Here is a 144,179-nt window from a genome sequence, read left to right on the forward strand (position 1 = left end):
GTACACAGAGAGATCCCTGTGTGTGAGTGTGTATTTCTCCCTTTTTCACATAGAAAGGAGAGTCAACTGCACTTGCAGGAGCCTCCTCCCTCTGACTACCCTGTACAGCACCTCAGGGGGCTGGGATATGCATAGAAGGTGGTGTCAGGGTGTGGGCCAGGGCTGAAGAAGACAGGGACATTGTTCTCCATCCAGCGCTGGGGGATGTATGCTTAAAATTTAGTAGAACCTCATGCTACTCTACCTTACCTCTCGATTCTGTAGCCCCCATCACCATTAGAGGAGGTTCGGGGATAAGCAAGAGTCAGTGCGGGGAAACACCGTCCTTTATTGTGATGACGGGAATGAGAGAGAAACACAAATTTCCCCCATGGATTCCTGCTATCTTGAAGCACAGATGGGTTTGGCAGGTTCTCCATGGATTCTGGGGGCTAACCCCCTCAATCTGTTCTACCGTGGGGCAAACCACACCTCACTTACAGAGCCAACCAAGTGAAATTCACACAGCTTTCCTCTTCTGGTCACCCGATGGGTGGTCTATGGATGAGAGTGAACTGGCTTTGGTGTCTAGTTGCATGGAAGTAGTCTGCTCGTATTTATTATGAGAACTGGGACTGTGGAGCCTAACCCAGCAAACCCCAGGAGTAAGTGTGTAAGTCTCTGCAGGATCAGGGCTTTTATCTCTCTGGGCCTTAGTTCCCTGTCTGTGAAGTGGGGATAATTATCATTCCTTTCTCCCACATATTGTCTTATCCACTTAGATTGTAAGCCCTTTGGGGGAAGGGACTGTGCTTTATTATGTTTACATACAGTACCTAGAATAATGGGCCTGTGGACTTAGTTGGGGCCTGTGACAGGATAGTCTGCCCCTTAGGGGCAGTACTAGCTACTGGTCACTCCTCCCTGTCACGTGGCAAGGCCTTTCCAGAGTTTGGGGTGGTCTAGTATACAAAGCCTTAGGAGATATGGGGAGAGACCATATCTTTAAGGGCCAGGGACCTGGAGCCTTGCAGAGAAGGTGTCAACATGCTGTAATACTCCAGGTAAGATGTATCTATGGTGTGTTTGACTTAAAACTGTATGACACAGGGGTATGAGGGAGACAAAAGTTAATTTCCTTTGTCTTTGCTCAATGACAGTCAACTTAGATGTCTCTTCTATATTAAGCTTAAAAAGCAAGTTCCTAAAAAGTGTTGGATTATACTGTAGATAAAACTCCATATGTGTTCCTCTGTGCTCCAGTAAAATACATTAAGTGAAGTGGAAGATGGTAACGATCACTTTTCAATAGGTGCTTTCTGAGACCATTTCTCTCCATCTTCCCAAAGAGTGGGAAATTCTCTTGCTCCTATTGCCAGGTGGTTGGGTTGGAGGTTGAAGGCCCCTCCCTAACAATTACAGAAAGAGGTATTTCCCACAGGGTTTGCCAAACAGGAAGATTTTCAAACTTGGTAAGACACAGGCTTTGGTATCCCCTAGCAACTGTCCTTCTTAACTGTTGATTTGGGGAGGAGGCATGGGCATGGTGGTATACGCTGCTATTGTGCAATTCAAACTGAGCTTTTGACTGTTTTTAAGCTGATCATGGAGACAGTAATTCCATCCTGCAAATGTTATGGCCCCGATTCAGCAAAAGTACTTAAGCATGTGCCTAATTTGAGCATATGAGTATTCCTTGTGGTAGACTTTCAAAGGCAAAAATGGCAATTAAGTGCCAAACATTTATTGACTTTCAGTGGTGTGGGATGTCTCCCCCATTTGACTTTGAAAATCACTCCCATCTCCAATGCAACTACTCACAAGCTTAAAGTTAGGCATGTGCTTAAGAGCCTTGCTGAATTGAGGCCTAAAAGCAGTGAGACAGGGCTCAAATGTGACAGGAAAAGGGTGTAAGCTAAAGAGGGATGAGTGAAATAGTTCCAGTGCAATTTTTGCAAAACTCTAATGTTGAAGTGAAGCAATGCTCATGGGAAAATCTTCCTGTATGAAGAGAAATTGCTGCTCAGATCATGGCTAACAGCAACTTGATACAATCTGAAAGACAACACAAGGGAATGTAAACCCTTTGGGGTGAGGCTGTCATTGATTGCATGTTTATACAGCACCTGGAACAACAAAGCCTTAATCTGGTTGTCTTGTAGCCATTACCACAATCTAAAATGTTTAATAGCAGAGAATACATTAAAATATAACAAGCAAAACAAAATACAGAATCAAGAAACGATCAGAAATTAACAAAAGGTTAAAATGAGGAGACCAGGGACAAAATTAGCAGGATAGAGTACCTTTCATTTCTAGGTGTGAGATTCAAATGCAGCCCTCAGGTCAGGAGTGACTAATTCAGTGCCGTAGTTGGTGGCTTTGGCTTGTGTGAAACCAGCTGGTGGTCACGGTCTGTGTTTTAGTTGCACAGTGCAAACCCACTGCTGCAAGAGGCACTAATTAGTAAATTAATTAGCAGTGCCCTCAGAAAAAATGAGGACATTGGCATAGCAGTGCTATAGCAAGCGTGCATTACCATTGCCCGGGCTGTGTGTGTTTTATAGCAGTAGCACTTTAAAGCCCCAATCTGCCAATTCAACATTTGCCATAAGTGTCCCCATTAATTAAAAAATGCATTAAAAAGCAGATAGATGTATAATAATCTTGACTTATAATTATTCCATGCACTAGAGTAAGACTGGAGTTCTAGGACCACGCTCTACCATCTTGATTTCCATGGTCTTACCTGCAGAGTAAACTACTACCTTACCCAACACAAGAACAGGGAGATCTAGACCTTACAAGATTTCAGTCTAGTGTGAAATATATCCCATTTTTGCAGTGAACTTAACATCTCTATGGTCTTGACACCACTTAGTATGTAGTATATGATTTATGTATCTTACAATTGTTTGATTTCTTTATGCTGTATGATAGGTCCACATTATGATTACATTATTTTTGTCATCTGATAAGTATATTGTTTCCTAAGGTTTAACACACACATTCATCTATCCTCAAATCCAGCTGGCATCTTCTGGGAGATATGTATTTGAGCTCCTGTGATGGCCTGACTGACACAAGTCCCACATTTATGCTCCATTACTCATCCTACATTGTAAAGAAGAAAGTTGTTTCACTCTGTGCTTTTCTCTGGGCAATTGTAATTCTTCAGCTCAGTAGCTTTAAAGTTATTCAGCCTAGCTGGATATTATCGGTTTATTTTGTGTGTATGGCGAGACAGAGCTGGGAGGGGAGGGGAGGAAAGATATCTTCCTTGTGAGTGTTACAATGGGATACACACTGAAGCATGAAATTCTTCATATAAATATTTTAGGACTCTTATCTCTGCAGAGATAAGACTTGAAAATATTCTCAGTGGAAGCCGGGCATTTTTTTCCCACCCACCCAAAACCTGTGCTTCCTGTAAAACAGATTTTTCTTTTGTGATTTTGAAGACTTAGGATGAAATTGCGCCCCCCCCCCCGAGGACCAGGATGTGACATAGGCATCTGGTTCAGCACAACATTTAAACCCCTGCTAAAGTCATCCCTATGCAGCAAAGGAGTTAAGCTTTGACACAGCACATTACTTAAACCTGAGCCTCACCTGAGTCATCCTATTAACTAGGAGGGAGAAGGTCTTAGCCAAATTGAGTGGCAGTAGGATACAGTGATTAAAATCCAGCTCAAGGCAGGAGTGATCAAAAATTGTTCCCATGGCTTAAATTTAGGCCCAGATTTAAGTACTTTATGAAATTGGGCCCTTCTGCGTGTGCTTAACTGCCAAACGAAGCCATCAGACTGAAGGGGGCTTTGCTGAATCAGGGCCTTGCGTAGTACCTAAGCTTTGTGCTGACCTTGCTCGGGGTGAGTTCTTCAGATGCATTATCTCAGAGGGCTATAGGCACCACAGAGATTAAGTGCAGTGATGAGTGGACCTCAACAGTTTGTTTAATTAAACAGCCAAAAGTCTGGATGCTTATTCAAGCTTTATGTGAGCTAGTTATAATCTCTTGAGTCTGACGTTGGGCAGGAGATCCCAGAAGAACTTGCTTTCTCAGAGGATTTCTTTTCATTCCTGGTTAGGTTCTTGTACTGTAGCCCGATCATTAGGAGTTAGAATCCTGTTCAAGTAGAGTTCTGACATTTACCTCAATGAGTGAAGGGTCAGGCTTTAGGTTACCAATTTTGTTATGCAAATAGGAACTTCTAGGAGTCTGGGAGATAAACTGATAGGGCAGATTGCCAACAGCTGCTCTATTGTATAGGAACATACTGCTTGAACAAAGACACTCTTCAGAGCAGAGCCATGCTTTAAAGAAAGCTTTGTGCAATACCAGTACAGTGACTTCTGCCCACAAAGCCCTCAATTCAGCAAGGCACATGGCTTACATCATGTATGGGAATAGTATCTCTGATTTCAGTGGGACTGCTCCCAGGCTTAAATTTAGGCACTTGCTTAGTACCTTGCTGGATCAGGGCCTAACTGCTTTGCTGACTAGGATGACTTCAGCGTGAACTTGAATGATGTCCTGAATCAGGTGTCTATCCCTCGTGTAGCCATCCTGAGTGGTCAGAAGTTCTGTCTCTTGCTTGGTGAAACATGCTATTGTTGCTGCTGTTCTCATCAGCCTGGGTATGTTATTCAATTATCTGACATCTTTGGACAGAAAACATGATACCCTGTGGATATTCAACTTGCTGTTGCAAGAGTTCAGAAGTAACAAGAATATTGTTTGTGTCACTGGGGGGCTTAGGTAGAAAACTGGCAGGGGCCTGCATATTTTTTATTTTGTTGTCCATTTCCCCACCTCAAGCCACCACCTGTCACTAAGCTTAATATGGAAATGCCAAAAAGAAATTCAGTTATCCTGCAAAATGATTCCTTGTTAGTTACATTGTGGCATATATCTTCTATGATCAAGAAATTCCTATAGCGTTGTGCTGGCTTTGAATAGCTACAATCTTGTTCTCCTTTCCTCTTCCTATGGAGGTGAAAGATCCAGTGCACGTCTCTGGAGCTGAAAATCACTAGGAAATGCTGATTGATCTCATGCAGCCTCTCACTGGTACGATGATGCGGGATGGCTGTCATGCAATCTGCATAGCCCTGGGTGTTGTCCGATGACCCACACCGCAGAAGCTTTCAAAGCAACATCTCTCCCCTTGTAATATTTCATAGACGTGACCCAAAACCATAGATGTAGCAAATACCAGATAATATGACTAGTGAGTTGATGGAACAAAAAAATTATAACTGGGGTAACAGTTGGGGAAATAAGTCTCTACACTTAATTATTTGGGTTGTTCTGGGAGTCCCTAAACATTCTTTATTTCTCCACTCCTCTTTGCTGCCTCTCTACGGTTTAAGGTGATTACCTTTAGCTCCTATTGCCTTCCATAGTATTTGTGGATGCTCAGCATCTCTGAAAAGCAGATCAATAGGTTTTTGGTATGCTTATTAAGTATGTAATGATGAGCTATGGTTTGTGGTAGCTACATAGTCTTCTCTCATAGAACCTAATCCTGCACTGCAGAAATCCATGACCCTTTTCTCAATTACTTCAAAGGATCAGTCCCATAAAGAAAAGCAATGCGGAAGCTGCAGCTGACAGATGTCTTTATGGTATTCTGATAAATATATCACTTTTATCTTTCATAAATAAATATGCATGGAAGTCCTATTCCAAAAGCCATTGAAGTCACGAAGTCAAATAGGAATCTTTCCATCTATGGGCTTTACATCGGGCTCTTAAGAATAAGTACTTGAAGAAAAGTAAACAGGACTATAGAATATTACAAAGATATTTGAAATCATGAGTGCCACTACTTAGGACCAATGCTGCATACTCATTGATGTGCAGGGCATTTTCCGGCTTTTATTAGGCCCTTAGGAATGGCTGTGGCAGCAGCTGTATCTGAATCAGCAAGTTATATGCAGGATTTGAACTATAGCACTGAAATTTGAAAAGGTTTGGGGTTTAAACAAGTTGAGGGGGGTGGGGGAGGAGAATCACCTTTGCATAAAGATTCCACTGCACAGTTATTGATGAGTTATGAGTTATTCATGAGCTGGATAATGTTGCATGCTCTATATAGTCATGAGTCTAAGAATTCATTGCTTGTGCTTGTATTCTGTCACACTTAAAAGGAGAAAAATGATCAGTGTGAGGAGGAAATCAGGAAAACCACCCACTATCAGAAAACTTTCAAATCTTTGCTGGTATTTGGCACTTAAAACCTCTATACTATAGTATTTGGGTAGTGGGTTTTTTAAATAAAGTTGAATTTTATCTCTAAATTTTTCTGTAGAACTTCCTTTTCAAATGAAAGGAAATCTACTTGGAAAGAGAAGATAATAGACAAATACAATGATAGAGGACACGATATAGATACAATACTATACAACATCATGACTATAATGAATATCAGCTTATTTATGTTGGTGTGTGCAGCAGATATGTTCAAGTTTACACAAGCACAAGCCAAAACCCACACCTTTTTGGCAACCCAACAAATCCACCGTTTTTCTCCAATCGCAACCCCAGTAATTAATATGAATGTGTGTAGTAGACCAATAGAAAGATGAACCCAAATATCAGCCATTCACAATTAGACATGGTAGAAAATATTTTCTCATCCCACAAGAGTTTTGAGACTTTTGAAATGTCTTCCCAGCCTCAACCTGAAACTGAATGAAAAGTAAAAAAACTCAAATTTTCAGACTGATCTGAATTTTTTCAGATGGGGCCAGTCAAACTTTGTTTTGATAATTTTGAAAGATTTTATTTTGATTTTGAAAATATCTTAGAAAATCTATTTTAGTAGTGATAACTAAAATCTATTTTAGTAGTGATAACTAAAATTTTGAAACAAGTCATTTTATTTAAAAAAATGAAACTTGTAATTTAAAATGTCACAACAAGACACTGTAAGCAGTGTTGTAGTTGTGTCGGTCCCGGGGTATTAAAGACAAGGTGGGTGAGGTAATATCTTTTATTGGATCATACTTAGCTGTGACATTCTGTGTATGTTTCCCAGACCTGAAGAAGAACTCTGTGTAAGCTTGAAAGTTTCTCTCTCTCTCTCTCAAACAGAAGGTACTCCAATAAAAGATATTACCTCACCCACCCTCTCTCAAACAGGACTTGGTCAATTTCAAAACCTTTAAGCCATATTTGTCAAAACTAATCCTTTTTTTTTAACTGTTTCAGTTTTGATGAATAAACACATTTTGACCCAAAGTGTTGATGGAAAATTCCCAAATGGCTCTCTTCATGATAGAGTTTCAAATTTTTATTATGGATAAAGGAAATTTTGATCAGTTAGCCAAGCTGAGAAAGGTAGGGGTCTGCAAATCTAGTTGCAGTGTGGATTTATTTATGGTGCACTCTTATATTTTGGGGAACAAAATAGAATACCTTATTAAGTTTTAATTTCTGTTAGTCTGATACGATGGATATTCTACAGCTGAAGGTTTTCTTATTGTTTGCTGGTAGACTGCTATGATTGCCACCCATCTATCCTAACTTTCACTTGCATCCACAGGAGTGGGCTTGGTATAAATTGGGATGACCACAACTCCACATATTCCATTGCAAAATGTCTAAAAGGATAGCGATATTTGCCATTGCAGCTACCTTCTGAGGAATACGCAGAAAGGAACCATAGGAAGCCAACTTAAGGCAGATGCAAGGCACCTGTTCGCAGGTGTTCTCCAACTGCATATCATGGGGGTGGGGGTGTGTAAACATCTGTGAGGGAGCTAGAGCTGGACAGCTTAAGCAGCCAGGACAGATGGAAAATAACCACAAGGCAACCACACAATTCATTTGCATGATAAAAATACATGCTCTGGGTGATCATCCTGCCTCTGGCTATGTAGCATATGGAATAGTTAACGTGAAGGCTAGGTTTTGTTCTGTAAGGAATGTACATTTCAGCAAATAGAGCCTGTGTCAATCCATCTTTAGCTTAACCACAAGAGGGCAGGGTTTTTGTGTCACATTTGTAAAATTTCTCATGTCTGTTTTTGTTAAATGGGCATGTGGGGAAAGTTTTCAAAGATAAAAAGAGCCGTCTGTTGCTCATGATTCTACAGGAAGCCAATGGAAGCTAAGCACCTGTCTGGTCCCTGAAACCTACTGTCTACACTTCTCTAGGGGCCTGATCCAAAGCCTACGGGAAAAATCCTAGTGATATCAATGAGCTTTGTGTCCAGTTGTTTGGTCATGTTAACCTATACAAATAGAACTACATAATCATAAAAGACAAAAAGGCAAATGGAGATGCTCAGAGTGTTTTGGTAGCAGGTCTCTAATGCTCTTTAGGACAATGTGGGGGAAGTACTAATCTTTATTTTGCCTGTGAGGCTGATAAATCTGTTTGCACAACTCTATTTGCCAAGAAGAAAGAATTAAAAACAAAACACACACACCCAAACCTTTGAATAAATTTCATGTCGCTTCTAGACTCTATAAAAATTGATTGCTATGTCTAACTATCTAAGCAATATACAAGTCAAGAATTAACCAGGTTTAATGCATGTTTAGAAACTATAGCTCCAAATATTTGCAGAAGTTAAAAACTCTTTAATGCAAAGGTTCCTGTGTGTGTGGTTTCCTTGGAAAGAATCACATTCACTCAAATAATTTATAAAATACCTCCATCACCTGACATGCTTACTACTCTGTTTGCAACAATATATCTTTATTTACCTTGCGCTTAGCAGAGGACCATTTAAAGACCCATTTTTGCAAACCATGAATACCACCTGAGAACCAAATGGATTACTCAAAGGGTGATAGCTGCAGTATTTTATATTTATACACTACTTCCGTGACAACAAAATCACAACAGCTAAAAAAGCAGCTGCCGCTTTCCTCTTACTGAAGGACTGATAGTCTGTCTTGGTGTTTACAATGCCATTAGTTATTTATAATGGTTTCTGCCCATTATAGTGTGAGCCACACTGAAAAGCAGCTCGTCTGCTGGAGAGCAGAGAGAGTCGCAACATGGAATCTGCTGAAGAAGCTTAGCTCAGAGGGAGCAAAATTTCCTGAATGATTAACATTGACGAGAGAAAATAGTGAATGAAATCTAGTGGTGTGTGTATGTAATAAGAATGTTAACAAAAACCACGGGGAAGTTGCATTTTGTGAGTATGTATAAATTAACACGATGATAAGCATAACTTAGCATTCACTATTGAAAAGGACTGACTTGATCAAAATTGTCTTCTGGTTGTGAGCAACCAGATGGATGAATCTAAGGAGTTAGGGTTTGCCATGACCACCTATCACGAGGGCTTAGATTCTTGGATAGTGTAAATTGGGGTGGCCCTATTCCTGTTAATGGAGCTGTGCTAGTATTCTAGAATCTGAGGTCTGATATTTGTCTACACTTATTCTTTAAATGTGTTAAATTAAATTTCCCTCTGTAGATATGTCTAACTAATATACTTATAATGTATTTATCCTCATAACACATGTGAGGTAGGAAAGTACTATTATCCCCATTTTACAGATGGGTAGCTGAGGCACAGAGAGGCTAAGTGACTTGCCCAAGGTCACACAGGTCAGCTGTGGCAGAGCAGAGACTTGAGCCCAGGTCTACCAAGTCCTTGGCTAGGGTCCTAATCGCTGGACATTCGTCCTCTTGTTTGTGTTCATATATTTGTTTCTCACCATATCTCAGATCATTACGGCCTGAAACAAAGCCAACCATTCAAAAATTGCAGCTGCACACAATGTTGACATGTCATTGCAAAGCCAGTGAAATTTGCCTGAGCTAACTGGTAATATTTCCCACTTGTGAGCAAGCACATCATCCCCTTGCCATAATATCAAAACAACTGTTTGCAAGGAGCCTTGAATCATTCTGTTAAAATACTGTATTCTCATAATCCTAGCTTTCTCCCTTTTCCTCAGTGTCATTTCATTAAAAGATGCCTGAACAGTGTTAAAGGCTGTTGTACGTTTTCAACTGATAGCCAAATCTGGTGTCTGATTTGCCTGAAGTCCTCACATTTGACATCTGTGTGTAAGTGTAGAAAATATGGAGGGATTTACTGAATTAGGAAGTGAAATGCTTATGTTGGTCCATTCACAAAAATAGAAAACTGCACTGATACTCAGTGAGATTTCCAGCAACAGAGAATACTGCAACCCTTTGGCTGATGGTGACTATACACCTAAGTGCATTCATATCACGTCCTGCTCTGTTTGGCCAATTACATCCGCCTCATCTGTACATGTGTCAGTGTCTCATATATACAACTCTATGCCTTCTTTCATATTGCCCCTTTCCCGTGGAACGTCCTTCTCCTCCTTCAAACGTCTCTTCAAAGCCTACATTTGCTACTCCACCTATAAGAGCCCCACTGATAAATATGGCTAGGGGTGCATCTGGATAGTTGACACATCTAGACCAGGGATGATCTAGATAATACTTAGTCCTGCCTTGAGTTCAGGGGACTGTACTAGATGACTTCTCAAGGTCCCTTCCAGTTCTATGATCTTCTAATTATAGTGATTTTTAAAAGCTAATTTATGTAAAGACTGTATATATTTGATTGTTATCCCTCTTCTCTTGTGCTTTGTTTGTGCCATGTCTTCTAAGTCCCTGTTTCAACAAAGCACAGGCTTCAACCCATCCCTATTCAACAAAGCACTTCATAGTCACAGATTTCAAGACCGGAAGGGACTGTTTTAATTTTTAATATGAGCGTATGTCTCATTGAAGTCAGCAGGACTTAAGCACATGCTTAGATTTAAGCACGTTGCTTAAGTGCTTTGCTGAATCTGGGAAAAGCATTATTATTCAGGACAGAATTAAGGACCCATTGCTCCTCGGCCAGGTTCACTGTTGACAAAGCATGGTACTAGCACCTCCAGGAACTACAGGTACACTAACACATGTATGCCTGTGACAATATATTAGCTTAATTGGGGCACCAGAATTGTTTTCCCTAGGCTGGCACAAAGCTACCCCTTTTATTTATTTTTTTCACATTAATATAAATAAATCACGTTACATTTTATATAGTTTTTGTTGTTTTGTACTTTATACTTGTTAGTTTGAACCAAACATTTTGTTTTATTTTACAAGGGGTTTGTGTGTTTTGGGTTTTTTTGTACTGTTTCCTAGGAATGTGTTGGTACAGTTTCTTGGGCACTCTGGGTGTTTCTATACCATTCTTTTAGGTCAGGAATGTGCTTGCTTGGTGTTAGCCAATACCTGGTGTGTTGCTAGTTTGCCAAGGGCAGGCCTACTCTGGTTTACAGCTTTGGTTCAGGCTGTTAGTTAAGCCAAGGGCTCCAGCAAGGCCTACACCCATCTCTTTGCGTTAGTTTTCCCTTTGCACCGATGAAAAATGTTGCTAACAAGCATACCTCACTTTGCTTTCTCTTGTAATTAGGTGAGGGAAGGATTAGGAGTGGAAGTACAATATCAGTGAAGTACCTGAACATTTGCCACACACATTGAAAAGAAGGACAGTAAAGAAAACTTGTTTCAGATTAGAACTGCTCCAGATTTGTAGAGTATCAGAGGGGTAGCCGTGTTAGTCTGGTTCTGTAGAAGCAGCAAAGAATCCTGTGGCACCTTATAGACTAACAGACGTTTTGCAGCATGAGCTTTCGTGGGTGAATACCCACTTCTTCAGATGCAAGCAGTGGAAATTTCAGGGGCAGGTGTGTATATATAAGCAAGCAAGAAGCAAGCTAGAGATAACGAGGTTAGATCAATCAGGGAGGATGAGGCCCTGTTCCAGCAGCTGAGGTGTGAAAACCAAGGGAGGAGAAACTGGTTCTGTAATTGGCAAGCCATTCACAGTCTTTGTTTAGTCCTGAGCTGATGGTGTTAAATTTGCAGATGAACTGGAGCTCAGCAGTTTCTCTTTGAAGTCTGGTCCTAAAGTTTTTTTGCTGTAGGATGGCCACCTTAAAATCTGCTATTGTGTGGCCAGGGAGGTTGAAGTGTTCTCCTACAGGTTTTTGTATATTGCCATTCCTAATGTCTGATTTGTGTCCATTTATCCTTTTCCTTAGAGACTGTCCAGTTTGGCCAATGTACATAGCAGAGGGGCATTGCTGGCATATGATGGCATATATTACACTGGTGGACATGCAGGTGAATGAACCGGTGATGTTGTGGCTGATCTGGTTTGGTCCTGTGATGGTGTTGCTGGTGTAGATATGTGGGCAGAGTTGGCATCGAGGTTTGTTGCATGGGTTGGTTCCTGAGCTAGAGTTACTATGGTGCGGTGTGCAGTTGCTGGTGAGAATATGCTTCAGGTTGGCAGGTTGTCTGTGGGCGAGGACTGGCCTGCCACCCAAGGCCTGTGAAAGTGTGGGATCATTGTCCAGGATGGGTTGTAGATCCCTGATGATGCATTGGAGGGGTTTGAGCTGGGGACTGTATGTGATGGCCAGCGGAGTCCTGTTGGTTTCTTTCTTGGGTTTGTCTTGCAGTAGGAGGCTTCTGGGTACACATCTGGCTCTGTTGATCTGTTTCTTTATTTCCTCGTGTGGGTACTGTAGTCTTGAGAATGCTTGGTGGAGATTTTCTAGGTATTGGTCTCTGTCTGCGGGGTTAGAGCAGATACGGTTGTACCTCAGTGCTTGGCTGTAGACAATGGATCTTGTGGTGTGCCCGGGATGGAAGCTGGAGGCATGAAGGTAGGCATAGCGGTCGGTAGGTTTTCGGTATAGGGTGGTGTTAATGTGACCAACACTTATTTGCACCGTGGTGTCTAGGAAGTGGACATCCCGTGTAGATAGGTCCAGGCTGAGGTTGATGGAGGGGTGGAAGCTGTTGAAATCATGGTGGAATTTTTCCAGAGTCTCCTTCCCATGGATCCAGATGATGAAGATGTCATCAATGTAGCGTGGGTAGAGAAGGGGCGTGAGTGGACGGGAGCTGAGGAAGCGTTGTTCCAGGTCAGCCATAAAAATATTGGCATATTGTGGGGCCATGCAGGTGCCCATAGCGGTGCCACTGATCTGGAGATATATATTGTCATTAAATTTGAAATAGTTGTGTGTGAGGATAAAGGCACAGAGCTCAGCAACCAGTTGTGCTGTGGCATCATCAGCACAACTGTCAGGTTCTGACAGCTTGTATTCCATCAGTGTGTGGGATGTTTGTGTAGAGAGCCTCTACATCCATGGTGGCTAGGATGGTGTTTTCTGGAAGGTCACCAATGCAGATTTGTAGGGCACTCATGTACCTTCTTGGTAGATGGAGCGGAGAATGCTATCTATGGAAACCTTTATAGATTATATGGTATGCAGTGTAACAATATATTCATGAAAAGTGTACAACTTCTTACATGTGCGTATGTATGTTGGCAGGCTAGTGTAGGGTCATTCCTGCTCTCTATGATGTACTTGTATAGGAGATAAAGGACCAGATCCAAAGCCTATTGAAATCAATATGTCTTTCCATTGGTTTTGAATCAGGGTCTAAAAGAGACACTTCCTTGCATCTTTTATGGCATCTATTCACTTTAAATTATAAAAATGTTTGAAACTAAGCCTACGCATGTGAACTGACTCTTACTACTTTTACTTCTGGACAGGTCATGTTGTTCAGTGGTTCAGAGAAGTCAGGGTCAATGTGGTAACCATTCCGAGCTACAAGAGTTTGCTTTCCCATGCATGTGGCATCATGGATTCATGATTGCCTAAGAATGACAATTAAGTGTTATGGGAGGAGATTTGGTGATCATGCCTCCCAGGCAGATTGGAAATCACCTCCCCCTTTAACATTTGGGTCTGTAAACGAGGAGATTAAATGGAATTACTCAAAGTCTCATTTTGTATTTTAATTGTGTACTAATTTGACTTAGTTACTGAGCAGTAACTACTTTATGCATTCCTAATGTAATGAGCTAGTGGTGTGGGGATAAATAATACATGATGAAGTATATCTTATTGTTAAGCTTTTCTGTTTTACAACATTAATACATTTGTGTACAAGTCAATTAATTCTGCGGTTTATTGTTGATTATACTGATTATAAGGCTTCCAGGATTACACCTATCATAAAAGCTAACAGAGTTATAACTATTGGGCCAGTGAAAATGATGGGGAAAACCAAGAAAGGTAAAGGAAAACCTTACTGTAATGGGGAGTACTCAATGAAACTCAACATTGTTGGTTGTTGGAGGTATCATGTGAACCATGAAAAAAATGAGTTTGTTTTTTTCCCCATGAGACCATAATCCAGCCCAGATTTGCTCAATATTCTGCCCAATGTCCTTTATTATTTTATCATTGTAGCACCTAAGTGCCCTTGTCATGGACCAGGACCCCAGTGTGCTAGGTGCTGTACAAACACAGAACAGCCAGTCCCTGCTAAATGATTTCACAGTTCTTCATGGTACAAGAAGTGAACAAAAAGATAGAAACTAGTTCTCTCTTAATTATGAAAATTAAGATTAAGTTAAGAAAATGAGATGGAACAAATACAAAGTTCTTAGAAGGTTGGGACTGGTTCTGTCATGCATCTTTTACTGCTACATCCAAAGTATTTTTTTACTTGCAATAAGTCTCTTATCTTCTGTTGTTATAGTGCAAAATTAATTCCTGGAGGAACTTCAGGGAGTCTGTCAACCACTGCTAGACTCATTGTTGTCTTCAATATCTTGTGAGCCCTAGAGATTAGGAAAGAGTACTGCTGAAAAGGATCTGGGGGTAATAGCGGATCACAAACAAACTAAATATGAATCAACAATGTAATATTGTTGCAAAAACAGCAGACACCATTCTGGGATGTATTAGTAGGAGTGTTGTAAGCAAGGCATGAGAAACAATTCCTCATGTCCAGTTCTAGGCACCACACTTCTGTAAAGATGTGGACATATTGGAGAAAGTCCAGAGGAGAGCAACAAAAATGATTAAAGGTCTAGAAAACATGAGGAAAGATTGAAAAAAACAAACAAACAAACCTGGGTTTGTTTAGTCTGGAGAAGAGAATACTGAAGGGCGACATAAGTCTTCAAGGATGTAAAAGGTTCTAATAAAGAGGAGGGTGATAAATTCTTCTTATTATCCATTGAGAACAGGTCAAGAAGTAATGGTCTCAAATTGCAGCAAAGGAGAGTCAGGCTAGACATTAAAAAATATTTCCTAACTGGATAGTAAACACTGGAACAAATTACCTAGGGAGGTTGTGGAATCTGTCAGCAGAGATTTTAAATACAGTTTAGACAAACCTGTCAGGGTTGGTCTGGGTAGCAGTTAGTCCTGCCTCAGTGCAGAGGACTGGACTAGATGATTTATGAGGATAAATCCCCAGTCCTATGTTTCTATGATTGTCCATTATCATAAATGCGGGGTGAGGGGCACTCATTTTGGAGCAACTTTGAGCTGCCATGTACCAGAGAACATAAAATGTGACTAGAGCAGCTGGACAAAGAGCAGCAAGAATATGCCAGACCTGATGGATAATCACAAAAGGTTGGGGACCATGATGAGGGACTAGAGAGTTGGATATGGGCATAAGTGCTTCCTTTAGTATGGTGTGATGGAGACTGGATGATCAGGGCCCATTAGGTGACAGGGGGAAGGAGCTAGAATTAGAGGGAGTGAAAAATATGGAAGGTGGAGGAGAGGTTTATATAAGTACCTCAATTTTGGGTCATATTTTGAATCCTATTTGAATTTTTGGTGGGTCAGTCATCAATGACTAGGGGCCAGATTCTACCAGACTTACTCATATGAAATAGTACCTAATTCTATAAGCACCATTGATTTCAATGGGATTATTTGAGGAGTGTTGGATTGTAATTCACTCATGCATTCTGTAAGGGTGGCATAATCTGGACCTAATTATTCTCCTTTTATTTAAGATCAGAATCCTTTTGAAACTTAGAATCCATGATCCATCAGGAGCAGTAGACTTTAGTACACTAACCATCCAGCATGGTGTGCAATTAACAGGGAAAATCAGCACATAAAGACATAACGCAAAGATGTAGAAGCAGCACATTGGGCTGGAAGAGGAATGTTGTGCATTATTAACAGCAGACTGATTGATTCTGCTCTTGTAGAACGAGGCTGACATACCATATAACAAATTGTGGGTGTTCTAAAGTCTTCAGCACAAGCATCTAGAAAAATTACTTAAGCACCTGAGCGATCTTCATATGTTAATAGCTGACTGCAGCAAAAAGAGTCTGTTATCACTGGAATTTTGAAAAATATATTAGGAACTAGCACTGTACACAGTAGATTGCCTTGCACTTAGGAAATAAGCCTGAGGCTTTTGTTCTCAATGTGTCAGACTTGAATTCTCCCAGAAAGCTCAGAATTGTAGGTCTTGTTCTTTTATTACTTTAACTCAATTGGTACTTGATGTAACACTGGAGGAAAAAAAACTAGGTGGCACAGTAGATTTCGATGTACATGGGCTATTCTCGGCTCACCAGTGAAAGTGAGCTTCTTGGAAAAATTGAAAATATTACTTAGATTGCAAGCTCTTTGGGGCAGGGACTGTCTCTTTGTTCCGTGTTTGTACAGCCCCTAGCACAATGGGGCCCTGCTCCAACAGTGTTGTCTTAGGTGCTATGGTAATACTAATAGTATATATTGGGACGCAACACATCATGTTTTTGAGATATTAATGTATTGGATTATTGAAACGAGGGGCTAGTGCCTCAGCTGTTGTAAATTGGTGAAGCCTTGTGGACTTCAATGAACCTATGACAATTTACACCAGCTGAGGATCTGGCGTTCTTTTATATTGGTACCCTATTTAGGAAACTGTACATAACATAGAAGTATAAGCGCATTGTATAGCACTACAGTGCATGATAAATAATCTTCTACATCAGCTTGTCAAAATGGCTTCTTTTGAGTAGGATTGAAAGTTATTAATTCAGAAAGTCAACAGACATTTCTTCCCCCGGGGCTTATCAGCATACAGCACTACTTGTTGTTGTTAACTGTGATAATGTTAGCAGTGGAGAAAGAAACATGAGTCACAAAGAAGAGCACAGAATGCAGGGTAGCCATTTTCCTGCCACAACGTTGTGGCTAAGGGTAAATACACACGCAAATGCGTACTGTGTGTGTGTGTAATAGTGCCATGTCTGTCTTTAATGATGTTTGTTGATCTTTTTGTCGTCTTTAAAAATTCTTTCTGACCATTATATCACATGCTCTCATTTTGCGGTCCTGCTGCTCACAATAAGGGTGGCTTACTGTGATGTCACAATCCCATCGCCTGGGGAATGGTTAGTGGGAGGGAAGAAGAGAAAAAATGGGAGGATAAAATGAATAGGTGAGAAAGAAGACACAAGGAAAAGAAAAATAACTATCTCTGATGTCACATGCCAGACAGTCCATAAATTCTTCAAGGACGCCAGCTAAAATCATGGATTATTGTTGTTAATATTTTATTAATGTTTGTTCTTGGGGCCCCTTACTTGAGCTGGATTACCAGATACCAATCCAGCTCAGTTTAAGGAAGGCTGCTAGAATCCAGTCCTTAATTGTTGAACATTGCTTTATAAATGAAAAGCATTATAGACCATACGTTCTAAGTATTATTATTGGCATATGCCACTGTAGGCTTCAGGGTAAAGTTACTGGAGTTGCATCCATTTACAACGTGTTTAAATTTGGCCCATATTGTGCAAAGTATTGGCTTAAATTTGAATGCATATGTAAAATGCATAAATGTAGAATAAAGTGCTGGATAGCTTACTTTCCAGAGTCAGGTTGACGTTATAAATCAAACTGCAGGAGAGCCATCATTCAACTAATTAACAGTTAGAAGATTAATTACAGGGCTATTAAATATTTGATTCAATTAAACCTAACATATTTAAACATTGTTTTTCAAATGTTTTCTCATTACTTAGAATGGCTAAATGCACAAATTAATGAAGTGTGGGTTGTTGGCAAGAAATAAAACCACATGCCTTTCTTTTCCCAGGATGTTCTCAACATTTTCTTACCCGAATACCCAGTAGGTGTTAATAATGATTGCTATTACCTTGTACAGTTTACCGTATTATTTTTCTAGATTGTTTTACATAACTATATTGACAGACTCTTGAACTGAACAGGGTCTGAGTATATTCACTTTGTTTGTTCTAATATCCATTCCCAAACCCATTTGCTTGTTAACTACGTTAAACAACTTCCAAAATTAAATGCTCGTGCTTATCATTTTAGGAATTCTCCAAAGGCCTTCATGGTGATTAGAAGCCATGTCAGTTGGTGGCACATCATCATACACAGGGGACTTATGAAAGAATGAGAGAGACCAGTTGGAAAAAGGTATCCTGTGTAATAATAAAGTAGTAGTTTAGCAGTGCTAGAACACTATGAAAAGTATTGCTATGCAGATGGTATTAAAGGGGAGGGCTTTGGCTTTTTCAGCCATGGGATGCTGCTCCAGGAAGGAGGACTGTTGGGAAGAGATGGGGTCCACCTGACCAAGAAGAAGAATATTTTCATGCACCGATTTACCAATCTAGTGAGTACAGCTTTAATCTATGTTCAAAAGGGGCATGTGACAAAACCAATAGGTAGTTATAAAAAAAGTGACCTTAACAGAGGACTAGATGTTAAGGCAAAATGAAAAATTACAATAGGGTTGCAGGAGCAACAAGAGATAAAAATGGAGGAATTTGCTCAACATCTTAAATGTCTATAAACAAATGCAAAGAGTATGAGGAATACAGAGGAATCACTGGATGTGTTAATATATAAACTAAATTATGACTTAACTGGCATCACAAAGACTTGATGGGATAAATCTCATGACTGAAGTATTAGTATAGAATGGTAGAACTTGTTCAGGAAAGGCAGGCAAGGAAGAAAGAGAGGAGGTGTTGCATTATTCACCAAGAATATATATATTTGCTCTGCAGTTCACTACAAGGAGGTGAGAGGCAGACAAGTTTAGTCTCAGGTGAAGATAAAAGGAGAAAAAAACAGGATGATGTCATGGTAGGGGTCTACTAGAGACCAAATCAGCAGGAGGAGGTGGATAAGTTATTTCTATCCAAAACACAAAACTTGGTAGCAATGGGGGACTTCCATTACCCAGGCATCTGTTGAAAAAAGCAATATGGCAAAACACACAATGTCCAATAACTTCTTGGAATGTATTAGGGATAAATTTTTGTTTCAGAAAGTGGACAAAGTAACCAGGCAGCAGCCATTTTAGTCTTGATCCTGATTAACAAGAATGAATTAGTGATGAATCTGAAGGAAGAAGGCAATTTGGGTGAAAGTGATGGTGAAAGGATAGATTTCACAAATTTAAGAGAAGGAAGGAGAGTGGCAAAATAAGGACAATGAACATCAAAAAAGCAGACTTTAACAAACTCATAGAATGAGTAGGTAATGTCCCGTGGGACAAAAATCTGAAGGAAAAAAGGAGTGCAGGAGAGCTGGCAGCTTCTCAGAGACCGTGTTAAATGTGCAACAGCAAACTATTCTGATATGAAGGAAACATAAGAACAGCAAGATGCTAATATGGTGCCATTAAGACCTCTTCAGAGACTTGAAAAATCTTAATGGAATCCTACAAAAAGTGGAAAGATGCACAAATGCCTAAAGACAAGCATGAAAGAATAGCACAAATATATAAGGACAAAATCAGAAAAGCTAAGCCACAAAGTGATTTACACCTAGCAAGGGACATAAAAGGCAGTAAGAAGAGGTTCTATAAGTACATAAGGGAAGAGGAAGACAAAGGAAAGTGTAGGTCCTCTACTCAGAGAGGAAAGAGCTAATAATGGATGACATCAAGAAGGCTGAGGTGTTTCATGTCTATTTTTTCTTCAGCCTTCACTAAAAAGGTAAATTGTGGTTAGATCCTTAACACAATTAATATTAACGAGGGGCTAGAAATCAAGCCGACACAGGGAAAGAGCAGGCTAAAGCATATTTAGATAAGTTAAATGTATTCAGAAGTTGGCAAAGCTCAATGAAATTCTTCCCTGGTATTTTAAGAACTAACGGAATCAATCTTGGAGCTGATAGCAGTTATCTTTTGAGACATCACAGGAGACAGCTGAGATCCCACAGGACTGATGAAGGACAAACATAGTACCTGTCTTTAAAATGGGGAACAAAGGAGGACCCAAAGAATTATAAACCAGTCAGCCTAACTTCAATACCTGGAAAGGTATTGGAACAGATTATTTAGAAATCAATTTGTCAGCACCTAGAAGATAATAGGGTTATAAGTAATAGCCAGCATGGATTTCTCAAAAACAAATCATGCCAACCTAGCCTAATTTTCCTTCTTTGATATGGTTACTGGTGTAGGGAGTGGGGGAAAGTTGTAAACATAATACATCTTGATTTTTAGCAAGGCTTTTGACGTAGTCTCACATGGCATTCTTATAAGCAAACTAGGAAAATATAGTCTAGAGGAAATTACTGTGCACAACTGGTTGAAAGATTGTACTCAAAGAGTAGCTATCAGTGGTTCACTGTCAATGGGGAGAACAGAGAGAGGACCTGCAGGGGGCAGTTCTGAATCCAGTACTAGTCAGGAATGTCATTAATGACTTGGGTATGGAGTGGAGAGCATGCATATAAAATTTACAGCTGATACCAAGCTAGGAGAGGTGATAAGCACCTGGGAGAACAGGATTAGAATTCAAAATGATCTTGACAAATTGGAGAATTGGTCTGAAATCAACAAGATGAAATTTATTAAAGACAGATGCAAAGACTGATTTGGGTTTTCGGCTCGAGCAGCATCCACACTGCAAAATTACATGGTTTGAACCTAATAAGATAGAGGTGTGTGTTTGTGAGAGTGGAGCGAGTCTGAGCCCAGGTTTACAATGCTGTGGGACAGGGAACATATCTTATTCCATGTTTGTAAAAGGCCATATAAACTTATGGCCCCATATGTTTAATGCGCCAGAAGCTCAGATGGTGTAAATTAGTAGAGTTCTGTCAACCTCCTGGGGTATACAGATTTTACGCTAGCTGAGGCTCAGACCCGTGATTTTTGATAATACAAATTACACATGCAGTTTATATATATAAAATAAATTGGCAGTACCATGGCCCAGATCCTCAAAGGAGTATAGGCTTCTGACTTCTATTGATTTCATGGAATTTCTTCATATGCTGCATTATTGTCCCTGAAGTCAATCAAAATCTTGTTTGATAGAAATTGTTAGTGCAGACACTCCATTCCTTATATCCCTTGGAAGACCGCTCTTTGAACAAAACAGTTCTTCAGATTTTCTTCATTAAAAATGGGTAGAAATTAAATGTGAAATATACATGTGCTATCTCTCTGCTTTGCTGCAAAGATAAGACCAAATGAGAATTTGCAAGCAGAAAGGAAATTGGCCACTGTGCTGCTTCAGAGAGACCAATGAAATATATCTGTATTCTCCTTAGTTAAGTTCACATACTGGATGTGTTATTCCAAGACTTTCTTGGTATGTGTCTAAAATGGGAAAACACGAGAACGATGCTAAACCTCTTTGGGGACAAAACTCCAGGTAGCTGGCCCCTTGGAACATGACAGAAATAGGCCAGATGGTGATCTTGGTCACACTGGTGTAAAACCAGAGTAACACCAATGGTTTCAGTACAGTTACTTTGGATTTACACTGAGGCAACTAAGCTTACCGTCTGGCCCAGCGTGTCTAAGATACCATCCACAGTGGCAGACCTTACGCTCAGCTGCTCCACCCCCAGCTTCATTTTCCATTGGGGTTTTGGCAGAGGGTTCCACTGTTTTTTCTCTTGTGATAGTATCTCACTACAGTGAGTGCCTGCATCACAAAAATGATACTGCTTGGGTGCGTGTTAGTAACAACTGTGTCTCTGAGGCTACAGTCATTTTACATAAATCCATATGTAAATGCATTGGTCGGAACCGTCAGACATGTGAAGGCTCTTTATACTGCACTAGCCGTATATGTAAAGGGATATTAAAATGGGCTTAAACATAACTTATGCCCTTGTTACTCATTTATACCCATAGTATAACTGAGAATTCAGGCATGTAGGTGCAACTCCATTGGCTTAAGTGGAATTACGCCAGCAGAGACTTTGGCCCATAACTTTTATTATTGAAAGGACACATCCATCTTCTGCTGGAGATAAGGTATTTTTAGCTGTCTGATGCTTCCAGTGGTAAAGACAGCTAGTAATGACTGATCAATATAAACAGTGTATATGACAGAAATAAATGGCAAGCAGAAAGCTTGAATTAAGAACAAATTCTTAAGAGTCTCATGTGTGTGTTGTATGAAAAGCAAATAGGATTACCCCAGACTCAGCACCAGGCTCTTATTAAGACATAATTTTCTGTGTAAGAAGGTCGGTGTAAAAATCTTACAATGATGGATGCGTACATGGAAAACCATGGAGTGAACCATCTTCCCCAGCAGCAGTTAAATGCAGGAGATGGAAAACATTTTCTCTGCTTTCATGGCATCATTCATCATTATCCTGACACTGCATCAAGAGTTAATTAAGACTTGTTTCCATTCTGTCTGAACACATGATCAAGAGCCATGTGTGTACACATTTTGGGCTGTTGTGGGTTGTTGTTTTTTTGAGCTTTGTGCTTTTTATCTCTTGGATTCTGTAGTTCTTACAGAGATGAAAGGGATAAATTCTTTTAACAAATTCTATCCTCTTTTTCACATTCCCTCCCTTCTGGCCCTCAAATTGCTCACCGTCATTGTGGGAACAGGATAACTAAGCAATCCTCTCCCTCTTGTTTGCATGCCCTCTCTCCAACACCCAGCAACTACACAGCTGCCTGTTTGACATAGTTTGAAATCTTATGCCTGTCAGGCAAGTATGCTGCTCTTCCATTTTACTAAACTGAATAACAAATGTTTTGACTTTCCTGCTCAATAAATCAGGTCCCCAGGAATAGCAACCAGACCTCGAATAAATCCGAATCACTCAAACCTGAAGTTTAGACAGTGTAATGTATTTTAATTCTTGGTTTATCTTACAATTGCCAGGAGCACCAGTTGTGTATGCTTCGGGGTTTAGCGTCATTCGTCATTCCCATGTACGCTTCTTGCCATTCAAAAGTCTGCATCTGCTGACATGTCTGATACCACCACAGTTATTCCCTAGTCAAAGTATGGGGGGGACTGTGATATCTCAGATACCACTGGGGGAACTCTTAGAAAAGGTTGAGCCAGATCCTCAGGACGGATTTTTCTGCCTGTGGTGTAGAACCTCAGGTTACTAGTCTGGTCCCAAGGATCAGTTTAGCGCAAGAGCCCACAAGTAGCCCATTAAGCCATCTTTGATGTACATTCCTACTCCATCGGCACAAACTGACCTAGTTGTGGTGGGCCCCATTCTTTAATGTTGTCTTTTATAAACGCTGTGAGCTTGTTTTATTAGGTATATCTATGGGAAATGAATCTCCCAATCCTTTTGTATGCCTGGAATAAGCTACCCTATGCAGATATGAAACTTGACTGGTGGGATCCTGATAGTGAGAGACCAGAAGTGAATAATCAATGGAATTGTTATTAATTTATATGGAGGTGAGACCAGAATTGCGCCCCCCGCACTGTGCCCACGCCCCATCCTTTCTATTCTACTTATTATGTAGAAATCCTGTTTTGGTTAGCAATGATCATCAGCTGGCCATTGCAAATTAGCCACTACCCATTCTCTCTTCCCCATCAAATGGCAGTCACACGGCAAGAATAATACATTTATATATGCTGCAATTTAGTGTCTTTTTATTATGTTCTATTCAGTAACGGGCTGATTTCCAAGAGGGCTGAGCAACTGAAGCTCCCACTGAAATCAATGAGAGCTGGGGCTGCTCACTCTCTTTGAAAATCAGACCATAAGTGCCTTCATTTTTGTCCTTTGTGTTATTTCTAGAGAATAGGCTGTAGTGTGCAAGGTGTGATACTGCAGCCCATTGTGAAAGCTGATTTTCATGTATTGTACAATCTGTAATCTTGACATCATTGTGCTAAAAAAACAATAAACAGAAAGTTGGTGTGTGTGGTGGGGGGAGGAGGACTTTGAACTTAATGGAATTTTAACAAACTTTGGCATGGAATTGGCTTTTCTTTCGGAATGACCTTTCAGTGTCTTACACCATCAGCATAATGTGCTAACAATTGTATTGAATTACAAAATGTGTCCCAGACACTCTGTGTTAACGGAAGGGATTATTAGCACATCATTTGGAGTTTTCCACTCTACTAATTTCTGCTGCATCTTCTATTTTGGTCATTTGCCCTACATTTTATGAACCAAATCAGTATCCCACATTTCTTCTCTGGTGCGTTGAGGCTGAGGTGCAAGGCTCCTTTAGTAACATTTCCACTGCAATTCTATTATCCTGGTCTGTTAAACAGTTAGAAAAAGAGCCACAAAATGAACTATGCTAGAATAGAATTCAGTCCATTAGCAGTTGCATCTGAGAGATTAGTTACATCTAGTAATTTTTAATCAGATCTATTCATTACTTTCCTCCCCACACTTAGAATTAATATTGCTACCTGATGCCTGTGACTTCAGTCAGTAGCTGGGATTTTCAAAGTACCCTAGGGAGCTGGAGGTGCAGTTCCCACTGAAAGAGTTGGGGCCGTAACTCTTAAACGCCTTTGAAAATCTTAGCTCATGAGGTTTACACCAGCAGAGCATATTTTCCTAAGGTTGTAGTCAAGAATCTTAGGAAACTTGGGCCTTGTCCATGCTGGGGTTTTATACACCCTCCGGATAGCTGCACAAGAGTCAGTCCTAGTGTTGATGCAGCACACAAAGCATAGCCAGGGTATGCCACGCTGGTGTGAACCCCAGTTTATGCAGGTGCATTGTGCCTAAACTAGGAGTTTGCACTGGTGCAGTGACGTTATTTTATCAACACACCTCCCTTCCCAACAAAACACAAATATAACCCCAACAAAACACAGCAAAAATAAGGCCTTTCAGTAAAGAAGCTAATGAAATATTAGTATGTTGTGAAGACAGTAACACTGAAAATAAATGTCCTCCTCGTTCTCAACGATTTTAAAGTCAGAAGAGACTACTGCATTAGAGTCCTCTAACTTTCCTTTTCCCATGGACCACTTGAAAATTGCTGAGGGTCTCGGTGGACCACTTACTGACCTTTCCAAATGTTGTTTGCACTGTTAGCTAACTATTGTAAAGCACTTTGGATAAAAGCGCTATGTAAAAAAAAATGTAGTAATCTTTTTTGTTCTACAAATAAAAGCACACAACTCATATTTTAATACCGATAGTCTTACCTTTCTAATGTGATGGATGTGCCCTCTCTTCCCCCTCCACAGCAAGCTGGGGCTCTGAAGAAGGGGGATCTCTCCCTTGCCACAGCAGCCACAGAGCTTAGTCTGGGAAGGAGGGCGGGGGGGTCTCTCCCCAGCAGCCGCAGTCCTGGAGCTGGGGAAAGTCACCTCTTTCTCTGGCCGCCGCAGCCCTGCACACCCCAAATTCCCCCCACCCCCTCTTCTCACCCTACTGCGTCCCTCCAACCTACCCCTTATTCCCCCAAAGCCACGACCTCACCTTACATGTGAATCTTCTCCAGGGCCCAGGTACCTAATTAGTGGAGCTACGCCTGTGCGGGTCCACTAATTAGATGGGTGGTCTTATATTCTCTTATGTGCAGCCACCCAGGTGCGCACCTTAGAGGGAACTATCCACAGACCACCTGAATGGAGCTCATGGACCACCGTTTGAGAACCTCTGCTCTAGTCTTATCTCCCGCATAATTCAGACCCTTGAATTTCTCCTTGTTATTCCTGTATTTAACCCAAGCAACTTGTGGTTGAAGTAGAAAATCTTTTTTAGAAAGACACCGAATTTTCACTGGACTTCAAATGATGAAGAATTTACCACATCCCCTGGTAATCTATTCCAGTGGTTAATTACTCTCACTGTTAAAAATAGGCATCTTATTTCCACATTGTTTTCTATTAATAATGATGTTTTACATAAACCTTTTGGCTGTGAAGAAAACAGTGGTGTCTATTCGCTTCTTTCAGTGGTGCTCAGTAGGAGCCTTAGAAATGGGGGAGGGGGTTAGAGATGCAGGGACTGGAGCTGCTGTGACAGCTGGAATGTGTCTGATGAGATGTTTAGTCATGCTCATCCATAAATGTCTTTCTCTGGGAGCATATTAAAATTGCAGTTATTTTTAGACCAGACAGAAAGGTCCCTGACAATTCCTCCTCAGAGCTAGCTACATTTTATCAGATTTGTTTTTAAGAAGCTGCTTTCTTGGCTAGATCTGTTCACTAGGTGTCATTGAGCGGAGATGTGAAACTGAGCTCCAAACAGTTCTGAACACGAAAGATCCCATAGCATTTTTTAAGATGGTTCCTATTTGGGAAATTAATTTTCCTACCTTCAATTCCCCTGTTATTCTTCACTTACTGCTTTTAAGCCTTCATCTTGCAAGGTGCTGAGCAATCTGATCCTGATTCTTCAAACACTAGAATTAGTGCTCAACTCTGAGTACATGAGTTCTCCTATTGGTGAGGGACCTTTCTCACTAATGTAAAATAGCTGCCATTTTAATACGAGCCAAGGGAAAAGAGACACATGGGTGGCATTGCTTGCAGTAGTTGTTAAGCACGTGTTCTAGTTCTTTGGCATGTGTGGGTATCTCAATTTCGGTCAAGCTTCTTAACCTGTCAATAATTATTAACTGGCAGAATTCTGCTTCTAAAACAGTTTCTCTATTTTTTTCATATTTTCAACAAAACACTGAGCTCTTGTACTTAAATATAATGTTCTAAAACCTGTAATTAAAAAAAATTAATAACTGAATAAATATAGTTAGTGCTGCAGGCAACATTTGATTCAGCTGAACTGTACATTAGATGAATGAACACATGGTCTAATTTCTGATTAGACAAGTGAGCTGCAGCTCATGGTACCATACTAAAAATAAACCAAGCACAAAGGAGCTAGAGGGGATTTGCTGGGGCTTGGGTGAGCCCCTTTGGATGTATGTGGTTTTTGTTTTAAATGTAATATAAATCGCTTAAGTTTAGGGTGTATGCCAGGAATCAGCTCAATAACCCTCTGCGAAAATCCCAGGCTGACCCTCTGCTTAGGTGTGTGATCATGAGGGATGGGAAACAGGTGTAGGGGTGTATGTGTGTGTGTGTCTAAAAGAGAGAGAGAGGGTGGGGGGGGGAACTCGCTCTTGCAAAAGATAAGAATGACCCTGTACCTCACATCTTTCAGAAAGCAATGCAAAACTAATTCGTGCATCTTAGCTTGGAGTTCTCCACACACCCACTAAACTGTGGGGGGGGTGGGAAGAAGCGAGCTTCTAATGTGAGGGCTGAAAGGGACTGTCAGAAAGTCTGATTGCTATTGTTATTTCTGTTTAAGTGTTTGGGAGGCTTTCAGATATATGGAAATGGCAGCCAGATAAGTACTTAGACAGGCGAAGAGAAAACAAGGTGTTCATACGCAAAGGAGAGACATATGTCAAAGGCTGGCTTTTTCAGCTGGTTTTCTGCTACTTTAACCTTTGTTTGGAAATGTGTTATGCACAAAATGAGTCAGAAGGCAGTTGGCACAAGAGGGAGTATGGAAAAGTGCTTATGACTAAGCCATTTTTCTTCTCTTCTAGTGGATAATGTTCTTAAGTGCACAGTAACTTTCATGAATCAAATAACATCCAGATCATATTGTATTGGCACGTCTTTCAGGTTGCTTATTCCTTGTAGAGATGAGAGAGACTCACAGATCTGTTGTGTATAATCAAGAGTGAATGTCATGGGGGAAGAGAGCATCAATGTAAGCACGGTGAGAAGGACAATTGATTTGTTTTTCATGCTTACACCTATTCTTGTGATTCATTTTTGAACCCATATGGGTGGTTTCAGAAGAAAGGTGTCTCCTAGCAATTCTTTTTCTAGAATAGTATAAGAGCCAACGTTTCCCACATGTACATGTGGGGTAACAACTCTACATGGCATGAAGTGCTTTTGTATGTCTCCAATCTCCCTGAACTCCCATGGTTGGTAACACGTGCTTCCTGGACAACTGAAAGAAACTTTGTTGCTTATATACTGTGGGGCAGGACCTCAGAATATTCTGTTTGTTTACTTCAATGGAACTACATCCAGTTACCGTAACCAACACTTTCTATCTTTCCCATTCTTTATTACTAAGTGAAGTTTCATGAAACAGGATCTTTGTGTCTCAAGAGTTAATGATCTCCCATTGCTTAATGTCCTGTCAAAATTCGTAATCCTCTGTTTGTGACATCCCAGTTAGTGACCTAGAAACTGTATTTTCCCCCCTTCTGAAATCATAATCCTTTGGTTTGGGACGAGGGAAACAGCAAGAGCTGATGAACTTGTAGGATGCAAGGGTCTGGTTTTCATGCAAATACTCTCATTAAAGAAAGAACAAGGCATGTTATTTGCAGAGGATAACTGTTATATGAGCAGAATTGTTTCAAAGAGAACATTTTTTTTTCAAACTTTTCCATGCAGTATCAGCATTTCTTAAGGTCCCTGAGGAAATTCCATCCCCAGCAGTTTAGAAAACATGTCAGATGTATCCATGGCAGTAGTGACGCTGGCAGTGACATTGCAATGAGTTTGAAAAGTGCCTATCAAAGTTGCAAGAGTTTAAACAGAAAGGATATGAAGTGTGTGTGGGGAGTTAGTCCAGCTGCTGCCCTTATTAAATCTGACTCTAATAAATATTCCTAGTCCTTGACTTTCATCAACATCAAGTGCATGCAGCTTACAAGTGAAGGTGCTGTGTCTAATTTCTATCAGTTATTTCTGTGACTTATTACTCATGCACAGGAACTCTAACACTAATTGCAATATAGTATGTTTTGAGGCCCTAGTCAGGGATCAGGATCTCATTATGCTAGGCATTATACACACATATAATGAAAAGATGGATCTTACCCCAAAGAGCTTACATCTAACGGCCCGATCCTGCGAAGACTTACACACACGTTTACCTTTACACATTGTGAGTAGCCCCATGGCCTTCAGTGGGCCTACTGACAATGTGTAAAGTTAACTATGTATATAATTCTTTATGAGATCAGGGCTTAAGTATGTGAGAAACAAGTGAGAGAGCACAAGGGAGCAGTGAAATGTTTGTGATTGCTATAAAAACCATGACAGCGTGAGGAAACTGAGAGTATAATGACTTTCCCAATGCCATCCCTACCAGGTAATTGCAGAACCTAGAATAGAACCAAGTTCTCAACTCCCTGCTCGGTGCTCCAGTCCCCTGGGTCATACTATTTTTAGTTTAGTAGCTCGATTAAAAACGGGATGGGTAGTCCTCAGGATGTCTCTCTCCCTTCTCCCCCACAATGCACCATTGCATCTAATGGGGGTAGTCGCAGATCTATTAGTCCATATCATCTCCATATAAACCTGCGGCTAGCTGTATTTTCTGTATGATTGAAAAAATCTTGTTTTCACGTCTGGTATTTCTGGACCAGATCCTCACTGAGGACCTGGCCTTTTATTTATTTATATCATGTCTGTTTTGAGTGTGCATGTGTGTGTGTGAGGTGAACCATCCTCTGATATATGAAGACTTGATTGAATGTAGGGTGACCAGATGTCCCGATTTTTATAGAGACAATCCCGATTTTTGGGTCTTCTTCTTATATAGGCTCTTATTTACCCCCACCCCCAACCCCTGTCCTGATTTTTCACACTTGCTGCCTGGTCCCCCTAGTAGAATGAGTCAATCCCACAATAGTCTTTCAAGCATTGAAGCCCTATTTGAGTGATTACAAGATCAACTTTGACAGAATATTGGCTGCTATCATGGATAGTCTCTCAGCTACTGTATGCATAAAGCATTTTACATCTTTCCTGGAGTGTTTCCAAAATTTTGGCATATTAATTGGAAACTCAGCTTTCTCAATCTGTTCTTAGAAATCTGTATTAACCTTTAAAATGCAGGCATTTTCTAGACTACCAGTTTAATGAATGTCTATGAGGATCTATAGCTCTGATCTACCTGTCTGGCAGTCTAAGTAGATAGAGGTTGCTGCTTGAGAGGACATGGACCCAAACTGCTTAAGTTAGGGAAGTGTTTAACACAGTGCAGTTAGTATAGTTCAGCCTACATGCCAGTGTGTTCTTTAGCAATGCTTTGTGAAAGCACTAATGGCTGTTTGGCACAATTCTTATGTTCCCTCTGACTCCTAGCACAATTCATTACGAGTATCTTCTCAGACCCAGAAAGGTACAATGCATTTGAGGCTAAATTCTGCTCTGACATCAGTGTAAATCTGGAGTAACTCCAAAGAGTAATGCGTATGATTTAACCCAGATTTATACCTGGGTGAGTGAGAGCAGCATCTGCCCATAGCTTTGGGCTAGTTGGCATCTCATGAAACATTTCTAAAGAAACTTGAGAGGAGCTGATCATGGAATATTTGCAGTCAGCATCTGTGACTTGGGGACGCAATGACACCTCCAGATTGCAAAAGCTCTGTTTAGTTTTTGCATTTCATTGCAACAGCTGAAGCTGAGGACTACAAGCCAATAACAAGTAATAAATAATTGAGAGTCTATGGATGCCAGTGTGGAGAAAGAACTGTCAGTATTTATCTACTAATGATTTCAGGGAGTAGTGAGAAGCTGGGCAAGGCTTGCAAAGGACATCTGTGATGATTTGTGGAATCTATGTACAACATACGAATTCTGTTTGAGATTATGAACTCTGTTTAAACCCTTATCTTCTTTACTGTAGTCTTGCCTCATACTCCTTGCACTAAGGTGACAAGGTCCTGAGTGTGTGTCTATGAATCAGATGGTCATGGAAGACCGTCAACACCTAAATAAGTCTTACCCAAGCAGAGCGATAGGATGGCTGCACCCTAGGTGAAACCAGTTTTATCCAGCATGTCCACAGAGAGCAAGGGTTTTAAGGAATGGAAAATCCGCAGAAGGGAACAACGAGAAAGAGATGTCAGAGCTGGGGTTTAAAAGCTCAAAGGCTTTCAGAAGTCTGGTTTACACTAAAACTTAAGCTACAGGTTCTGTTGACCTGGCTGCTGCCTCGCTGAGAGGTGGATTTACTACAGCAACAGAAAAACACCTTCTATTTGAGTCCTTCCTTCACTTCTCAGGATGTGTGTACACAGGGGTGAAAGTAGAAATAGGGATTTACCTGTACGGGGCTGGGTTGGGGCCGGCTTTGGCCCCCAGAAGGGGCAGGGCCTCAGGCAGAAGGGGCGGGGATGTGGGGGTCAGCCAGTCCCGGCCCACCTTATACTGGTAAGTGCCCTTCCCCATCACCGTCGGGGTAGCAGCAGCAGCTGGGGGCTTCGGCAGCAGTTTAAAGGGCCCAGGGTTCAGCCACTGCTACCGCCTTGGGCCCTTTAAACTGCTGCCGGAGCCCCTGGCTGCCGCTGCTACCCCAGGGCTCCGGCAGCAGGGCTCTGGGGGGCTGTTTAAAGGGCCCGGCACTCTCCTGTCTGTACCGCCCTGGGCCCTTTAAATAGCCACCAGAGCCTGGCGGAGCAGCGGCGGGGCTCCGGCGGCTATTTAAATGGCAGTAGAGACGGTGGGAGCTCCGGCCCTTTTAAATAGCCCCCGGAGCCCTGCCACTACTCCAGGGATCCAGCAGCGGGGCTCTGGTGGCAATTTAAAGGGCCTGGGGTTCCAGCCGCTGCTGGGAGCCCCTGGCCCTTTAAATTGCCACCTGGGGAAGCTGGGCCACCCCAGCATGGCGCATGGGCTCTTGCCGGAATGCCGTACCAGCTTACTTTTATCTCTGCGTCTACACTACAGCTCTGCAGTGGCGTAGCTGCAGCACTTGTAATGTAGACCTATCTTGAGAAGTTGATGCGGGGGGGAGGGACTCCAAGAGGCAGGTATCCTGAGCGAGAGGAGACCTGTCAATGACTGTGGGACTAGCCAAGAAGCTGGCTGCAGGGGCTGTCAGGAGACTCCGTGATTTGGAAGACAAGGCTGACCTGGAGGAGTGAGGTTCTGGAGAGGAAACCTAGAACTCTGAAAGGACACTAGTCCCAATCTCAAAAAAACTTTCAAGAGTGATGAGTACCTTGGCCACTGGATCCCACTGCTGAAAAGGGATACCAAACAGAGTATGTGCCCAGGAAGAGTGGGCCAGAGAGGCCAGAGATGGTGGCTGGTGTCTACTGAGACCCAGAGAAGCTTAAAAAAGCACCCAAGCTAGGGGTGTGGGTCTTAATACAGCAGTCTGGTGAGTGTCCAGCAAGGGGAGCTTGACCAGCTACAATATCCTTCAGCAAGTATTGGGGCTTACATATTCATACTAAGTTTGAACAACAATGGATACAAGAACAGTGATTGCCTATGGAAGTGTGAGCTCTTTGGAGTTCTTGCAAGGGATTGTGTGAGTGTATAGATGTGTAGATGTACATTCTGTTGTATCTGTCTACCTTATTGAGTTGGGGGTGTTTGTGACTGTACTAAAGGTATTAATAAACTATTTGCAAATATAGAAGAGTTCCTATAGTGTGAGTATTGCAACTGTGCACCTTGGGGTTCCCAACATGCAAAGCAGTGGATATAATATAGGCGAGCTAACCCTATAAGCTACAGATGCCCACATTCAAAGGTGCACCATGTACAGAGGCCTGTTCACAAGGTTTATTGCACTGATCTCATCAGTGTGAGGACTTCATACATGTCACAACTAAATATGGGTCTGTAGAATTTTGGGATGCATGAAAATGAGAAGACCTAACAAAGGTTTTATTCAACTTTCTGAAACTTGTATATAAATAATATTCTGACTTAGTTCAAGACTTAGACAAAATATTGAGATCATTCTTACTTTATCCGCATCCATTGACCCTTTCATACCAATCTGGATCCAGCAGTGAGGAAATGTTTTGCTTTTATTTGCTGTTCTACACAATCTTATTTTTGAATTCCCTTTATTTTCCTCTTTCCTTCTTTTGCTCCTTTGAGGATGCTGCAAATCTGATGCAGACATCTGATCAATCCAAACTACCTGAGGGCTCTGATCTTATACTGGCTGGTGATGGATCAAAGGTATCTGCTTCCCACTACAGCCGCCAGGCAGATGGAGAAATACCAGATGTTAACAAACCATTCATCTTATGTTTGTCTATTAACACCATGAACAACGAATAGCCTAAACCTGTGGTTTTCAAACTTATTTTTTTCTAGCAACCCAGTTGAAGAAAATTGATGTCCGTGGCCTAGCTGAGCTGGGGATTAGGAATTTGGGATGTGGGAGGGACTCAGGTCTTACCTATCCTCTTTATTTCACTCCCTAATTAGGCTCCTGAAACTTCAGGTCGTGGGTGAAGTGTGACATGCATAATCCAATATCAAAACCTTTTCTCAGCCTACCCAAATCTTTGCTGAGAGTTAAAGATTTGAGTTAATGACACTCAGTCATTTGGGGGGTGTTGAGCATGGAGACAGGTGACTGTACTGTATCTTAATAGCTGCATTCCTCTAGTTTAAGAAGGCTTTATTCATCTAAGCCCCGCATTTCTTTAATTTCAGTTCTCAAAAGCAATGTCTCTAAGAAACTTTTCTGTTCTCCAGATGGGTAGGTTAGCTCAGAAAAATCCCTCCTGGTTCCCTCCATCCTGTTGACTACATTACATCTGTGGTATGACCATGGGCTGACAAACCTTGGGGTTGTGAGCCCTTCTCAGATTATTTGCCGCAATGTGGCCCACTGGCCATGAACCCATGAAAGGTATATACATGCAGTTCCCTGGGCATGCCACTTAACCCTGAATCCTGGCTACCTTGCACCTTCAAAACTTGGCGTTGTGTGGGCATCAGGGCTTGATCTTGATAAGGGTTGAGCACTTCTGAGCGGTGCTGCTGAGTTCCCCTCCATGCCCCCTAATTTTCATGAGTCCCTCAACTTTCCCATCCTTTCCTCTACAGTATGGGACCTGGTCACTTGCTGGTTTGAACTAGAGTAAATGGCGGATTGTCTGTAACTTCAAGTCTTTCCATCAAAGTGTAAGGACTTCATTGACTCAGCCAGAGGTTATGGGCCTTTTGCAGGAGCAGGTGGGCATAGGCCCCAACTCCGTGGGTGCTCCAGGGCTGGAGCACCCATAGGGAAAAATTAATGGGTGCTCTGCACCCTCTGGCAGCCAAGCTCCCCCCTCCTTGCCTCCTTCTCTCCCCCTAACAAGTGCGCCGCATCCCTGCTCCTCACCCTCCCTCCCAGCACTTCCCACTGTTTGGCAGCACTTAGGACTTTCCGGGGAGGAGCGGGAAGGAGCTGGAGAAGAGGTGGGGCAGGGGTGGGGACTTTGGGGAAGGGGGTGGGAAAGGGGCAGGGTGAAGGCACTGCAGGGGCGGGGCCAGGGGTGGTGGAGGGTTGAGCACCCACCACCTATGCAGGTGGGTGAGGTTCTGTGGCCTGTGATGTGCAGGAGGTCACACTAGATGATCATGATGGTCCCTTCTGGCCTTAAAGTCTGTAAGTAGACAAGGCAGATGAAAAGGACAAGGAAGTAGTATTGCTCCCATTTTACAGAGGGGTACTGAGGCTCAAAGAGATTGTGACCTGCTCAAGGTCTAGGGTGACCAGGCAGCAAATGTGAAAACTCGGGATGGGAGTGAGGGTAATAGGAGAACATAAGAACATAAGAACATAAGAAAGGCCGTACCGGGTCAGACCAAAGGTCCATCTAGCCCAGTATCTGTCTACCGACAGTGGCCAATGCCAGGTGCCCCTGAGGGAGTGAACCTAACAGGCAATGATCAAGTGATCTCTCTCCTGCCATCCATCTCCATCCTCTGACGAACAGAGGCTAGGGACACCATTCTTACCCATCCTGGCTAATAGCCATTTATGGACTTAGCCACCATGAATTTATCCAGTCCCCTTTTAAACATTGTTATAGTCCTAGCCTTCACAACCTCCTCAGGTAAGGAGTTCCACAAGATGACTGTGCGCTGCGTGAAGAAGAACTTCCTTTTATTTGTTTTAAACCTGCTGCCTATTAATTTCATTTGGTGACCCCTAGTTCTTGTATTATGGGAATAAGTAAATAACTTTTCCTTATCCACTTTCTCAACATCACTCATGATTTTATATACCTCTATCATGTCCCCCCTTAGTCTTCTCTTTTCCAAACTGAAGAGTCCTAGCCTCTTTAATCTTTCCTCATATGGGACCTTCTCTAAACCCCTAATCATTTTAGTTGCTCTTTTCTGAACCTTTTCTAGTGCTAGAATATCTTTTTTGAGGTGAGGAGACCACATCTGTACACAGTATTCGAGATGTGGGCGTACCATGGATTTATATAAGGGCAATAATATATTCTCAGTCTTATTCTCTATCCCCTTTTTAATGATTCCTAACATCCTGTTTGCTTTTTTGACCGCCTCTGCACACTGCGTGGACATCTTCAGAGAACTATCCACGATAACTCCAAGATCTTTTTCCTGACTCGTTGTAGCTAAATTAGCCCCCATCATGTTGTATGTATAGTTGGGGTTATTTTTTCCAATGTGCATTACTTTACATTTATCCACATTAAATTTCATTTGCCATTTTGTTGCCCAATCACTCAGTTTTGTGAGATCTTTTTGAAGTTCTTCACAATCTGCTTTGGTCTTAACTATCTTGAGTAGTTTAGTATCATCTGCAAACTTTGCCACCTCACTGTTTACCCCTTTCTCCAGATCATTTATGAATAAATTGAATAGGATTGGTCCTAGGACTGACCCTTGGGGAACACCACTAGTTACCCCTCTCCATTCTGAGAATTTACCATTAATTCCTACCTTTGTTCCCTGTCCTTTAACCAGTTCTCAATCCATGAAAGGACCTTTCCTTTTATCCCATGACAGCTTAATTTACGTAAGAGCCTTTGGTGAGGGACCTTGTCAAAGGCTTTCTGGAAATCTAAGTACACTATGTCCACCAGATCCCCCTTGTCCACATGTTTGTTGACCCCTTCAAAGAATTCTAATAGATTAGTAAGACACGATTTCCCTTTACAGAAACCATGTTGACTATTGCTCAACAGTTTATGTTTTTCTATGTGTCTGACAATTTTATTCTTTACTATTGTTTCAACTAATTTGCCCGGTACCGACGTTAGACTTACCGGTCTGTAATTGCCAGGATCACCCCTAGAGCCTATATAAGAAAATGACCTATAAAATTGGGACAGCTGGTCACCCTATCGAGGTCACATAGGAGGTCTGTGGCAGAACAAGATATTGATCCTAGAGACCTAGTTTAGTGCTTTAATCAGAAGTCCATCTCTCCTCACGAGGCACAAAGCTTTCGTAAATGTGTTATATGAAATGTGCTCACATTTCCGCTTTTTTTATTACAATGTAGTGCTACTAGGCAAATTACAGACAAGAGGAACATTTTACTATATATTAGTGAGAGCAGCAAAAATGCCCCATTGTATTTAAAGGCTGGTTCTAGTTGCTAATTCTCTCTACACTGCTATATTTTCAGGTTAGCAAACAGATCAGTAATTGAATCAGTCGTTCATTAATTAAAGCACGACAGATGTATGCAGCAAATCTCTCCAATCATCCCTGCACGCTTACCAAGTACAGTAGGGCTGCTTCTACTGTGTCTGGTTTGTGTAATGGGAACTCCGCACCTGTTTATCATTACGTTTGTGAGATAAATACATACATTAAGAGATCATTAGCCAGATGAACATGAAAAACACAATAGATGAGGCGGCTTTGGTTTTCATTCTTCAAAATCCCTGAGAAATTATTTTCGTTCAAGCCATGCACAAACTATTGATGGTTACCACTGCATGATATTAGACCTGAAAATCTAGAGCCCCACTGACATACAGTGAGGTTTTTTCTCTTTTTTTTTCCTATTGGGAATTGAATAAACATTGCTAAAAAAGACCTAGTTAATTTCATCCAACAGATATCCCCGTTATGGAGCTCATTTGCTCAAGTCTTTGCAGAAAAGTCTAGCTTCTCCCCAGCTCCCTGCTCTTCTTTAGGAACACCAACCTCCAGGCTACCTCCCCTGGGTCTTGCCCCTTTGACAAGACCCATCACAGCAGCTCACTCCTGTAGGTTTTTGGTCTTTCCTGTCCTCGGCCCCCTTGACAGAGTGCCCCTGTCAGGAGAGGATACCAAGGACTAAACTCACGGTAAGCCTTCCTCATGCCTTTCTCGGCTTCATTGCTCTGAGCTCCTCCCCACAACAACAGTCATCAACATGATGTCTTCTGCCCCTCCTGGGCTCCTCAATCCCACTCGACTTTCAGACTTCTTCCTCGCACCCTCCCCCCAAGCAAAACCAAACACCCTTAAACCACCCGCTCATTTTGGGCTTAATGTGCTAGGCAGATTTATGAAACTGACATCCCATTGAAATGTGGATACCAGCCAGAAAACCAGCACGCTAGCCATATGCAGTATCATTCGGTGCTCATAGTTATTTTCATTGACAGGTTTTTAGCTTCAAATTACAGAGTGGACAGAAAGCCTTGCTAATAAGTTGCCTTTCTACTAGAAGTGTGCACAGGATAGAATCATTAGTGCTCTTGACAATGATCGCTCATGCAGCTGCTGTGTTGATTTTTCTCTGGAAATTCTGGGCAGTTGAAGCTACTTCGGTGAATTGTTGCTGCATTGCTAGCAGTGCATTCAATTAAAAAATAAATCTATTCTGCTGCTCTACTTGGATAGTCATATAAAAAGTCATCTTTCCATCCACCTTGCGCACATTGAAGCAAATAACCTGTAGAAGTGGGATACTGCATAGATCGGAAGGCAATGGTTATGTTGAGTTTATCTATCCATCTAGGAGGGCCGGATAGGCCACCCTCAGGTCTTTAACTGCCTGCTACTCTCTAGGGAGCTGTGTGCGCCTTGTTAATATAGCTGTATAACTAGCTGCACGTAAGAGCATCTGTATTCATTTAATCCAGTTGACTTAAAACAACGGCATTCTTTCAGGAAAGCATATTTGTTTTGTAGGAAATCCGTGTACTCTCATGTGAGCATTTATTTCATAGACTCCCCCCATTAATAACCCAAAGGCTTTCTATTCATTTCAGTGAGCTCTGTAGCTGCTGCTTTGTTACCAGTTAATGTGTGGCTCTGATAGTGGTTTTGTGGCCCGTGTAAGCTGAACTGGTCTTAGTTCAGTTTCTATTGAACAAGGTTCAGTGTCTACATTGGAAGCTACTGGAACTCTTGGTGCCTTTGGAAGAGGCTGAGCATTCACGTGGCAGTGGAGACTGCTCTACCTCTTTTGTCCTGTGAACAAACAAGGTTTTTAGTCTCCAATACTATCCCAACCACACCTCTGACAACTTTTGTCCTTACTGTGGACCATATTTTGCCATCTTTACTGATGCTACATAATACTTGCTAGCACGCACTAGTCCTTAAGTAATCCCAGTTTCGATGGGACTGATTATTTGAGAAATGAGGGAATACTCAGGAGGGCAGCAAAATCTAAGCCTATGAAATTTATTCGCTGATTTTAGCATTTGATATCCGTGCCAGAGCTAATGTGATCCTTAAGAATTCATCTTTATTGACAATACTAAAAGGCATCAACGTTACTTCACGTGTTTCTTTTTCTTCTTCAGCCTCTGCTTTTCAGTTAGCCCCCTATATATATTCACAGATTTTTAAGGCCGGAAGGAATTATTAGATCATCTAGTCTGACCTCCTTTTAGCACAGGCCAGCCCATGTATTGAGCCCATTAACTTGTGTTTGACCAAAACATACCTTCCAGAAAGGCTTCCAGTCTCGATAAGAAGAGACCAAGAGATGAAGAATCCATCTGTTCCAATGGTTAATTACTCTGCTAAAATATGTGCCCCTAGATTTCTAATTTGAATTAATTGGATTTTTTATGCCTTTCACCACTGGATTAAAATACCATTTACTACCTGTATTTTTTCCTCATGAAGTACTTCTATGCTGTAATCAAGTCACCTCTGTCTTTTTAATAAGTTAAAAAGATTGAGCTCTTTAAGTCTCTGACCGTAAGGCATTTTGTACAGCCCTCAAATCCATTTTTGTAGCTCTTTTTTGCCCTTTCAGCATTTTTCAACATTTCGAGAGCCTGTGTCTTTAGAACTATTTGTGTAGCCTTTGGTAAGCGTCAGTGTTTCATGAGCTATGTCTTGTATTAGAAAAAGAAATGAAGCTCCATGCTTACACATAGATAACAGTGCTAAGACATCTGGATGAATGCCATAGCTCCAAGCAGTTTTCATACTATTGCTTTTGGTGTCCCAGGAGAAAATAGCCTCTCATTTAATTTATACTGTAATAAAATCTCCTATTGATTTTAATAAAATTGAAGATGATCATTTTGAATGAAATCCCTAAGGCAGCCAATCCATAAAAATGGATTTTTTTTCTGTTCATGTACATTACAATTCATGCCTGATAACAGTGATCTGGGTCTACTGCTCCTTTCCTGGTATGGAAAACAGAGGAATAGTTTTAAGTAAAGAGCTTGAGAAACCTCTTCTTTTAAAAATTAATAACTGTCTGCTGTTGTGGACTTAATTCAAGGCATAATGATTGGTGGGTTTTTTTGTTTTTTTTAAATACCTCATTGCTCTGACACTGTTAAGCAGTCTCCTCTCACTCTCTGGCACATTCCTTCTCAATATCACCAACGAGTTGTTGATGAAAGGTGAAGGAGACACAGGTTGCTAGGAATGATATTTTTCTGTGTTTATGTAACTGGTCTGGGTGCACCAAAACCCGATACCTGCTGTGTATATCCTCCATCCCTCTTCAGAAAACAAAGGGCCTTGGTTTAAGTTTAGCCACCCTCCATGTTCTGGAAGGGCTTGAGATGGCTCTAGGAATCCTTAATTCTGCATTAATTAAGTTTTCCAAATCTTTGCATTGGTGCTGTTGTGATGCATTCTCCCAAATCTCTTTCCGAAGAGGCAGTTTGACACCAGGGTCAGATTTACGAAGGCACTTGGGCATCTAAAGATGCAGATAGGCACCTAGTGGGTTTTACATGAATACCTAAGTGAATTAGTGATTTTTCAATGGGATTTAGGTGCTTAATCTGTTTTGGCACTTTTGTAAATCCAACTAGACACCCATCTCCTTCTTAGAATATCTGGCTCTAGCGCCTCAGTTGCTGTGAACTGTACTAATTTATACCAGCTGTATGCTGTAATGTCACATTGGGAGAAGAGCTGGATCTGAAACAAACCCAGAACATTCCTAAACTTTGTTGGTATTGGTGGGTGTGGCAGAACATGAATCCAAATTATAATATGGTTTCTGGTTGTTAACTTTATCATGGCCCAAAACAAAGCCCTGACAGCTGAACGTGAATGGAAATTTAAAGTCTTGGTCTGGATCCAAATATTTCATCTCTATTCACCTCTAATGTTATAATACTGCAATGCAAGCCAAACACATGCCTAATGGACAATTGGAGGAATAAGACTGATTTCCTCGTGATCCCCCAGGAGCTTGTATGGTGGATTTTGAATCGCAGGCAAACAGCTGTCTGCAACTCTAATTTTAAATTACAGTCATTGATTAGGATTAATCACTTCCAGTGTGTGTTCACCTTTGTATTTTCTAAACATTTTGTAACCGAATGCCCCTGAGCTTGAGGTACTGATTGCATTGGCATGAGCCAGAGACAGTGTTGGAAGGGATTGAGCAAACTTCCCCAACCCGCACAAGTCAATCTTGACTTGCAGTACTGTTGCTATTCCAATTTTAAGCCCCTACAGAGTAGACTGTGTGATTGTGCAGAGTTAGACTGAAGTTCTTCTGTGTTAAGGACAAATGAAATGTCACCCGAGACACTAAACCTGAACAGACTTTGAACTCAGGTATCCAGAGATGAAAGGTAAATTGTGATCAAGACATACTAATTTACTACCTGAGCCAAAGCCTATGAAGTTCACAGGAGTCTTTCCATTGACTTTGGTGGACTTTGGACTAGGCCTACAGTGATGCCAATGTATGCGGCAAATATTTTCAAGCTTGGGTGCCTAATATTAAATGCTAAGTTTGTCTAACTTTTTTTAAAAGAGGTCCTGAGCATTCACAGCTCTTGTTTGTATGGGAGCTATGGTGCTCAGCACCTCTGTAAAGCAGACTACTTTCTTACATACCTGAATGTGGAATTAGTTGGCCAAGTTTGAAAATTTTGCTCTGTAGCACATCACACCATAGGTACAGTACATGAATTTCCAGCCTCAGAGTTTCCAATCCAGAGGCTTAAACAAAATATAGTGCAAATAACAGGCCACCAACATTTTGTGCCATGCTGATATTCACACTGGTGTACTACACTATAGCAACCCTGACCATTCTATCCAAAGTAGGTTCCATAAACCAGGTGGCAATTTTAGGAATAATCTGAAGGAGCAGCAGGGAAGCACTGCATGCATGTCTCTCAGGGGGTTGTTGAAAGCATAAGGGGCAGCTAGTCTGAAAAAGGCACAGAAACAGGAATCCATAATGGGGAGAAAGGACCAGTCAAGAGAGTAGCTGGGGCAGGACATAGCAACCGTGAGGGTATGTCTGCACTGCAGCTGGGAGCTGTGATTTAGACTTGCACTTGCTAAAAATAGCAGTGTGGCCACAGCGACACTGGTGGAGACTTGGATTAGCCAGGGAGTTGGGCTCAGGCAGCTACCCTGAGCTGCCACCGGTGCCACAGCAACCACACTCTTTTTTCACCATGCTGGTTTGGCTGAGCAAGTGCGAGTGTGTCTACCTGTGCTGGGACTCTCATCTCCCAGCTGCAGTGTAGACGTCCCGGAGGGGGTTGGGAAGAAGGTCAGAGATTTTTGCAGGAGAGGTGTGGTGTGGTACTTTAAAAGTGAGGAGAAGCCTGAGCTGTATGGAAAGGTAGAGGGAAAGCTAGTGAGGAAAATTTTAAGATGAGGAGAAGCGGGGGAAACAAAGTTTTGAGAGAAAGGGGAAGGAAAACTAATGTCTTGGCGGCAGGAATTCAAGGGGTCAGGAAATAAAGGAGAAGGAATTTGTAGCAGCCAAGCTGAGAATGTATCTTTACACCACCTTACCCCATGTTATTACTGGGCCAAATCCTGAGATGTGCTAAGTCCCCTTGAAACCAATAGTACTTCTAATAGGGTGACACCTTTGGTTGGATGAATTCCTGGAGGTTTCATCACATGACATTATCCTTAATTCCTGGCAACTCCAGGACAATCCTGGAGGGTTGGCAACTCTAATTCCTAAGGATTTACTTGCTGTTAGTAAACTGTACATGTACCTGACACTTGACAGATATTTAGCAGATGCTACAAACCATACCAATACGAAGCTCACCTAAATTATTGTCTTGGCTGCATAAGAAAGAACTTTACAATGATGTACAAGGATTTGTAAATCCTATGACTTAGAAATTAGCTCTGTTATAGATAAAACATCACCACCAAAATTAATGTTTGCATTGATGCTCAATTTCGTTTTGAAATATACATCCACAATACTAAACAGAATGAAGATTTCATTGTTGAATGAATATTCAAAAGGATTTTAATTTCGCCTTCTCCTATTTCTTCCCAATCCCAAGCCTCCCGTGAGACGTTTCTAATTAGTTTTGTATCTACAGTGCTAAATAGAAAAAAGTAGATTAGGAAGATGCATTAAAACAAGTGTGACTGAAGTGTAATTCCCTGTTAACGGCTGTGAGTCTGCTCCCATCAAATACGTACAATGTATAATTGTTAGCCTAAGTCTACTCCTATGAAAGTCATTATCAAAACTCCCTTTGACTGAAATAAAATCAAGAATAGAGGACAAAGTGCATCCATCTGCAGAGGGTCAGCATCATGCTTGTGACCACTTGTATCTCAGTTCAGCCCTTACATGAGGCTTTAGGTGAGATGTAAGTAGTGCATAGGGCTTGTGCTGGCCTAAAAGCTATCAGAAAGACACCTCTAATGATGGTCAGCAAGTGTAGTTGTGGCACAGGAAGAAGCGATATGGTTTGCCCAGAAGTGGTTATGGTCCATGGAGAAATCAGTGTAAGGAGGTCCTGGATTACACACCAGGGTGATTTGCTCAGCACATAGCTCCCAATGAAACTCTTCCACTTCTGAGATGGAGTAACTAATGCACATGGACTTTTCTGCTGGGTGTGGGTATTACCAGGTTTGTGGTACCATGGACGCCACTGACCCAAATAAAGAAAGCAGCAGTATTGGACCTGGTACAGGAACATGCAGCAAAATCTACACGGATTCATGCACCATCAACTTGTTGGGGTTACCGTAATTTTCATAGACACAGGCAGAAAATTGTCCTTCCTTAATACAGTGATTAAACAACACTAAACACCATAATATGTTGTAAATTGCTCACCCAGCTGTTACAGTGAAGGTCTGAAACACTGTTTCCTGATCTCCATGTTCTAAATCCAATATTTTTTTTCCCCACATCTCAATAAAAATAATTTTCAGAGAAACATAAGTAGGGCCAGATTCTGCTTCTACTGACATTACAGGAGATATTCCGGCTTTTGCATCCATGTACAGAGAGAGCTCAAACTGACTGACAGTAGGAGAGGAGGATCTCTGGGAGATATTGTCTGGGATTTTTAATGGGGCCTATCTGACAGGCATGATGTCTGATTATTTCTGGACGACTGTACAAAATAAAGATGTAGGACTCCATGCTTAGGTGCAATTGAACTAAGCTCGATTGGTCCCTGAGGGGTGTGGGTTGGACAGTGCAGTGCCTCCTTTTTACCGCCTACATTGCTGGGATCAGCCCCAGGTTCGCTCTAATTGACACTGGAAAGAATGGTTCCCATTGAGTTCACTAGGATCTGAGTCAGGTCACGTGAGCCTGCTTAAGATTGGTTGGAGCGCTCTGTGCCCTGCCCCTGGTACACCCACTTCCCCACTCCTGCCTGTCCCCCTAGTTGGTGTAAAACCAGCAGTACCAGATGAAGATTCCCCCATGTTGGCAGAAGCCTAACTTTTGTCATATTTTTTGATGTACTGGGGGCTTAAAATGGACACTACAGGAGGAAAACCTCTGACTCCAGAGGAACTCCGTAAGCCAGGCAGCCCTGGAGAGAGTTGTCATCTCAAAGACTTAAGTGCAATTATTATTTTGGTTCTGAGTCTAACACCCAAGTACTTCATAACCTGGTCTTGCTAAAGGAAGTCTCCAAAGCGTAACCCGTAGCGCTTATTATCTGTAAATATGGAGTTTAGAGGTAAAAGATATTGAGTTTTTAGAGCCATGGTGTGTAACTCAAATCTGCAAAATCTCTGTCTGTAAAGCTTGGAGGTCTGGGATCTTCTTACATTACAATAGACTAAAGAAAAGAAAAATCAGTATTGGTCTCTGATCCTGAAATTCCATGGATGTCATTAGGGCACATGGTTCAACCCATGCAGATGCAATTGCAAGATTAGGCCTTACCCATTTTGATGACCAAGATTAACACATCAGTGGAGCAGTTTGGTCATCCATTTCCAGGTATAACTCCTGCCCCACCAGACTTGTGTCTCAACATGTTTTCTTGTCTGGCTTAGTGCTGCTATTTGAAGACTCATTTGAGCATATAATTTGCAATAGTTTCTTATTTATCAACTGACTTTTTTCCCTCCCCATTTTGGTTGACTGTTGGAATGCAGTCAGGAATTTCTGGTGTATTGTCAGAGATGCTAAAGCAGGCAGGGGTCTTAGGCATCACCCCTGATGTAGTTTCAGTGTTGCAGTTACTATGCAGAAAATTGCTGTCATGGAAATGTGAGCGCTGAGCAAAGCATGCCACTGCATGTTCAGAGCCCTCCATCTGAAATACTGAAGGCTAATACAGACAGCTGAGATTTTCTTGCACTGGGTCATTTTCTAGAGTCTGGAATAGGGTGGCATTTACAGATGCAATGATATGGAAAGGCTTGGACTTTCAAAGGGATCTCTGGGAGTTAGGCACTCAAATGCTATTAAAAGTCAATGAGAAATTGGCACGTCACTTCCTTAGGCTCCTTTGAAAACTCCAGCCAAAATATCTGGCTGTAGAACGTTTGAGCATGTTATTTCTTCCACACTGAATCAGCACAGCCAGACTGAGTAGCCAGCACTGCAAGCAAGTCTATGAAATTGGGTTGCAGTTGTAACAAGACCCGCTATCTTATGCGGATTTCTGGCACTTTCTCTCGTCCCAGCAAGAAATACAGTGAAAACAGCCTTTTTCGCTATATTGTGTCGCTTCCCATTCCAGTGCCATCCAGCCTAGTATTGCAGAAGCAAGTAAGTTAACAGAAAAACATTTTACTTCATAAAGACTCTCAAGTTTGCTGTGAGTTTAATTAGGAAAATGTTTGATAGGGGTAGGGATGCATCCAGGCAGGCAGTGTTCTTGTTTCTTCCAAACCTATTCACTAATGGTTACAATTTCAGAGATCCTCAAAGCTGTGTAAAGACGCTGGATTTCCAATCCCCATTAAAGTGAATAGGAACCATCATTGCTATTTGTGTTTCCATGGCACCCAGGAGCCCCGGTCACGGCTCAGGACCCCAGTTTGCTACACACATATGTCTACAGAACAAAAAGTCAGTCCCTGCCCCAAGGAGCTTACATTCTAAATATAGGCTAATAGATGGATACAAACAGATGGGGAAGCACAAGGAAACAATGAGCCAATACTGGCTGACATGATAAGGCCATGGTCGCGGCATGCCAGCAGCCTAACCATTGTCAAGGTTTTTTGTAGGCATCACAGAAAAGGAGAGTTTTTTTCAAGAGGGACTTGAAGGTGGATAATGAGGTAGCTTTGAGGATGTTGATGGGCTGTATCTGCAAGCATGTGAGGCAGTATGGGAGATAGATATCCAAAATCCACGTAGCTGTTTTGGAAACCTGACCATCTGTGCATGACCCATAGGCATGTGTGACAGAGTACTGAGTTGACTCAGTATCTTGTCACTCAAATCCCCACCAACACGGGTTAATGGGGACCTAAATAGAGGATCAGTTAACAAGGGCCAGTGCTGTAGAGCTAATTAGAAGGAGACGCAATCCCAGCTGCTGAGAGCAGATAAATGGAGAGGAAGGAAGTCCTGGAAGTGGGGAGGATAGAGAGTCTGAAGGATGACAGAGCTGGCTGCTGCTAGCACTGCTCCCTTTCTCCCCAGAAGTAAGAGGGAGAAGCTAACTGGGGCTTGTCCATAGTACTACAGGCAATGACCTGCTAGAGTACTATAATGAAGCCCAGTGGTGGTGGAGGTGGCCTGGAGTGAAGTGTGGTTGTACCTGCAGGATCAGAGACTCACAAGGGACCCCACCCTGTGACAGCATGATATAAACTGAAGAATCTACATTCACATGAGGTTGTGACACATGAATGGGTCCTGAGAAGTCCCATGGTTGTGTTAAGTTTATCCTGAGTATTTCCTGCTATCTCCATGGCTTATTTCTTGGGGTGGTTGTGTCACTAGGCCAGCTAATCAATGTCTTTTGGGTTCTTTAGTCTCAGATCTGGAACTACTGTCATCTGAATGTGGCCCATCTGTTAATGACAAGAACTATGTAGCCATTCGTCTAATCATAGAAGCTGGTGTCAAAAGATGCTTTAACCTGAAAGTCAGTATGTGCCCTCTGATTCATAGGTTCTTTGGTCTTCGTAGCTATGCTTGTAACATTTCTAGTGTACAGTAGTATATGAATGGAATGACAGTACAGTCATACTTATACAATATTTGTCGACTATATTGGTTATTATGGAGGTTTGCTTTTCACTGGACATATCAACTGTGTAATTCCTTCAGTACTGAATTTGCACAACAAGCTTTTTTAATTAAAAAAAAAAAACCCATAGTGACAATATCTGCCAGGTAAGGAAATGACTGCAAATAGTTGCACAGCCACTTATGTCAAAGCCAATGTGCATGTCCCTGGAAGAATGAAATGCATCCACTTTGGCATCTGAATACACAGCCAATAATGTGAAATGTGTTTGGGAGACGGCAGTGAGAAGTGTTCTTTTTTCAGCAGGAGGAAGGATAAAGATGTCCATTGATAATGTTAGTGACACACAATGGATAGAGTAAGTCTTATAAGGAAGAGAAAATTTGGCTTGGGAAATACTGTACGTAATAAAAGATTGACAAGAGAAATATAGTGCCAGATCCACAGTGGTGTAGGTTCTGAGGGGCCAGTAGAGCTATGCTGTTTTACACCAGTGTGGATCTGACCCATAATATGAAACTGCTCTCAGATTTTCGGATATTGTGGACTAACAGGCTAATTTAAGATCAGCTAACTTCTTCTAGTGCAATATTTCTTTACAAGCTTCCGGGCCACAAAACCAGGGCTTTAAGTTCATTTGTTAGATTACCCATATCTCTGAATAAATGAGCCCCATTCTGCCTCTTATCTCATTCCCTCAAATAGATGGCCCCTTGATATACTGTCCTTCAGTAATAACAATCATATTTGTTTTATTTATGCAAATTATAGCTATAAAAGTGTACTCATAATATTGCTGGAATGTAAAAGTGTCTGCATGGAAATGACATATTCATCATTTACTGTGCTGATTAGATCTGACTGTGTGGGTGCCAGCAAGGAGGCAACCACTTTAGAGCTTGTTTAAAAAAAAATATCAAACATTACCCTTTGTGTAGAATGCAAAGGGGGAAACAAACGGGTACCGGCTGTGCTGGAAAGTGTTTGTCTTGCTACAATGCTACAAGTCTAAGTAAACAAATATCTGCCAGTTCTAGATGGTGCTGCAGTGATGATTTAGGGTGGAATTTGCCCTTGTGGGAGATTACCACATAATTCTCATTTCAGTCCCAGAGGCAGTTGGAGGAAAGCTAAGAGCCCTGGTCTTAAATTGGGCTTAAGTGGTGCATAGGCTTTGTGCTGGTCCTCGGTACAGTGGTGAATTTCCCCCTTACAGAATGGCCACCATTTGGAAGTGTAATGGGACCCTCACATTTATCTAACAGATTGTAACAACTTTCAGTCAAAACCCAGCACTGTCATCGGCCCCCTTTTTGGCAGTGTCAGCGATGGGCCCGCAGATTGAATGCACCATTGTCCCTTGTTTTCATTCAGGAGGATGGATGAGGAGGGAATGGATCTCTCCAAAATAGTTTGTGTGCCTACAACTCTGGAAAAGTCTTTTCTGGTGACGTTTCCTGCAGATGCACAACATTGTGCTCAAGGCCACCAGACCTTTGTAGAAGTGGGGAGGCCAAAGCCAAACAGGCGGGGGAATCAAAATGCTACTTCAATATTTCGCAGAGTACAACTGTGACATAACCAGGTTACAAGACCACTTCAGTTCGACACATCAGGACTGCATTTTGGTTTTGCACTTCATGCATTGTACTTCCCTCTTATTTATCATTTTACTGCATATGCTCCACTATTAATACTGCACTATTATTATTATTATTATTATTATTATTATTATTATTATCATTACAATTATGTAACACTGCAATCTAATCGTGCTTGTTTATACATGATACATATTTTAACAATTGTAACCCTAAATTGTAAATCTCCAGGGAAAAAGACACCTACAAAATAAATAATAACAAACAACTTTGAAGGGAGGTAAATGTGTCTCTGTATAAGAGCTACCACATAAAATGATTTTTTCCTAATGTTTTTTATTTCTTTTTAAAAGTCAAAATATATATAGAAAACCTAACATACACTATCAACAGGCTGTAGCAGATAGAAACAATATGATGTCTATTAATTAGTAAGCAAAAAATGTAAACTTAATGCAATTTTGATCACGTGACTATGCAATTATCTAGGACTGCAGAGGATGCTAGGAATCATCCGATCCGATCTCATAGTGCATCTTTAGTGCTAAAGGCAGTATGATCAAGTTCTTCCCACAGCCCATGTGTTTCTTTTGTTAAGAAGTGGGGTGGGATGGCCCACTGGTGGTTGTGCTTATTATTGGGGGTTAGCATGTTTCCCTTTATGAAGAGATGCTTCCTCATGTCAGTGGTAACAGTTTCTTAATTTCCTTGAAGATTTACTATACCTACAATTTCTTGATTGTTTTCATGGTAATGAGTCAAACGTTCCCCTTGTTCCTATAAAAGAGAAGGATTATGTTCTTGCTACAGAGGCAGAACTCCCACTGATGTCATTGGAAGGTCTCTCCATGTAGCAAGGGCTCCATATCACATTTGAGAACTACCATGTGGTTCTGAGAGAAGAAGTCTTCCCCAAAGCATATGCCTTATAACACATTGCTGCATAGTGCCTACAGTTTCAGTGAGCATTAATGTGGAAATATATAGCAGATCGAAGGCCTTGTCTACACAGGAAAGTTTTAACAGTATGTCAATGGAGAGATACTGGTAAAATCTCACATATGGCCACTTTTATTCTGGGCTAAGAGTGGCTTTTTCTATTTAGTTTCTACCCCTTAGCTAGCATCATAAGCTAACATGGAAAAAAAGCTATTCTTATAATGGAATACTAGTGTCCGGCAAGGGTTATAACAATAACCCTTGGGGCAGGGTCTTTTTTTTTTTCTTTGTTTGTACAACACCCCCATACAGTGTGGTTCTGGTCCATGTCTCGAGCTCCTAGATGTTAGTGCAAACCATAATAATTATTAATAAGATCTTGGAGTCATTGTGGGTAGTTCTCTGCAAACGGCCATTCAATGTGCAGTGGAAGTCAAAAAAGCTAACAGTGTTGTGAATCATTAAGGCAGGGATAGATAATAAGACAGAAAATATTATATTGCCTCTATATAAATCCATGGTACGCCCACATCCTGAATACTGCATGACGATGTGGTCGCCCATCTCAAAAAAGATATATTGCAATTGGAAAAGGTTCAGCAAAGGGCACCAAAAATGATTAGAGGTATGGATCGGCTGCCATATGCGGAGAGATTAATAAGACTGGGACTTTTCAGCTTGGAAAAAAGATGACTGGGGGGGGATGTGATACAGGTCTATAAAATCCGGACTGGTGTGGAGAAAGTAAATAAGGAAGTGTTATTTACTCCTTCTCATAACACAAGAACAAGGATCACCAAATTAAATTAATAGGCAGCAAGTTTTAAAACAAACAAACAAATGTATTTTTTTCATACAACGCAGCCAACCTGTGGAACTTCTTGCCAGAGGATGTTGGGAAGGCCAAGACTATAACAGGATTCAAAAAAGAACTAGATAAATTCATGGAGGTCAGGTCCATCAATGGCTATTAGCCAGGATGGGCAGGGATGGTGTCCCTAGCCTCTGTTTGCCAGAAGCTGGGAATGGGTGACAGGGGATGGATCACTTGATGATTTCCTGTTCTGTTCATTTCCTGTGGGGCACCTGGCACTGGCCACTGTCGGAAGACAGGATACTGGGCTAGCTGGACCTTTCATCTGACCCCTTATGGCCGTTCTTATAATCATGTTTAGTGTGCTTAGCCTAAGGGCTAACCAAAAATGGGGCCTCTTTTGGCTAGGCACTGTACAAAACGTGGTAGATGGTTCCTGTCCAGAATATTTTACAATCTGAATAATAGCTATATTTGTTTAAATTCATACCTTAGATTATACTGAACCTTTTCCACGTAGACCACACCTAAATGAAACTCCAGTCGAGCCTGATTTTTATTTAATTTATTTATTTACTGAAAACCATATCCCCATTTGGATTGGTATTTAATTACTTCTAATAGCCATTGAGACTATGCTAAAGTTTACAAGCTAAAGTTTCCTATGTACAATGCTGTAGTGATGCAGTATAGTCAATGATGATCTAAAGCTTTAAAACAATCATTCTTGAGTGTGATACAAGCTTAGCACTCACACAGCTCTGTTTATCCCCTTGCCCCTGGATCTCCATAATGAATGCTTACAAACTATTCAGTCAGTGCCACAGTCACTCCATAAAACATCAGCCAAAAGAACATTATGTGGCAAACTCTTAAAGTATAGTGGAGAGTGCTATTTTGCTAAGGCATCTGTCTCAATCTGAACTGGGTGTGTTGTTGCTTATTTATGGAATAATAGCAAGAGTGCTCACCGTAAATGAAAAGACCAGAGCATATTTCAAATTGCCACTTACCCATCCTTGAGTTATTATTGCTTTTCTTCATGCCCTCGTCATCGATGTTGTGACTTATAACATCATCTGAGCCATTTCTCACTGTGTCTCTACAAAGGGAGGGTTGGAATTGGATTTTAGTGTAACTTGAAAGCTCGAAGCTTCCTAGGCTTGATTCACCAGAGTATGTTCCTGTTATGAGCTGGGTGAAACCTTGTTATGGGGTGAGTTAAAACCCTGTTGAGAATTGGTAGGTGTGAACTCATCCTTGAGTTAACCTAACTTTAAGCATAACCCTCCACCTAAGAAAAAATGTATGTGAACCTTCTCATGAATTTATGACCCAGTATTGTTTTGGGTCCCTGTGTATAGCGGGGGGGAAAGGGGGCAGAGGAGAACACCCACATTGGGAACAGGGAGGGAGAGGCAAGAAAGCCAAGCAAGAACCCGTAAACACAGCGTGACCCTGGAAAAAAGCTAAAGAGAGGTCTTCTGTGGCTAATGAGGTTTGGAGGCTATACGCTAAGAAACTGCTTCTTTTCATTCTTGCTTCCTTCTTCATTCAGAGACATGGAACTTTGTACATTCCTTTTAAACAAACAGGATCACATCATAGAAAATACAAGACTCTGATTTCTGCTTCCAGTTGGGACAGCCCCAGGGTCCTGAACTTTGACTAGGCCCTAGAGTCAAAAAGAGGCAACATTATTCTAGTGTTTAAACCTGGCCTAACACAATTGATTTCAGTGGAGTCACAGTAGGACAAAACTGGAGTCATGTGATGATTAATCTGGCCCATTATTATCCCTACAAGAAGAAGGAAGTTTCTGGATCGCAGACTTTAGATGAAAGGAATTCTTTCACATTCACTACTGTCTTGGGCTATTTATCAGAGGGGTAGCCGTGTTAGTCTGGTTCTGTAGAAGCACTACTTGCATCCGAAGAAGTGGGTATTCACCCACGAAAGCTCATGCTGCAAAACATCTGTTAGTCTATAAGGTGCCACAGGATTCTTTGCTGCTTGGGCTATTTATGTTACCAAATACCTAGAACTCAAAGAATCCGAAGCCTTAAAATTGTCTTATTTGGTCTATATGTTCAAAAATGACTCATGATCTCAGGTGTTAATGTGTGTCTGGTCTACACAGATGTTGCACCAATATAACTCTCAGTTACGGGTGTGATTTCCACCCACCCCCACCCCAATATAGTTATAATACTACAATCCCATGTGTGGACATAGTCACACCAGTATAAAGATGCCTTATACCAGTATAACTTATTCCTCTTCCCATATGGGGATAAGCTATACCAATATAAGGTCCTTTATATTGGTATAACTGCATCCATTATGGGTAGAGTGTACTGCCTGAAGTATACTAATATAATTAAAGCGGGACTACTTTTATCTGCAGACAAGACTTTATTAGTCTCTTTTGAAAATATAGGTCTACTTTTTTTCTAGACACAAAGAACAAAGAGATACTTTCAGGGCTTGTCTCCACGACACAGCAACATGAGCTAAAGGGGTACGATTTCTAAAGTGCACCAACGTGTTGTGCACTAACTGGCCAGTACAGACCCTCCTGACATGAACTAATAGTTCCCCAGTCTGCATTAGTATAGTGTTGAAACAGTACTGTTTAAAAAAAAATCCAACTTTTTTTGCTCTATAAATGCCATTGATTTTGAGCAAACAGTGGGCTAAATTATGTAGTCTATCTAGCAGAACTTTCATTGGCTATAAGAGATTTTTGCATTAAGAGAGACTGCAGGATATGATTGTTTATCTTTTTATCTGGGTTTCTTATAGGCCCTAATTCAACAAAACATTTGGGCATATGCTTAAACACTGGAATAAATTGCCTAGGGAGGTTGTGTAGTCTCCATCTCTGGATATATTTAAGAGTAGGTTAGATAAATGTCTATCAGGGATGGTCTAGACAGTATTTGGTCCTGCCATGAGGGCAGGGGACTGGACTCGATGACCTCTCGAGGTCCCTTCCAGTCCTAGAATCTATGAATCTCTGTTTAAGTCCATCCTTACTCAGCAAATTGCAACCCACTGGTCAGTGTATGTTGTGTCCCGCAGTCTGCCCAATCCATAGAGAATATGGGTCAGTTGCAGCTTTCAACTAGAGAGCCTGGGTCTTTAGTTGAAGCTGTAGAGACTGATACTTTTAGATCAGTCCCTGGTGTCGGCCAGGATGGTGGCCATCACAAAAGCACTTTAGCTGTTGCTTAACTACAAGTGCCTGCTAAAGGTAAGCAGGTGCTCAAGTGCTTTCCTGAATACAAATGGACTGCTGAGTTGTGCCCATAGAGACTGTCTGGAAGAAATATTTAGGGGTCCAGCACAGAAGTCCCATTTCCTGGCTGTGTCTTTTCCACAGAAGTTAAGTAGAGACTAGTAGTGTTGTGCATGGCTGCATTGATTCTGGTTTAGAATTAACATACCACATCCCCTGAAAAGAGAAACACACAGACTAAAAAAATCATTTTAAACTTTTACTGAGACTAGCTCTTGGACAGAGTGTGCTATTTTCTCATCACATTGCTTATCTTAAGGAATTATTTTCACATTAGATTTATATAGTCAGTTAAGACATGAGCTGAATAGTAAATAAGCACCCTGGAGGAAATTGCCTTGTGACAGTGTGTAAGGATTTGGAGGGAGCAGACATTATCTCTGCTGTGATTGGAAAGGAAGGGGGTGGGGGAATTGTTTCTGGATGGGATTTTTTTCTGAACTTGTTTATTAATTCTGAAAAAACGTCTCCCACCCTATAATGTATGAGCAGAGCCCCGGCTTCAGCAAGGTACTTACGTGCTTGAAGCTAGGTGTATGCTTGAGTAGGTCCTTTGGCTTCATTGGGAATACTAATGTGAAGCACATGCTTAAATACCTTGTTGAACCATTTGTAGCTGTGGCCAGGTCAGTCCCAGGATATTTGAGAGACAAGGTGTGTGAGGTAATAGCTTTAATTGGACCAACTTCTGCTGGTGTGAGAGACAGAGCTCTTCTCCAGGTCTGGGAAAGTCACTGTTAGCAAGGATATTCTATCTTTATGGCTTCTTACAACAATTTGTAACCCACTAAACCTCTTTTTGTGCTATGACTGCAGAGCTGTTAACAGTCCACTCTACCATGGCTGGTCCCTTACAACATGTGCTAACTACTTATACTAAAAAATCTGTTCTGTTGTGCATTTTGCTGTGACACTGGGATGATCTTTCCCAGACCCAAAGATGAGCTGCGTATTGAGATCATAGTATTCAGCATCAATGGGAACTAGCTAAACTTTTAATAGGTCAGAAAATGTCATTAATGAGTCAACTCACTGAGAGATAAGCAACTCTCTCCCCTTCCAACAGTGTAGGAAATGAGGCAATGTTTCAAACATAGCCTTAGTTCTGAACACTAATCCCAGCAGCAGTGCTCTCAGATTTGTACGCCAGGCTCAGCAGGGTGTGTCAGCTTCATGTGTTCAGCTTGGTTTCTAAGCTGCAGCTAGGACCATGTTTTCAAAAGTGCCCATGAATTTTCTACGCCTAACCTGAGACATTGAAAGGCCTGATTTTTGGAGTTGCTGGGCACCCACAGCTCCTGTTCTCTTTAACTGGAATGGTGGGTGATCAGAACCTGTTTTAAAAAAACCAAACAAACAAAAACCAGGCTGAAGATAGACAACCTAAATAGCGATCGCTTTTCCTACATCGTCCAGGTAAGAGCAAGTGCAATATCATTGAATATGTGATGCATCTTATTTCAAGGAACTGTATTCTGGATTTGTAAAGAGGTAGACTTGACAGTCTAGCCAAATGATGGTGAGTTTTGCCACCTTCTCATCTAAATATCACTTGAAGTTAAGCAATAAAACTGTTTTACCGAAAAAATGTCCATTGGTTTTGCACAGTTTGGGGGATAGATTGTCCTGCCCTTCTTCGTAAGGCTAAGTTTTTGTCAGGGATATTTTTTGTAAAAATCATGGACAGGTCATGGGAAATAAACAAAAATTCACGGCAGCCTGTGACCTGTCCCTGACTTTCACTAAAAATATCCCTGACAAAAGGGGTAGGTGGCTTCAGCCCCCCTCTGCTGCTGGGGCTCCCGGGTCCCCCACCGATGCGATGCCTGAGAGCTCCGGGATCCCCCTGCCCTGGGGCTGGGCTGCTGTGGGGTCTCCTCGCCCCGGCAGTTGAGAGTTGCAGGGTCCCCCGGCCATGGCGGCAGCCCAGCTGCAGAGGAATCCCCACTGCCTGCCGCAGATGGGCAGCTGCGTGGGGTACCCCCACCAGATTGGGGGCTGGGAGTGGCGAGCGTGGGCCTGACTGGGAGCTCCAGCCCCAGGGCAGAAAATGTCACGGAGGTCAATGGAAGTCACGGGTTCCATGATCTCCGTGACATAATCATAGCCTCACTTATTCACATTCACTTCACTCAGCAAGCAGTCCCACGGAATGGCATTGGACTATTTGCAGTCAGATACTACTCAGTGTGGCCAAAAGTGGCAAGAATCTGGTCTTCTAGTTAGCTGGTTTTTAAAATAGGAGATGTGTTCTGGGATCTGAGCTTACCAGAAGCGGGCTGAAGAGACGCTGGTTCCGTCTAACATGATCGCAAAACTGAAGAGTAGTGAGAGCAAACCTGGTATGCAATGTAAAATCATACAACCTTCTGTCCCCAGCAGCCAAAGTGCTAGTAAGCAAGCCACACTGTCATTTGACAAATGAGTAGTAATATACTGAACAAATGTGTGTGTACCCCATGGGCAATAAAACAATCACCTGTTTTGGAGCGTCAGATTACTTACAATTACTGTTATGCAGATGTGGATGGCAGGAAAAAGTGTGATCCAAATGTCCTAATTAGATGTTAAAGAGAGAGAGGGAAATAATGTATACAGGTGCTAAACTAATGCTAACCAAAAGCCCCTCCCCTTATTTCTCAAATGGCTTGTGGTTTGTTTATTTCAGTGGGGTGTATCTGCTCAAACCAAGACTGTGGCCCCATTCTGCTAGGCCCTTCTCTTGAACATGTGCATACACAAAGTAATGGACAATTCCTGCTCCAAAGAGCTTACAATCTAAGCAGACAAGACTCTTTCTAGGTCTTTGACAAGTGTGTGAAAGTCCAGCAGTAAATTTGGACAATATTATTGTCAACCAAAGCACCACATGGCTAGGTGGGGATTTTGGGTTCAATGATGCTGAAGTCATTGTGGATGTAAAGGAACAGACCAGCATTTTCAAATCTGAGTGGCTTAAATCAGACAGTTAAATCCATATTAAGGTGCCAATCTAAAAGTCTTGACTTTCAGAAGTGCCAAAATCTTTATTATGTTTCATTCCTCTTGCGGTAATGAACCAGACCCCACTGTGCTAGGCACGGTACAAACACAGAACAAAAGGATGGGCCCTGCCCCAAAGAACATACAATCTAAGTTCTGCAGCTCTCATTGAGAGCAGCGGGGGCTCAGTGATCTGTAAATCAGAGGGACTTAATTAAATGCTCAAAGATGGATTTAGCTGTCAAACTTTAAGCAACCAGACTTGCATGTTTAGGCCACATTGGTGCCATGTAAGAAGAGATGAGATGTGTGGCTCCTAAGCAGCGCTTGAGAATTATAAAATATGGAGGCCAACTCTCCAACTGGGGTAAATCACTGTAGCTCCATTGACTTCAGCTAGGTTATTCTCACTTACAGCAGCTGAGGATCTGACCCTGTATTTTTTAGCACCTATGAAAACAGCTGGAAGCACTATTAATGTTTGGTTTTTTCTTCTTTCATTGGGCCCCTCTATTGCTGACACAAAGCAATGCTGACAATGATCTTCAGATAGCAGTGAGCCCAGTCAATGGAGCACCTGCCATGATGAAAGCTGTCTCACCCCCTACTGAAATTTCCTTGCTGCATAATCATTGGAATCAATCCCATCTGCTCTCAAGCTGCCACCACTTCCCTCACCCAGGGCACACTCCTGTGTGGAGTGCACATGCTTATCAGGCCATTGTAAAGACCTGCTGAGAAAGAAGAGCGGGCAATCAGCAAACCTTGGAACAAAAGATCCAGCTGGGGCCATGATGGCAAAGGGGATTACTGAAAATTTTGTTGCAAGCGAAGGTAAATCCAGTCCAGCCCTAACGCTTGACGTTTGCAGCATTTGCTCATATTTTAATTAAGCTGAAGAAGTTACTGGCCATTAAATGGGAAATGTTGCCAGGAGCTTGTACAAATAATGCTTTTTTTTTTTAATCCGCTACATCAGCAATTCTCAGATGCTTTGATTTTTTTTGTTCAGCTTTGTAAAATAAATTTTAATTCAACAGTACCTAACATGACATTGTATTTTATTTATCTTCTTGCATTTTCTTTTGTGGTATGGATTTTTCCTTTTGTGTGGCTTGATGGTCCTGTACCATACATGATATTGTTCCCTGCAGTCAGCAGAATAGTTGGGCATGTACTGATGTGTGTGCAGAATTTTTGTCAGATATGTATTTGACAGTGATCTTTAAATGCAGTCAAAGTCCCAGACTTTTAAAGGTATTTAGGCATTGCATTGTAACGCCTAAACACCTTTAAAATATGGGCCATGCAGATTTTGTGCATAAGTGGACATAAGTGGATTTTAAAGCATAAGTGGACATTTTTTCCTTTCTGAACGTAGACTCAGGACCAGGTTTAGGCCAAAATGTAGACTAAGCTCCACTTTAGGCATGCAAATTAAGTGATGAGACTTTGAAACATACTCAGCAACTAAAGCTGTTTGTGAAATTAATCTTCTTATGAACAGTTTTGAGGAACATGTATATTATTTTTTCCTATTGGTTGAAAATGTTCGTTAATTTTTGTTGGTTTTCATTTTAAAAAATCCCCAAAACTTTCAGTTTTCAACAAAATACAGTTTGTTTTGTTTTTCCTTTTTGACAGACTGACATTTTTTGGTGAAAACTTCCATTTGCTAAAAGCCCATTTCCATAAAAAACAATTACAACAGCAGACTTTGGCTAGCTCCAATCAACAGCCCCCACTGGGAAGCCATTTTATTATGGGGCCTCAATGGGTTGGGCTCTTCTGAAAGTTTGACCTGAAACATTATTCTGCAAATGGGAGATTATAACAGGAGTCAGTAGAAAGGAAAGTCACATTGCTAACAGGACACTGAGCAGTTTAGACCTAAAGACGATCTCTTCATGTGTTACAGGTTATTCATTTAGAATGCTCTTCAGTTATTGCTGAATTAACTAGGTATGTAAAGGTTGCAGATAGCTGTTCTGCTGTTGATTATATCACATACACCAAGGAAGAATGCAGAAACTGCAAGCAAAACTGCTCCTTTTTTGCACTAGAACGTACCAGGAAATGTCAGGCCAAAAGGAGCAGATGATCATAGAGGATTAGGGTTGGAAGAGACCTCAGGAGGTCATCTAGTCCAACCCCTGCTCAAAGCAGGACCAATCCCAACTAAATCATCCCAGCCAAGGCTTTGTCAAGTCAGGCCTTAAAAACCTCTAAGGATGGAGATTCCACCACCTCCCTAGGTAACCCATTCCAGTGCTTCACCATCCTCCTAGTGAAATAGTGTTTCCTAATATCCAACCTAGACCTCCCTCACTGCAACTTGAAACCATCGCTTCTTGTTCTGTCATCTACCACCACTGAGAACAGCCTAGCTCCATCCTCTTTGGAACCCTGCTATCAAATCCCCCCCCTCACTCTTCTCTTCTGCATACTAAACAAGCCCAGTTCCCTCAGCCTCTCCTCATAAGTCATGTGCCCCAACGCCCTAATCATTTTCTCCAATTTGTCCACATCCCTTTTATAGTGGGGTGCCCAAAACTGGATGCAATACTCCAGGTGTGGCCTCACCAGTGCCGAATAGAGGGGAATAATCATTTCCCTTGATCTGCTGGCAATGCTCCTATTAATACAGCCCAATATGCCATTGGCCTTCTTGGCAACAAGGGCACACTGCTGACTCATATCTGGCTTCTCATCCACTGTAATCCCCAGGTCCTTTTCTGCAGAACTGCTGCTTAGCCAGTCAGTCCCCAGCCTGTAGCAGTGCATGGGATTCTTCCATCCTAAGTGCAGGACTCTGCACTTGTCCTTGTTGAACCTCATCAGTTTTCTTTTGGCCCAATCCTCCAATTTGTCTAGGTCAGTCTGGACCCTATCCCTACCCTCCAGTGTATCTACCTCTGTTCTCCACAGGGAGTCAGTTTTCCCTCAAGAAAAATAGCAGAACAGCCACAGTAGGTCTGATCCTGCTCCCATTTTAAACAATGGGGGGGGGGTTCTATTTCCTTTTCAATCAGAGAAGGATTGGATATAGCCTGCAGTTCTGAGCATGTCTTCTTTAGGACAGGCAAGCAGTGCTTCATTCTATGAGCATTTCACTAGCTTGGATTGCTTTTTATAGCCTAATACATCCATTAGACTTGCTATCTCTTCATTGAGATTTGAACTGGGTGCATGTCAAGAGGCGCACAAACTCTGAGGTGCTTATCCTCCCGAAATTTGTGACTCCGACAATCCGTTTGCTACTTCTTTCTTGTCCCCACCAACTCTCCATCCTCAGCGAAGTGGCAAAGGCAGCCGTCTTCATTAACATTCACAACGCCACCAAAAAGAAGTGACAGACTGCTTTGTACACAGAAAACTGAAAGGCTGTTTGATGGGAACACAATTGCCCAATAATCCTTTCATGGTGTTTTTTCTTTATTCAAGTCATTGCAAACAATGGCACACAGGCCCAGATATGGGGATTCCAATCATTCAAATGTGTCTTTGGTAGTTCTTTATTTGTCTGCTCTTATCCCAGCCATATGGGATGGTCACATGATGGATTCAGTAATGCCAAGGTGTCTCTCAGCCAAAATAAATCGGAGCCAATATTATGCTGTTTGCAGTTGTTAGCATTTTTTTTAAAGCCATCGATCAAAGGAGGACTGGAAACATGCAAATCATTCTTAGTTAATGGCCATATTTTTCTTGCATTAATGTTTCAAGGCAGCAGGGATTCCATAATCCCAAATGAGCAAATAGTGTCAGTATTTTACATATGAAAAGGTGTCAACGCTGCATTTATTGAAATGACAACTGGGGGTATATTTCAGTGCAGCGTAGAGTCTGTGCAGAGCATGCAGAGTGCACTGGGCTAACATCAAGAGGAATAGATGACTCAAAGGAGAAGAGGGTACAGGGAGCAATGAAACTTCAGTAGCCAAAGAGAGTGGCAACTCTGGGTGTGGAAGAAGCTTGTTTGTGTTTTAGACTATTGGCTGCAAAAGACTATTGGAAAGAAAAAGTTGACTCTTATAATTATGATGCTCAGAGATCCCAAATGAGATCTCTTGTATCTGGCATTGTACAGAGATAAAGTGAGAGAGTCCCTGTCCTGTAGCTTTTACAGTCTAAATTGACAAAACAGGTAAATGGTGGGAAAGGAAATAGGCAGGGAGACTTGCTTAAGGTCATACAGCTGGTCAGTGATAGAGCTAAAAATAGAATCCAGCTTTCTGAATCCCAGGACAATGTCCTTTTCACTGCATCATGCAACCTTTCTAGATGTTCAACTTTACATAAAATGGTCTATTGTTGGGTAAAATTTTCCCCAAATGCACCCACAGGACTTAGGACCCTAAGTCCCATTTTCAAAAGTGATGTAGGGACAGATTTTCAAAGGTATTTAGGTGCTTAAAGATAAGAGAGGCACTTAACTTGATTAGGCACTTTTGAAAATCCCAACTCCCACCTTTAGGCACCCAAATACCTTTGTAACTCCAGCCCTTAGGTGCCTAAATTTCATTGAAAGTCCATGGGACCTAGGCTCCTAAAGGTGAGATTTTAAAAAGCAATTGAAGTTTTTTGTGAATTAAGTGCCTAACTCCCACTTGTTGGGAATAGGTGTCTGACAACCCCCTCCCACATGCTTATGTCACTTTTGAAAATAGGATCTAAAGGATTTGGCCTGCTAGTTGTAACTTTCAGTTTCTCTTGCCAAAGCAGGGTACTTATGGGTTATACAATGGGAATTAAACTGCGTTATCCCAGGATCCGGGTTTTCACCTTCCAGCCACCTTTGGGTAAAGCTCAGTCACTTCAGATGTGGAACTATCAGACATGCTGCTAGTAAGTATAAGTGAGGTCCCGAGGTCCCACCCTTCCTCCCTCCCACCCACCCCTGTATTTGCTGCTGTGACCAGTTAGAAGATTCAGGCCACATATCTGCAGGTTGCACTCATTGACAAGGTCTGCCTGCTTCCTCATGGACTTGCCCAATGCCATTCCCTCAGCTATAAAATGCTTACGACACTTAAATTAACAAACTTGACTTGAGCTGTGTAGATGCAGTCACTCTGTGTGTGTGTGTGTGTGTGTGTGTGTGTGTGTGTGTGTGAGAGAGAGAGAGAGAGAGAGAGAGAGAACGTGCGTGTATAGGCACTACTTTTCTTGTATTGCATGGCTGTTTGTTGCTACAGGGAGAAATGCACAGAAAATGAAACTAGCTTCTGTTCTTAAAACATGCACAGAATGGGAACCAATTCTGTCACTGTCGTCCCCCCCCCACACACACTCCATGCTCCCCCCCTTCTTCCCCCAAATAACCTTAGTCTGGAAACACAACTCAGTAACTGCACTGGAAACTTTGCATCATTACAGAAATACATCTTCTCAACAGGCTTAAACTAAGGGGAACTATTGTTCTAATGCCATTTGTGGCACGGGTTCCTGTTCAGATACATTCCTGGGTTTCTGGAGATGTAACTTTCAGAGAAAATTAGGAGATCAGCCAGGCTGAGATCCAGAGGGCTGAAGTGCTCTCTAATTAAGCTGCTCTGGTTCCCTGCTTCTTAGCAGGGGTATTTCTGTAATATAGATGGTAGTCGGTTACTGATGCAATCAAACTGTTCAGTCGGCAGGGTGCATCTCCGTAATGGTTTTCAAGAACTAGCACACATCACAATAATGGGAAGTCTGCTGGGAACTCCCCATACACCATACCGAGCATCCCCATATGACTCCAATGACAAAGATAAGTCTGTCTAATATATTGTGTCCCCCCCATTTTTTTTTTAAATTCAGAGGGAATAGCTTGTCACAGGAGCAACACTTCAGTGCTGTGGCTTTGGCTTGACAACTGCAGTAAATTTTCGCAGCAGAGAAATGCTACTCCTTCATGTATTATGCCTTACTTATGCATCCGCACCTGCCAAATACCAAGGGACTGATTCTCATCTCACTTACTCCAGCTTTATACATTGAGCACAATGGAGCTAATCCTGATTTGCAGAGGTGTGAGAGGTCCAGATTCTGATCTCGGTGTGTATTTCACCTGAAACAAGGTCAGTCTTCCAGGCAGAAATCGGTGCTGTTCAACAGAAAAATTAAAGAACGTCTTCAATATACTTACCCTGGTTGCTGATGATGTGCAAGTTCTTCTCCTGGCAATCAAACCAAATGCTTAGTGGAGCTATGCTGTTTTATACCAGTGAAGATCCTTGCCCTTAATTTGCTCTTGGCAAAATCCCATCATATTTAACAGGAGGGCACTGCCACTAGTATCATGGTGTAAACTACACAGCTTCTGGCAGCAATACATCATTTTTCTTAGCCAAGTTTTTCTTTTAATATTAAATCAGCATAGTGAACACTGGGCAAAATACAAAGGAAGATCTAGATTCCTACCCTTGACTTGTATCAAAAGTCAGAGAATACTCCTCCAGCATGTAGTCCTATTGATTTTCAAGGGGATTTGTGCTCCTAACTCCTTTAGGTATTTTTGAAAATCTTCCCCTTAACACACTTGATGGTGACATGAAGAGTAACATTTTCAGAAGTGCCTAATGCCCAGATCCTCAAAGGTATTAGGCAGCTAACTTGTGTAGAAATTCTTAAAATGCCTTTGAAATGATGGGGCTATGTGATTTAGGGGCCTATGTGATTTAGGAACCTAAATGACACTTTGCAAAACTAACTTAGGTAAGTAGGAAACTCTCAATGAAAGTCAATGGGACTAAGACTCCTAGGGGCCAGATTTTCAAAGGTATTTAGGTGCCTAAAGGTGCAAATAGTTGCTCAGAGGGATTTTCAAAAGCACCTAAGCTAGTTTGATGCCTAAATTCTATTGAAATCAATAGGAGTTAAGCACCTATCCTCCTTTTATGCTTTGGAAAAACCCTTTAGCTGCATATACCTTTGAAAATCTGGCCCTAATTAATATTTGAAAATAGCACTCCTAATTCACCTAGGTGCCTTGGTAAATTTTACACTGTCACTAAGTAAGATACCAGATATTTCCCCGGTGTCTAGTCTGGGAATTAGGTGTGAGGGCCAGATCCTTAGCTGATATAAATTGGAATAGTCCTATTGACTTCAAGCAGCTGAGGATCTCTGACTTTCGACAGCTGAGGATCTGGCTGAGACATTTTAATGGTGACAGCTGTACGTGGTACAGTACATGAAGTAGAACTCTAAGTATTTGCCTTCCCCTTGGAGCAAGTACACTCTGCTGCACTCAAATCAGTATTAATGTGAGTTTGACATCTATGTCAGGCTACCAGCAAGTTTCATTTGTGTCCCCAGACTTGGAGCTATTTTATTGCACAGATAGGCTCAGGAAGCTGCCTTCTCAGCCTCAACAACCCAGTCATTTCTCCAACCTGCAGTTGTCACTTCTATGCACACGTCTTACATTCCATCTGGGCACGACAAACCTGGCTAAGTCCCAGCCAACGGGAACAAATGCTTCCCTCGGACCGCACAGGCCTTCTCGCTGCAGAATGTGAAAGCGGCAAACGTCACTCTCAGCAATAAACTGTGAGCAGGGGTGGATTAGTTCCATTAGCAGCAGAGGGAATGGCAGGGATATACCTGAGATGTTTCCAAAAAGAGGCTAAGCCATGTAAATGGCACCACTTGCATTATGAATGGAATCTATATCGGTAACATTAAATTATGAACTGAGCTTAAATGTCAGTTGAAAACATGAAAATCGTGTGTGGGGGGAGGGGAAAATTCTGGACCAAAGAAATCATTTTTAACCTGCTAGCACATACAGTCAATGCTATCATTGCATCACTGGCAACAGCCTGTATCAGATCCTTTCACTGAGTATTTTTCTCTGGAATTCAAATGTGACAGACCACATTATTGTTTAATATCAAGTAATATTAACATTTAGCTTTTGTATAACATTTTTCAGCCATCAGTCTCAGAGCACTGAAATTCAGATTTTTAAACCCAAAAGGGACCATCGTGATCATCTAGTCTGACCTCCTGCCTATCACATGCCACAGAACCTCACTCACCCTCTCCTGTAATAGACCCATGACCTCTGGCTGAGTTACTGACATCTTTAAATCATGATTTTTAAGTCTCCAAGTTACAAAGAATCCACCATTTATTCTAGCTTAAAACCAGCAAGTGACCCATGCCCCATGCTGCAGAGGAATGTGAAAGCCCCCCAAGGTCTCTGCCAAGCTCACAAAAGGATCATCATCTTCACTTGACAGATGGGAAACCGAAGCACAGACTGGTGAAGTGGCATGCCTCTAGGGTGACCAGATGTCCTGATTTTATAGGGACAGTCCTGATATTAGGGGCTTTGTCCTATATAGGCTCCTATTACCCCCCCACCCCTTGTCCCGATTTTTCACACTTGCTATCTGGTCACCCTACATGCCTCCAGGGCACCCGAGTGAAAATATGGTAGAGTCAGGAATAAAACCCACAGCTTCCCCCTCCCTTGTCACAGGCCTATCCACAGCAACAGGATGGGATTTGTAAAAAGCACCCTGGTGATTCTGGCCCAAATCCTCAAAAATATTTCTTTTCTTCTCCGTTATATAAGTATTTAGTCCATGGTCATTGATTTCAGTGGAAGTTAGGAGCTTATATACCTTTAAGGCTCTGGGCTTTTGAGCACAAACTCCACTGAAAATCAATGGGGACCTCTGCTCCTGAGTCATTTGAATGCTTTTGAAAATCCCATCCGGTATTTCTGTGGCAATTGAATGGACAATCTTTTTAAATATTATAATCTAGCTACTACACCTTAATTGGCTCATAATGTTTAGTTATAGATTTTTATCATTCAGATGCAAGCACGCTTTATTTAAAATCCACTGCCTCTGTTATGGCACCTAAATCCCTTGGGCTCATTTGAAAATCCCAGCCAAATGTTTATAATTTCTGTGAGAGAGCAAAACCACCATTGCAGCCTTTTGTTCTGGGTTTGTACTGTGCCTAGCACAGGACAGTCCTGGTCTATGACCCCTCTGCTCTACAAGGCAAACAGTAATAATCAGATACTTGCATATAATTAGCCACTCCGCTTGAAAGCACATGCAAGAGAAACAGAGAGATTATTATGATAGACTAGACCTACACAATTAGGAAATTTAAACCACGTCTTGCACTACAGGTGCACACAACAGACATCATTCCAATCTACCATGTTATTTGCTTGTATTTTCCCCTACCAGTAAAAAAGCTGTATAAAACCACATGCATAATATCACACTGAATATGCACAATTTGAATACCTGGGTCCTTTTCAAAATGTTGACAGCCCTCATGATCTCAGCATTTGACTTGGGGATTTGATCACATTTTCAAAGTTCCTATTGGGAATTGAATGCATTTTAAATGGTCAAAAAGCTTCTGACCTTTGTTTCCCCTCAAATTATACTAATTTCACCCACCCATTGTTTGGCAAGGAGAAGGCAAAGCAGATAAAACACTACAATTGCATATCCTCAAGGCAGGGATTGCCAAGGAAGCCAGATTAAAGAAGTTGCCTGATTTTCTCAGTCTGCTATAAAAGGTGCTTGCTAGACGAGCTGTATAATAGTTGAGTTGAGTGGTTTTTTTCCCTTAGAGAGTAAATTATTCCTGGGTCTACTGGCAAGGTGACAAAGCACCTTCTCTGTGATGCTCTTGTCCTTTTGGGTAGTTATTTCTGTTTCAGGGAGCTTCCTTAGCTACAGGAAGCATTACCTTTGGCTGCACAAAACCTCACTTGGGCTTCATTTAGAACTTAATTATGAATAACTTTAAACTGTTACAACCAGTTAGGAGTAGACCTTGTTCAGGTAGGGCCTGATCCCTTGCCTAATAAAGCAGAGGGAGTTTTTTCATTGACTTCTGTAGGCTTTGGATCAGGTCTATAATAATTTTGGGTGAGATTTTCCAAAGCACCTAAGTGACTTAGAAGGACACATTTCCGCATATGGCAATGGACTCAGGTTCCTAAATCTTAGGTGCTTTTGAAAATCCCAGTTTTTGTTCTCCACACTCTTTGGACTTATTTCTGTCCTTCTCCATTCCTACTTTAGGATGCAGCTCACTTGACATATTGTGAATCTTTCTCTACATATATCCCCAAACTGATTGTTTTATAGTGAGCTAAGATTCAGTAGAAATTCATAGAGGAAGTGCTGACAACTGAACTCTAACAGTGTCTGTGTGACTGGAGAGGAAGGTGATAGCGAGCTATGTTAAAAGGGCAGTAGCTACAGGACAGGTACACCTCATATATATCACAGTCATAGATGCAAAAGACTATCAGGTCACTTATTCTAATTCTCTACCAGTATTAGATTTGTTCCTGTATTTTCCTCCAGTGTCATTTTCAATCCATCCAGCATGGTTAAAGTTGCCCACCCTCCAGGATTGTCCGTTAGTCTCCAGGAATTAAAGATTTCTTTAAAGATTATCATGTGATGATATCTCCAGGAATTGGTCCAACCAAAGTTGATAACTCTAAGCATGGCACCACCTCCACCCCTTTTCTTGGGAGATAATTCCACCATCGAAGAGATTCAAGCTTCAGCATAACAAATTATTTCCATTATCCAGCATGTATTTTTCTTTGCTAATCTCCTTCCCATTTCTCATAGTTGTACCCCTTGGATCACCCGCCACAATGGAACTCTCTCCAGGAAGGGTTAAGTACGTCCGTGGGGCAGACAAAATTTTCTCTGGGGCTGGTCCAAGGCTGTGGAAGGAACTCCCTGGGGAACTAGGGACCATCACCCTCCACTTCAAGTGCAAAGCTCATTTCTTTAACCTGCCTTCTCTAACGTGAGTACATAGCAACAAGTATATTTTAAAAAAGCTCCCCCAAACTCTAATAGAACAAGACACCCCACTGCACATACTTCTCCCTCTAGTGTGAGGATGAGCAAACACACAATGTGTGACAAATGTATAGCCACATTGCATAATGTATTGCTGGAAGGCACTCAGTGTGGTGATGAGCATGGTAGAACCTATCTAGGATAGTATTAAGCTTCAAGAATTCCTTGGAAATTACAAAGAGCTCCCCTGCAAAGCTCCAGTCCCTCTTTTAAAATGCACTGCTTTCAAGACTAGATGCCTTTCTGGGATATGTTCTTTAGACAAGCACAAGTTATTGGGCTCAATACAGGGGTAACTGGTTGAAATTCTATAGCATGTGTCATAGAGGAGGTCAGATTTGATGATCTAATGACCCTTTCTGGCCTTAAAATTGGTGGAAGATTTTGCAAAATGCCCCCCCTCCCCATGTAAGATGATCCTTTTCATCTACAAATTTCATCTACAACTTTAAAATAAAGCTTTATAAAAATCCTAACAATATATTTACAACCATCAATCTTTGTGGTGTACTAAATACAGATGCTATCTGCTTCCCTTGGGAAAATATATTCCCCAGGACCATTATCCTTTTCCTTCTGTCTGCCCACACTCCTCCTCCTCCCCCCACCATTATGGTCTGTTGCTGCTTTTATAGCATCTTTGTTCACTCCTCAAGGCGAGGACTGGGTCTTTTATGCACCTGTAGAGAGAGATGCACATCTGCCGTAATGCATAAATAATGCTGATGTTATCTCTAGATGCATTGCCATGGGTAAGTCTGAATTTCACAAAGGATTGGCTGATTCCAGGCTATCAGCCTTTCCAAGATTGCACTATTATCACAAGAAGTACTGGGTTCAAGGGGATGTGAGGGGTGTGAAGTACCTCGTGTGCCTAGGATTCTATTTGCAAAGAGCATGGTCAGCAAAATACCCACAGTCTGTCAGCTTCCAAATAGCCCTGCACCACACCTGTTGTCTTACTCAGCTGAGTGTGGGAGTAAGCCCGCCCCCTTTACTCAGTCTGTCTTGGGTTTGAGACTGGTGCTGCCCATGGACTCTTGTTCTCATGAGCACATGGGCCACACGTGCCTTGGTTCCACCCTCCTTAATCACTGGCCAGAGATGAAGAGGCAGGTAAATTGCACCCTTTCAAGGATGACTTATTCCTCCCGCAAAGCAAGAGAGATGCTAAGGAGGAAATGTGACATAGACCCATGTTTCCTTCTCAGCTGTATATTCTAGGAGTGCCCCTATGTGCCAACTCTTACTCAGGACTGAGTCTAAGGGCTCAATCTAGCCCATACAGTTAATGTGCCACCAGTTCCTACTCACTCCACGGGAGACATTTTCAGGCTGCTGTAGCACGTATAAATTGTCATCACTCCATTTCGGTCAATGGAGCCATGACAATTTACACCAGCTGAGGATTTGCTGCTTTACATATAAACTTTGTTCTGATTAAGTCTTGCCGGCTATGGCATGTTCTCTACCCACCACATCTCAGTAATTCCATTCACAGGGTCATGCATTGGTGACGCTGGGTACATGAGGTTATTTGGAAAAGAAAATGAACAATGCAGAGAGAAAAATCTATCTCGAGATTTAAATCAAGCAGTCTTTCTTTTAATTGGTACCAACACAAGCCATGAAGCAAGATAAAATGTAATTTGCTCAGCAAGGTAAAGGACATCCTAGAAAAACCTTTCAGACTTCATATTTGTTTTCTGCAAGCTCGGTGATGTTGACCTTCGTCTGCAGTCTAGGTTAAATTCCTCCCCACCCTGCTCCCCCGCTTCTGCTGCACCATGCTGGATAAGCTAGGAATGAAAAAGATTAAGAAAGCTGGCAGTGCTGCTTCCCACTGGGGCCTCTCGCCTTTGTCAAAAGCTGCCATTGTGGCCATCCATGCTAAAGGCAAAAAGCATGCTGCTCTCATGGACACGGGTAGTGCATTACTTCAGCTTGTGCTGTATCTGTCGCCACTTGAGCCTCCACAAGGTATTTTGCTGAAACAGCTTAGATGATAAAAGCCAGAGCTGGTGAATTTCCACTTAGAAGAAGAAAAGGTCAACAACATAACCCCCTCTTAGCTCCCGCTCCCCAAAGCCATTCTCCTTTCATCCTCAGAACAAGACTTCTGATAAAGATAAGAACAAAAAAAGAGCAAGGCTTTCTGTACCTATAAAAAGAACTAGAGCTGGCTTAAAGCAACTCACCTGAAGGAACCCTCAGGTAATGGGATGCTTTGGTTGGGTTGAATGGCTTGGCTACTTTTCATCTTTTAAAGGGATTCTGTTAAATGACTTAGGCCTGATATCTGACCAGCCTTATTATAATTTGGTAGGGAGTAACTTTGGACTCTGCTTCAAGTTTTAAACTTTAATCCGCAGGCTTTGACTACTGTTTAGCTGCTGATGACTCACTCACTCACTCAATCTACCTCTCTGCTGATGAGCTGATACAATCCCCTGACCATGTCCTCAGCCTTTGTCACCTACCGGTAGCTTTTCTTTAAACATCTTAGGCCCGGAAAGTAGAAGCCAAAATATCTTTGGCCTTAGTATTTTCTCCCATGCTGTTTCTTATTCAAGAGATATAATCTGCCCCACTTCCTTATCCAATTTCAGATGCCTCCTTAAGACTCACCTGTGCCATAAAGCCTACAAAACCCTATCTGCGGATAATGACCAGAGACATATTGAGCTGTCACTGTTCATCTTCCTTTTCCTACTCCCTTACTCTGACTTCTCCACTCCTGCCAGGCCTCACCCTACCTATAGCCCCTACTGAAAAATTAACAGCCCTCTTCTCGCCCCCCCACCAACCCCGCCACACACATAAAAATGTAACTCAGCAGTGCCAATCTATCAATGGGTTCAAACTTTCAGAAGCATCAAAGTTACTTTCATTTAACACTTGTGCTCCTAATAATTAATAAGCCACTCGGGAACTTTTAAAAATCCCACCCCAAATGTATTGACTTGTATTTGCCCATGGGTGGTGCATTGAACATTTGTAAGCTATTGTTTTACAGTATCCTGCATGCACTCCAATTCCTTTCTCCCACCAATGACCATACCATAAATCTTCTATTTGGGATCTAAGAGACAGATTCTGCCACCCTGACTCATGTTGACTAGCACCGTACTGCCTGAGTAACTACTACATACAAGGTACTTTGTTCTAAGTTACTAATCAGTGTGGGTCAGGGTGGCAGAACCTAGCCCTTACTTCCATGAGTTTGATACTTCATAGCAATGTAATCACAGTGCATTGAGGAGTGAGCGGAAAGATAGTCCAAGTGTTAGGGTTTTAGCGGGGGATTTGGGACCCCAGGACTCACGTCACTGCTCTGACACAGACTTCCTGCCTGACCTTAGGCAAGTCACTTAGTCTCTCAGTTCCCCATCTTTAAAATGAAGATAACAGCACTTGCCTAACTCACAGGGGTATTGGGAGGAAAATACTTAAAAGACTATGAAGCACCCAGATACTGCAGTGATGGGGGTGATGTATGCATCAGAGATAGACATATTGCAGAGATGACAATTTTAGGAGCATTTTTCATTGCTTTTTTTCTTTTAGATGAATTAATTAGCTCGACACATTTCACAGCATGTATTTTAAATGTGTCTTTCCGATGCCAGTGACCTTCACGAACGTACCAGGGTTCTGCTAGAAACCTAGCCTCCTCTCTGTTTGTCTGATACATCAAGGCCTGTTTTCTTCCCTTGCTTTCTGTAATTCTCTCATCTTCAATCTAGTATGCTGGGCTTATGAGAAACAACAAATCAATACCTTTTTTGAAAACTGCTGATTCATTAATTGTTGGAGGCTGTCTGGATGCTACAATCATATTAGCTGTCAGGAGTGATTAATTTTTAAGGGAAATTGTTTTCCCTGATTTTTAATAGCAATTCAGATCCCACCTTCTTTACTTTTCATTCATCCAAGGAGACAGATGCAGTAGATTCAGTAGGTGTTTTAATAGTCTAGGGTACCAGTCCTGCAACCTACTCCACATTGGTGGACTTCTGTGCTCATGTTGATCTTTACTGATGTAAGTAGCCAATCACTCTCCTTTTGTGCACCCACCTTGCACCTGCTTTCTTACAGCAGGCAACCATAAGCAAGTAGCTTCAACTTTCTTCCAGACTCTCTCTGGCCAGAGTCAGAATCTGAGCAGGATCAAGCAGGAGAGTAAGGGACCCTCCTTAACCCGTATGGCTGAGCAAGTACCGGTGAGGATTTAGCTCTAACTGATAGTGTGTGTGATAGGCTAGGTGAAAAGTTTCTGTTGAAACTGTTTTTTGATAGAAAATTGAGCTTACCACAATTTTTTTGTGTGTGTGAAAATCATCTGGTTTCTGCTTAAAATTTTGACATTTTTAAAATAAAAAAATCCCAAAATATGTCAACACAAAATCAAAATATTTTAATTTGGAAATGCTGCCATGATGTCTCATGGGACTTGTATTTTGGTTGCTTATGTACCCACTCACCTGTATCTCCCTTTCCAGACTTCATCTTGATATATCCTGGTCAGGAACTCCCATAATGCACTTCTTTCCATGTCCAAGAAGGGAGACTGGTGCATCACGGGAGATGTAGTCTGATCAGGAAGACCAGCCTTTAGAGGAGAATGGGGTCATGAGGCACCTGAACTACATCTTTAATATAATATATGGAGATATACCTATCTCATAGAACTGGAAGGGACCCCAAAAGGTCATTGAGTCCAGCCCCCTGCCTTCACTAGCAGGACCAAGTACTGATTTTGCCCCAGATCCCTCAGTGGGCCCCCTCAAGGATTCAACTCACAATCCTGGGTTTAGTAGGCCAATGTGCAAACTGCTGAGCTAGCCCTCTCCCCATTCCAGGAGGCATCACGGCAACATTTCCAAATTGAAATATATTAGTTTTTGGCTGAAAAAAAAATCAAAAGGTCTGTAAAAATGTATCTGAAGAAAGTTGGGGTTTTGTTGTTGTTGTTGTTCCCGAAATTTCCATAGAGAATTTTTTTTCACCAGGTTTAAATGCATGCAACCAGAGTAGCTGCAAGGAGTTATAATTCACTTCCCTACCATATTATCATGGATAAAGCACTGGGCCGGCAGCTGTTGGGGCTGTGGCTGTAATTCTTAATGGATACAGCCCTTTGGCAGAAGAATTACCATGCCCATTCATGAAACAAAGAGATTCAGTGGGATAGTGTTATGCTTAAGTGCTCTAGCTTTGCAGACACTGTCGCTATATTTATGTGTGTTTTGAAAAAGAAACCAAGTCTTCAGCTTTCCTGGCAAGCACCCAATATTTCTCATTAAAATCCAGACTGAACCCTAAATCTCATGAAAGGTGATTATAGGGAAGAGAGTTTCAAACTACACTAGTAAGGAAACAACCTGGTCCCTCTTCTCCACACCACCAACCTACTGTACCTTTTCAAAGTGCCAGTGAAATCAATTCTCTCCTTCTGAGGTCTAGAGAAAAAGTTCACCTGAAAGAGAGAGAACTCCACAATGCTCAGAATCAGCTCAAAAATTAAATTGTTCATTCAGCATAAAGGAATTGTCAAGGCTAAATTCCGTGCCCTGAACAGTGCCTCTGCCTCATATTAATGTTTAGCACCTTCCCTGTTCTTACTCTGTATAACAGACTACCAATATAAATCTTGCATTTATACCACCTTTCATCCTGAAGGATGCACTTAAAAAAATCTTCATGGGTATACAAATGACGTATAGCAATCATTTCACCCACCAGTGAAATGCAGCCACCCCTGGGATTGCATGCTGCACCTGTTCAGCTGTGCAGAGCAAGATGACAGATCAGTTTCAGACAGGAACTACCACTGCAGGGGAGAATTTTAGAAAGTTAGAATATTTTACCAACCTGGAGTTTGGCCAGGGCACCAGGATTAACACCAGACCATCAACCACAAATGTTCCAACAGCTCTTTAATCACCACAAGTGGACAGAGAACCCCACTTTTACTTCTTAATTAAAAGGTATGAATAATACTGGGGCTCAGTGCAGTACTGACTCAGGTGCCACTTAGGCATGTGCTTAGTCTTAAGCACATGCCTAAATCCCTCCCGTTGACATTAAACATGCAAATATTTTGCTGATTAGGAATGAGATTGCTCACATGCTTAAAATGAAGCATGTGCTTTAAAGTGCTTTGCTGAATTGGGGCTTCAAAGGGAAGATTACTTGTTACTGATTCACTGCCACTTCCTACAGCTAGGAGGGTCCCCCATCAGAATACAGTGCTAACCAGACTTGACCTTGCTTGGTTTATGAGATCTGACAATGAGTGAGAAATGAAGCAAGACAGAACTGTTCCAATTTACTCTACTTATTTTCAATAGTTTATTAATCACAGGAGTGCATTCCCATCCCATCCCCACTCTTTCTTTTTAATGCTTCAGGATCATTTCTGGAAAAATCATTGAAGTTCCTTGTTGAATCTTGCTTGGAATACATTGGTGCTATGGATTTACTACAATGTTCCATGAAATCTGAGAAAACCTTCCAATGATCTCTACTATAGTTGTTATACTTCCTTATCCCACCCAAGTCCTCAGTGCTTTGGGCTTTCAATTTACAGCTCTGAAACTAATGGGAGAGGTTGGGAAGAAGGGTTGTTGTTTAGCCTTGGGTTCTTGCTTGTTTCATTGCACATGCCTTTCCAATATTCTTCCCTGAATTGACCTTGTCTGTGCTTTCAGCAGCATCATTACAGTTCCCTAGGAGGTGACAGGATGTCAGACGAGCTGGCAGGTGCATTTCCTCGGGTGCTGGAAACATACATCACCTGCTAGTGTGAACATGTGCATGACCATTTACATCTCCTGGAGGACTCTGCCGACTGCTGCTGCTGTTGCAAAGTTTACTTCAGCATTAAAGTTCCATTTGTCAAAGGGCCAGGAGAAGAAAAAAACCCTGCAAGTTCTGACTTTGTTGCAGGTAGATCTGCCTTAGCCAGCATTTCTCAGGCTCATTTATGTAAATTCTCTCTCCTTGTTTGAGACGTGGAACATTTGGGTATTTGACACTTGGAGCCTAAGGTGATGTCTACTATATTCTACGCTTGAGAGCTGTGCAAAAGAATTGAAGGCAAGCAGGCATCCTACATAAAACTGATCCTTCTATAAACACTGACTAGATCGCGTCCTTCCATACACACTAAATAGCCAGTCCTAAATACATCCTGTCTTTGCATAAACACAGTACTCAAAACATAAGAGAAATAGGATTTTGGATCTTACAACCAGAGAGAACAATGTGTTATAATTATTATTACTGTTAATTATTTGTATTACTGAAGGCACCTTAAGACCCCAGCTCAGATCACGGCTTCATTCAGAGACGCATTATACAAATAAATAGTAAGAGACAGCCCCTGCCCCGAAGAGTTTACAATCGAAATAGACATGACAAAGAATGGGAAGTGTTACTATCCCCAGGTTTGCTGATGGGGGGGACTGAGGCAGGGAGAAATTAAGTGACTTGTCCATTCCAAGGTCACATAGGGAGTCTGACAGAGCTGGGAAATGAAACCTGATGGGTGGAGTCCTAGTCCAGTGGCTTAATGACAAGACCTTTCTTCCTCTGTTTTATCAGTGTGCTCAGTGTACTTCATTTATATTGACTTACTGTGTGGCATTCAGCAGCCACTTATCCTCTCTGTTTGCCCATCTCTAAAGTGGGTATTAGTGTTTTGTCTAAAGAGGCTTAGTGTTTGTAAAGCGCTTTGTCAGCCTGGGCTGAAATCTGGAAATGGGAGCAAAATGCTTAAAACTAAAGATATACATAATTTATAAAACTCTGTTTATTATTGTGGCACTAAAAGGTCCTATTCAGGTTTGGGGATCCACTGTGCTTGGCAGTGTAAAAGTACTACAGTGAGTATATGATGGGCTGGACTAGGCCCAGAGGCCCCCTGCTGGAGGCCTTGGGGTCATAGAGAAGTCCTCCAAGCTGCCCAGACTGGCTGCAGGGGAAGCAGCATTTGGAGAGAGGTTGCAGGGCTATATAAAAGAAGCTGCAGTACTAGATACTGTCAGTTGTCACCTGGAGGTGGAGGAGTGAGGACTGTGTTCCTGTCTGGCTAAAGGAGAATCAGGACCACGGACAGATCAGTTGTTGGCCGGCACTGGAGAAGCAAGAGGGAGCTCCTGGTTGGCTGCTGAGACTGAGCCCAAGCATACAGACTGTATGCGAGACTCGGCCAGAGGTCTAAGTCAGTGAAACCTTCCTGATAAACCATGAACGGAGGTCACCACCGACTTAGAGTGTGTAGGCAAATGCACTCGAGCCAGGGGTGCTTGTGAGAGGTGGGTTCCACCCCATTAAAGGTTAAAAAAATAAGTAAACCCAGAATAATTTTGGTGGAAATTTCTCATATATTTTTGGAAAAATTCAACCACTCTGTAAGCTAGTTGAAAAGAGGCAAATAATCTTCATGAAAAAGCTTTGAATTCTTTTTATCAAACATTCAAATTTTCAAAATATTTCTATAAAATAACCCCTCCAGCCCCCAATCCACACTTGACGAGAGCCTCAGTATGCTGAGCACTGTGGACACACATGTAATAAAAGGCACTCTTGTCAAAAGAGCTCACAGTCTTAGCACATGAAGAGATGGAGAAAAACAAACAAATCGGAAAGGAGAATAAAGAGGGAGATATATTGTTATATCTGTTTCTACTATGTTTACATACACAACAGTGAACAAACTCCTATTGACTTCAATGGGGCCAGGATTTCACCTAATATAATAAATCCAATGTGTTGAATAAGCCTTTTTTAAATTCTGTTTAAAGCCCGAAATCTTGCAAAAACGGAACTCCACATGTGCCCAGCGTTCTGTCCATGTGGATCAGTGTGCATAGGAACATAATAATAGCTATAATTGGACCAGATCAGTTGTCCATCTAGTCCAATATCCTGTCTCTATTAATGGCCAGCACAAGAACCTTCAAAGGCAGGTGAATGGAACCCAGTAGAAGGTAATAATGGTAGAAGGTAATAATGGGATAAACTGCCCCTCAGGAAAGTTTCCTTCTGACCCTCAATATCTCTGATATATGAGGATTTATATCCCTTCCAAAAGTGTTGTATATTTTAAAATGTTTACTATTCTCTGGATAGTCTTGTTATCCTTAATGTCTAATCTTTTCCATTACATTTCTGATGGGTTGGGGAGAAAGGACTGGAATACTGAAAAATCTGTCCTTTTTTCTTCTTGTTCTTTTACTCCTTTCTCTTTGGAAACTATAGTGAGAGCAGAAAAATATCTCTCTCTGAACACGCGCGCTGGCTTTTTCCCATCCAGTTATATTTTTCTAGTCTCTTCTCAAAAGGATTTTTGAGATCCCGGAGGTGCCAGGGTGAGACAAGCTTAGTAAACGCTAAAGCAATATACTGCACATTTATTATTATTTATTTTTATTTGATTGTTTGGTTGAGGAAATCTCTCTTTAACTCTCTCGCCTTGCTTTCTGTTTAATGCATATGGTTGTCAGTAGGGACCCATGGTATCAGCACCAAAATACTTGGCAAGATGGTTCTGTTACCAGGCATCTGTGCCAACATTACTGTGCGTAGTCACTTTATATATTTGCCCACTGAACAAACTGCAAGGTGAAATAGAAAGCACAGAAAGTCTTACATTGTGTTTTGTGCACTTTTCCCCTGTCCTGTCTCTCTTGTCTATTTAGACTGTAAGTTCTGGGCAGGGACTTTCTACTGGGTTCTGTTTGTACGGTGCCTGGGAATAGAGCCCTGTTCTTGGTTGGTCCCTAGGCACTGCTGTAAATCATAACTGGGGGCAGAAAGCTGTATATATTCCTCTCTACATTGAGGGAGGGGATCAATTTCACAAGCTTATGCTGTACAATTCTCTGTGCAGCGCAAGACAGTATAATTTTGGGTTTACACTCCAGAGGGGGTGGGGTGCATTTGAGTAATTGGGCAGTTCCTGAGCTGAGCCTTCCCATGCAGAGAATCTCAGCGTCTATCTCAGCATCTGTGTATATAGCTGCAGCTGAGTGTATCCCTACCTGTATGTGTGCTGGTAAAGTGCAGTCTGCAGTGTGGGGAAGGACTTGAAAGGCTGCATAGCAGAACAGTGTAAAGGGAGCCCAGGCTGGTGGGTCAGGCAGGCTCTGTGGTACCCCAGTTCCAAGTGGCACGCCGAGAGAAATCCATCACAGTCACCTAGCTGTAAGCCGTATCAGACTCTTATGTGGACCAGCTACTAGAGAGGACAAATATCCACATCTTGGGGTGAGTTACATTAGCATAGGGCCAATATGCCTCTGGCGCTATAGCACTGGATTGATAACATAGCACTGATGGATGCAATGCAAGGTTGATGTTTCTACGCAGTCTTATATCGCACTACGGCTTTTAGCTGTCATTGAATATAAACATTTAGAAATAAGAAAGTTAACTTGAGACTTGTGCTAATAAGTAGAAAGAACAAACTAGTCCTATGGACTTCCACTAAAATCAAGAACAGCTTCAGCTGTTTTGACCTACTGTTTAAAAGCACTGTGAATCATCACATTTAAACAATGTGGCAGAATATTTTCCAATAAATCTTCAGCATGGCAGTTACATTTTCTAACCCCAGCTGGAAAAAGTATTGCAGGATTTACTACAGAGACAGGAAGATTGATTCTTGCTTGGAGAATCTGCCAGGTTTCTTGATTTAGGGAGCTGATGATCAGTGGCATGTTTGGGTTTGATTTAACCAGGTGTTCTTTCTTTATTTTTTTTCTATGAGTTCCTAATTTTATTCTGAGTAGTATTTTGTTTAAAGAGTTCTGTTGTCTTTTGATGATTCTGATATTCAGATCATGTAACGCTAAATTCTGTTCTCTGGTCCATGCTTGGTTGGAATCACTTGAATGAGTTTCACTTAAACATAGAGATGGGCAGGAAACAGTTTCCCAATTGGGTGAACATTTTCAAGATTTCAAAAAATGTTTCCTTCTTGAATTGCAAGAAAAAGTTAAAATCCCCCCAATATTTCCAAACCAAAAAAATCACCAAACATTTTTGGTTTGGGGTCAGTCAAAATGTTTCATTTTAATAATTTAAAAATAAATTATCAAAATGGGAACAAAATATTTTGAAAGTGTTTCCCTCAGCTTAACTTTTGAAATGAAAAGTCATTTTGAACCATAATTTTAAATTTCAAAAATGTCAAAACAGGACATTTTGACAATTTTGAAGCTTTCCCCCACAAAAAAAATTTGATGTTGAGAAACTTGCCAAAACCAACTCCTTTCAACGAAAAGTTTTGGTTTAGACAAATCAGCATTTTTCAATGAAAAAAAAATTGGTTGAAAAATTCCTAAGCAGCTTTATTTACTTGTGGTGTCAGTGCATTGATCTGGTTTTAGATTTGGGCTAGCCTCACCTTTTCTACTTAAGTTTAGGCAGTGCAGAATCTTAACTGAGGAAGGACAACCCTCCTTGTGGGCTAAGTGACTAGAACTCCTAAGTAGCATCTTGAAAAGTGGTTTGGGGATGTAGGGATCAAATTCTCATTGAACATCCATTTCCATGGGAGTTGGGCACCTAGATGCTTTTGACAATGCAGGTAGTTGTCTTGTTGGCACCTAAATCCCTTTTAAATTCTGGCCCTAAGACTCTCTGCCTCAGTTCCCCATCTATAAAATGGGTATAATAGTACTTTCCCATCTCACAGAAGGATGAATCAATAAATACAGTAAAGACTTGAGGCATACCCATTACCATAGTATCTGGGGTATTATAAGTATGATAGATAGAGGAGTTCAACAATACATGACTGTTTGATGGCCTGTATAAAATGTGCTGGTGACCTAGGCCATTATCCACATAGCAGAAAACATCTTAAAACAATCAATACTAGTTAGTGGCCTTAGACTACGCTCAAACTCATTGAAGTCAGTTGATAGGCCAAGTACTGAATACAGCATGGAGATGGAACCATCCTCTAACCTTTTGATGAGGCCTCTCTAGGTGAGGATTGAGCAAGCCAGTGTGAGAAGCTTGTATGTACTGTGTGTGTGTGTGTGTGTGTTAGTCAAGAGGATTCAGACAGCGCAGCAGCAGGGCCGGCTCCAGGCACCTGCGCAGGAAGCAGGTGCTTGGGGCGGCCAATGGAAAGGGGCGGCACATCCTGGTCTTCGGCGGGTCCCTCAGTCCCTCTCGGAGGGAAGGACCGGCCGCCGAATTGCCGCTGCAGAATTGCAGCTTGTTTTTTTTTTCTCTTCGCCGCTTGGGGCGGCAAAAAAGCTGGAGCCGGCCCTGCTCAGCAGGGCCATTAATCCCACCCATGAGCAGAGGCAATGTGTGTGTGGGGTGGGGGTGGGGTGGGGGACTTGTGGGATCCCATGCCCTGCCCTCCCCCCCGCCCAGAGTTACTGGTTGGCTTGTACTGAGCATACTCAGTAATATCTGCTGAAGCCACTACCCTCACTCTGTCTCCCCCATCCCCTCAATTAGCAGATTCATCTCTGCCAATGAGCACAAAATTCATGCAAATAAATTGAAACAGAGGCAAGAGAGCAAAGAAAATGGACCGATCCGATGTAAAGACACTTAAAAGGATAATTGATGTCCCATCGTTATCACTGCGGCAAGCATCTTATATCACAAAAGTAATACATGACACTTCCTTATTATAACTAGTTCCATATAATTAATTATACTAGGAGAAGCTTCTCTTTTCTGCTTTTCTTCCGATCCTAGACAGCCAGCCTGTTAGGGCAGGCAACTGGCCCATCTCCTCACAGATCTCCCCCACCCAAAGTCATTGTCAATCAGGCAACCCTTGCATATGAAAATGACAGTGATAATCATGTAATGCTGCTTAAACACTTTCTTTCCTCCTCCTCCTCCTTTTTTTGAAGCAATCTTATTAAGATTAATGACCAAGATTAGTTATTGTCAAAAATTGATCCACCAAATCAATGATTTTTTTTTAATGTTTCTGCATGTGTTAAGTGATAGCTATTCTCTTGCCTCGGACAATTGAGCATATTAATAATATTTATGAGGGGGATGTTTGCAGCGATTATAATAATCTAGCTCATATCAGTCTTCACTGAGACAGTTACAGAGTGATGCAATTAATTATAAGGAAAAAAAGAGAGAATTAAAATGATGCATTGATTCTTCGTTCCGCAGTGGGATGCTATGCGAATGGGAAAATATCGGGCTAGAGTTTCACTTCAGACCCAGCTCGGAACACAGGGAGAGGTGAAAGCCGCACCACCCTAGAAGAAGCCCTAGGAGGCAGTGTGCCACCCCTGAGTGACAATGCCCCCCGTTCTCCTCTTTTTCTCCAGAGGTCACTAATGTACAGGTACAGCAAAGCACGTGCTTATATCCTATTGAATTTAACAGAACTTTAAGGCTGAGCTTAAGTTCCATGCAAGTGATTTCCTGAACCAGGGTGGACATGATTAAGTGCAGTCCTGAATCAGGGCCTAAATAGCTATCTTGCTGCTCCCATACTAGCTGAGCTATTCTACCCAGCAGTGGAGCCAAAACGACATCCATTCCCTGCTCCTCCTCCTCCCCTAAGGTGACATCTACCCTTGGAGCTCGGGCAGTAATTCCCAGCTCCTGTAGACGTTCTTGTGCTGGTTGCCATCAAGTTAGCATGCTAGAAGTAGTAGTATAACTGTGAAAGCACGGGCAGTTGTGAGTAGCAGCATGGGGTGATGGCATGGGCTAGCCACCATGAGTACTCATCCATGGGATCCAGGCGGGCTAGCCTCGGGGTAGTTAGCTCATACAGCTAGTTGCTGCTGCCTGTGCTCCTGTGGTTACACTACTGTTTTTAGCGTGTTAGCTCTGAGCTAGCATGAGTGTATCTACACAAGCTTGGAATCATACCCCAAACCCAAGGATTCAGGTGAAGACAGCCTTGCAGCTGGCGGCATGTGAAATGCCAGTTGATAAATAAACACACACATTGTATTTCATGCAATATACTTCTAAACCTTGGCGGCTATTGCTTTAGAGTCAAATAGCACTTAGATCCTAATGAAGACATTCAAATTCTAAAGGAATGTGTTTTTCTTCTGTTTAATTGCCATGTAACAAAGTAGCAACAGTTGAAGTGCATAATATTTAAATGTGCATTTTTATCTAATTATCGTGGTACTGAGTTTCATGTAAAGTATTACATGCAATAAAAAGTCTCTTTGCAAGTATCTAGAATGGGTAAGAAGATCATTATGCATTTTGGGTGAAATTTGCTATTGTCCAGAAAGGTCACTACAAGACTGATGCCATGTTTAAATCTTTAAGGATTGAGAGGACATGAAGTGGAGCATAGGGCTAATGCTCACCCTCTACACAGGGGTGAAACTCACCCCTATTCCTTTATGTAGCTTTGAGTTAATTAAATGACAGATAGATTTATCTCTTATTAAATCTTTAGTGCTCTTTTAGCAACAAATTGATATATAATTAACAGAGGCAATCTTATTAAATGCATATCAGGGAGCTTATTTGAGACAATTGAAATCTTTAATTGAAGGTATTACTAAGTGCTTCTCATTCTTACAATAGAAATTGTGACTTGTCGCTAAATGCATCAGAGTTGAAATAGAAAATACCCATCAAAGTGCTCCCAGGTTGGTGAGTGACTTGTAGAGCTGAGCCATTAATTCAGGCTGAGTCATTTCATGTTTTATTACTGCTTATGATTTGTCCATGAACATATTGGACATTTCTCCAATATATTCCCACTTGAAAATAGTACTTGGTCTGCAGATTATTCGTGGATAGTTTATTACAAATATCAGAGGAGTCGCCATGTTAGTCTGGATCTGTAAAAAGCGACGAAGAGTCCTGTGGCACCTTATAGACCAGGGGTAGGCAACCTATGGCACGTGTGCCAAGGGCGGCACGCGAGCTGATTTTCAGTGGCACTCACACTGCCTGGGTCCTGGCCACCGGTCCAGGGGGCTCTGCATTTTAATTTAATTTTAAATTAAGCTTCTTCAACATTTTAAAAACCTTATTTACTTTACATACAACAATAGTTTAGTTATATATTATAGACTTATAGAAAGAGACCTTCTAAAAATGTTAAAATGTATTACTGGCACGCAAAACTTTAAATTAGAGTGAGTAAATGAAGACTCAGCACACCACTTCTGAAAGGTTGTCGACCCGTGTTATGGACCAACAGACTAACTCTGTTAGTCTATAAGGTGCCACAGGACTCTTTGTCGCTTTTTTTTGCAAATATTCACTATGTGTGAATTCACTTATGTCCTGGGTGGGTGGGTGGGTTGGTTGGTTAAAAAAGTAATGGGGGTTCGCTCTTTTCCATGCTTGTGGAAAAGCTAATACAGCTAATGAAACAGAGTGAGAATTGCAAACTGTGAGCTTTACAATCATATGTAGAATCTGGAATTTTGAGGGGTAAATATTTGAGTTTAAAATTTTATTTTTGTCAGTATTTGACTAATAAGGATCAAAGGTTTCAACTTGAATGTGGAAAGCAATTGAAAAAACGTCACTGATATTTCTTCCTTTTTTGTTTGTCAGAATTCCATATTTCAAAAATGTTTATTGAAATGTGAAACATTGCTCAGTTTGATAGTTGGTTGGAAAACATGCAAAAAATCCATCTACTTTGTGATCAAAAATCAAAATTAAAAAGTCTAATTTTGGAGCATTTCTACCAGCTCCAGTTTTAAGATGGTTGAATTAAAAGAAATGTTTTAGAATTCAAATAGCTATTTGTTCAAAAGATTTAATGCTGTTACCTCAACCCCAGGTACTTTGCATTCCCCTCTTTATCTATTACTCCCCATCAAATAGCCAGACTATCCAAATTGCAAATGGTATGTTCTGAATACTAAACCAGTTCCTAAATAATAATAGACAAGCTACTGGGAGGAGCAAATCTAGAAGAGTAACACCATGGGCTGCTACACTAGCAGATATCTCACCACAGTGACATGTGCAAAAGTAAGTCAGATTCTCACCAAATACAGAATCAGTGATCACAAACTAGAGATGGAAATCAGGAGGCACAGCATAATAAAACCTATCCCTTATGTAGCGCTTTTCATCAATAGATCTCAAAGCGATTTACCGAGGAAGGCAATCACATTATCCCCATTCTACAGAAGGGAGAACTGAGGCATAGAGAGGTGAAATGCCTTGTCCCAGGTTATCTCCTAGGCCATGCAGGCTATGCAAGTCCCCCACACAGTGTGCAACTCTGCTGCATGGGTTATGTCTGCTGCTGACAGAGACCGAAGATTGACATGTACATAGATAAAATGCTGCCTTTGCCCCACCTTGTATGCATGAATTATATATGTTTTAAAGGCTACCTGGCTCCCTTATTTGTAAGATCTCCATTTTGCTACCCTTGCTAGTGTACATCTGTGTTTACGGTGTAAAGAAAGCTAGGAGTTCCAAAGTGTCAGCATGAGACTGGCTGGAAAATTGCTACACACAATTAAGCTTGTCATTATCAGTAGATGCCTCCTCTGTTATTCAAAGGTTCATTCTTTCTTTGTCTGTGGTGTGTTTGTTTGTTTGTTTGTTTTTAAAGTTTGGAACTGGCAGGAAGATTGACATGTACATAGACTTACAACCCACTTGCTTACTGTTTTTTTGGCACCATCATCAAGGATCCCCATCTGTTTTTTTGTTCCACTTACCCAGCACTACACAATCTGAATCTGTGATTTGTAAATACAGGTTGCTTCTCTTTTACTGTCCCAGCCCTCCCCACACACCAGGTACGCACACAAGAGAAGCAAGGCCCAGGAGGGTAGGTAATTAGAAACTTGGTCACCCTTTGCATAGGTGGCAGGTTTGTATAATTTTTGGTGGGGCCCAAAATGGTGGTGCCCCCCCGCTCCCGCTCTGTAAACTGATATAAAATGAAGCTACAACGCGTCAGCGCCACAAGATTATAAGGGTCAATTAAAAGTGGAAAGTCAGAAGCAGCACTTGCCTACTTCAATATACAGTATTATATTTTGTTGTACCTGTTGTGATGAAGTGGGAATGTTCTTAATATTTTCTCTGAATACTGTGTGGGTGCCTCAGTTTCCCCTGCAAAGTGCCAACTGACGGTGTTGGGGACAAAGAGATCAGGTGGCCTCCTTGTCTGGAAGAGACACAGAGGCCAGAGGAGGGAGTGTCAGTTTGGAGCTGGCTGGGGAAATGGGGAGAGACTCAGCACTTGGTTCTGGGCTCCCCACCCCGCAAGATGGACCTGACCGAGGGGTTCTGTTTTCTGTACCAACAAGCTCTGTTTAAACTGTGTTCCCATAATCTAATAAACCTTCTGTTTTACAGTCTGGCTGAGAGTCATATCTGACTGCGGAGTTGGGGTGCAGGGACCTCTGGCTGCCCCAGGACCCCGCCTGGGCGGACTCACTGCGGAAAGTGCATGGTGTGGAAGGGCATGCTGAATGCTCTGAGGTCAGACCCAGGAAGGTGTAAGCTTCTTGCCCTGGAGACAGTCTGCTCAGAGAGGAGGCTCCCCCAGAGTCCTGACTGGCTTTGAAGGAGTGGTTCCAGAGCATCCCAGCATCTCCTTCCACCCCATGCACTTCTCAGAAGTCCACACAGGCACTAACACTCCCTCCTCTGGCCTTTGTCAAGAAGGCTAACAGCATTTTGGGCTGTATAAGTAGGGGCATTGCCAGCAGATCGAGGGACATGATCATTCTCCTCTATTCAACATTGGTGAGGCCTCATCTATAGTACTACGTGCAGTTTTGGGCCCCACATTGCAAGAAGGATGTGGAAAAATTGGAAAATCCAGTGGAGGGCAACACAAATGATTAGGGGGCTGGAGCACATGACTTCTGAGGAGAGGCTGAGGGAACTGGGATGGTTTAGTCTGCAGAAGAGAAGAATAAGGGAGGATTTGATAGCTGCTTTCAACTACCTGATAGGGGGTTACAAAGAGGATGGATCTAGACTGTTCTCAGTGGTAGCAGAGGACAGAACAAGGAGTAATGATCTCAAGTTGCAGTGGGGGAGGTTTAGGTTGGATATTAAGAGAAACTTTTTCACTAGGAGGGTGGTGAAACACTGGAATGGGTTACCTAGGGAGGTGGTGGAATCTCCTTCCTTAGAGGTTTTTAAGGCCCGGCTTGACAAAGCCCTGGCTGGGATGATTTAGTTGGGAATTGGTCCTGCTTTGAGCATGAGGTTGGACCTTATGACCTCCTGAGGCCCCTTCCAACCCTGATATTCTATGATACTCTAAACTGACCACCAAATTTAAGTTGCATGTTTTTCCGGTCAGGTGAGGACTCTGGGGCAGGGCTGGGGATAAGGAACTTGGGGTGCAGACAGGCTGCCCCAGGGCTAGGGCCAAAGAGGACTCCCCTCCACCGTCCCTGGCAGCAGCAAGCTCCAGGGGAGGGACCCCTCCTCTCCCCCGCAGTTCACTGCACATGCTCCTAGGGTCCCTCTCAGGTCCAGAAAGCCCACTCAGCTCCCCTAGGGTGGGTACCGAGGGGGGAGGTTGCCATCACGTATGGCCTCCCCTGCTGCCACCCCTCACCATAGCCTCACTGGGGATGGGGCTGCCCCTTGCCCAGCATGGTGCAGGAGTGGGGACTGCAGGGTGGTAGCTGGGAAGGGGCACAGTATCACAAAATTCACCTAAGCCCCAGCTGCACAGGTCTAGGAAGCTCCCCTCCCCAGTGGTGTAGCCAGGTTCTAACATCAGGGGGAGCAAACATAGCCAATTACTAAAAAAGATGCCAGCCAACATATCCAATTACTAATCAGGTAGTTCTATAACAGGCTGCCTGACCCCATCACCCCCTGAAGCACAAGGTAGGGGTAGGCACCAGCATGTTGTGCAACAAACACTTGACAAAATTACTGGACTTAGTGATGGACAATGCGGGCAGGTGGGTATTATGTCATTCAATCATTTAACCCATAAAATTGCACACATTTTGCCTCAGTGAAATTAAATATCCAGAGAATTACTGGGCCTGTGATGATGATGATGACCAGGGCTTGCTCACCTGTGGCTCCCCCTCCCTGTGCACAGCCAGGCAGGTCTGCATCTGCAGGCAGGCACCCTGCCTCAGGTGCAGCTCCCATGGGCCCTGCTAGCTACTAGACTGGGAGCCTCCCGGCCAATGGAATGGGCTGGGCTCGGGGGCGGAAGGCAAAGGGGGAGATTGTAGGGAGCTTTGGAGGAGGGGAGGCAGTGGGGGAGGGGAGTGGGCTGGCACAAAGGGGAGGGCTCTTTGGAGAGGAGTGACAGGGGCACAGGGGTCATTGGGAGTCTCTCGAGGGGGCAGAGGGTTGTGTGGGTCTCTGTGGGGCAGGGGGCTGTGATGGGCGGAGCCAGCTGCAACCTGGGTCTGCTCTGCGGGGGGTGTTGCTATAGTCCCCTCAGGAAGCCCCGCCCCCATCCTGTGTATTTTATACCAGCCCCGGGGTGCCCATTGCTGCTCCTTTCCCCGCCCACGGCTCCATCTGTCTGTCCCCACAACCCCCTGGCTGTGTCTTTGTGTCGGTCTGTCCCACAACCCCCGGCTGTGTGTGTCTGGCTGCCCCCACCACCCCCGGCTGTGTGTGTCTGTCCCCCTTCCCCCCCGCTGTGTGTGTCTGTCCCACAACCCCCTGGCTGTGTCCTTGTCTGTCTGTCCCACAACCCCCGGCTGTGTCTGGCTGGCTGGCTGCCCCCCACTGTGTGTGTCTGTCCCACAACCCCCAACCCCCTGGCTGTGTCTGTCTGTCTGACCCCCGCTGTGTGTGTCTGTCCCACAACCCCCAAGCTGTGTGTGTTTGTCCCCACCAACCCCCCCTCCCCGGCTGTGTGTGTGTGTGTGTCTGGCTGCCCCCACAGCTCACAGGCTGTGTCTGTCTGTCTGTCTGTCCCCCCTCCCCCTGTGTGTGTCTGTCCCACAACCCCCTGGCTGTGTGTGTTTGTCCCCACCAACCCCCCCTCCCCGGCTGTGTGTGTCTGGCTGCCCACAGCTCACCGTCTGTGTCTGTCTGCTGCTCACAATGCCCAGGGCTCAGCCGCTGCCTGTGGCTCGCTCCCCCTCCCTGCTGTGGAGGCGCGGCCAGGCAGCTCCGGCACCGTCCCCGGCAGCTCCCATTGGCTGGGAGTCCAGTCGCTCCTGAGGCCCCTCCCGGGAGCTGCCGCTGCGGTGAGTGAGAGCGCCGGGTGTTGCAACGCGGGGACCCCCAGCACAGGGCCTGGGGCCCAAACATTGGTGGGGCTGAGCCCAGCTCCTGGATTATTGGTGGGGCCTGGGCCCCACGGGCCCATATAACTCGCCACCCCTGACCCTTTGTACTGTACCGGGAGGGGGAGGGAGCCCCAGCCAGCAAGCCAGAATCTTTAGCCAGGTTCTGTGAATATTAACCTGACCCTGAATAAGGAATAAATCATGCATGATATAGTATGTTAACATGTTATTCTAATTTTGCCTTAATACAAGTTTCCAAATAAATCCAGGTAACTATTTTGGAGGGGGTTCCCAGAAGTTTTGTTCTTCTCATGGAGTAGTTGTCTGTGCCCTTTTTCAAATGCGACACTGATGATATGGCTTCTGTAGTGATGAAACACAATAGTTGTACACAACTATGTGTTAGAAAGCAATGGAAATGCTGGGAATCAGAGCTCCTGAAATCTACTCCTGGATTTGGGAGGGAAGGATTTAGAGCAACAGTTACAGACAAGATACCCAACTATATAGATTTGGATTGATCCATTCTGAAAGCCAATGTGGCTAAGTGCAGAGATTTTGTTCTACCATCTTAGGGTACGTCCATACTTACGGCCGGGTCGACGGGTAGCGTTCGACTTCTCGGAGTTCGAACTATCGCGTCTAATCTAGACGCGATAGTTCGAACTCTGAACGCGCTCCCGTCGACTCTGGAACTCCACCACCGCGAACGGCGGTGGCGGAGTCGACAGGGGGAGCCGCGGACTTCGATCCCGCGGCGTCTGGACAGGTAAGAAGTTTGAACTAAGGTAGTTCGACTTCAGCTACGCTATTCGCGTAGCTGAAGTCGCGTACCTTAGTTCGACCCCCCACCCTAGTGTAGACCAGGCCTTAGAAACATTGTTTCTTGTCCCACTTCTTTCTGAAGTGAGCTCAGGTAACCACTGTGCTACTTGATCTGTAATATGGTGTGAATGGTACTTGTTTGACTCCTATGATAGGGCTATAGAGGTTTCTGTTTTTCCAGTTTTCTTCTTAAACTGGTCTATTAAATTCACCTACAGATAAAATACCCTTAGAACAGATTTTATGGCCACCTGACACCCATTTAGTTTGCGTCTGTGTGATGGTCTGGTCTGGTGAGGTCTCCATACAATCACAGCATATAGCAGCATGTACTTATTTTTTTGATGAGTTGAATAAAGTGGTTATTTTGAGATGTTTGGGACCCTAGGGCTTTGTCTACATGAACACTGAGTTTGCTGCAAGCCAGGGAGTGAATCATGCCAGCCTGCCATGCATTAAATGGCCATGTAAACTCTGCTGCCATGCACCGCAAGTCCCTTAGTGTGCTTCTCTCTGCCCCACTTTGAAATGGGAGTAGATCAAAGTGCACTAAAGAACTGTTAGTGCATGTCAGCAGGGTCTGCATGGACACTTAGGCTACATCAATACCATTAGCTAAGGGCGATTCCCAGCTCTTGCAGGAATACTCACACTAGCTCTCACTAGGCTAGTGTGCTAAAAAATAGTAGCCTAGCTGCAGTAGCATGAGCCGGGCAAGCGACACATGCTATAGCCATGCTGAGTATGTACCCACAGGGTTCAGGAGGGTATGTATTTGGCATGGCTAACCCTACGCTACTATTGGTAGCACATTAGATCAATGAGAGCTAGTGCGAGTGTGTCTACGCAAGCTGGGAATCACACCCATAGCTCATTGTGTCAATGTATCCTTACTGCGTGGCAAGCAACCATGGGGTAGATTCACATGCCAGCTTGCTGCAGACTGAGCGTTTGTGTAAACAAGCCCTTCCATCAGGAAGGGGGAAATGTTGAGAAATGCCCAAGCGTCTGAGGAGTCTGAGTGCCAAAGGGCTTTGGGGCAGACTTTCAAGGGAATCTAAAGAGGCAGACACCTAACGCAATTTTCATAAGCATGAGGATCTAGATTCACTACAGCACTTAGATGCCTAAATGCCCCTTTAGGCACCCAAGTCCAACATTTAAGCACCACTGACCTTCTCAAAACCCCCAGACAGCTACCACCTCGCCTTGTAGGTGTCTAAAGACCAAATTTCTGCCAGTAAAATCTCCTAAGTGCCTAAATTTCTGCCAGTCACATACCCATTGATACTTAAGACCTGGCACCATCGAGCTGCTCAGCATGGTAGCTCACTCCCGTGTCCTGGCAAGATTCTCAGACTAGACTTTGCCTCGCCTATCAGGCTCTGCAGGCGAGATACCTCAGTGATTATTAAGCTTTTCTATACCCGTATGCCCTTCTTTGAGGCTATCAGGACATCCATGTGACTGGAAAGCCATGTAGCAATATGGGAACGACAAGTGATTGTGAGCCCTCCAGCTTGAGTAGCCATGCTGTGTACACAACGTGAGGCAGTTTATTACAGGTCATGTGCCGGTGTTGTGAAAGGCACAGAAAGAAAGCCTTAGCCTCCAAGAGCAAAAAGGACAGTGCACGTGTATCACTGAACTGACGGTTGCCCTTTCACTGCAAGGGATGGACCAGAGTTGTTCTGCCTGAGGGCAATGCCAGACCAGCCATATACTAATACTAATCCGTATGAGCACTAGAGCTGGTTGGGAATTTTCTGTTGCGATGATTTTCTGATGGGAATAATCCTGTTTTGCAAAACCAACATTTTCTGAGGTAAAATTTCAATTTTGTTGAAAAAAGTTTGGTTTCCTGTTGGAAAAATCAAATGACGGCTCCTCAACTGCCTGTCTACAAGCCTGTTGACAATTTCACTGTCACCTGCCAGGAGAAAAAGACTTCCAGGCGGGCAGCCAGCAAACTGAAACATTCACTCTCAGTTACCCAGGGATAGGGTGTTCATTCCACACTGGCTATGAGAGGGTTAATGTAGATTGCGTGGGGGAGGGGGAAGGGGGTAATTAGCCTGACAGCCCATAATTGAGAGGACTCAGGTGGCTAAGCAATCCCCTGACTCATGGAGGGAGCCCAGCTGAGGAGGAAGGAGAGGGGCTGGGTGTATTGGGAATTGGACACACAGGGGGCTGCTGGGAAAGTCTTCAGTCATTTACTGGGAGAAGTGTTTGGTAGTTACAGAGAGAGGTCGCCTAGAGTTACTCCTTGGGAGGGGGGACCTGGGAGGCTGGCAAACCTGGGGGGAGAGTGCTAGATGGTAAGAAAAGGGCTCAGAAAAAGGTGGAATGATCTAGAAGGGAAGAGCCTTTAGCTGCTGACTAGAACAGGGGTTCTCAGACTTTTGTACTGGGGACCCCTTTCACATAGCAAGCCTCTGAGTGTGATACGCCCCTTTATACATTACAAACACTTTTTAATATATTTAACACCATTATAAATGCTAGAGGCAAAGCAGAGGTTGGGGTGGAGCCTGACAGCTCGTGACCCCTCCCCATGTAACAACCTCATGACCCCCTGAGGGGTCCTGACCCCTAATTTGAGAACCCCTGCACTAGAAGGTCCCTGAGCCAGAACAGGGAGTTGAGGGTGGGCCCTATGGGGGACAGGGCACTATGGGGCAGTGAATGGCAATGAGGTAGTGAATGTAAAGACTTCCTAAGATTGCTGAAGAGACTTTGATATCCCAGAAGGGGGACCGGCCTGGAGGGCTGAGTTGCAAAGAGACCATAGCAGCTCATGGAGCGAGGGAGGGGCTGCAGTCTTAGAGGGTGAGGCGGAGAGATGGCATGCAACTGCAGGAAACGGGCATTTGACCTTGCAAAGCTAATCCCCGGAACAGCTAGGAGGAGGTGCCAGCCAATGGTGAGTAGAGCACCCTGTGGCATACAATGAAACAGGAGTTTTCTGGAAATCCCTTCCCATTAAATATATTCATGTTTTTACTCTGTTCCCATTAGGAATGATGTTTTTTCCTTTCAAAATGTTTGTTTGTTTGGGTTTGTGGTCCCGTCCCCCCCCCCGATTTCCAGGCCAGCTGCAGTTTGTATGGTTGGGTTGGTAGGCACAAACAGACGGTAAGGGTTGTACTACTTTCTCTATAGTACTGGCTCCTATCATTTTTCCTCATTTAGATCTCATTTACGCTCTCAAGACCAGAAATCTCAGCATCAGCTTTGCTATAAAGCAGTTTGTTTTCCCTCCCATCTCCCTCTCTGGGGTGCCATGCGGCTCAGGGCTTGTCTACATGACCACGCTCTGCTTAATGACCAAAAGCTGACCACGTTCTGCCTAACTTGTGATATCTGCTGCGAGTGCAGCGCCAGACAGTAACGAATGCAGCTCACCATTGTGAGTCACTGCAAACAGGAATAGCATCTGTGTGTACTACAGCCAGAAGGTTTGTAAGCAGTGCCTTACTGGAGACATAACAGGCTGCCTCTCAACAGAGAGAGAGGCTAGTGAAGTGTCAGGAGAAAAGAGAACACTGAAACGAGGAAAAAACAAATAAAGTAGGTGGAAGGAACGAGAGGTCACTTTCCTGTTTTTCTTCTGTTCTGTTCTGTTCGTGACTCACGTAAGCAAAAGAGTAACTGGTTTTGGTACAGCTGGTTTTGCTGTTGCTGTCCTTTTCTCTCGTTCCCCTCCCTGTGATGAATATGTTCAGATTGTGTGCCAAAAATAAAAATCAGCTTTCAGGCTCCTGTAAGTAGGGGTCAAGCTAACATCTGCTTTTCCTATTCTATTTTGCACTTACCAGTATAATAACCATGCAGAGATTTCAGCTGCTTTTGAAATAACTTAAGCAACTCAGAAGCCCAGCCCTGAATCAGTTCATTCGGCTGTAGCTTGTCATTATAGGTTGTTGGGGTTTTTTGGTGGGTGTTTTTTTTTTCTTTTTCTGCTGCAGCTAGGCAGAATATCCTTGGAATTTAACAGTGGGCTAGATTGTGGCTTGGCCTATGGAAAGTAAATGTCCCCAATACCCCTGCATAGGCTTCCTAGACCTGGGGGCTGGGAATGCAGGAGTTAAGCGAGTGAGGTGTGCCTGCACTCTGGGAGTGGAGTAGAATGGGCAGAGCCTTGTCTCTACCCCTCCCAATGCATTGGTACAGCTGAGCTGGTGGCAGGGATATTGTAGCTTTCTGTCTATCTAGGCCAGCATCAAATTACCAGCCTCCCCACCCAGAGCAAGGGGATTGTGCTGCAAGAGGATCTGTCTGATGCACAACACCTCCCGGGGCTACTCTTGGGGAGGTGCTGCTTGCATGGTGCCTCTTGTTCAAGGCTGTGCCTAAAGCACTGTGTGAGCGTGGGTTACGTGCTTGCACTGGCAAGGGAAGCTTGCTCTGAGCTTCAAAGGTCCACCACGGCTGAAATCCCAATACCTGCCACCACTGCTGATGATGTGATGTCTCTGCGTGAGTATCAAAACTCTGCTGCTTGAGCGGTGAGGCCAGGTCTATTAGCTCATAGCCAGTCGCCAACTCATTAACCGACATGCCATCCAGTCACTGGAGGAGAGCAGAGTGCCACACTGGAGGTTACACAACTCTTGTGCAACGTGTGGCACAAAAGCAACATGTGTTCAGCGTATGCTTTGTGGCAGGCACTATGGAAACTGTTCTATACAAGTAACCATGGTGGGCATCGGTCTAGAAATAGGGGTGAGGAGGTGTGGATAAAATTAGAACTGGCCTGAACTTTTGCCTGTCACTCAAATTGAACTTGAATCTAGCACTTTCTGTGGCTCATTGAGGATCAATGATTCCCCCCCCCCTTCCATGTGCCTCGGCGCTACTTGTTTCTATGGCCAAATGTTGGATGGGCTGAAAATAATGAGAAGCTTTTCTTGCAGTAGCATTTCTGACCTGATTTAGGATTAGAAATTTCTGAGAGCCTGTCCTCATGGGAATTCCACTCTAATCTGCATGCCAAAGAGGGCTATAGTCAGATAAACAAATGACTTTCTGGTTGCTTTAATATTCTGAAGTAAATGGTAAACAATACTAATCTTCTAACGTACTATTATTTTAGCTCTCGTAAGGGATATTTGCCTCATGTTGAAACCAGCAGACGTTATGAGTTTGAAAGTTCAACACCACCTCCTGAGTTGGGTTTGTATCCCACGTAGGAAAGGGAATGCAAAATATAGGCCCAGAGAAGGGGCAGTGTGAAAAGTGGAGACCAGAGACTTGAGTCACTCCTGAGCAGGAGGATCCTAAGCGCTGACTCCATGAGTGCGCTGGGGCTGGAACACCCCACAGGGAAAAGTAGCGGGTGCTCAGCAACCCTGTGGATCAGCATCTCCCCCTCCCCCCCAGTGCCTCCCATCCACCACAATCAGCCATTTGGTGGCGCACAGGAGGTGCTGGGGGGTGGGGGCAGAGTGGGGGTGGGAATAGGGGAGGCAGAGTGGGAAGAGATGGGAATGGGGGGGTGGAGTGGGGGCGGGGTGGGGGTGGAGGTTTGGGGGAAGGGGTGGAGATGGGGCAGGGCCTGGGGCAGAGTGGGGGTTGAGCACCCCCTGGCACCGATGACAATTATGAAAACTTCCATGTAGGTCATACAAGAGTAAGCAGCTTCTTGAAAGTTCAGCCCCTTTATCCTGCCATACAGCTGCACATGGGCATACTGCAACCTGCTCCTGAATGAATATTACCCAGTATCTGAGGGGAGCAAAGATCACATTTGAAATTCTGACCCTCAGGAGTCTAGCACAGAGTAAGTGTCACCCTCATCCAGTCAGGCAAAGCGAAGCAACTGGTGTGCCTAATTGAAAGCTTGAATTTTGAATATTGAATACTCATGTGAGCTGCTAACCAAGAATTATTCACAAATTATTTGGTGAATGATTTTGAATAACAATTGAGGAAAAATTAAAAGAGAAATTAAAAGGAAAAATCACAACCCTCTTCATGGGTAGTTTATGAACAGAAAAAGACACATTCCCCAAATGAAGTTTTAAGTATGAATTATTCACCTAGTAACAGGCTGAATTAGTACCCGCTCTCCGGCAATCGGGCAGGTAAAGCAGTGAGGAAGCCCTAAGATCCCATGTAATGCGAACACAGCGTTGCTTTTTTAACTTATTTCTCACTTATCAGCTTTGCAGAAAAGAATATGAAATCTTTTCTCATTCTCTTCCAAAGTCATCTCATGAGGCCCAATCACGTTCAGTGAGGTCAACGGTGTCATTTTAAATCGGCAGCGATATGGGGTCAGACACAATCTGACAAGGTGTGTGTGTGTGTGTGTGTGTGTATTTTCCTTACCTGGTCATCAAATCAGCTGTTAAAAGTTTTAACATATCGCAGTGCAGCGTGATACATTCTGTTGGATGCCTCCTGACATATAGAATCTTTTAGATGGTGACTTCTTGTCCAGGTAAGAGAAAATAATAATAGTAATAAATACCACCATTACAGTAGAGATGAAAGGAAGCAAAGATTTGCCGAAAGTTAGAGTGGAAGCAAATAACTCAGATCTCGAAATAGCCAGTTAAATACTCTTCATTTTTCATAAGCTTTAATTTTTGTTTGCAAACAGACATATACATCTATTTGTTATGCGGGAATAGTGCCCATTGGCCCAATTGTGCTAGGCACATAGTAAGAGACAGTTCCTGCCCTGAGGATCTTGTAATCTAAGGTGCCAAACCAGCAAAGACTCAGACATGTAATTAACTTTGCACAGTTGAGTGGTTGCATATGCATAAGTCTTTCCAGCATCCATGCCTAAGAATGTGTTTTTTATTGAGCTGGATCTAAGATAAAGCTTAAGGTCTTTCTATTTCCTACTTCTAACCAGGTGCAATCTTTTATATTTCCCTCTCTGGAGAAGAGAACTAACTTACTTATCCATTCCTCTGGCAGCTTGGAATCCTACAAATTATGAGGCTGGTCATTTTTCCCCAGGTGCGTTACTAAATGTAGTGGGAATTACGCAACTATAAGAAGAAGAGGCCAACGGTCAATTTTTTCTATTGGTAAAACATGTACAATTCCCTTTGCAATAACAGATGTTGTGTGCACACAACCCAGGTCAGAAATGAAATTTAGACCCCTTAATCATGAGAATTTTTTGGGGAGAGGGGGGGAGGGAATGAAGGGGAATGTTGTTGGGTTTTGTTTTTATTTTACACATCACTCTATCAATGAATCCAAGGGCTTAATACGATTCAAACATGCATAAAGAGATCTTTCACAGCTCCATAAGATTGGATACAAAATGACAAGGGGTATAAACCCTCTTGCCAGTCACTAATGCTGTCTCTATGGTGCACAATTAAATAGGGTGACAGGCTAACCAGGATGCAAAGCCTGGGTGTGAGCATCCCCACTGCAGAGCCCTAATGGTGTTAATGTGTTCTCAGTGTTTCTGCATTCACCCATTTGTATTTAACGTTGTATTCCATGGTTCTATGTGCTGAGACGCTTCAGGATTCTTTCCCAGCCCCGGTGTGTTAATAATGGGAGACCTTGGCTGTCCTGTGCAGGGAATTGTGGGAAAGCTATTGGAGGATTACCAGCAATTAAATGACTTAGCCTACATTCTCACTGCAAACTGGGTGGGTTCTAGCCCAAGTTAAAGCAAAGTCTGGGTCCTAACCCACACCCAGAATTGCCCAGCTAGCATGGTCTTAAAACACTTCCAAACCCAGGTTAGAGGTTTTCGGTGTGGACAGTAGGGAGCTTTTGGCTAAAATAGATAAGAATGTGGGTTAACTGTGCAGTGTAGACATCCTAACCCTGGACATTTAGGATGAAACTTCCCCTGACAGAAGGATATTTCATTAGTTATCTGTTTTGGGGATTCCTGCACCTTCCTCTGAAGCATTGACTATGGGGCACTGTTGGGGACAGGATATTGGACTAGGTCAACAACTGATCAGATCTATTACAGCAATTCTTATGTTAAAAAAAAAAAGGTAGCACATTTCCTTACATATTCATTCTTCTAACCAGGGATCAGCTGTTCTAATCCTACCTTTTTCAGGTAAAAACATTCCATCATTGCCTCATTGTCACAGAGTGTGGGGGAGTCAGGGCCCTGCACCCCCCACTTCCTGCGATTCACCGTGACTCTCAGCCAGGCAGTAAAACAGAAGGTTTATTAAACAACAGGAACACGGTTCCAAGCAGGGCTTGTAGGTACAACCAGGATCCCCCAGCCAGGTCCCTCTGGGGGGCAAGGATCTTAGACCCCAGACTTGGGGTTCCCTGCCTCTTCCCAGCCGGCCCAAAACTGAAACCAAAAACCCCTCCAGTAGGCTCTATCCCACCTTCTCTCCCCCACTCCCTTTGTCCAGCCTGCCGACTCACCCCACCCCTCTTCCTGGCTCAAGTACCGTCCCTCACCTAAAGTCATCCCCTGCTCTCCCATCCCCCGTGCAGACAATCCCAGTAAAACTAAACGACATCCCCAGGTCAATCCACCCTGCTCCCTACTGCATCACATTGACTATAAACATGCAATTTCTTTGACCAGTAGCAATGGTTGACTTTCCAAAGCAAGCTTCTTGCTACATTTTTCTGTTCCAGCACTGTAGATCTTACTGCATGACTATTGATTTTTTTTTTAACGGTTACTGAACTGCTGCGTTTACTGACATATTCAGTCTTTTATCATATTCAATAGCTCAAGTAAAATCTTCTCCATTCCTTCATGGCTTCTGCAAATCAAATTTATTTTGCTGTTGAAAATGTCAGCAGAATCCAAGCAAAACAGAGATTTTTCTCCATCTCACTGCAATAGCTGATTTAGGCCAAAGCTTTTAAAAAAACAGGAGCCCAAATTTAGGCTCCTAAATTCTTATTTAGGCATCAAAGTAAGAGGCCTGATTTTCAAACATGCTGAGCATGTAGTAGTTCCTAATGATTGCAATCTGCAGTTATCTGAAATGTATGCAAAAGATGGACTTCTCAAGCTTGTTAACCACAGCTTTGCCTGGGCTTATTCCTATGCACTAGAAGAAAGAGAAATAAACACTAATAAGAATTCCTAGCTCTTATCATCCAAAGATCTCAAAGCACTTTACAGATGGGAAACTGAGGCACAGAGGGGCAATGACTTGCCCAAGATTATGCAGCAGGCAAGTGGTAGAGTTGGAAAAAATCCAGTTCTCAGAGCGCCGATCTATTAAACCACACGACCTCCCTTGTTAGGGTTAAATTTGCTTCTGGCATAATTCTGTTGACTATAATGTAGTTATGTCCGCAGAGAAACTAGTCCTAGGTTTCTCTTGTACACTCAGTATCAATGCACAGGGTCATTAGGAATTAGCTGGAGGTGTATGTGCATCCACGGAGAAGAGTAGACACTGAAGAAAATGCACAAGAGGACAAATCCTGTCCTCCATTAGATCTGTGCAATCCATTGACTTCAGTGAGATGCCCAAATAGGATTTAGGGACTGATTCAATAGCCATCAAAGTTCTTCCATTCACATAAGTGGGAATTGAGTCAGGCCCTTAAGGCAGAATTTGGTCCACAGGGAGCTCACAGCAGGTTCTAGAGGTAGAAGGGGCTGTACATTGGAACCAATTATGGTGAACTCTGAGACAGTGCAAGTGTTTAGAGAGGAGTATAATGAGTCCCAGTTGCACTGCACTCTGCAAATGTCTGTTCTGGCTCAATAGTGACCATCTACCTATCGAGCCCTGTTTGGCTCCCCTTTGGGTGCAAAATATGAAGACTATAGAACTCATTGTGTTTCCCTAATCTTTGCTGATTATATTTTAGGAGTGAACGCACAAACTGTAGCACAACTAAGTCAGTGCTGACCATAAATCCAGCTTCTGCAGAACTGCATTATTAGGTTTGGCAAAATTCAGGGTTTTTTTTATTTTATGATTTTGACAGCTAATATCCATGTTTGTTTTAAAGCATTTTTTTCATTTTTATCCATATTTACAGTTGCAGGAAATTATGGGGAAGACAGACAATGGGCGGGGGGGAGAACCTCAGTTATTTAATGAGTAGATGTTGAGATTCAAAATATTGAAGCTTTATAATCGTTCAAGCCAATCGTCAACATCCCATGTCAAAATATTCATTTGGTTTAAGGCTGTTTACTTTGTATAAGTTCTCAAGCAGCATTTTTCTTTGTCTATTGATTTCTGTTTTCAATGGAAATATTTTTGTGTACAGTGAAATTGATGTCAGATCTAATCCTTTCCAGCCTAATTGTTGTCCTTGGACCCATTGATTAAGTTTCAAAGCAGGACCACTAATGAAATACAGCCATGCAACTGAGGAAGACTATTGAGGGCCACAGTCCTCTTTGACACACACTCTCATTGAGGTCAATAGAGGTTCATTCGGACAAAATTCTGGTGAAATTCATTCATCGCCCTATAGGGACTGACAGCTCTGGGTTCCTAGCACTCTGACCCAGCACTTGCACTAGCTTTTTTTCCCCCACTGGAGTGGATTTAATTGGGGGATGGCCATTCAATGACTTAATTACACTAAGAAGCTCAGCCTTCTGCCTATGTGCAACATGCATCAGGCGGCACATGACCAGGATTCATCACGGAATGTGGTCTGCTGGTTGGATCATTCCCTTCCCTGGCTAATGAGAGCAGTCAACTCATCAGCTGGGAACAGCTAAAGGAGAGGAAGGATGCACAAAGGGAGAGGCTGACCGAGGCCAAGAGATATTGGATCTTAGGATAAGGAGAGCTTTGTCCTCTCCCTCCCTGGAGAGTGATCTAAGGGGGAAGTTTATGTTCAATTGTATGTTCCTGTACTGTTGGATGGGCCCCAGTAAACAACACACTGGTGCTTATAAATTTGGAAATGTTCAGCCTGTTTGGTGATTCAAAGGGCAGGGAAGGGGCTGATAGGCAGCTCTCAGATGTAGCAAAACTCATACTGTTCTGATGGATGAGGGTGGAAGTACATGGAGCAGGTGTGAAGCAATGTTCCACACTACCTGTGTTCAGTGAAGCTGGGGTTCTGCACCACGAGGCCCAAGGGACAAGAGGGGGTGTGGTCAGCAGGTCCCTGTGCACAAGTTTGGCCAATGCTTTATGGGCTGCGCAGGTGCTCCGTCCCCCTATACCATCTCAGACTGGAGACGAGCCACAGAAGGCTTGCAGGGCAGTGCTGTATCTAGCCCAGGATTCTGAGAATATGAAATTCACTTCCTACACTCTCAGCGAAGCGCTCTATACAAACCTCATTTAGCCTTGAGGTGGGCAGTGGTGAATTTCACCCAAGTTCAATCTACTTTCTTAAAACAAGAAACCCAATGTCCTCACCTAGTGTTTTAAAATTCCATGTGATCCTTGCAGATTGCTTATCGATTAATGATGATAAATGTTTCGGCAGTCCTTTCAGCTAGGCAGGGCTATGCTGATCAATCCACACCTTCTACTTGTTAGCTTCCTTCCTTATGTAGCAGACAGTTTATCTTTAAGTTACATTTTATCCTCCCCAGTATCTTTCTCCTGATGCTCAGGCCTTCAGTAAACACCTGAGTTCTCTCCTTTGAAAGATCAGTTGGCTCCGGTGGCAGAGGATTCTTTAGCCTGTCTTCTCATTACTTTATTCAACCTCTTTACTGTCCAAAGATCTTGATCATCTGCATATACCACAATTTTTCATAAGCATTTTAATATCAAAGCAAGCAAATTATGGTGAGTGACTACACTCTAACTTTAATGATAGACATGACTGACACTTTACCATCAAAAATATATATATATATTTTATAATGAATAATTTTTTTTGGTGAGGTATCAGAGTCATGTAGTAAACATGTCTATAAAGATTTGTCCCATATTATAGTGCTTTATCTGAGATAATCCTGAGCTACTCAGCTCAAAAAATGTTTCCATTTCTGAAACTTCTTGCCAAGATACCAGCTGTGAATACTAAAAGGGATTGGGAGTAAGAAAAAAATCTTCAAATATTGTGTTGAGTTGGAGATTTAACCTAGCAATATCACTGAATCCCTTTACTTGCTCACAACCTCATTTTATTTATATTAAAGGATTCTTGGCTGCATTTTAATTGTGTACATGAAATTATTGATATTTAGCAATTGTTTCTGTCACCTTCCACCTCAATCAGCATTACAACACAGCTTGAATTAACTTGGCAATAATTTCTTGGCTAATACTTCTTATCTCCTGAGAGGCTGATACAACTAGCAAACCGTGGATCAAAAAATGTTCTGTTCTTTTTCTAGACTCCATGTCGTCGTCTTATGAAATGGCTTTCATTTCATCTGTCATAATGAAAGGATGGCTTCTGAATGTTCTGAGCGCCAGCATTTGTTCTTTTAGTTTAAAAAGCATGTGGTGTGTGATTGCTAATTAGGGATGAGAGATGTATAAGAGGCACAGTAGTTGTGACCAACCCCAAAAGGTTCATATTTATCCAAGTCTTCCTGCTTCCCCATTTCAGGTATTGTATTGATGCTGAAACATCCTGAGCATCCTTGAAAATAGAGAACCCCATGCCTGTGTAACCCACTGGGCAGTGTGTGTGCCCAATCCATAGAAAAATATGGGTCAGTTACGGCTTTCCGAGCTCTTTAGCTCAAACTGTAAAAGCTCATGCTTTCCACTTGTAGGTCCCCAGTTCAATCACATGTGCATTAGCTAAGAGGATAGCTGATGCACACTTTTCCCCAGGCACCAGTAAGGTACTTTCCACATACTCTGCACCATCTTGGGATTTGCTTTTATTTTCTTACAAATAAGAAAGAGCTTTGTTTGTCCCTTTGTCACAGAGCCACTCAGATTGTGTAACCCTGAGATGGAGTCAAAGAAAGCCACCTGGTCTGCACGCTGGGGTGGAAGTCGAAAGAATAGTTCTGACACCTCTCTTGCATGGTCCTAAAGTCTGATACTAGTTAGTCCTTAACTCCCAAAGGGAGGACGTGTTTGGCACTTCATTGAATTTTCTCATTGTCTTACAAGATGGGACCCCGACCTAAATCTAGGTGCTGCACTAGTACTAATCAGTAATGAGCCCAAGATCTCTGCGGGAAAAACTTGGATTTTGAGATGGTTGTGATCCAACTGTCACAGCAGCCTCAACTTTATAATTGGGCTGCTCTGAACACCCCCTGACTGTGGGATATTCAAAACCTACATTTCCCCTATTGGTACCATCTCTTCTAATTAGTAATACTGAAAGTGAAATCCTGGCCTCCTTGGCATTAAGTTATTGAGTCCAGCCCCCTGCCTTCACTAGCAGGACCAATTTTTGCGCTGGATCCCTAAGCGGCCCCCTCAAGGATTGAACTCATAACCCTGGGTTTAGCAGGCCAATGCTCAAACCACTGAGCTATCCCTCCCCCTTAAAACAGGTTTTCACCCTCAAACTTTCACCAGTTTTGAGGTCTTGGCTACCTGAGACAGGGGCGGCTCCAGGCACCAGCACGCCAAGTGCGTGCCTGGGGCGGCAAGCCACAGGGGGCGCTCTGTCGGTCACCGTGAGGGCGGCAGGCAGGTTGCCTTCGGCGGCATGCCTGCGGAAGGTCCACTGGTCCCGTGGCTTCGGCGGACCTCCCGCAGGCTGCTGCCGAATCCGCGGGACCGGGGACCTCCCGCAGGCAAGCCGCCGAAGACAGCCAGCCAGCCTGCCGTGCTTGGGGTGGCAAAATACCTAGAGCCGCCCCTGACCTGAGATACTATTTAGCTGGGATCAGGAGGGGCATTGCAAACAGATTTTCCCCACCCCTTCACTCAGTTTAAATGGGAAGGTGCACACACAAAGATTAACACCATAATTTGTTCCCTGGCTTGTTTTGCCAGAGCCTGGATTTGAGGGTTAGCCTGTGCAGAGCTGGGAATAGAATCTTACCGGCATGTCACTGCCCTATCCATTGTACCATACTGCCTCATGGTATGACCTCCCTGAGCTTATCTACATGACCCTTACCCTGTGCAGATTTAAATCCCCTCTAACAACCCACTTCTAACCTGCTACTCACAGCAACTAAAACTGAGTTGCAAATAAAATATCTATTTCCTTTCCACTAACATCTGTCCATAGACAGTGAGTTCCTTGAAACACAGATAATTGTGGAGTGTATGGAAAGCATCTGGCCCATACTGAGCACTAATGTAAAGAAATTATACACAATATGTATCAGTGTAACAATAGGCTGGCAACACACTTCTAAACTCTCTCTAATAGACTCTTCTACCTATATAAAGGCAGGAAGTAAGGGCTGAATGGCAAATCCCCGGCTTTGTTTAGTGACTCTCTGTTGTAGTAGTTACAAACTGGGTTTTTTTGTAATTAATACAATAATTGCATTGTATGCTGGAATTCCCCACTTACCATTGATTTAATTGCATGGTTGGGGGCATGTAAATTGTTTATTGACATTGTTTAACTCTCATGCTGGGGTTAAACAAATCTTCAAGTTGAGCTGCATCACAGAGTGAGGTCTCTGAGGGTCTTGCACTCCGATAGTGAAAAGAGGCTCCCAGTTCTTACTTTAACAGCAGGGTCATCTCCTATGTTTGTTTATGACTCTACTTAATAGGCATCCTACAGGTCCATAATAAATATCCAGTACAGATAATCAGTATCGAATGCGGTGTGTGTCTCACATCCATCTAATGTTTGATCAATGCAACATGTGACTCTCCCTAGTTTAAGGGTAGAAGCACAGCACTTCAGGTTCAGTCTCCCTTAATGACCCACAATACCAGGTATTACATAATTGGGGGTGGGACTGGTAATTTTGATAACTGTGGCCATGGCATCCAATCTTCAAATAATTGTCCATCCCATTGTTGGTGATTCTTCAGCCCCATGCATTGTATAACTCAAGTGGACAGCAAACACAAGCTACATTTTAAGGCAGCTTTTAAATCTTTCTTGGCGATCCGGCATTTTTATTTCCTAGTATTTTGCCAACATTCCGCAGACAGATATTAGCACAGATGGCCATGCAGGGCCTGGTCCAAAGACCATTGAAGTACATGGAAAGATGCCCATTGACTTCAGTGAGCTTTGGTTCAGGACCATATTGCTAACGGTTTGAATGTCTCTTCAGAAATGGAGAAGACGCTCACTTGGAGAGAGGCACTGGGCCCATGGATATGAATATCTTCACGGCACTTACAAAAAAAACCCAACCTACTGCACTGTGCCAATTTAAGGATGCACAGCATGATTAAGCAGGGACAGTGTCTGGCTATCTCATGACTACGCTGTAGTCATTATTTAACCTTTTGCTGTTTTGAATGTCTCAGAAGGACCACTTCTTCTGGAAACTAACTTTCATATCACTAAATTCTCCTAACAAGTCTGCACCTTAAGAGGGACTGAAGAGCATCAATTCGTCCTGATTTTTAATAGTGTGGTACAGAAAGTCAATAACCTGTCAAGTGCTACTCACTGCATTCAACTAAAACAACTGCTTGAAGGCAATGTCAGTCATGTAACATTGAGATCTAAACAGACTTAAATATAATTCTTAATTGCACACACAAAATACACTTGGAGTAACCATGTTTCCAAGTCATAATCTGCAGAGGAAATTTAAGGGTGCATAGTCCTTGCACTGGCCTTCTGCACAAGATGAATACCACCTTCAGAAATAGAGCTGGTCAGGAATCTCCCAGCAGAATGACGTTCTGATGGAAAATGCAGTTTTTGCCAAATGGGAATTTTCTGTATCATTTCAACAAACGAAAATGAAACAAGGCGCAGGGACTATGCACCACTTAAGTCCAATTTTTAAAGCCTGTAATGGGATTTAAGTGGTATGCAGGCATTGTTCTATGCACAAGGGTGTATTTCACCCCACGTTAATTGAAACTGTGTTTGACAGGAAGAGGAGAGATTTTGAATCCTATAATTTCAACTGGAGAAAGTGTACTTCACTTCCTGCCATAAACTGTTCCGCTATGAGGCTGTGCACTGTCAGGAAAAGTCCTTATTCCTCCACATCAGTTCCAGGTAGTAAAATGATTCCTGTATAAAAATTGTTTATGAGCATCTTGGTTTTGGGAATGGTGAAATGGTTAGTTTTGAGCAAAAATGTCCAAACACAATATTTCAGCATTCCCATATAAGAAGATTTTTGGTTTTTTTTCCCTGAATTTATTTGGCAGAAAACTTTGGAAATTTCAACTTGGTCCCATTTATTAAATGAAAACAAATGTTGAAATGTTAGAATTTCCCACAGAATGGAAATTTTGATGTTTGCTTAGATCTGCTCAGAAAGTGGTCCTGCACAAGACCATTTGTCTTCACTCTATTGTACAAAGAAAGGTCTGGTTTAAAGTTAACAGACTGGCCTATAGTCAATATAACTCTTCATTTCCCCTTCTAATTGAAAAGTGAGATGAACAGACATGCTCAGGGTTTAGCTGATTGCCATATTTGGGGCCGGGAAGGAATTTTCCTCCAGGGCAGATTGGCAGAGGCCCTGGGGGGGTTTTGCCTTCCTCTGCAGCATGGGGCACGGGTCACTTGCTGGAGGATTCTCTGCACCTTGAAGTCTTTAAACCACAATTTGAGGACTTCAGTAGCTCAGACATAGGTTAGGGGTTTGATACAGGAGTGTGTGGGTGAGATTCTGTGGCCTGCATTGTGAGGAGGTCAGACTAGATGATCATAATGGTCCCTTCTGACCTTAAAGTCTATGAGTCATTCACAAAACCACTAAATATTTGCATGGGGGAGATAGCCTTTTAAATAGTAATATTGCTTGTTTATTTTATGTCAACAATCCAGTAAGCCTAATATTAGTGTAAGGAACATGTCAGAGTACAAGCTGTTGAGTTCACTTGTAGCTGTAATTCCAGCAGCTTTGCCTCACTGTTTTTTTATTTTCCCAAGAGATTAATTAAAATTAAGATTGACTATTCCAAATGACAGGCAGCACTCCATGGTGGCACACCTATTGAGTACCTGATATGTTCTACTGATGTCAAGAATGTTTTCTGAGCCTGTGGTTTAGCAGCAGGAATCTACAGGGAGTCTAATTATAATTCCTTTGGTAATTAAAACAACAGATGTTATAATTAAAAGACTCCTCATTAAATCACTAATAACTGAAGCTTAAGGTGGGTTTTTAGTGAATGACTGCAATGAATGACTCCAAGCAAAAAATGCATGTGGGGGAGGAGAAAATGATTCTCTAGGGATTTTGTTTAAATCCCCCAATGCACTTCTTGAAGGCACACCATTGAAAAATCAGATGGGGAATGTTATACTTGGACCCAGTAGAGAAGGAGATAGACACAGCTATTTGCTGCGTCAACTTTATTGTCCTGGCAACAGACAGAAGTGAGGCTCTGCAGTGCATACGGAGTGCCCACCCAACCATTTAAAGGGCAGGACATCACAGGGAATATTCAGGAAACAGTCTGATGCTGTGTATAAGAAAAGTGGCCATTTTTATCACTGTTACTTTGTACAAGATTTATGAAAATTGTGTATGTCATGTAAGGTATCAATAGAAGAGGCATGAATTGCTAAGCATGATAGTTCTGTTTATATTCATTATCTGTATATCTGAAATTATGAATAGTGGCTATGTACATGTATCTCAAACATGTTGTATGCCTGGGTGACACCCCCCAGGTAGATTTACGACAGGGCTAGATAGTTGTGTTAATGGCCCATTAGGACACTCAGTTCCATGTTTTACCAGTAACTTTCCATGTTCATGTGACCCTGGACTCTGTATTGGGCCAGTAACTTCCCATGCATCTGGGCTGGGCTATAAACTGCAATCTGTGACATCACTGCTTTACCTCATTCCTGCTCCAATTGTCTGGACTGTGGATTTAGAACTAAAATGAGTGTTTCAAACAATGGACTGAGGACCTTCCAAATCTTTTGAAAGCTACCAGAGAGACTTTTGCAAGCCAGCAGTCTATTCAGCACTGCTACAAACCTGATATAAGGACTTCATAATTGTGTGTGTGTGTTTGTTGTCTGCCTTGTTTCTTGCAGTCTGCTCTGAGTGTGGCATTCTCAATATGGCCCATCCTAGGCACCGGTCACAGAGCTTTTGCCCTTAGAAGGTTGCAGATACTTAGAAACAATCAAGAGGGGCCATTAACAACTTATTCCTTTCCCTAGGGAAGGGATGAATCATTACAGGACAGTCAACCCAACATGTCGTCGTCTTTTTTTAGGGGGGTGGTGAAATTTGCTCTTGGGCAAAGAGCACATATAGCTCCTGTTTGCTCTTTAGTACTGCATCCACTAGTCCTTAGACGAGGAATCAGAAGATCTGGGTTCTAATCCCAACTCCGCTACTCTAACTTCTGTGTGACCTAGGCCAAGTTATGTCACCTCTGTTTAGATTGGAAGCTTTCTAGAAGAGGAACTGTCTCTCTTTGTGTTCATCCAGCACCTAGCCCAGTGGGGCCCTGATCTCACACTAGCACCTAGAGTTCCAGAGAAATGCAAAGGGTAGATAATAAGCTTCAATTCAGCCCTATTTTGAGGGCTTAAGTGATGAGAGAGCTTGTGTGAGGACCTCAACCTGTCTGGAGAGCTGAAGTGTCTGACTTTTGGAGAGGAGAGCCTGGGGCTGTTTACACGAGGTGTATGGTAAGTATCACAACCCAGGAACCAACTGTTGAGAAGAAAACCCCTTTCTTACAAGAAACTAGCAGAGGGACTTGTAACTTGCTTTACACTGACCGAAACACAACATGAGTATTTGGGTGAGTGTATGGCTTTATCCCCGTTTTCTGGTGGCTTAGTCAGAACACCAACATGCTAGACTCTCCAGGGGCTGATAGAAAGTCTTCCATCATCATTTCTATCTTCTAATTAGTAACTGGCTACTAGCTCGTCTGAGTTACATTACAGACCTGGCACTGGGAGGGCTTGCAGAATATCTCCAAAAGGAGGACCCGAGAAGCCAACAGTCAGTGCCTTTCGTATAAAACTGTTGCGAGTCAGAATTGTGGCATACAGTAAATCACAAGAGCATCTGCCCAATTATTTAGCTTTTGGAGTTCCTCATAGTCCACCTAGTCTTGTCTAACCCTTAATTTGGGTCCTCAGCAAATGTTGCTCACTTCCTCTTCCAATTCTTCAGTGTATAATCTTTATTGAACCACTCTCATCCTTGTTCTGCTTCCTGGGACATGACTTTATCATCACTTGTCAGACCAATTATCATCTGTATCTACCTTATGCCGGATTTCAGTCCTCATACAAAAGAAAGTAGCATGTGAAGAATGCACTGAAATACCTCCTGACAACACTGCTGCTGAGAGCTTTCAGAGCAACTGTACCTACCATGTTAGGAACGCAAGCAGACTGAGAAATGAAGGAAAAGATTTTCCTGAGTCTCCAGCAGGGTATCTGCTCTGACACATGAGTTCAGGAATCATCTTTGGCATTCAGGCCCTAGGCAGAAACAGATGCGGAGTGGATCAATGAGAAGCTGCAATACAGTGCTTCTGTCTTCATTTACTGCTACTGAAAAGTGATCTTTTACCTGGGGAAGTAGAGTATGAGGAGGCAAACTCAGATAAATATATTGAACATCTGTAGGCTTATGCTGCCATGAATTGTAATGGGGATTCCAGTATAAATCAATATCTTCAGAAGTTTATCACTTGACCAAAAAAACCTAGCCTGGGACGACACAAGACTTGCATGGTCTTTTCCTAAACAAGGAATGAATTTTATATAACATTTCCAAATGACCTGGATGGCTAAGCATAACAGGAACTTGTAACTACCTTCTTCATCATTCATACTCTCATCCTTCCCTGCCCCAGTTGTGTTTGTTTTTTGTGTGTGTGTGTGTGTTTTTTAAATATCATCTTGTCTTAATTTTTGGTCTTCAGTTCTATGTGAACACAGGAATCATTTGGAACAGAAGATAGGGGCCTTCGCTTGAATAATGTCTAAGAAACAGGGACTGTACTTTGTCCATGTAGTGCTCAGCATAGTGGGGCCCTGCTTCTAATGGGGTCTGAAAATAGAGACATCAAGGAACAAAAATAAGTCTAAACATTAGAAAACTTGGTCATCTTAATAATTAGTTTCCTATTATTTATTTGTGTTGGAAATATAGGTCCTGGTTCATAATCATAATGAAGACTATAGTCACTCATAATTTCCATTAAGTTGATATTTAGGGCTGGCAGGAACTTGTGCAAGCATTGATATCAATAGAAATACACTGACTTACACTAACTGGCCTGGAAAGACTGCTAGTGCTTTTCACTAATATACACACTTATATTTTAGTCTTCTAAGCAGAACAGGGGCACCAAGGCTAAAATTTACCTTGTGCAGAGAACCCACATATGGCCAATGCACCCCCCTATGTCCACAAATTTTGGATATAAGTGCCTTATAGACCTTGTGCCAGGCCTGTGCAGAGTGGGAATTTCCTCCTAGAATCCCTAATAGGGGTTTGAGTCTTGCATCTTGCTCCATGTACAGTTTTGGTACTGGTATAATTGTCAGCTAGACGTGTGATTGTTTTACTGATGGCTACACCAGTATAGCCCCTATTGTGAATGCAGTTTTACCAGCATAAAAGTGCCTTATACCATTATAGCTTATTCCCCTTCCCATGCAGGAATATTCTATACTTGCATAAGCACCTTTTTATAGTGATATAACTGCATTCACATGTACTGCCTTAACTATATTGATATAGTGAAAGGGGTACAGCTTTTGCGTATAGACAAGTGAAATTCATCTGTGCAGAGGACCAACACAAGGCCAAGCACCACGTACATCCCACCTAACCTATCCAAATAGGGCTTAAATTGGATTGACTTAATCCATAGGACTTGTGCTATCCCTCTGCACTAGGGTGGATTTTACCATCAATGATATTTGGCCGTTAGCCTTCACTTGCAATTTTAAAGGGTTTTCTTTGGGGTGGGAGGGGAGAAGGGAGTTATCCTCTAAATCATTAGTACTGAACAAAACTAGGAGCTTCTTTCTCTTGTAGCAAATAGGAATATGAGCCCTGGCTTTGCAGGAGCAATTTGATACAGCATAGTTATGGGGGGCATGACCTTTTCTGTATAGGTTTTTTTAAAGTATTATTTATTTATTTTTAATCACTAAGGCGACACTTCTATTGACATCAGTCCCTAGCTAGCACCCGAGAGGAAAAACGCATGAGGTTTTTCATTTCTCCCAGCTTCCAGCAGCAGAGTGACCTATAGACCCACTCAGCCTGATGGAAACCCAGGGCAATGTCAACTTGTAAACCCGTTCAACCATAAGCAACCCCAAAGAGCCAGCAGAGAGAGAAATAATCTAACCTTCCAAAGTTCATTCTAAGACAACACAGTGTTGAATGTTACAGAACTAAAGAAGTCAGCCTTGCTGTCAAGCATGTTATGCGCACATTATTAAAGGAAGCAGGATGTACTATGAGCTGCCTGGTAGGATTTTTTCAAAGATCATGCTACACTTTACAGGTATTTGAGTTTTTTGTAGCTGATAAAATATTTTGCAGGAAGACTTCTTATCCAATAAGGGATTTTGCATTGGTATCCATGGAAACAATAGGATGTGTATACATCTAACATTAATTTTCTCCACCACATTATTAAAGTTGTGCTGTTCCTACCAGGGGCTTACAGCAGCAAAGTAATTTGTGAGAGCTGTGAAGGAATGCTGCTACAAAGGTTGAAATGGCTGGGTATTTTGTGCATATTTCTCAAAAATGTCCCTATGATAACATGGCAAATTTGTCTTTAAAATTTATGAATTCTGTGTGAGATTATGAACTCTGTATCTTTATCAGACTGCAAACCCTCACGTGCAAAATTGAGTTATTTGTGCTTATGCTTTTACTATCATACTAGACTAAAATTCCAAAGGGGAGTGATACACAGCTGATAATTAAGGGTTATTAAATCCATGCAGGATAATCCTCTATTCAAATACAAACATACAATACAGATAATAGGCAGGCTCCCAACCAGGAGGACTGGTTTGTCAGGGGAGAAGTTGCCTGGCAAATGAAGTTGAGGTTGGACTCCTGAGGTGGCTGATTTGGGAGTCACCTAACAGAGGGACTGGAAGGTTATAAAAGGGCAGGGGATGATCTGTTGGGGGGTGGGGTGGGGGTCTTTGGCCATTTTTTTTCAACTGGCTCAAGCACAGGGGTGTGTTTAAGGTACAGAGAGAGCCTGAGGGGTCAACACTGGTTCCAGGGTAGTGTGGTTCCAGAACTCAAGAGGAAATGCCACATGGACTAGCTGCATCCCAAGAGTGCTCAGAGGGCCTAAGACAGTGGGAGTGTGTGGACTCCTTTCAGCCACACCTGGGAATTTTAGCAGCTGGATCTCCTCTCAGCAGCCTTGTGAGTGGCCAAGAGTAAGGACTCAGGTAGGCCTGTGACAGTCCTCCCCAACCATATGCCAAATGGAGGACCCAATCCCTCAACCTTTATTCATACAAATTCTCAGGAGTAATTCCATTGCTTCAAACGTTGCACTGTGTTGAAAAGCGCCTGAATCTTCACCAGGGCTGATTGCATTTAAGGAAAGATAATTTAATGTCCAGAAGAATCACTAATGCAGATGAGAAGAAACAGTTCTTTTTTATTCTATCACCAGCTGACATTTTATAAAAAGTAAAAAACCTACCATTTTCTCTTAAATCCTGTGCTTGTGAAAAGTCTTAAACAACTTTCATGTTTTGTTTTGTTTTGTTTTTTTAAATAGGGTTTCAGTTTCCAGTCCTGTCATCTGGTATTTTTCACCAACTGGGACTACTCATTGGATTAGAGTTGTAGAATATGGCCAATATTTATTAGACTTAAAGTGAATCTTAGTCCTGGGGACAAGTATGAACTTTTCCCCTGTGTGTTAGATGAGTGAGCTAAGTGCAAGACAGGAAGTCCATGTATTCACATCATTCTAAAGCAGGTGTCATGAGGTCAGAATCAAGCCCTTTCTATTCATTCTGAGCTGTAAAATAGAGGTCTTCTCCTTTTGAAGTGACAAAACTCTTCATGACTTCAACAGGAGCCTCAAAGTCCAAAGTGTCACTCCTGTAAGTAGTCATTACTAATTACACCGTTATATGATTGTGCAGCACTATTGGAAAGTCACATCCTTCCCTCCACCTACCTGCACAGATTTCTTTTCAGTGCCTTGCTGTCTCTTTTTACCAACTCCAACAAAAGACTGCCCTTCCTCATCACCAAGTCAGCCCCTCCACCCACTCCACTTTCTCCCATAATGCTCCTCAGGAGATCCCATTGAGTGACATCTAGCAGCAAAAGATAGTCTCATCTTTCTGATTTATACTGGAACACTAGTCCAGAATCCATCTTGAATACGGTGAGGTTTCTCCTGTCTAGAATGCACAAATCTTGTGTGCTGTTATTTCCAATCTCATTATGTACCAACATGTTGGGTGAAATCATGGGTGAAAGAAATCCAGGGGAGTTTTGCCATTGACTTCAGCGGGTCAGGATGTCACCCTTTAAGTGTTCGGCCTCTCTCAGGATTCAATCCAAGAATAAATATAAACTGCAAATGCTCAAATTGCTTATCTATTTGGTCCTAGCTCTTATGGATATCAACATAAATAACAAACATTTAGCCTTAATTTTGTTGCAAACAAGTAATTCAATTGATCCATCATCAACACAATGTATTAAAACTTGCTTTCAAGTCCTCCTCTCCCCCCAATCCAAGGTAAGTCTTGACAGGTACATGACAGTACTTTTTACATCTCTAGAAAATAGGTATGCTGTTGGAAGTAAGAATGTTTTTCAATTAAGAATTCTGACAGAAACATATCTTAACTTTCAGCATCATTAATATTTTCCCTTTGATATTAGTCAGCACTCCTATCTTTAGAAAATTAAAATCCATGTAATTAGGGATGTCAGCAGTTAGAAAGATGTATTTGGTTCTGAACTGATACAATTGAACTCTAAAAAGTTTTTTTAAAAAAACATACAGACATGGAGGCTAGAATGCATTTTTGGGGGAAAAAAACATTTTTTTCAGGACTGGCTTCCTTTGACACCTGCTGAGAAATCAGATCTGATGTCATGCTGAATGACAAAGCTGTTTGTTTTCTGTCTTTCTGCTCCATTACTTGTTTGGTTTGCTTGGGAGAGGTAGTAAGTTATTTTCTTGTCTTCTGGTTATCTATATGTATGGCTACGTTCTGCATCTGCATGGACGTGTGTACAATAGAATTTTAATTGATACATAGATATGTTAACTATGCAATTCCCTGAGCAAGGCATTACCATTGTGAACCAAAGGTGGTGATGACCTTGAGCCAGATTCTGTTCCACTTGATTATAGTATATAGTATATTCCCCAAAGAGCCCCAGTGACACCAGGTGGGGCTCTTTGTGGAGCAGGATGCTATCCATGATGATTGAATATATTTAAATCTAGCTCTTAGGGACTATCCCTGTACTTAGGATGTTAAAAATAACTCATTCACAATTGGGTCACTACAATGTGTGGCTTCCTACAGTGAAATCCTGGCTTTACTGAAGCCATGGCAAGACTCCAATTAACTGAGAAGAGCCAGAATTTCACCCTTTTTTCCCTTATGGAAAAGTTCTATAGACCTTCATAAGGATTAAGTCAATAGGGTAAAGACTACGCTGATCTGTAGTGTTTTTCCCCACACCATCTTCTAGATTTCTACAGAAACGCTATCATTTTCTGTAAAGAGGGTGTTCCAAAAGACCTGTAGAAAGATTCACTTCCTCTATTGAATTCTATGGGATTTGTTCATTAAAGTCTAGACTGTTTGGGAAATTGCTTGGGTGTGCATATGTTTGCAAATTTTCACGGTTTCACAGATGTTTACCATGAATTGTTTTATTCAGAAATTTGTACAGGGAAAGTAAAATATCATATATATTTATTTGGGCATAAGCTTTTGTGGATTAAAAAAACCCCATTTCTTCAGATGCATCTGAAGAAGTGGGGGTTTTTACCCACAAAAGCTTGTGCCCAAATAAATCTGTTAGTCTTTAAGGTGCTACCGGACTCCTCATTGTTTTTGTGTACACAGACTAACATGGCTACCCCTCTGATACTTGGCATATGATATATTTTATTCCTGTTGTACTGATGCTTCGGGAGAGGCCCACAACATGAACGAACTAAAATGTACTGGCACCTAACAGCCCAGGCAATCCGATTCAAAATATCAAAACTCTTGCTGATGGGCACCAATGAAGCTTACTATAGGTTTAAAATCTGGGAATGAAAAAAGTGAGAAGGGCACGTAAAAGGCATTAACCTACCTGAATCAGAATAATCCATGTGAAGTGCTAAGGACAAAGATGGAATTAGTTAAATGATGTAGAGCAAGTGGAAAAATTGCCTTGACTGATTGTCCAGCAATTTTGAGTCCCAGTAAGGTGTAATGTACATAGCAAATTTATAATGGTTTTTAATATGCAGGCAGCACTTAGTAAAACCTCTGCAAGAGAGATCTGAGCCAACACGGCAATAATAGTAGAACAACATTACAGTGCTCAGAGTGATAGTAACCAATTCTTCCTCTTTTTAGTCTCCAAAAAAAAAAAAAAAAAGCCTGAAACTGCAAAGAGACAGGATTACGGCACAGTTGTAACATAATGATCATTACTTATTCCTTTAGCATTCATTATTGTTACATGAATCATAATGAACTCATCTTGCATTAATATGAATGTAAAATGCAAATCCATGCAAATTCCTATGTAATTCAGCATCATTTAATGTACCATTAAACTCCTTCATGAGTTCCCTGTGATCTGAGGTCTTTCTTTAAAGAGACTGGCTATTACTGAAATATAAGGAAGCAATAATTTGGCTATTTGGTATCTTATGGGACTAACAGAAGGTAACAATTAGTCATTGGGAGTGACTATTAAAACAGACTTCTTAATTCTGAAATTAAAGCTAAGTAACGTGGGGATGATGCGTAATTCTAACATTGTTTTATGTCCATTTACTTTCTTTTACAGCTTAGTAATCATGTCAGATTTGGGATTCTTTACCTGAAAATCCATTTTACTATTCTTCCTCCTTCAAGGCATAGACACAACTTTGCAAAGATTTTTTTTTAACTTAGATAAGGAGGCAAAAAAGAGGTCTCCAAACCCACCTGCCCTCTTTCTTTAATCGTAAGTGAAGAGGTAAAACATGAGGACTGTCAGCTAAATTCTGAACACGCTGCTTTCTGTGCAGCTAAGCAAATTGCCATGGGTGAGAGCGCCAAAAAAAGGGGGGCGGCAGAGTGGAATGGTGAGGTAGAGAACTTGAGGGTCAAGAAATGAACAGTTGAAGGGAGAATACCTGTCTCCCTTACCCCTCTGGGTCTTGGTTTGTCTGTAGGCTTTTTTAATGTCCTGATCAGGGATAGTCATAGAATAGTAGGACTGGAATGTAACTTGTGATCATCTAGTCCAGTCCTCTGCATTCATGGCAAGACTGAGTATTATCTAGACCATCCCTGACAGGTGTTTCTAACCTGCTCTTAAAAATGTCCAGTGATGGATATTCCACAACCTCCCCGGGCAATTTATTCCAGTGCTTAACTGCCCTGACAGGAAGTTTTTCCTGAAGTCCAACTGAAACCACCCTGGCTGCAATTTAAACCTATTGCTTCTTGTCCTATCCTCAGCAGTTAATGAGAACAATTTATCTCCCTCCTTGTAACAACCTTTTATATACTTAAACTGTTATATCCCCTCTCGCTTCTCTCTTCTCCAGATGAACCCAATTTTTTCAATCTTCCCACATGTGTCAGGTTTTCTAGACCTTTAATCATTTTTGTTGCTCTTCTCTGGACTTTCTCCAATTTGTCCACATCTTTCCTGAAAAGTGGCACCCACCCAGAACTGGACACAGTACTCCAGTTGAGGTCTAATCGACATGGAATAGAGCAGAAGAATTACTTCTCATGTCTTCCTTACAACACTCTTGATAATACATGCAAGCAGTGTTACACTGTTCACTCATATTTAGCTTGTGATCTGCTATGACCCCCAGATCCCTTTCTGCAGTACTCCTTCCTAGGCAGTCATTTCCCATTTTGTATGTGTACAACTGACTGTTCCTTCCTAAGTGGAGTACTTTGCATTTGTCCTTATTGAATTTCAGTCCCCCCGTCTTCCCACTTTTTGGTAACACCTGGGCCAGGCAGTCTCAGAGGCTGCTGAGTCAGCAACTGTCTCTTGCTTTACTGATCTGTCTCTAGAATCAGCAGTCTCGGGGGCACAGCAGTCTTCCCCAGTTACTGCCCCTGCCTGTGACAGGCATTCCCCTTTTAAGCTTCCTCCCTGCGGGCGGCACAAGCCTTGCAGGTGTGTCTAAGCCTAGAAGAGCTCAAACTTCCTCCTTAACAGGCTGTCGGGACGTCTATCACAACATTTTTAACACAATAGGATCCTATTTTTGGACTTTGTCAGTGATCCCAGAGGCAGTGAAACTAGCATTTTATACCACTACCCAGGCATCCTGTTCTATTGACACTTCCTGCAAAGTTTTGAAAAACATCCTCTTTGACACATCTGGCTTCAAGAGTAAGCTTGATAAGTTTATGGAGGGGATGATGTGATGGGATAGCCTAATTTTGGCTATTAATTGACCTTTGACTATTAGTGGTAAATATGCCCAATGGTCTGTGATGGGATGGGGTGGGATCCAAGTTACTGCAGAGAATTCTTTCCTGGGTGCTGGCTGGTGAGTCTTGCCCACATGCTCAGCGTTTAGCTGATCACCATATTTGGGGTCGGGAAGGAATTTTCCTCCAGGACAGATTGGCAGAGGCCCTGAGGGGGTTTCGCCTTCCTCTGCAGCATGGGGCACGGGTCACTTGCTGGAGGATTCTCTGCACCTTGAAGTCTTCAAACCACGATTTGAGGACTTCAATGGCTCAGACATAGGTTAGGGGTTTGTTGCAGGAGTGGGTTGGTGAGATTCTGTAGCCTGCGTTGTGCAGGAGGTCAGACTAGATGATCATAATGGTCCCTTCTGACCTTAAAGTCTATGATTCTATGACTCTGAGAACTTTTGCTTCTGTCATGCTTTATTTGGGGAAGGGGCGGGGGATTCACAATGGCTAGCCAACTACAAAAGCAGTTTCTCCTCCCTTGTTGTTCACACCTCAACTGCTAGAAGAGGGCCTCATCCTCCCTGATTGAACTAACCTCATTATCTCTAGACTGATTCTTGCCTGCATATTTATACCTGCCTCTGGAAATTTCCACCACATGCGTCTGATGAAGTGGGTATTCACCCATGAAAGCTTATGCTCCAATACGTCTGTTAGTCTATAAGGTGCCACAGGACTCTTTGCTGCTTTTACAGATCCAGACTAACACGGCTACCCCTCTGATATTTGAAACTCGCTTGTCTCATTTAGACAAAATTCCCATTGAAAGCAAAGGGGAACAGTGTCCATTCTGCAAGTGTGGAACGGTGACAGTGGGATTAGGTCTGATGAGTTGGGGAGTGTAATATTTCCAGCTCAACACCTGCAAACTCCGAATTCTTGGCCAAAGTCCTCCGTGTTCTCATTAGAGCCGGTCAACATTTTTCTGACAGAACATTCTTGCACTGGAAAATGCCAATTCACAAAAATCCAACTGAATTTCATTTGAAAAAAAAATCCAAATGAAATGTTTCACTAATGTCAAAATGTTCTGTTTGATCTTATCAGAATGGACTGTTTCAATTTTTCATTTTTAAAAAAGTCAAAACAAAAAGTTGATTTTATATTATAAAATTAAAAACACTTTGATTATTTTTGGTTGAAAATTGGGCTGTGAGAAATTTCATTTGATTTTTTTTGTGTCTGTGTGTGTTTGAACAAAAATACAGAATTTCCCTTAACAAGAAGATTCTGGTTCCCACACAACTCTAATTCGATCTGAGTTGATGCTCTCAGGACTTCTATGTATGAGCTGCAGTGCTCAGCCTGCACAATAGAATCTTTCTGTTTAGAGATCTTCTACTACTTTCATAACTAGGAAGGGCAGTGAGCCTACTGAACACTTCCCCAGCAGAATCAACACCTGCTGAGAACACACACTGTCATCCCATTAGTGCGATATACACTGGAAAGAATGAATTACAAATAATTAATAATAGTAATATTACAAATCTCTTACATTGTGGACCAAGAGAATCCTCTATTCCCTTTTAGAATGCTGTATCTTGGATATCAAAATGCATCTTAGAAAGCACACAAGACACCTGCATGATTACCATAATTAAATTAATTACAAGTATTTGCTCACTTTTGAAAGATGAAGAGCATTAAATAGTAGATGTCTGTCTTTAACAAAACATCACTAGCTGCATTAAAGGGAAAGCATTTTCAAAGCAGATCAGCTCTCATTTGAGCAGCAGGCTTCATACCGAATGGGGAAATCAGCTCCTGCAACCCCTACTCCATCAGTTCCAATTAATGTAATAAGTATGACAAAGGGGGTTGGATGCACACAAGTGCCTTTCGCTTGATTATGAAAGGCTTCTGTGAGCAATCAAAGTTGAAAGGAGCTTTACTACATAAAGTGACTGCAAGCCATATACTGCACACACATGTTTTCCTAAGTGCAAATGACCAAACAATATAGCCATAAAATTAATAGGCAATCGATGAAACAGAGCAGGTTGTTCTGCATGCTGAGGTGAAAGGGAGGGAATATTGCACAGAAACGGGCTAATTCTTTCCTCATGTAAAGGGGAACGGCAGCAAATTTGGCCCATAGTAATGCTTTTTCTATAGCACCTTTCAAGTTCTGAATTATTGTTTTAAAATTAAACAAGTCTCACAACAACCCAGCACTGTAGTTACAGGATTATGTAGGATTCTGTCTACTTAAGCTGTGTAGTCATGGGAAAGGGCCTGTCTTTTGTTCTGTTAGCACAAGAACTAGCACAATGATGGCAGCTAGGTGCCCCAGACGTGATTCAGGACAATACAATAGAAATTGATCATCACACTCTATGTACCAAAGCTAGAATTTTCAAAGGTACCTAATGGAGTCAGGAGCCCAACTGCCATTGACGTTCTCAGAGGTGCCTAAATCCCATTGAATCCCGTTCTGAATTTGTATAGGTTTATGCATGTGTGCACCCTTGGTGCGAAATGCATCTGTTCAGAAGCACTCAACAACACTACACAACAGTTTAGACTGGAAATGAATAATCCCTTTTAGTCAAATTGTTAAATGTGTTTTAATGAAAAATATCTGAACTGTCCAGGAGAGGGAAAACAAATTTGGGGAAAATTCAGGTCTGGGACTACGTTTGGGTCACCCAGCAAGTAGTAACCGAGGCCGGTGGAGGCTGGGGTGTGACTGGTGTGTTACTGACAGGCTGCTGGAGTCAAAGTTGCTGGACCAAGGCTGTAGCTATACACAGACACTCAGGGTGGAACTTGCAGGCTGTCTGTGAGTGGCTGTCTGTGGAGCTACAGCGGTAAAGCATTGTGAGGCACCCAAGGTTGCAGGGCAGGTGGCAATGTCTCACTGGAATGTGACAAAAGGTAAATAAAATTTGTTTTAGTTTCCAGGAAATGTAAACCAGAAACCTTTTGAGACACTTTCAGTTCCTTTTTAGTATTCAAAGGGATAAAGCTTTAGTCTGCATCCTGGGAAGCAGATGCTAATGCCTGCCAACTTTTATTTTCCTGCTGCTTTCCCGTGGCCTAGGCTGAGTAAGTGATCGGGGCCACAAGAACACGCACAAGGCCAAACACAGCATCAACACTTCACAGCAAAATGAATACAACCTTTCAGAAGAGGGGCTCTGTCGTGACAGAAGTTGTTAGCTAGTATCAGGATGCACCTGGACATCTCTTGATTCTAATAAAAGAAAACATTACAGAGAGGGGTTTAAATGTTTTACAGCTTTGTTTCCAGTGACAGTGTTTGTTTTTTTTTTGCTCCAGTTTTGATTGGATCTTTAGAGAAAAGGATCTGTTTTAGTTGGTGTCACTAGTATTGATCTTTCCAAGCTGAAATTAATGGAAGTGTTTCTCCTCTTTATTGCTTCAGGACTTGCTGTCTAGAAGAAAAAAGCATTTGTCTATTTGTGATACTCCTTGCAGTTACTATTTAGAACAACAAATAACTGATTTCTTTCTCTTTCCTTTTTAAAATGTACATATTTAACACATTACACCTGCTGGGCAAATTTTGGGGGAGAATCTTGGGCTCGTTAATATCGGGTAAGCTAATTTCAGAAAATACAAGCAAACAGTGAAAGGGGAAAATCATATTATCCTTCACTTCTAGAAAGGTCAGCCATTTACAACAGTAAGTAATGAAGGAAACAATATTGCTCTCATTTTCTTAGTATGACTCTCTCTTGGCCTGGACTCCTTCAGATTGAAGATATAGTTGCCCTACATCACAGGTTATGAAACTTAAAGGCTTGCAGTGATTGCTTTCTAAATGTAGTGCAATATTTACACTTAGTGTTATCTCTATAAATATGTAGTAGACATCTGGAAATATATAGCAAGTTGCTTTTGGAGCTGTCCTGATCTGATATAATCAGTGGCTTTTTCACTCTTATTTCAAGCCTTTGTTTAAACTTAGGCTTTCTTCTGAAAACTGAGTATATGAAACTGCAACCTTGCAGAGAGCCAGGGTTCAATGAGGACTGAGACCAAGTTATGTAAATGTACACACAGGAGTCCCAAAGTTTATTAAAATAATTGAACACTGAAAGATGACAGGCTTAATTTGCGCCTCTATTACACACCAGTGCAAAGAATTTAAGCACATGCATAACTTTGAGCATGTGAATAAATCCAGCCCTATTCAGTAGATCACTAAACTATGTGCTTAATTTTAAGCATGTGAATAGTACCAATAATTAAAGTTAATCTTAAATGCTTTGCTGACTCAGGGCCTAAATTAGGAGTAACTCCTTTACTTAAAAGTATGGAGAGGAAGAGGGAAGGAAAAGTGAAAACAGCCATCAAGTGTCATTTGTCTTCCCTCAACTTTAAAGCCTTTTAATTTAACTGAGGCAAAACAGGCCAGTTTAATCCAAAAATCTGGGTGGGGCTCATATAATTACATTTTTTTTTAAACAGGGTTGAAGTTCAGTGCAATCCACTTCCCTGGGAAACCCTGGATGAAGGAGGATCCCTCAGATCCCAGGTTGAGCTTGCAGGGATGGCCGTTAGTAAAAGCTAAATTTTACTTGTAAACTAAGCACATGTGATCTGGAAATCACTGAGGTGTGGGCAGAGTCTACATGACCCTTAAACTGGGTTCAGGCATGATTCAGTCCTGAACAAGCAGCAGTTGGAAGTGACCCCTCCCCCCCATTTATGAGCTGGAATCTCAGTGTCTTCTATTTGTATTTTTTTTCTATGGCCCAATGTTCCCAAGATATTAAAGTACAACCATCAAATTCATGTTCATTTGTGGCTTAACAAAAATGTGAATGCTAGGCCTTCAAAGTTTTAAAAGCTAACTGGTTAATATACCACACCTACTGACCTCACCCACCTTGGTTTATCAGAAGGTCGTGCCTATTTTGGTAAGTTTCTTTCACTACATTGATCTATTTTCCTAGTTATAAAATTAAGTACGGGAGTAATGTGATATCTTGGTTTGCTTGAGTTCTGAGTTTGTTCTCTTACACAGCCTGCAAATATATCCCAGCTGAAGTCCTACCTTTTTTATTTCCACCTGCCATTTCTGCACATTATGAAACTGTGGAAACAACACTTTATTGATAGTATAAATCAAATCCTAATCTTGGTTTTTTAACCATCTATCGGGTATACTTACTTTTAATACTTTCCTGACCGTCCCCTGCACTTCTCTAACCTCCCAGCTACAGGGATACTGGAACAACTATTATCATGCAACTCTCTAATTATTTGGCGGTATGTCTAATTCCTTCCTTGGGTACAGAACTGGGACACCTAAGAATGGTGTTTTATGGAATAGGCATTAGGAAATTTGAATTCATAGAGGTCAGGACAAAGATACTTCAACATATTATGGTCACCAACAGAAACAAAGCTTATTGAGAATGAGTAAATGCAGCCATGTTCAATGACAGTTTGGTTCATTTTCTATTATCTGTGAGCTGTTTCTCTATGCTACCAAATCAAAATTGATGTTTCAGAGGCTCATATGACCTTACTTGGGTTTCTTCTAATTGCATATGGCCCTCAGCTATGTACTAAGATTTTCATTTTGTGAATTAGGCCCCAAGATATTTAAGCACACGTGTAATTTAAAACACCAGTAATCCCACTGAAGTCAACTTCAAGTGGGGTGACCAGATCGCAAGAGTGAAATATCAGGACACATTGGGCAAGTGGGGGTGGGAGGGAGAGCGCTGCAGGTGCACAGCGCCGACCGGAGCCATGGGAGGGGGTGCTGCTCAAAGATGAGCAGTGCAAATGTACTGATTGGTTCACCACTTCATCAATGGAAAGTGGACATACACCAGCCTTTGTCAAACCTGAGCAGACTTGCCACACACTTCAGACAAACTCACTGGTAAAGATAAACAGTAAAACAAATGTATTGACTATAAAAGGCAGATTTTTTTTAAGTGATAGGCAAAAAGAGTTAGTTACCAAAAGAAAAGACAATATAAGCATGCAGTCTAAACTCTCAACCTTGTTATACTGGGCAGAATCTAGATCAGGGGTGGCCAACCTGAGCCTGAGAAGGAACCAGAATTTAGCAATGTACATTGCCAAAGAGCCACAGTAATACATCAGCAGCCCTACATCAACTCCCCCCAACCCCCAGCACCTCCTGCCCGCCAGCAGTCCTGCTAATCAATGCCTCCCCTTCTCTCCCCGCACTTCCTGCTCACCATGATCAGCTGTTTTGCGGTGCACAGGAGGCTCTGGGGGAGAGGGGGGAAGACTGAGAGAACATGGCAGGCTTGGGAGAAGGAGCAGGGGCCTTGGGGGAAGGGGTGGTGTGGAGGCAGGGCCTGGAGCAGAGCAGGGGGTTGAACAGGGAGCACCCCCCAGCATATTGGAAAGTTAGTATCTGTAGCTCCAGCCCCAGAGTCAGCGTCTATGCAAGGAGCCACGTATTAACCTCCGGAGCCACAGATTGGCCATCCTGATCTAAATTAAGCAGTTTCTCACCCCACTGGATATTGCAGTCCTTAATATACATGTTTGGCCCTGGTTTAAGGAACAATCTCCTCTGTTGGAATCTTGTCATCGTCTCAGTAAGTCGGAAGGAAAAAACACACATCCAGGCACATCTGGGGCATTGCTGAGTCTCCAGGCAAGGTTGAGCAATTCCCCTCATGCAGGTGAATCATTGCATTGTAGCTCCCTAGCTGGACAATGATTGTTGATGGGTTGATTGGTACCCCTGTTGGTTACTTTCCTTGCTGTTGCCTCTGGGGAGCTAATATCTGGCTGATTCACTAACTTATAGCATGTTTTAGTGACAACCATACAACACAGTTCTCATAACTTCATATGCATTAATGAATAGAGAAATGACTTTAAGCGGATCATAACCTTTCCCCGATACCTTACAAGGCATGCTTTATATGCAAGATCACAATGATGTATAAATGAGGAATGTGGGGGTTACAGGACGCTCCCCCAAGGTATAGATAGGTTCTATGACATTCTACTCCCCAGGTTAGCAGGGGCTGGTGAGCGACCATGTTCAGTCTTCTTCCAGTCATCCAGGGTTTGAATGTTACACCTCTCTTTAACGCACCTGTAGAGCTGCTTAAACATAAGAATGGCCATACTGGGTCAGACCAAAGGTCTATCTCGTCCAGCATCCTGTCTTCTGACAGTGGCCAATACCAGGTGCCCCAGAGGGAATGAACAGAATGGGTAATAATCAAGTGATCCATCCCCTGTCGCCCATTCCCAGCTCCTGGAAAACAGAGGCTAGGGACACCATCCCTGCCCATCCTGGCTAATAACCATTGATGGACCTATCCTCCATGAATTTATCTAGTTCTTTTTTGAATCCTGTTATAGTCTTGGCCTTCACAACATCCTCTGGCAAGGCATTCCACAGGTTGACTGTGCAGTGTGAAAAAATACTTCCTTTTGTTTGTTTTAAACCTGCTGCCTATTAATTTCATTTGGTGCCCCCTAGTTCTTGTGTTATGAGAAGGAGTAAATAACACTTCCTCATTTACTTTCTCCACATTAGTCATGATTTTATAGACTTCTATCACATTCCCCCCCGCCCTTAGTAATCTGTTTTCCAAGCTGAAAAGTCTGTTTTATTAATCTCTCCTCATATGGCAGCCATTCCATACCCCTAATCATTTTGTTGCCCTTTTATGAACCTTTTCCAATTCCAATGTATCTTTTTTTGAGATGGAGCGACCATATCTGCATGCAGTATTCAAGGTGTGGGCATACCATGGATTTATATAGAGGCAATATATTTTCTGTCTTATTATCTATCCCTTTCTTAAGGATTCTTAACATTCTGTTTGCTTTCTTGACTGCCACTGCACAGTGAGTGGATGTTTTCAGAGAACTATCCACAGTGACTCCAAGATCTTTCTTGGGTGGTAACAGCTAATTTAGACCCCATCATTGTATATGTATAGTTGGAATTAGGTTTTCCAATGTGCATTACTTTGCATTTATCAACATTGAATTTCATCTGCCATTTTGTTGCCCAGACACCCAGTTTTTTGAGATCCTTTTGTAGCTTTTCACAGTCTGCCTGGGACTCAACTATCCTAAGTAGTTTTGTATCATCTGCAAATTTTATCACTTCACTGTTTACCCCTGTTTCCACTTTACCCCTGTTTATCCCCTCCCTGCCTTTTTTCCCCTGTTAAAGCATCACAGGGAGAATTTTTGTCAAAACGTTGACATTTGAAAAATGTTGACCCCCATCCCCCAGTGTCCCATATATGGGGTGTGTGTGTGTGTGTGTGTGTGTACATACACTGCCTTAAATTTCCAAAAGTAGTTAGTAATTTTGGGTGCCTAAACTTTTTTGGGGTGCCCAAACTGAGCTACCTTTAAAGGATATTCATTTTCATTGATGTTAGAGCATATGCCCATTGGAAATCAGGCCTCTTATACCGTCTTGAATTTGGTACCAAAATAAGAAGCACCCAGAGTCACTTTTGAAAATGTCGGATACTGTCTATTTTTTTTTCATTGAAGTTTTTCTCTTTCTTCCTGGCTGCTTAATTTTCCACTGGGTTTTGTCTCTCCTCTTCTTTCAAATTCCCCTAAGCAGGACGTGAATTTTAAACATGCACAGTTTGAGGGGAGTCGAAATTAGGCAAAATAACTTCATCTATCTTGGTTGGTACATAAATTCATCAAATACATATGACCTTCCTCATCAAAATACCACAAATGTATCTGGAAATCCATAGATTATTCTTACTCTGAGATTGTCTGCACCATGTAGCCATAGTCACTGATTTTTATATGCACTGCCCTTGATGTCAGTATGAGAAGCTCTGAGAAATATGATCTCAATATGCTATGAAGAATGCTATAGGTAAGAGCTACAACCACTGTCCATATTGTCCTGGGGATCTTCTATTATATGCCTCAGCTCCAACTTTTATGCTGAAGTCTACAATAACTATGGTTACATCTTGCCTTGGGGTTCTATTACTCACTCCAAAAAAAATCCCGTTTTCACTTGCTGCTGTAGTACTTGTGCAATAGATCTGAATTATAACCCGACAATTGACTTTAGCTTAGAAAAATAATGAAATAATGCATTCACTCACTCAATTATCTTCCATCATTGCAATCTTTGTGAAGAAAGATGCTCCAAAAGTTCATATGCCTTACTCAGGATCTGATTAAAAACGTCTGTAACGGATCCTCTGAGATTAATGCAACAGCTATAGCATATCATCTCAATTATTTAGTAATGGCCCCCACTCTCCTGGGTAATGAATACTTGAACATTACATCTACCACTGTTCCTCTTTATCCTTAGGACAGAGGATGAGTTCTTCCTCTCTCTCTTCTCCCCCCGCCCAGATTAGTTCCTTCAGGCTTACAACTCCCCAGATACTAGTGACACATGTAGAGTTATAAGCACCTATACATATCTTCATCACTCTTTTACTGAAGGCAACTTAATAAAGCTTCTGTGATCAGTGCGTGACCCATTTCCCCAGAGATGATGCTGTAATATTTGGAGGATGGTGGGTTTTGGCTCCACTGAAATATTTAATATATATTGATGAAATTCTTACAGTTATTTCAGAATATCTGAGTCTCTATTATGAGCTCAGATTCATACACATAACACAATGGAAACAGAAAACAAATAGAAGAACCATTTTGTATCTATTACTGGAAACATATTCTGTGTGTCTCATGTTTCCCTAAAATTAGGCCTTTGCTGATTTATACAAGCTGAGGATCTGGCGATATATTTTTGAGGAGGTAGATGGACACAGACAAACCTTTCTTTTTTGTATATGCATGTTTAGATTATATTTCACTTTTTTTTTTAGGTATTTTCATGGAAATGCTAAATTGTTTCTTGTATTTTTTGGGCAAAGCTAAGAACTAAATTGACTACAGATGCTGGATGAATGATTTGAATTATTTCACACACCTTTTATCAGCAGCTAAAATAAAATAATATTCTGCTTTTTGGATGATTAGATTCTTTTTTAATAAAAACCCAACTACACATGTGTTGTGTGCTTTGCCCATGTTTTTTTTTTTTTTTGCATTAGTCAAGTTGCATCGATCATAGCAGGTTGTGTAAAGTTTTCATTCCCAGCTCTGCAATTACTATGTAGCTGTAAAGATCTGGGCAGGGGAATGCACAGCCTGAATCATTTGGCATGTGGAGGCACTGTGTAAAAACAGCAGGCTAATGGCAGAGACGCAGTGGATTGGAAAAGCCTGCCTCCATTTTATGCACAAGTAGTGGGAAATTACATGCTTTTAATGGATAATTCTATTTGCAAAGATTTGAGTAGCAAGTGGCTTTCACTGGGTGGTGATGATGGGAGATTTTTTTTTAAAATCATTTTAAACAGTCTATTTTTTCTCCTCAGAACAGTAATGCAGGGTGGGATTTTCAAAGAAGCCTAAGCGAATTTGGTGCCTACCTCCCTTATGTCCCTTTGAAAATCACAGGTAGGACTGAAAAGTTCATCTGCCTCTTTAAATAGACACCAGAGGCCAAAATCGCTGCCGGTGCAAACAAGCTGTGCCAGTTTATACCAGCAGCCCTAAGCCTGCACCATCTATCTCCATCACCATAGTATCTGAGCGCCATCAACTTCAAGCAGAGAAGTCCATAGAAGACATCTCCCTGAGACTAAGAAGGGATTTGAATGTGGGTTTTCTATTTCTTAGGTGCGTGACCTAACCACAGGGCCATGGGATAGTCTTATGCATGTCGGGGGAGAGGGGTGACTCTCTCAAATGCTCTGCTCCACTCTATATAAATAATTAAATATGCAGTGGCCCAGAGGGTGAGTAAGAATGACTCTCTAGCCCAGACACACTCCTGAGAGGTGGGAAATGTAAGTGCCAGTCCCTTCTCTGTATCCGGTAAAGAAAGGAATTGAATTCGCGTCTCCTACATCCTAGCTGAGTGCACTAACTAGTGGGCTGATGGTATAAGGGCACGCTCCTCCTCTGGTGTTTCTGGGGTTGGGTGGGGTGGAAACAACTTAGGTTCCTAGCTCTAGGAAAGGATTCACAGTCAGGGTTGCCAGGTGTCTGGTTTTCAACTGGAATGCCCGGTTGCAAAGTGACCCTAGCAGCTCTGATCAGCACCACTGACTGGGCGGTTAAAAGTCCGATTGGTGGTGCAGTGGGGCTAAGGCAGGCTCCCTGACTGCCATGGCTCTGCACTGCTCCCGGAAGCAGCAGCATGTCTCCCACTCTGGCTCCTAGGTGTAGGGGCAGCCAGGGGGCTCTGCGTGCTGCCCCCACCGCAAGCACCAGCTGAGCAGCTCCCATTGGTCAGGAACCATGGCCAATAGGAGCTGCAAGGGTGGTGCCTGCAGGGGGGGCAGTGCACAGAGCCGCCTGGCTGTGCCTCCACATAGGAGCTTGAGGAGGGGTATGCCGCTGTTTCCTGGAGCTGCCTGAGGTAAGCGCTGCCCCAGCCCTGATTTCCCCCTCATGTGCCCCAATCTCCTGCCCTAGCCATGATCTCCCTCATGCCCTCAGAAGCCTTCGATCCTAGCTCAGAGCATACTCCTGCACCCTCAGCTGGAGCCCTCACAATATTAGCCAGTGCAAAATTTGTTTGCACTCTATGTTAAAGGAGTACTTACACAGGGCTAATAAATTATCAAAATGTGATAAGCATGTTACAGACACAAGTGGCATATGATAGTGAAAATGGCTAAAAGGAGATAAATAGAAGATCTTATAGATCTAAGCCATGGCTTAAAAGTAACATTAGTATTACAATCTGCAATCATTTATGAAAACCTATTAATAGCTTAAATTATTACTATTCAATTAAACTGTATTAAAAATTCTATGTGCGTTATTACCATGATTTTATCATCACTTAGAAGGACTCTGCTATTGTCATGTGAGAATTTACATTAATGGGGTGCAGAAAACAAATGCACACAGTTACTGTGCTCTGCAATTTACTGAATACACTTGTGGACTTCTTTTCCAAACATTTAATTCAGAGTGTTGTAAGTTTATCAGGGGCGGCTCTAGGAATTTGGCCACCCCAAGCACGGCGGCATGCCGCGGGGGGCGCGCTGCCGGTCGCCAGTCCCGCGGCTCCGGGGGACCTCTTGCAGACGTGCCTGCGGAGGGTCCACTGGTCCCGCGGCTCCGGTGGAGCATCCGCAGGCACGTCTGCGGGAGGTCCACCCGAGCCACGGGACCAGCGGACCCTCCGCAGTCATGCCTGCAGGAGGTCCGATGGTCCCGCGGCTCCGGTGGACCTCCTGCAGGCATGATTGCGGAAGGTCCGCCGGAGCCGCCTGCCGCCCTGCTGGCAAAATGCTGCCCCAAGCGCGCGCTTGGCGCGCTGGGGTCTGGAGCAGGACCTGAAGTTTATGATGACTCTAAATGTGGGAAGAAGACTTCAGAATGAAAATCGCTCATTTCATTGTGCTCATGTGCCTTTGTTTAACTACCAAACCATACTTCAGCTGTGACATGACCCTGATGTGCTTTTATTCCTCTTAGTCAGCCCTAAGCCTTACTTACGTAGCATCATTAAACAGTAGACTGGCTTAATTAAGGTGAAGGCAAAGTCCTGGAAGGATGGTGCAATTTTATGCTTGTTGCAGTCATAGGAACTTGGGAAGTCTTAGTGAAATGCAAAGAATAGGGTCGAAAAAGTGTGGCTAAAATAGCAGCTTCTAACAGTAATAAAAAAGTTAATGCGTGGCTTGATCAGACACAGTGTTACACTCTCTTTGAACATAGAGGGGCCAAATTTCAAGTGCTCAAAATTAAGTCTAGAGTTCTAAAAGGGCTCAGGTCCCACTCGGTACCTAAGTAAGGGCTTGATTTTTCAGACATGCTCAGTAGCTCCCATTGTGACATATGGGCAAACTTTTGGAAGTGTCTTGCACCTAGGGTGCTGAGCTGCTTTTCTGGAAACCCAGCCACTTACTTTTGTGCTGAAATGGGAACTGATCTCTCTTGAAAGTCTGGCCCCACCCAAATGGTTGTACTGAGCCCTTCTGAAAATTCTGGCCAAAAGGAGTTGAAAGTCAGCAGCAGGCATGATTTAGTCTGATCCATGCGCTGGTCTATAATGCTGTTATGGAGTCCCACTGAAGCCAGTGGTGCTTTATATGGATGCAGGAATCCATCCAGACTGTAGGATCTGGAACTAAGATTAAACATGGTCATGCATCTTCAGACAGGACTTATTATTCAGAAATGTGGCTCACGCCATACCAGTTGAGTGAACTAACTACTGGGCTGATATAAGGGCGGGCTCCTCTGGTGTTTCTTGGGCTGGGGGGTGGGGGAAAGAGAAACAACTTAGATTCTTTGCTCTAGGAAAGGATTCACAGTTAGGGTTGCCAAGTGTCCGGTTTTCAACTGGGACACCCGGTCAAAAAGGGACTCTGGTGGCTCTGGTCAGCACCGCTGACTGGGTAGTTAAAAGTCCAGTCGGTGGCGCGGTAGGGATAAGGCAGGCTCCCTGCCAGCCATGGCTCCATGCTGCTCCCGGAAGTAGCAGCATGTTCCCCCCTCTGGCTCCTAAGCATAGGGGGAGCCAGAGGATTCTGCACACTGCTCCCACCCAAAGCGCCAGCTCCGCAGCTCCCATTTGTCAGGAACAGTGGCCAATGGGAGCTGCGGGGGAGTTGCCTGTGGACTTTCTGTAGTGTGCTGCTTTGATTTCCTCACCCCCTTTGAAATGGGATTAGATTGAAGTGCACTAGGGAACTTCCAGTGCATAGTATCAGGGTCCACATGGTCACGTAGAGTGGGGCAGGCTGGTATGGGGTAGATTTACGCCCCAGTTTGTTGTGCACTAATAGTGCATATAGATAAGCCCCCGGCTTGCCTTGGACCAGAGCCGTCTCTTTCTCTAGAAGAAAATGAAATAGTGATTTCTTTCATTGGTAGAGCTGGATGAAAAATGGAAACACTTCTGTGAAAATATTCATTAAAAGTATATTGGTAGGGGGGTTGAGGGAGAATTGAAACTCAAACTTTTGAGCATCTCAAGTTTTTTGTCTTTGTGCTTTTTTTTGTTTTTTTTCTTTTTTGTTACTGGTCTATACTGAAGTATTCTACCTGGAAGGAGTCCTGGTGAAAGAGAGAGAGAGAAGATATAAAGGTGGTCTTATATTTACTTTAATATTCTTGTTAAGGGGATCCAGTACCGTGGTGATGGGTGCATGATAAGAATTTAGATGTCATCTCTCATTACTGTTTTGTGACCTAGATTGTTAGGAGCTAGACATGAGAAAACTAGTAAATCTGCTTAAACATAGTGGTGTCCGGAAGGCATTTCCTCTGATTGCTTTTCCTCCTCCAACTTGTTCTTCTTCTCCACTGACACTTGACCTTCTGTGATGTTTTAGGATTGAAAGGATTTTCCATCATTTGAGCTATATTGCACAATGTGCTCCCTTTGGCCTTTTCTTTTTATCCTAAACTAAAGTGATTTCTCTTACTGTTTCCTCCTGTTTTCATTACTACCATCATACAATTAGGGCCTGATCCCTCAAGGTGAAGATGTCTGGAATTAAGAGAACTCAGCATCTCACAGGATTGGGATCTGAATTATCAGCACAAATTCTTAACTTATTCTCTCTGAGCCTGCGTGTGGTTAACTTTCCAACATACTGTATACTTACAGCAATTCTCTGGAAATACTATATGCACAGGAAGTTTTACAATTAATCCTGAGTATGCATTTTATTTTGTGGTAAATTATTCGACCTGTAAGAGGAAGGAATAATCATGTAAATGCATTTTGGTCACTTACAAATCATAGGCAAAATATAAACCATTCAATTTCTGCCATTCACACATACTGGACCAGATCCTCAGCTAGTGTAAGCACAGTTTCACATCATGTATCCATGCATAGTCTCCAAATCTTAATTCAGTCTTCTTCACTTATGTCCAAGACATAGAATTATAATCAGCACTACATTGTGGCTGGGATTATATTCCATGGTTGCTTAGATTCCTGTTCTTTCTTCTGAATTTTCATTTTATACCCTTTCTTTTCACAGCATACTCTGTGTAGTGCTCAAATATTTTCACGTTGCTGGAGGCTGAATATCAGTTTCTCTAATACAGTTTAATGGGATTTCCTTTTCTCTTCTAATACCACAGAAGTAGAAGTCATACTGGATAAGAGCACATATCAATGTTACCATAATTTTGCTCTGTTTCAAAGATATGATCTCATCAGTGTTTGACTGTGTCACTAATCTGAGGAAAGGTCACCCGCGTTAGAGCTGAGATACGCAACCTTTAGCAATCCTTGAGTTTATAAGGAAGGTATTTGGAATACAAATTGTTGGGCATTATGCTTTGAATGGTTCCAATAACTTTTGAACAGTAAAATTATTTGGCTGTCAGAACTGAGGTCACTTCTTTCTCCTCCTTCGATATCTGACTACAAATCTGAACCATAGCTTACAAGGAAAAGATGAGCCTATTAGTATTCAAATGAGCGACCTTTTTCCATATGAAAAATGGAAGGCTACATTGCATTTTGCTGAATGTAATTTTAGTGTTTAAGCTACCTATTAATGAGAGATCCTACAGTCACCTTGTATGGAATAGACACATAAATATCCAGGTTTACCACAGGCTGGTTCCTGGCCTTATGGCTATAAGCCTAAACAGTGCAAATAGGATCTCATAGCTGGATACGTGTCCAGTATGTGAGATCCTGCTTCTCTTGCGGTGGGCTGCTATGACCATGGTTCTGCTAGTTCTGGCTCAGTGTCACAGGTGCTAACACTAAGACCTCTCAGGAGAAGGAGGATACTTGGGGACAGGGGAAATCTGTACTAACTGGCACTGAATGGTATTTGCTTACAGGGCCGTGAGCATGTCAACTCCCTGTTCTAGCTAACTACATCCCCGTTCCCCACAATCCATTCCCTCCAGTGCTAGATGGCTATACTGGTGGCACTTTGTGCTAAGGCAAGATGCCATCTACCTGCCCGTAATGCAATTTCTACCCAACTTACAGCTGCCAGAACCCTTTTCTTCACCTCATGCACTTGGGCATCTAGGCGGAGGAGGGAGGTAGCTTCTAAATCAGTAATGTAGAATATGAGCAAAAAGCTGGTTGCTCTGTTGTCCAGCACCTTCATGTATCCATGTTTTGAGGACACTGCAAGCAATGTAAAGAAGACACTCACCTTTTTTTTTAGCTTTACCCTTGCCTTTAGTTCATATGGCAGCCTATTATGATAATTTAAAGATGCCTTCCATAAAGTGTCTTCAAAACAATTTTGGAAATTCAGTGTAAACTAGCCATAGACTAGGTAACATAATTTCTGCACATTCTCATTCCTGAGTGTCTCTGATATTCATCAACTACCTGCAGTATTATTTTCTTTCACTCCAACTCTGGAAATACTATTTCTGGAACATCCATCTCCTTTAATTCAGCCATCCTCCACAATAATTACCAGAGAATATAGCAGGGACTGAAACCCTACAGGATAACCATCTAGACTTGCATTTCCAAAAATTTCCAGTGATTCTGAAGGTCTCCGTTGTTGGGTGTGAAAATGGGAATCACTTTCAGAACCTACTGAGCTTCAGCCCTCTGCAAATCAAGCCCATTTAAGGTGCCTCAAATTGGAGGCCCAAACAGTGAGACAGCTGAAATCACTCATCATCTTTGAAAATATGGGCCATAGAATGTATTATCATGACCTGCTCTGGGTGGGTCATCAGCAGATAGAGAACCTGGGATGTTTGGATCTTAAAGCATGAGTCTTTACCAGCCGAGCTAAAAGATACAATTCTGTTAGCCAATGCCATAGCCAGGCTCATGAACTTTTCTAGGGACCATCCACCAGTAGAGGGGGACAGATCACTATCCTGAGTGGATATGGGTTTACCTTATTGGCAGTGGAAGATGTACTACGAGAAGAAAAGGCCCACATGCTAACACATTTATTTTTGTATGTGTACTGCTGACAGATCCTGGTTGTTGGTGGACGGGATCAAACCTGGGACCTCTGGAGCTAAAAACCATATGGTCCTTAGCTAAGGCTGTAGCAGACTCATTGATCTCTAAGTGGCCTCGGTGCCACTAGAGGGGACAAAGCACCACATCCAGGGGGTATGTGGGTTACATACTTCCCCTAGCTGAGGAAGAGCATCCTGAGCTTCAGAGACTTCGCAGCTAAAATCCCGTATGAGCCCTCACTTGCAACACCAACAGACCCAGGTCGTCGGAGAGCGGGATTGAACCTGGGACCTTTGGATCTTAGTGCATGAGCTAAAAGCCATATGGCCCTTAGCTATGGCTGTAGCAGACTCATTGATCTTTAAGCGGTCTTGGTGCCGCTATAGGGAGATGTGTGGGTTATGTATGATTTTTTTATCACAGATTTTTGTTCCCTTAATGAGTCAGACTGATGGGTGTTATCTTATTTATCTCTGGCTGGGTAATGACTGAAAACCTTATGCTGATATGTTGAACTATGCGCATTTTCCCTTATTATCATTTAATAAGCATCCATGGTCTGGTCAGCATCTACTCTGAATCATTCACACTTGGTGCATAAGTATTCCATACTGGGAGCCGTGCCATTGCCAGGTCATGGGGCGCACACACATGCGTGAGCCTCCTTAGGTGCTGCCACCCCAGAATGCCCCTCGTTGGTTCCTACTCTCCTATGCAATCAATCAGGCTTTGAGTTAGAAGTGCTCACTTCTGCTGCTGCTGTCCATTTACTCTGTGCTCCAGTCCAAGTCAGTGGAAAAACTCTTGGTAGCTTCAATGGTGCAGGATCAAGCCCCATCTCTGGCTTTCAGGGGGCCCTGACAAGAACACAGCAGCATGGAAACTGTCTTCATAGACCTGGCACAAATGATGGCAAAACCCCTCAACATTCAGTGGCTGAATGGTCGGATGGTTGAGTGAGCGGGACCCAGTTTGGTCAAACTTAAACTGCAGTGCTACTGAGACATTAAATGTGGCATCAGCTGGGGGTAGGGGAGAATAGCACCACTATTCCAAGGGCGTCGGTGTGTGTCTCTGTATCGTTACCACCAGGGGTTCTGTCTCTCCTACCTACGGCAAAAGAACAAACTACCAACAGGCCAAGATTGAGGACTGGGGGCGAGCCAAAGGAGGGAGGAATTAAAAGCCTGGGGACTGTCAGACAGATGGCAGCACCTGCGCTCAACCAATTCTAGGGACCGAATGGCTGGGCAGCAGTTCTGCAGAAAAGGACCTAGGGGTTACGGTGGACAAAAAGCTGAATATGAGTCAACAGTGTGCCCTTGTTGCCAAGAAGGCTAATGGCATTTTGGGTTGTATAAGTAGGGGCATTTCCAGCAGATCGAGGGATGTGATCATTCCCCTCTACTCAGCACTGGTGAGGCCTCATTTGGAGTACTGTGTCCAGTTTTGGGCCCCACACTACAAGAAGGATGTGGATAAATTGGAGAGAGTCCAGCGGAGGGCAACAAAAATGATTAGGGGGCTGGAGCACATGACTTATGAGGAGAGGCTGAGGGAACTGGGATTGTTTAGTCTGCAGAAGAGAAGAATGAGGGGGGATTTGATAGCTGCTTTCAACTACCTGAAAGGGGGTTCCAAAGAGGATGGATCTAGACTGTTCTCAGTGGTAGAAGATGACAGAACAAGGAGTAATGGTCTCAAGTTGCAGAGGGGGAGGTTTAGGTTGGATATTAGGAAAAACTTTTTCACTAGTAGGGTGGTGAAGAACTGGAATGGGTTACCTAGGGAAGTGGTGGAATCTCCTTCCTTAGACGTTTTTAAGGTCAGGCTCGACAAAGCCCTGGCTGGGATGATTTAGTTGGGTTTGGTCCTGCTTTGAGCAGGGGGTTGGACTAGATGACCTCCTGAGGTCCCTTCCAACCCTGAGATTCTATGATTCTATGAATTCCATCCAAAACAATGTCCTGCCCAAATTCCCTTCTGACACTATCAAGAAGGAAAGAGGGTCAATTAGCACATGAACCTGGGAATAAGAGTTGAATGAGTGTAACAGTTCTGCTTTATGCATAGATGCTGTTAGAGGAGGGCATACTCCAGTTAGTGAGAAAACTTCCATTGGCTTCCACCGGCCCAGGATTTGGCCATTCATATCAGCACTTTATTTTGTAGGCCTGATTCTGGTCCCACTAAAATTGGTTTCATAAGAAGGTAATTCCATTGACTTCAAAGGTCACTCCTGATGTACACCAGGGTAACTTGGCCACAGTTAGGCCCCCTGGCATATTACTAAACACTCCCATCAGCTTTGGGGGGTGGGGGAATAGAAATAGGCTAATGGTCAATATTTTTGAAAACCCCACCCTCTCGTCATCTTTATTCTTCTGTATCTGTAGTGTATTTTGTCCTCCTGAAAAATACATCTGGTTGAGCTCAAAACAAAAACACTCATTTGCCAGCTGTCCCCAGTTGCACAGGCATGTTCTGCACCACTGCTGCTCCAACTTTGGAAGACCCAATATTCCTGTTACTTTATGGTAGCTTGATTGGATTGGATTTAAATGAAGACAAGTTTACAAAGTGTAACTGCTCCCTACAAAAGCCTGGAACTGTGTGTGTGTTTTTTCTTTACAATGCAAAAAGTGAATTTACTAGTCAGGCTGGGTTTATCAAGTTCCCACAGTTCTTCTAGGTCAGAGAATATTAAGGTGCATAAACTTTTGGCTAGATTTCTACTCCACCGTGACGTTTTCTGCGGCTCTGCTCTTGCATTCCTTACATAAGGCGAGACTGTGCTTTATGTACAGCTCTGAACAAGGGACAAAGGGAGAAGACCGGGAGGCAGACCGCATCAGAGCCATCCCCCTGAAATACGGTTCTTCCATTGCACTTTGAGCAAATTATTTGCTACAGACCTATTCAGGGTTCAGCTCCAAAGCAGTCAACCCCTCCCTCCCCCCCCCCACTGCAAGTCTATGTGCTGGGGGGCGGAGGGGGGAGTTATGGCTATGCTATGCTTTGCTCATTTTCTGTCCACTTGTTGACACAAATAGGCTTTAGGGAACATTAAAGTTTCCATTTGTTTAAATAGTGCAAGATCAAGTCCCTGGTGCACTCCCGTAGTACTCAGTATAAGCCCTGGGTATCCCTGCCAGGTAGAAAAAGCTTTCCTTGTTCCCTTCTCCCTATATGGCCACCCCAATTTAGCCTGTAGGAAAAATCCCATTGGACTCAATGAGTATTTGCGTAAGGACTGCACTGGGATTTTCCAAAGAGATCGAGGGAGTTTAGAGCCCAAATCTCACTAAATGTCATGAATGAAATCCTGGCCCCATTGAACTCAATGAGATTTCTGCCACTGAGTTCAATGGGGCCAGGATTTCGCCTAGTGGGAGCTGAGCACCTAAGTGTTTTAAAAATCCAAGCCCACAGGATGTATGGATCAAATAGGTGCAGCATTTTTCTCCTTTAAAAGTCCGTTGCTGTTTGCTACACCAACAGAAAACTGAGCAGAGGGGTTAAATAAAATTAATTAGCCTGGGTTTATGGATGTGCTTGAACATCCTAAAAGCGATGCTTGTAATTGTGGGTAAAACTGTCAGTGGGTCTTTAAAAGTGACTAATATAATCATTTTAATTTTCATCCTTCTTGTTGTTATAGATCACAATATGGTTATGGTGACAGAACCATCAAGCATAGTAAGTGCTATAAGTACTATATGTTGCTAATTATACGAAGAGGGCTATTTTACATTCTAATTTATCACAATTTAATTGTACAGAAGAAATAGAAGGCAAAATATTTTCAGTAAAGACTAAGAGGATGGACAGCAGGCCAGATTCTCCATTGCCTTGCACCAGTGGTGAGCTGGAGCCGGTTCCCACAGGTTCTCAAGAACCGGCTGCTAAAATTAGACCTCCGTGGAGAACCAATTGTTAAAGGGCCAGGAGGTGGGCAAAGAACCCCAGTCTGTGGGCCGGACCATCCTGTTGCTCCCAGGATTCCCAGTTGGGGAGGCTGAGGATCCCCGGGCCCTTCCCCCGCTTCCCCCCAGCTGCAGCGTGGCCAGCCGCCGGCACCAGCTGAGCAGCTCAGCTGAGCTTGGGAGTCATCCTGCTGCCGCTTTTTGAGTGGCTCAGCAAGGTGTGGTGGGGAGGGCAAGGGGGGCAATTGGCCCAGCCCCACGAGTATGTCTCCCCCTGCCCCGGCCCCTCCTTCGTCCCACCCCGCTTAAATCAGAACATTTTATAGGGAGCCGGTTGTTAAGTTTTTGGCAGCTCCTCACTGCCTTGCACCATTGTAGTAAGTGGAGTGCAGAATGATACCAGATCAGAAGGGTAATATTCATCACTCACCTTGAACGGCACAAGGTGAGTGGCAGGAAAAAAATCAGGTCCCCTGAGTCTGATTCTTAGAGCTTGTCTACATGGGGAATAATGCGCACTGTGGGGAAGTGATTTCTAACCTGCACTAACATGCTGCACATTCATGGTCTGTGGGGACCCTGCTGGTATGCTTTAAACATTCCATAGTGCGCTTTAACGTATTGTTGTCTGGACAAAAATTGGACCACGATCTTATTCTGTGTTTGTACAGTGCCTAGCATAATTGGGTCCTGGTCTATGGCTGGGAGTCCTAAGGGCTACCATAGCACTTATTAATGCTGATCCTGGAAGTTTTTCATTCTTACCACGCATAGAAAAATTATTAATTTCCCCTTCCTCTTTCCCCCTAACTTTATTCTATGTTTATACAAAACTAAACATAGGGCCAAACTGATCCTTACTGTAATGCCATTGGAGCGAAGTTACACCAGGGATCAGTTTGGCCCAGTTATCATAATCATTCTTGTTTATTGCCAGTATCAGTCTGTGAATATTTTTTTTAAATATGTGCAAATAAAGAGTTATGCACAAACTATATGAACCTAGGAGGAAACTTGATGCTCTGCAATTCTGCTGTATGTCAGTATCAAGTCATTTTTCCTGCAAAGTGTATTTTGTGCACCCTTCTGGAAGAATAAAAAATAAAATTCACTTTTAAACAGGCAAAAATTATTCAGTGTAATGATTGCCTTTCATCGGCTGCATTTATTACAAATAGCGAAGGGACTTTGTAAAATACATTTACAACTTATTAAAAACAGTTTTTGAAATCATTAAATCCTTGTTAAACATTGGTGTATGAGCAGTTAAGCATGCAATTCTTGTACAGCATCGGGTTGAACTCTGCTTATTATAACTGTCTAACAAGCTAGCGGGGCTGGGTAGAGGGCAGGGTGGAAAATGAAGAAAGAAAAGCATTTTTCTTAAGCCATTATTTCCTGGAGGGAACATGCTAAAGAAAGTTACATGTCAAGCTGCAGTGTAAAGATATTGTACCTCGTAAAGGCATCGGTTCAAAATGTCATAGATGCCATTGCAATTTCCTACATATGCAAGGTTCTATAAGTCACTGGTGGGGGGAGGGATGACAAAGTATGAAGGACCAGATTCTCCATTGCCCTGCACCAATTACATCACTGTAAAATGCTACAGAATAAGAATATAGGGGAATGGTGACTCAACCCGATGGAATATCCTGTCTCCTTTGCACTCCCTGAATGAGGGCTAGGGACAATCACAGGCCCTGTGCTTATGGGAGCACAGAGGAATCTGTGATTTTGTATACTTGGGGTGATCCATCCCAAAGTGAGCAGGAAGTGGCATAGCTGGGTAGAGTAGGGATCAGGCAGTGCCATCTTGAAGGATGTTGCTTTTTGCTCACTTTCCTGGCGCAACTGCGAGCAGAGTCGGGATTTAGTCCTCCTGATGTAGAATCCTTCCCTATACTCCCCCGGCTGTGGCTCAGCTACACTGTGCCCCTGTGTTTAAATGCCTGGGCTTCGATTCTGTTTAGCAGTTTGTTTCTTTACATGCATGTTTGTGCATACAAGTGATTAGTTACAAATCTCCTTTGTCCAGTGAATAGTGATAAGGAGAGAGATGTCAGAAGAGCCATCGTAGCGTGACCAGACAGCAAGTGTAGAAAACCGGGATGGGGGTTGGAGGGGTAATAGGAGACTATATAAGAAAAAAAACCCAAAATCGGTACTGTCCCTATAAAATCAGGACATTTGGTCACCCTAAAACATCCTATCCAGCAAGCTGGCTGGCTGGCCACGACAGGGATCTGTGGAGCAATCCTGAGGGAACACACAACTGGGCAGACTTGTTGCTTGTGGTCCTGACTGGTGCTATTGCTGGTCCTTTCACTCGAGCACTTGGGAGAGATTCTGCTCTAGTGCATGTTGTGTGCGGAGCGTCTCCCCATTCATTTCCCTCCCACCTTATGCAACCAGTGGGAGAAGAGAGTAAGATCTAGTCCAGTATTCTATTGGCCTCTTGTAAGGATGTTATCAAAATACCTTTTCTACTGTACATCTGGTGACTGAAAGTATACGACTGTATCCGCATCTCCCATGGCTAGCACAGTATATGTTATCAGGCAAGTCAGCTATTGTGCATACACTACTGCTTCTTGTTAAGGATAATCTTGTGAGCTGTCTATTCACCATAAAGAGTGAATAACAGAAAGGGTTATCTTTTGAATAATGCAAGAACCTTGGAAACTTGGAAAATGTGATGCTGTTGATAAATCTGTAGCAGTTGTATCTGAAATCAAGATGAAAGAACAAACCTTAAAATAAAGTGACTCCAGCCTTATAGCCAGAGTGAATAAATAATTCCAAATATAGCTCCACTCAGAGTGTAATTATACTTTGAGCCCTCTTATTAATGAGTAAATTAATGCCTCTGCGGGTGTACTGGTAAAGAGTCAGGCCTGGCCCCACACAGGCCTGCACCAAGTTAACGTAATGTCCATTTGTAAACACATACAGTTAAACTGTTACACATTTGTGTGCAGATATGCTTATTTTGGTTTGAATGGCTTATTTCAGTTTAGTTTAGGGTTTACATCCATTCAGGGTTGCACCAACAGAATTTAAGATGTGAGTTTTAAAACTGATTTAATTAAACCAGTGTAAACATCTGTGTAGACAATCTAATTTTGGTTTAAAAGTGGCTTATTTTAGCTTAGTTTAAGTCAATTGGGTACAAGGTTAAGCCATTCCGAAGTAAGCTACTTTTAAATTGAAATGAGACTGTTCATACAGGGGTTTGAACTCAGTTAGTTAAACTGGCTCAAGTTCGTGTCTTCCTAATCTGGGGAGGGAATTTATTAACCTAAACTGTAATACTCCTTCAGCAGAAACAATTGCAAGTTAGCGTGTAGCCTGTTGTAAGGCTTTGTACATGCACATTCATTCCCTGCCTTGTGGTGGTGACCACATAAGTGTCGTCTGATCCAAAGTTCATTGAAGTCAGTGGAAAGACTCTTACTTTTAATGTTTTGAAAGTACCAACTTGAGACCAGTACACAGTGCTTTGTTCAAAATAAAAAATGACACGGTAAATGCAAATTGGCTGTTGGTAGACGCTATTAATCAATACTCATTGCTAAGCTATTGATTATTATTCAGTGCTCATTGGCTGCTGGTATTAAACTACAGCACCTACCCATTGATAAGGGCCTGGTTCATCAGGCCCCCACCACTCAGCAAATCATTTACGCTTAAGCACATGCTGAATAGGGTTGGATCAAAATGTGTGCTTAAGTGCTTTGCTGAACTGTGGCCATAGGGTCCCTCTTCTTTATTTAGAAAACTAAAAGCATTCAAAGAAAGAGTTGTATTTGCATATTAAAAACATGGCAAAGATTGTACAGGCTTTTATGTTTCCAAATGGTTCTAAAGTCTCTCTGTCTGAAGGGGGGGAAGGGGAGAGAAGACAATTTTGAAAATAATTGGAGAACAAATTCATGACTATTTATATCCTGTTTCTTTCTCCCTCTCTCTTGTGCACACATAGGTAAGCTGTTGCAATTCAAAATCTATTATCACTAATTGGTAAATTGTATTTCTTATGTACTGGACATAAGAACAGCAGAGAGAAAGTACTTGACTAGGCTTTTCAATCCGCTCGGAGTTTGTGATTAATGCCTAAGTGGGTAGCAGGTTAGACCAGTGCTGTGGGTTTTCCAGGGGGCAGGTTTGGCTCTGTTTTCCTTGTTCAGCAATATGGTGTTATATCACTCATAATAATTACCGGTAGAATTATTCAGTGTGGAAAAAGGTATGCAGAGATACTAATATTCTCTGTGTGGCTGATTTCAGCAGTTAAAATGAATTAATGATCACAAGCCCGGGAATGAAGCTTGGTCTCACGTTTCATGCTGGAGTGGGGAGGCTTGTTGTAGTTCCTAGGTACTGCAGAAGCTCACTGTCTTAAACTACCCCTCCACCCACAAGGTTTAATTGCATAAACTAAATTGACCCTTCCAGGAGACAATTACGTTGTGCCAGAAGAATGGAGCTGTTACTTGCTTGAGGAAATCTTTGAGGTACCTTGGCCCCCAGATCATTAAGTGCCTTGAAATAAAGACTGAGGGGCAGATTCTGTCTCTCACCAAGGTCCCTTTTAATTGCCAGAATCCTTAGTGTAAATGGCCCTAAGACCTTGAATGTGAGATTATTTTCTGTGGGGAGCCCAAGTGGCTAAGGAGTGGCACTGCTGCTTTCTGTAGCATTCATTGCCATCCATTCACATGGCATGATCTTGATCCACTCCCACTGAAGTCAATACCAAAACATCCATCGAGGGGTGCAGGGTTGGGCCCCAAATCTCTTGGCCTAATTATATCCTGGCCTGAGCCTTGCATTTTTTACTCCTCTACCAAGTGAGTGTAAAATGCTGCTACTCTGATTAGCAGTTTACACCTGCTTCCTGCAGGTGTATGTGACTACAGAAGGTAGAGGCAAGGGAGAATCGAGGCCTCCATGAGTGTGTGTGTTATATATAAAAAGCTATATTGTTTAATTCATGTCATTGTAGGGATGGCCCTTCAAACAGTGCACAATGCCTCTGTAGATGTTGGTTGCCTAAGGAGTGACATTTTGTGAGCAGAAATGCTGTCTCTGAGGAGTGACAAGTTGATTGCCAAGTCTTCACATAGTCACTCATAGTCTGAGTCAGCTGGGCCCTGACAGGAAGGCTGGTATTGGTCTTAAGGGCAAATATGGGTTCTTCAGCATTTGCTATTTTAATTACATGCCTCTAATAGCTGTGAGAGGTTCTCTACATATATGTTAAAAAGAAAAACTTAACAGTCAAATATGAGGCAATGACTTGGATTTGGCACTGATCACCTTCTGTGGGATTTTGCACATCATCCAGATGAATTTCACAGCTGTTAATCCGCTTACCAAGTCAATCGCGGAAGCCACTCCTGGTATGATGGTGCATGATCTTAAGCCATTTAAACATGATCTCTGTGGAGGGTTTTTTTTTGTATGTGTAGGGGGGGGAAGGGGAATGAGGAATGGGGAGGAGACAATCAGTGTGTGCCTCCGCATGTTACATGCTTAGAATTATTCTTTCGAGCACGTCATAAAGCTGTGAGGATCACTTCAGAGTTTGTGCCGGTAGAAGACATTTAATTTCAGTTAGTTAATTTTCTAGTTTGGTAAAAACTAAAGTTATTGTGTGAGTCTTACACAGCTCCCTCTGATAAAACACTATTAAAGAACATGAAAAAAAGTCCTTCTTTTTTGTGGACACCCCAAATTAAATCACCTTCAGTGAAATTCATCCCTGGGCAGAGGATCAGAACAAGGTCTATAGACCACTTAACTCTCATTCTTCTTAGCATATGCACAATGTGCGTCAGGTGACATGTAACCAGGATTCATCACTGAATTTGGTCCGCTGGTTAGATCCCTGGCCCAGGCTGGGTACTGATGGGGAGCGCGACATGAACGCTGACCCATGCCCCCCAATTCTCATTTAAACCCTAAATTGAAGGCTTAAGTTGGACTTAAGTGGTGCATAGGTCTTGGACTGGTTCAGTGCTCAGAGCTGAATTGCTTCCCTGTAGAAGCTACTTGTGGAGCCAGTTACTCAGCTAATGTAAATCGACCCGTAATTCCTTCCTGTGCCACAGAATTCCTGTGAGTTTGGGAGAGACACTTAGCCTCAGGTGGTAAATCTACATTGCACACTAAGCTTAGGGGTGTGGGACCTGGCCTTGTGGACTTGGTGTTTTGAAGCCCGTGCTTGAGCATCCACACTGCATTGTAAACTTGGATTTACAATTGCTGGACCAGAATCTCTCACCTGTGCTAACGTGTCCTGCTGTACTCTGCAGACCTTCTGACTTGGGTTTGCAGCTTGATCTACACTCACACTGACTCACAGTGGAAATTGGGCTCTGACCCATCCCCCGGCAGGGTCCTGTGACCCAGGACCTGAATCAGATTGATTTGTGTGTTTGAAGGAACAGAGGCTTGGGCTCAAAATGGAGTCAGACCAGGTTTAGTGTGTAGAGTAGACGTCCACTCTGTGCCTCTATTATTCATCTGTAAAATGGGGATGATAGCACTTCTCACCTCACAAAGGTGTTGAGACTAAAGACATTAAAGATTGGAAGGAGCGCAGATATTATGATAATGGGAGGCAGTGTGGCCTAGTGGGTAGAGCATTGGACAGCGATTCAAGAGAACTGGATTCTATCCCCTGCTCAGTCACTGGCCTTTTGGGTTACCTTGGGCAAGTCACTTCACCTCCCTGTGCTTCAGTTTCTGCATCTATAAAAACGGGAATAATGATGCCTACCTACTTTGTAAAGTGCTTAGAGATCTACTGATGCAAATGATTATCTGTGAGCTGGGGCTTTTTATTAGTAGTTGTACCACACGTAGACAGAACCATTGGCTTCAGTAGCTGGTAGGTATCTCAGAGACTTTGAACGTTTATGAATCCCTAATAAAGAGCAATTCTCTTGAGACTATTAAGGGTAAACTTCTCCTTTACCCTCTTCAGACAGTTTAGGTGACACTAAATCCTTCTTCTGTCTGAATGAAGTGAAATCTATTTATCTGATGTTTGGTGTCTTAGAGTTACCATTATTTATCATCCATGCCAAGTCATGTGAGAGATTGTTATTCCTCTGTTATACTCTTAGCTTCCTTATGATCTCGCACCAGTGAAAGTCAGGAGCAGCTTTATTAAAGCTTCATCCATATGAAACGAGTAATTGGGCTTAGAATCAATCCTTCCGATGCTTCATGAAAATTAATATTTTCCTCTATATCAGAGGAACGAGGGGAAAAATTAGTAGTGCTTTCTCAAACGCCACCTACAAACCAAAATGTCAATATGCCAGTCACAGAAGGCAATCTTTATAAAACGATTGTCTCTCTTCTGTCTTGTGTGTTTTGATCAGCATCAAAATGGTTAACACTGACATTTTAATTGTCATTAAGTGAGTCAACACACCAGTCTGAT

The sequence above is a fragment of the Mauremys mutica genome, chromosome 19 (genome assembly GCF_020497125.1).
Source record: "Mauremys mutica isolate MM-2020 ecotype Southern chromosome 19, ASM2049712v1, whole genome shotgun sequence".
NCBI lineage: Eukaryota > Metazoa > Chordata > Testudines > Geoemydidae > Mauremys > Mauremys mutica.